The 124802-nt window shown below is 40.4% G+C and overlaps 2 protein-coding genes across 6 annotated transcripts; one reads left to right on the plus strand and one right to left on the minus strand.

The window, feature by feature from the left end:
- Positions 1-13250: 13250 nt before the first annotated feature.
- myo7aa (myosin VIIAa) lies at positions 13251-67676 on the plus strand. Its single transcript, XM_005474945.4, has 49 exons — positions 13251-13283; positions 26442-26555; positions 26773-26925; positions 28742-28926; positions 29234-29355; positions 30357-30499; positions 30733-30846; positions 31060-31128; positions 31268-31352; positions 31558-31634; positions 32460-32579; positions 32990-33132; positions 33627-33837; positions 35128-35263; positions 36149-36255; positions 39265-39402; positions 40923-41081; positions 44264-44356; positions 45620-45714; positions 46294-46378; positions 46462-46680; positions 47007-47114; positions 47440-47649; positions 48499-48705; positions 49030-49206; positions 49629-49718; positions 50009-50136; positions 50371-50497; positions 50618-50737; positions 50835-51008; positions 51204-51431; positions 51911-52078; positions 52292-52409; positions 53179-53305; positions 53480-53649; positions 53740-53930; positions 54394-54518; positions 55802-55959; positions 56757-56910; positions 57309-57464; positions 57564-57669; positions 57757-57870; positions 58402-58489; positions 59728-59834; positions 60679-60864; positions 61125-61241; positions 62296-62379; positions 62489-62608; positions 63610-67676. Exons 1-49 carry the CDS (start codon positions 13266-13268, stop codon positions 63700-63702), a joined length of 6537 nt encoding a protein of 2178 aa, XP_005475002.2. The 5' UTR covers positions 13251-13265; the 3' UTR covers positions 63703-67676.
- A 140-nt stretch (positions 67677-67816) lies between these two features.
- On the minus strand, positions 67817-109886 carry gdpd4a (glycerophosphodiester phosphodiesterase domain containing 4a). 5 transcript variants are annotated; one of them, XM_019345078.2, is made up of 19 exons: positions 109495-109886; positions 92130-92297; positions 91635-91718; positions 89484-89589; positions 88959-89062; positions 87692-87785; positions 86919-86978; positions 86719-86817; positions 86485-86578; positions 82248-82393; positions 81026-81108; positions 79589-79739; positions 79099-79317; positions 78791-78948; positions 77154-77301; positions 76364-76446; positions 75289-75368; positions 74416-74553; positions 67817-73131 (listed from the first exon to the last, which is right to left on the minus strand). In XM_019345078.2, the coding sequence occupies exons 2-18, from the start codon at positions 92189-92191 to the stop codon at positions 74459-74461; spliced, it is 1866 nt and encodes a 621-aa protein (XP_019200623.1). In that variant the 5' UTR covers positions 92192-92297; positions 109495-109886; the 3' UTR covers positions 67817-73131; positions 74416-74458. The 5 variants fall into 5 exon arrangements, with proteins under 5 accessions (XP_019200623.1, XP_019200622.1, XP_005474888.1 ...); XM_019345077.2 differs by lacking the exon at positions 74416-74553 and adding an exon at positions 108178-108283; XM_005474831.4 differs by lacking the exon at positions 74416-74553 and adding an exon at positions 108178-108310.
- Between the last annotated feature and the right edge of the window lie 14916 nt (positions 109887-124802).

Below are 124802 nucleotides of genomic sequence, written 5' to 3' on the forward strand. Positions count from 1 at the left end.
ACATGTACATTTGAAGGACCCTTAGCATGTTCAGCATTTTTTCAGCTGTCCATTTTGCTTTTCCAATTTTTCTGTTTAAGTTATTACTATTGTGCTGAATCATACTATTTCTGCTATTTTATAAGATTTGTGCTAAATATAGTATTTCTACCCAGTATAGTATTTCTGATTAATTATAGTTTTTCTACCAAATCATATTACAGTATTTTTGCTTTTTATACCATTTTTATAGGATTTTTATATTGCTTAATATAGTATTTCTGCTTTTTATAGGATTTGTGCTTAATATAGTATTTCTGCTTTTTATAGGATTTGTGCTTAATACAGTATTTCTGCTAAATGTAGTATTTATGCTTAATCACACTATTACTATATATTTCTGCCAGCTTCCCAGCCAGCCAATCATATCTGAGGTCTGCAGTTTCTTCTCTCGTCATATCTCAGCGACGGATGTACAAAGAGTAATGAAAATCGCAGTCAAAGTACACCAAAGTCCGCTGATTCACCCAGTACAAGAATTATGCTCCTAGTCCACCTAGTTTTGGAGTTACACGACGTTTTGTAACTCCAAAAACGGCGCTCTTTGCCTCACACCGCGATCTAATTCTGACTGCTCATCACCCTGTTTCCCAAGTGCTCACTGTCTTTCCCAGTGGGGCAGCTGGTAATGACACAGGTCTGCAACCTAAAGGTCGTGGGTTCAACTCCACCTTAGACAACATGTTTTTTGCCCTACAAATTAATACACTATCACAGACCACTAATTCATATTCATCATTTATTACAATTCTCAAACTTTTTACCAGCTTTTCTAATATGGACCTCACATTCTTCTTAACACTCCATGGCACAAATACTCTTCCCTTTAGGCTCTGTGAATGTGTGTGTGTATCAATATTTCTCCCATTTTAAAGTATTACTCCTCCATAATTGGATTTCTCTTAAATCAAAGTACTTTTACTACATCTTAGTACTTCTGCTCAATCATAGTATTTCTGCTAAATCATGGTTTTTGTGCCAAGTCATCAGAATCATGTTTATTGGCCAAGTATATGTGCATACAAATACAAGGAATTTGGTTCCGGTAGATGGTGGCTCTCGAGCACAGCAATGTAAATCTCACACACACACACACACACGCACACACACACACACACACACACACACACACACACACACACACGCACACACACGCACCCACACACACACGTATCTATATATACATTACACATGCATACCCATACATACACAAAGCTGTGTAAACCAACTATAAATAACTAATCTAAACGCATATACATAAAATACAAAATGAAATGAGGTGGAATGAATACTACAGAATGTACATAAGGTGCAGTTGCAGTCTGGCAGTGGGAGGAGTGTGACAGTTCAACTGTTTAGAAGGGAGATGGTGAGGGGAAAGAAACTGTTCCTGTGTCGGGTGGTCCTGGTCTGCAGGCTTCTGTACCGTCTGCCAGAGGGCAGCAGATCAAAAAGTCTGTGTCCAGGGTGTGAGGGGTCTGTGATGATTTTCCCTGCCCGTTTCCTGGTTCTTGAGAGGTACAGATCCTGGATGGAGGGCAGGGGGGCGCCGATGATCCTTTCTGCTGCCCGTACAGTCCGCTGCAGTCTGCACCTGTCCTGTTTAGTGGCTGCACCATACCAGACTGTGATGGAGGAGCACAGGACAGACTCAATGACTGCAGTGTAGAACTGGATCAGCAGCTCCTGTGGAAGACTGTACTTCCCCAGTTGTCTCAGGAAGTACATCCTCTGCTGGGTCTTTTTGAGGATGGAGTTGATGTTGGTCTCCCACTTCAGGTCCTGGGAGATGGTGGTACCCAGCAACTTGAAGATCTCCACAGTCGACACAGGGCTGTCTGATATGATGAGGGGGGGCAGAGTTGAGGGATGTCTCCTGAAGTCCACTGTCATCTCTACAGTTTTAAGAGTGTTCAGCTCCAGATTGTGCTGACTGCACCAGAGTACCAGCCGCTCAACTCATCATAACATTTGTGTTATGTTATAGTATTACTACTAAGTGGAGGAATTTCTGTCATGTTACAGTATATGTGCTGATTACAGTATTTCTGCCAAATATAGTATTTCTGATTAATTATAGTTTTTCTACCAAATCATATTACAGTATTTTTGCTTTTTATACCATTTTTATAGGATTTTTATATTGCTTAATATAGTATTTCTGCTTTTTATAGGATTTGTGCTTAATATAGTATTTCTGCTTTTTATAGGATTTGTGCTTAATACAGTATTTCTGCTAAATGTAGTATTTATGCTTAATCACACTATTACTATATATTCCTGCCAGCTTCCCAGCCAGCCAATCATATCTGAGGTCTGCCGTTTCTTCTCTCGTCATATCTCAGCGACGGATGTACAAAGAGTAATGAAAATCGCAGTCAAAGTACACCAAAGTCCGCTGATTCACCCAGTACAAGAATTATGCTTCTAGTCCACCTAGTTTTGGAGTTACACGACGTTTTGTAACTCCAAAAAACGGCGCTCTTTGCCTCTCACCGCGATCTAATTCTGACTGCTCATCACCCCGTTTCCCAAGAGCTCACTGTCTTTCCCAGTGGGGCAGCTGGTAAGGAAATTATAGCCATTTGTTTGAGAGGAGTCCTCACTATGAAAAATAGACTGCACAAATCCTGTCTCTGTGCTGCGTGTGTAAAAACAGGTGCACCTGTTTTGGCGGGAAAAAGTACATAGCCTTTCTGATTGGTGGATTCAAATTAAGCAGCTCCAGGCTTTTTGACCCACCTAGAAACATACAGGAAACACTGTATGTACAGCCCGGGTTTGTTCACTTGCTTCTGCTGCTGCTGCGTGTGTGTGTGTGTGTGTGTGTGTGTGTCTGTATGACAGAGAGTGAGAGAGAGAGAGAGAGCCTTTTTATGGGTGTATCTTATTGTGTGATTTAAAATCAATATATTTACACTGGTTGATTGAATTGGATCCTGTGTGTGTCTCTGTGCATGTGTGTTTCCATATATGGGGGCGATCGTGGCTCAAAAGTTGGGAGTTCGCCTTGTAATCAGAAGGTTACCGGTTCGAGGCCCGGCTCGGACAGTCTCGGTCGTTGTGTCTTTGGGCAAGACACTTCACTCGTTGTCTACTGGTGGTGGTCAGAGGGCCCGGTGGCGCCAGTGTCCAGCAGCCTCGCCTCTGTCAGTGCGCCCCAGGGTGGCTGTGGCTACAACGTAGCTTGCCATCACCAGTGTGTGAATGGGTGAATGATTGGATATGTAAAGAGCTTTGGGGTCCTTAGGGACCATAAAAGCGCTATATAAATACAGGCCATTTACCATGTCCATATTTGTAATTGTGCAAGTTATTACTATTATGCTAAATTACAGTATTTCTGCTACTTTTCGGTGTTTGTGCTAAATACAGTATTTCTGCTAAATCTTAGTATTATTGCTTAATCATATTATTTGAGCAAAATCATAGTATTTGAGCATATTCTTTCTATTTGTGCCATAGCATAATATATTTGCTGAATTACAGCATTTCTGCTGTGTTGTAGTATTTGTCCTAAATCACAGTATTTGTGCAATGTTTAGGTATTTTTGTTTAAATAAAGTATCTATGTAATCTTGTACCATGTTTGCTAAAATCCTGTATTTCTGAAAAGTTATCTTGTTTCTGCTAAGTTACAATATTTATTCTAATTTCTGCTGCTAAGTTCTGCTATGTTATTGTATTTCTGCCAAGTATTATGTTTTCTTTACATTATTGCAGTTCTGCTAAGTAATTACATTTTTGCTAAGTTCTTATGCTTCTGCAAAGTTATTACAATTTTTTGCAAAGGTTTTACAACTTCTGCAACTTTTCAGCTTTTTCAGCTAGTTTCAGCTGACAGCTTCAGCTTTACAGCATCCACACTGCATTTTCGCAGGAAATGCAAATTTTTCTAGTTATTATTATTATCTATTCCGTACGTTTTTTGTAGTCCTACTACTTCAAAACCGTTCAACTTAGAAAAACCATTCAAACACCGTTAGATTCCTCTTCTTTTGGACATGACTGCTTCTATTTTTCTCATTTTTAACATTTATATTTTTAATTTTATTCAACTTTTTTCAACAAAAATTTCCCATGTATTTCAATGGGGAGACCCTTCAAATCCTCATTCAACTTACTCATTTTTAAACTCCTACTACTTCCACATACGTTGACATAGATCCACCATTCAAACTTTAAAACGAAGACAAGACATTCAACTATTCAACTTGTATTTATCTTTTCAATATCTGTTATACTTTTTCTTCAGTTCCAGTTTAAGTTTCATGATGTTTTTTCAGCCATTTCAGAGTTTATAATGGGTGTGTATGGGACGGAATGTTGGAGGTTAGAGTGAGAGCTTCAACTGCCAGAGTGAGAGGAGCGAAAAAATTAATCTTAAAATATTTTTTAAAACTGCTGCTGTGTCCGCAGCGTTTGCTCTACCGGTCTGATTTTACCCTCAAAACGTAGCCATCGCTGTCCTCTTTCATCCAATGTGTTTACTATTGTCCTAGGTGTTATGGTTCTTTCATAAATGTCACCAAAGCACAGCCTCCTCCCTCCAACTCCTCCATAGACTCTAATGTTAAAATGGCTCAGAAGGTTCGTTTGAAAATCAGAAGAGCATGGTGTTTTTACACTGTCACCACGTCCATATAATAAACTCCACAGGCATGAAAACTGAGAATTAGGTAGACTAGACATTGCTGCCGCTCACGGTGAAAGAATTTCGTCAATAGGACCTGTACTTTTCATTTGGGAAGGATTTGTTTGGGGCTGACGTTTCTGTTCATTTTAAGCAGCAAAAGTGAGGTGCATGTCTGTGCGCGTGTGTATGGAGCCCCTGGCTCAGTCACTATAGCAACCAGGCTCACACCTGCCTGCCTAACGAGCTCTGTCTCTCACTGTGCCAAGATTCATCTTAAACACTTCTCTTTCAACAGCTGCTGTGTCCACAGTGTTTGCTCTACAGCCATCATTTTACCCTCAAAACGAAGCCATCGTTGTTCTCTTTCCAACAGCGTGTCTTTCAAAGCTCAGAGATGTAAACCTTTAAAACTGTGTGGATCCAAATGGAGGGATCATATTTTAGTCATTCAGTGATTCAAAGAATATGAACTTTTAATATTCATTCAGATGTTTTCTGACTCTAAATAGTCTTTTCTCATTACTCAGGTTTTTCTAATTTACATTTAAAACATTTTCAGCTATTTTCCAACTTCTTCTCTGTGCTTGTCAGCTTTTAGCAGTTCAGCACTTTTGTTTTCAGGTGAAAATTTCTGTATTTTTCATCTCATTCAACATTTTTAACTTAAAATTCAGCAATTAATTCTTTTCAGTGCATATATTCAGATTCAAGCATTCACACTGCAGTTTCTTCAGAAAATGCACTTTCTAGTTAGTGTGAATGCTTGTAAAAGCATTCACAGTATAGTTGTTGTAATCTTTATTATTATTATTATTATTATCTATTCCGTACGTTTTTTGTAGTCCTACTACTTCAAAACCGTTCAACTTAGAAAAACCATTCAAACACCGTTAGATTCCTCTTCTTTTGGACATGACTGCTTCTATTTTTCTCATTTTTAACATTTATATTTTTAATTTTATTCAACTTTTTTCAACAAAAATTTCCCATGTATTTCAATGGGGAGACCCTTCAAATCCTCATTCAACTTACTCATTTTTAAACTCCTACTACTTCCACATACGTTGACATAGATCCACCATTCAAACTTTAAAACGAAGACAAGACATTCAACTATTCAACTTGTATTTATCTTTTCAATATCTGTTATACTTTTTCTTCAGTTCCAGTTTAAGTTTCATGATGTTTTTTCAGCCATTTCAGAGTTTATAATGGGTGTGTATGGGACGGAATGTTGGAGGTTAGAGTGAGAGCTTCAACTGCCAGAGTGAGAGGAGCGAAAAAATTAATCTTAAAATATTTTTTAAAACTGCTGCTGTGTCCGCAGCGTTTGCTCTACCGGTCTGATTTTACCCTCAAAACGTAGCCATCGCTGTCCTCTTTCATCCAATGTGTTTACTATTGTCCTAGGTGTTATGGTTCTTTCATAAATGTCACCAAAGCACAGCCTCCTCCCTCCAACTCCTCCATAGACTCTAATGTTAAAATGGCTCAGAAGGTTCGTTTGAAAATCAGAAGAGCATGGTGTTTTTACACTGTCACCACGTCCATATAATAAACTCCACAGGCATGAAAACTGAGAATTAGGTAGACTAGACATTGCTGCCGCTCACGGTGAAAGAATTTCGTCAATAGGACCTGTACTTTTCATTTGGGAAGGATTTGTTTGGGGCTGACGTTTCTGTTCATTTTAAGCAGCAAAAGTGAGGTGCATGTCTGTGCGCGTGTGTATGGAGCCCCTGGCTCAGTCACTATAGCAACCAGGCTCACACCTGCCTGCCTAACGAGCTCTGTCTCTCACTGTGCCAAGATTCATCTTAAACACTTCTCTTTCAACAGCTGCTGTGTCCACAGTGTTTGCTCTACAGCCATCATTTTACCCTCAAAACGAAGCCATCGTTGTTCTCTTTCCAACAGCGTGTCTTTCAAAGCTCAGAGATGTAAACCTTTAAAACTGTGTGGATCCAAATGGAGGGATCATATTTTAGTCATTCAGTGATTCAAAGAATATGAACTTTTAATATTCATTCAGATGTTTTCTGACTCTAAATAGTCTTTTCTCATTACTCAGGTTTTTCTAATTTACATTTAAAACATTTTCAGCTATTTTCCAACTTCTTCTCTGTGCTTGTCAGCTTTTAGCAGTTCAGCACTTTTGTTTTCAGGTGAAAATTTCTGTATTTTTCATCTCATTCAACATTTTTAACTTAAAATTCAGCAATTAATTCTTTTCAGTGCATATATTCAGATTCAAGCATTCACACTGCAGTTTCTTCAGAAAATGCACTTTCTAGTTTATTATTATTATTATTATTATCTATTCCGTACGTTTTTTATAGTCCTACTACTTCAAAACCGTTCAACTTAGAAAAACCATTCAAACACCGTTAGATTCCTCTTCTTTTGGACATGACTGCTTCTATTTTTCTCATTTTTAACATTTATATTTTTAATTTTATTCAACTTTTTTCAACAAAAATTTCCCATGTATTTCAATGGGGAGACCCTTCAAATCCTCATTCAACTTACTCATTTTTAAACTCCTACTACTTCCACATACGTTGACATAGAGCCACCATTTAAACTTTAAAACGAAGACAAGACATTCAACTATTCAACTTGTATTTATCTTTTCAATATTTGTTATACTTTTTCTTCAGTTCCAGTTTAAGTTTCATGATGTTTTTTCAGCCATTTCAGAGTTTATAATGGGTGTGTATGGGACAGAATGTTGGGGCTAGAGTGAGACAGCTCAACTGCTAGAGTGAGAGGAGCAAAAAAATTAATCTTAAAATCTTTTTTAAAACTGCTGCTGTGTCCACGGTGTTTGGTCTACAGGGATGATTTTACCCTCAAAACGTAGCCATCGCTGTCCTCTTTCATCCAATGTGTTTACTATTGTACTAGGTGTTATGGTTCTTTCATTAATGTCACCAATGCACAGCCTCCTCCCTCCAACTCCTCCATAGACTCTAATGTTAAAATGGCTCAGAAGGTTCGTTTGAAAACCAGAAGTACAGGCTGTCTTTACACTGTCACCACGTCCATATAATAAACTCCACAAGCATAAAAACTGAGAATTAGGTAGACTGGACATTGCTGTCGCTCACGGTGAAAGAATTTTGTCAATAGGACCTGTACTTTTCATTTGGGAGCGATTTGTTTCGACCTGACTTTTCTGTTCATTTTAAGCAGCAAAAGTGAGGTGCATGTCTGTGTGCGTGTGTATGGAGCCATTGGGTGCAGTCACTATAGCAACCAGGCTCACACCTGCCTGCTTAACGAGCTCTCTCTCTCACTGTGCCAAGATTCATCTTAAACACTTCTCTTTCAACTGCTGCTGTGTCCACAGTGTTTGCTCTACAGCCATCATTTTACCCTCAAAACGTCGCCATCGTTCTTCTCTTTCCAACACCGTGTCTTTCAAAGCTCAGAGATGTAAAGTTTTTAAACTGTGTGGATCCAAGTGGAGGGATCACATTTTAGTCATTCAGTGATTCAAAGAATTTGAACTCTTAATAATCATTCAGATGTTTTCTGACTCTAAATTTTCTTTTCTCATTACTCATCTTTTTCTAATTTACATTTATAACATTTTCAGCTCTTTTCCAACTTCTTCTGTGTGGATGTTAGCTTTTAGCAGTTCAGCACTTTTGTTTTCAGGTGAAAATTTCTGTATTTTTCATCTCATTCAACATTTTTAACTTAAAATTCAGCAATTAATTCATTTCAGTGCATACATTCAGATTCAAGCATTCACACTGCAGTTTCTTCAGAAAATGCACTTTCTAGTTCTATTTTATTATTATCTATTCCGTACGTTTTTTGTACTGTATCTCCTTCAAAACCGTTCAACTTAGAAAAACCATTCAAACACCATTAGATTCCTCTTCTTTTGGACATGACTGCTTCTACTTTTCTCATTTATAACATTTATATTTTTAAAATTATTCAACTTTTTTCAACAAAAATTTCCCATGTATTTCAATGGGGAGACCCTTCAAATTCTCCTTCAACTTACTCGTCTTTAAACTGTATCTACTTCCACATACATTGACATAGATCCACCATTCAAACTTTAAAATGAAGACAAGACATTCAACTATTCAACTTGTATTTATCTTTTCAATATCTGTTATACTTTTTCTTCAGTTCCAGTTTAAGTTTCATGATGTTTTTTCAGCCGTTTCAGAGTTTATAATGGGTGTGTATGGGACGGAATGTTGGGGCTAGAGTGAGACAGCTCAACTGCTAGAGTGAGAGGAGCAAAAAAATTAATCTGAAAATCTTTTTTAAAACTGCTGCTGTGTCCACGGTGTTTGGTCTACAGGTATGATTTTACCCTCAAAACGTAGCCATCGCTGTACTCTTTCATCCAATGTGTTTACTATTGTACTAGGTGTTATGGTTCTTTCATAAATGTCACCAATGCACAGCCTCCTCCCTCCAACTCCTCCATAGACTCTAATGTTAAAATGGCTCAGAAGGTTCGTTTGAAAACCAGAAGTACAGGCTGTCTTTACACTGTCACCACGTCCATATAATAAACTCCACAAGCATGAAAACTGAGAATTAGGTAGACTGGACATTGCTGTCGCTCACGGTGAAAGAATTTTGTCAATAGGACCTGTACTTTTCATTTGGGAAGGATTTGTTTCGACCTGACTTTTCTGTTCATTTTAAGCAGCAAAAGTGAGGTGCATGTCTGTGCGCGTGTGTATGGAGCCAGTGGGTGCAGTCACTATAGCAACCAGGCTCACACCTGCCTGCCTAACGAGCTCTCTCTCACTCTGCCAATATTCATCTTAAACACTTCTCTTCCAACTGCTGCTGTGTCCACAGTGTTTGCTCTACAGCCATCATTTTACCCTCAAAACGTCGCCATCGTTGTTCTCTTTCCAACACCGTGTCTTTCAAAGTTCAGACATTTAAAATTTTTAAACTGTGTGGATCCAAGTGGAGGGATCACATTTTAGTCATTCAGTGATTCAAAGAATATGAACTTTTAATATTCATTCAGATGTTTTCTGACTCTAAATTTTCTTTTCTCATTTCTAAGGTTTTTCTAATTTACAATTAAAACATTTTCAGCTTTTTCCCAACTTGTTCTTCTGTGTAAACGTCAGCTTTTAGCACATCAGCACTTTTGTTTTCAGATTAAATTCTGTTTCTTTTTATCTCATTGAAACTTTTTAACTTAGAATTCAGCAATTAATTCATTTCAGTGCATACATTCAGATTCAAGCATTCACACTGCAGTTTCTTCAGAAAATGCACTTTCTAGTTAGTGTGAATGCTTGTAAAAGCATTCACAGTATTGTTGTTGTAATCTTTATTAGTGTGAATGCTTGTAAAAGCATTCACAGTATTGTTCTTCTAATCTTTATTATTATTATATTTTATTCTTCCGTACGTTTTTTGTACTGTATCTCCTTCAAAACCGTTCAACTTAGAAAAACCATTCAAACACCATTAGATTCCTCTTCTTTTGGACATGACTGCTTCTATTTTTCTCATTTCTAACATTTATATTTTTAATTTTATTCAACTTTTTTCAACAAAAAATTCCCATGTATTTCAATGGGGAGACCCTTCAAATCCTCATTCAACTTACTCATTTTCAAACTGTATCTACTTCAACATACGTTGACATAGAGCCACCATTCAAACTTTAAAACGAAGACAAGACATTCAACTATTCAACTTGTATTTATCTTTTCAATATCTGTTATACTTTTTCTTCAGTTCCAGTTTAAGTTTCATGATGTTTTTTCAGCCGTTTCAGCGTTTATAATGGGTGTGTATGGGACGGAATGTTGGGGCTAGAGTGAGACAGCTCAACTGCTAGAGTGAGAGGAGCGAAAAAATTAATCTTAAAATCTTTTTTAAAACTGCTGCTGTGTCCACAGCGTTTCGTCTACAGGTATGATTTTACCCTCAAAACGTAGCCATCGCTGTCCTCTTTCATCCAATGTGTTTACTATTGTGCTAGGTGTTATGGTTCTTTCATAAATGTCACCAAAGCACAGCCTCCTCCCTCCAGCTCCTCCATAGACTCCAATGTTAAAATGGCTCAGAAAGTTCGTTTGAAAATCAGAAGAGCAGGCTGTCTTTACACTGTCACCACGTCCATATAATAAACTCCACAGGCATGAAAACTGAGAATTAGGTAGACTGGACATTGCTGCCGCTCACGGTGAAGGAATTTCGTCTATAGGACCTGTACTTTTCATTTGGGAGCGATTTGTTTCGGCCTGACTTTTCTGTTCATTTTAAGCAGCAAAAGTGAGGTGCATGTCTGCGTGTGTATGGGGCCATTGGGTGCAGTCACTATAGCAACCAGGCTCACACCTGCCTGCCTAACGAGCTCTGTCCCTCACTCTGCCAAGATTCATTTTAAACACTTCTCTTTCAACTGCTGCTGTGTCCACAGTGTTTGCCCTACAGCCATCATTTTACCCTCAAAACGTCGCCATCGTTCTTCTCTTTCCAACAGCGTGTCTTTCAAAGCTCAGAAATATAAACTTTTTAAACTGTGTGGATCCAAGTGGAGGGATCACATTTCAGTCATTCAGTGATTCAAAGAATATGAACTTTTAATATTCATTCAGATGTTTTCTGACTCTAAATAGTCTTTTCTCATTTTTTAGGTTTTTCTAATTTACATTTAAAACATTTTCAGCTGTTTTCTAACTTCTTCTCTGTGGATGTCAGCTTTTAGCAGTTCAGCTTTTTTGTTTTCAGGTGCAAATTTCTGTATTTTTCATCTCATTCAACATTTTTAACTTAAAATTCAGCAATTAATTCATTTCAGCACATATATTCAGATTCAAGCATTCACACTGCAGTTTCTTCAGAAAATGCACTTTCTAGTTCTATTTTATTATCTATTCCGTACGTTTTTTGTACTGTATCTCCTTCAAAACCGTTCAACTTAGAAAAACCATTCAAACACCGTTAGATTCCTCTTCTTTTGGACATGACTGCTTCTACTTTTCTCATTTATAACATTTATATTTTTAAAATTATTCAACTTTTTTCAACAAAAATTTCCCATGTATTTCAATGGGGAGACCCTTCAAATCCTCATTCAACTTACTCATTTTCAAACTGTATCTACTTCAACATACGTTGACATAGAGCCACCATTCAAACTTTAAAACGAAGACAAGACATTCAACTATTCAACTTGTATTTATCTTTTCAATATCTCTTATACTTTTTCTTCAGTTCCAGTTTAAGTTTCATGATGTTTTTTCACCCGTTTCAGAGTTTATAATGGGTGTGTATGGGACGGAATGTTGGGGCTAGAGTGAGACAGCTCAACTGCTAGAGTGAGAGGAGCGAAAAAATTAATCTTAAAATATTTTTTAAAACTGCTGCTGTGTCCGCAGTGTTTGCTCTACAGGTATGATTTTACCCTCAAAACGTAGCCATCGCTGTCCTCTTTCATCCAATGTGTTTACTATTGTACTAGGTGTTATAGTTCTTTCATAAATGTCACCAAAGCACAGCCTCCTCCCTCCAACTCCTCCATAGACTCTAATGTTAAAATGGCTCAGAAGGTTCGTTTGAAAATCAGAAGAGCATGGTGTCTTTACACTGTCACCACGTCCATATAATAAACTCCACAAGCATGAAAACTGAGAATTAGGTAGACTGGACATTGCTGTCGCTCACGGTGAAAGAATTTTGTCAATAGGACCTGTACTTTTCATTTGGGAGCGATTTGTTTCGACCTGACTTTTCTGTTCATTTTAAGCAGCAAAAGTGAGGTGCATGTCTGTGCGCGTGTGTATGGAGCCAATGGGTGCAGTCACTATAGCAACCAGGCTCACACCTGCCTGCCTAACGAGCTCTGTCTCTCACTGTGCCAAGATTCATCTTAAACACTTCTCTTTCAACTGCTGCTGTGTCCACAGTGTTTGCTCTACAGCCATCATTTTACCCTCAAAATGTCGCCATCGTTCTTCTCTTTCCAACAGCATGTCTTTAAAGGTTCAGAGATGTAAACCTTTAAAACTGTGTGGATCCAAGTGGAGGGGTCACATTTTAGTCATTCAGTGATTCAAAGAATATGAACTTTTAATATTCATTCAGATGTTTTCTGACTCTAAATTTTCTTTTCTCAGTACTTAGGTTTTTCTAATTTACATTTAAAACATTTTCAGCTATTTTCCAACTTCTTCTCTGTGCTTGTCAGCTTTTAGCAGTTCAGCACTTTGGTTTTCAGGTGCAAATTTCTGTATTTTTCATTTCATTCAACATTTTTAACTTAAAATTCAGCAATTAATTCATTTCAGTGCATACATTCAGATTCAAGCATTCACACTGCAGTTTCTTCAGAAAATGCACTTTCTAGTTTCAATACAGTTTGTCTATTCTGTTTGTTTCTAATTATACATCAGACCCGAACCTTATAATTCATAATGATATACATAATGATGAGTTCACTGTGAGATGATTTGAATCATTATCATTTTTCATGTATTTAAAGCAAACTCTGAATAAATGAATCTATTTCTCCCTCTCTTCATTAGAGTCTACAGGTGACTGCTGATGTCCAGCCATAAGGATAAAAACCAGGGCCATGGTCATTTTACAGCAGGTGAAAACACACACACACACACACACACACACACACACACACACACACACACAGAAATTTCCTAAACATTTGTATGCTTCTGTTTATCTTTGTACTGAAGGTTCAACTCTTATTAAAGGAGCCTTTTACTCCTTTCCAGCTCCATATCTTTCACTCTTACACTCTACTACAAAAGGTTTTCATTATACTAACCCAACAGCTAGTTGGGTTAGTAGGACTAAACTGTGTACTTCCGATGAACATACTATGGATATTTGCAATCAGTGACATCAGACAGAAATGAGAGTAAAAAAAACGAGCATTTAGAGTACTCTTAAGAAGCCAGAGCTTTTGGCAAAGAGGGACTGGCATGCAAGCTGATCTTATGATGTGACGCTTTTGTCATGTTTAACACAAACATTCAGCATTGTAATAATATCTACTGTATGACATAAAATAATCAAAGAAGAAAGAACAACACCTGAAGCTACAGTGTTCCCACTTTATTTACTTTTTCTTTAAAAAGCATGCACACACTGTAAACAGACAAGATGCTGTGTGTGTGTACGTGTGTACGGGTTCTTACTATCTTGGTGGGGACCAAAATCCAGGTCCCCATGGGGTTGAAGGCATTTTTCACACTCAAAATGTGGTTTTAGTGTCAGGGTTACAATTAGGTTATGGTTAGGTAAGAGGGAAAGGGTTAGGGTTAGGCATTCATTTTTGATGGTTAGGGTTAGAGTAAGCGGCTAGGGAAAACATTATGTCAATGGGATGTCCCCACGAAGATAGCAATCCAGACATGTGTGTGTGTGTGTGTGTGTGTGCGTGTGCGTGTGGGTGTGCGTGTACGTGTGGGTGTGTGTGTGTGTGTGTGTGTGTGTGTGTGTACGTGAGCATGCACTACTTTAGTATCAACCTCTTTGATACTCAGTTAATGCGCTGCTCAGCTTGTCTGCTTTTCTGATCAGCTAATGAGCCCTGACAGCGTTCCCCTGCTGCAGAGGCACAAATGGGGCGAGCCAATAAAACAAGCAAATACATTCAATAATACGCCACCCATCTCTTCTGTGAATGTTTGTCTCGTCAGACACACTCTGACCTTCATCCAGTCTGCAAAGGTGTAACCAAACTGAACAGGAGAGGAGGTGTGATTTACTCAGTCAGTGGAATACATTTTTTAGGTTCTTATGTGAGGAAAAATAGACAGTTGGGGGAAATAATTCAGCAGCAGGACATTTTTACTTCCACCGTGGAATCAAATTGCGGAATTAACTGTTGAATCTGGAAGACGATGTGGAAAAGGAATTTTTATGTACATATTTTTTTTATTACTCTGCTTTGGAAAAATTCCTGATGATTTTTTTTTTTTTTGTTACAAAAAAGCAGTCGTTTGTCAAATCTGGCTTGAAAAGACTTTTTTTTTTTTTTAAACGTGAAGGATTTTCTGTAGATGAGCGGTATGCAGGTGTTAATATGGTAACCGTGGCAATAAAAATGAACAGCAAGGGATCTGATTGGGCGCTGGAGGGCTGGGATCCAAACATACGCCGCCTCAGCTACAAATGCACCACCCTCATCAAGGTAAACTTCAGGTTCAATTAGGGGATGTTTGGATGATTGTCATTTATAAAGACAAATTGTTGTGTGTTTGTGTTTATGCCAAGTTATCACCTGCTGCTGGAAAAAGAAGAAGTTTTGAGTCTTTTCTTTAAAAGTTTAAGAGGGAACGTTGTGATCAGGTCACATGGTGACCTATAAAGCCCTGAGTTGGGTCAGCAGTCCATGTGATACCTCTTCCATAGTGAGTCGGTGCACATGACCTGAGACAACGGCATCATTGCTTAAAAATATACGTATATAAGATCTCTGCCACTACACTTTATGTACATATCAAATAATTCTCTGTTACATTTCTCATAGTTTATTTTATTGTTTCTATATAGTACAAAATGCTCTTGTAGTATTTTGGCTTTTTTGTTTGGCTTCTCTCACCCCAGCCTGTGTTTATTTACGTTAAATAATTCTACTTCTAAATATCAGCTGGAGCACATGTTACACCAACTGAAGCATGATTTCATTAAATAAATACATTTAACATTATTTGTCTACTGTACTGTTTGGGGATCTGCGATTAATAATGTTTTCTTTCCTTAAACAATTATTCGGTCCACGCCCAAACCTTCGATGACTGACAGTGTTTCAAGTCGTTCAGGTATCTCTTAAGAGTCTTATGTGAAATTATCTGTTTATCTAGCATATGTTTGCTGATTTCAGGATAAATTTTCACTTTGAAGCACCATCACATTAACACCAAGGATCACCTTCCCAAATTCAACCCCGACCTATGACCTCCTTTGCCCCCTTGTTTCCCCGTACCTCACTGCACTTCCTGCATCCTGAAGCTTCACAATTTAAGGGAGGTGTTGGGGAGTGAGGTGCTCAGTTCTGAGATTTTTAACCGAATCAATCCTCAGATGAAAACTACTTTCTCCGGGGACTGAGACCAGGCTATAGATTTGTGAAGCCACAAATTTCCAAGAGCCTCTTGAAATTGCTCTCAACGATGCTCTTCAGTTCATAGACTGTAGGAATCTCTGGCGTCTGTGAAGATGGCTGTCTTGTGATGTTAGATCAGTAGGCACATATCCATTTCTTGTGGTTGGCTGCACACAGTGGGTGTGGGTGTGGGCTGAAGAATTATTTTTTTAAAAACCCACTTATGTCCAAATAATACTATCCATCCAAAAAGATTATATTCTATTAGATATGAGACTATGTTATAATTATGTTGTGTTATGTTTTAATAATGTTATGTAATTATGTTATAGTTCTCTGTTTCTGGTGAAAGTAGTAACATCCATCCAACTTCCTAAATGTTTATGGGAGCATCAAACAGACGCCAGTAGTTGTGATAAACTATATATAGTTTATAATTTATTTATAATTATTTATTATTTATTTATTTATAATTTTTTTTACTTAATACAAGATATTTTAGCTTGAAATAAGTGAAAAAATCTGCCAATGAAACAAATGAAAATTGTCTAGTTTTTTTCTAGTTTTAAGATTTACTGTCTCGAAACAAGTTCCTTTAGCTTACTGAAATGTTGCCCTTTAGCTGATTCTGCCTTATTTTAAGTGTAATGAGATAATTTTCACTAGAAATAAGACAAATACTCTTGGTAAGATTTTGAGTTTTTGCAGTGTAATTCAGAGATATCTGTTCTTTACCAAATACGCCTGCTTGAGTTGTGAGAGAGAGGTGTAGTAAAACTCTGATGCAGAGCAGCAGAGGGCGGACCACCACCTGCAGACAGACACTGTTGTGGTGAAATGATACTTACAGACCCTGGAGAGAGCTTGTGTAACTCCTCGGAACCATTTTCACAGAAAGGGTAACAAGACACCTAAAGCTGCAGGTATATCTCCAAGCAGGCGTCTAGACTGGGTCTTAAGAACGCCAGTTTGATCAGAGTGACTGTGTGAACACACTCACTTGATGTGATAAAATGGTAATATGTGGTACTTGAAACATTAAACAGTTCAGCTTAGAGGCACAGCCAGAGCCCACCTGATGAGCACGATGCATTAACCATCTAGACAAGATCAAAAATGGAGTTAAAAGACGAATGATAAATGACTTAAATTTGCCAAAGAAATATTAGCTTTTATGGCACTCTTCAAAAGAATTGGTGTCTCTCTGAAAACAACCTGAGGCATGACTTTATCCACAGCTTCTCAGGTGTACACAATGGACGGTTGATCCCAGGCAACATCAAGTCTCTCACACTGTTACTGCAAGGCCAGTAGGAGGTGCAAAGGTGCAAGGCAATAAACAATTTAAATTTCGTAAAATTATTTATTTATTAAGTTTCCAATCACATATTAATATTAAGCACTTCCTTCAAATGTACAAATGAAAAACCTGGAATTCAGAATCCAAGCTCTCCTTTTTTTGTCCTGTCTCTGCAGGAAAGCAAAGTTTAATCATTCAGCTGCCCACAGGTGGCAACAACAAGCTTGTCCTCCATTTCTGATTGTCCGTGGCACCTGGAGAATCCACAGTCTGTGGGAGAATATGAGTCTATAGTTGCACTGTGTAAAAACTTTCTATATTATTGCTCGTTGAACGTGAATGTTTCTTGTGAATTTATTGTTCAAAGAGTATTTTCTCTGTGTTCTCGCTGCAGAGGATTTTTTACTTGTTCACTGAAGCAAAAAGAAGAGCCTGTTTATGATTTTATGGCACAATTAACATATCACCATATCTCATCCTGTGACCTTTGATTTGTTGCTCCAATCTAAATGCAAATTAGCTGTAAATGCATTTGTTGCTCGTATATCCACTTAAGAACTGTCTTGTCTGCCTTTGTCTTAAATTACTGGATTATTCAGGATTTCTGCAATGATCCGAATGTCTCTTTAGGTTGGTTCCCATATCATCAAAATGTAAGGAGGCTTGTTTAGATGTATCAGCAGTGTGTGGTTTTTGTGTGTAAGTTCTCTTACCCCACAGGAAGAGTGTCCTAGGTTTGGGGCAGGGCCCTTCTGTCTAGAGTTTGCATGTTTTCCCTGTCACTACGTGGGTTATCGTTTATAGGAGCTCTGGTTTCTCCTTCTGTTGACATCATGTCAGGTGAAAGTTGCAAATATCGATCGGGAAATCCTCACAAAATATTCTAATTCCTAAAAGTTCCCCTAATGGTTAAATAAGATTTTAAAGAAATACACTCAGTGCCTTCTTTAGTTACACATTGCCAGCATTGATTTGACTCCATCTTACCTTTAGAACTGTTTTAATTCTTTATGAGATAGACCAGTAGCTGGAAACATTCTTCAGAGATTTTGGTGCATTTTGACATGACAGCATCACACAGTTGCTGTATGTTTATCAGCTGCACATCCGCGATGTGAGTCTCCCATTCCACCACATCCCAAAGGTGCTCTATCGACTGAGATCTGGTGACAGCGTTGACCATTTGAGTAACGTAATCTGCAGCTACAGTTTCAGACTAACTGGTACCAAAATGTTCAGAAGCTCCAGCAGAGGGCAGACTCACCTGAAGAAGAGGTTGAGACAGACGCTGTGCAGTCTGCAGTGGTGAGATGATACTCACACACTCTGGAAACAGCTTGTGTAACTTGTAGTGAACCTTTGAAAGTAACAAGACACATAAAAGCTACAGTTGTGACTTGGCGGGAGCCTTTAGACTAAGAATCTCATTAACAAGAGATTTTGTGACATTAATTTGTTGATCAGACACATTTTCAAATAAGAGATATCAAAGCTACTTAATGCTTGCTGCCCTAAAAGTCAAGGAAAATTCTATTGTGAGAGGAAACCCATGTTATGCTTCATATCAGTCAATAACTGACAGGATAGAATGACATCTTGTGGTTTAGAGAATAAAGTGTGACAGGAGTCAGGATCCTTGGGCAGCGATTTCTTTATTGTTTGCATTTTTATTCAAGGAAAAGACAAAATGTGGGTTATTTACCAAAAGCATTGTCACAAAGTCACTTGCAAAATTTAAACCCCATTAAAAGAATGGGGAGCAGAATGACGTACATTCATAGCTCATCATTTGAAACAGGAATAACTGTTTTCATACGGGTAGTACGTGGGGACACCGTGGTTCATAGCTGACATCTAGAGGGCTCTGTGTGTTGTTACCCTTCCACACAGGAGACACCTTAGCAGCTGCAAGTGAGTACCTGGCTCGTGTCAGGCCTGAATTATTTACCTGAAGAAAGAGGTGATGACACACACCCATCCACCGCGGGCAGCATGGACATTACATCAGTGTGGCTCGTCTCAGTCATGTTTGTCCAAAGAATGAGACGTCAGGCCGTATGTCCTTTTCATGAGTCTGTGTTCTGTATCAGTAAAGTTGTTGTTTACTCTACAGTCTCATGTAAACTGGAAAAAGTACAGAACTTGCAGGAAATAATGCGCGGCTGTGTCTGCAGACTAGGCCCATTTGGCAAAACATATTTTTCATGTTTGTGTACAAGCTCAAGTTTGACAACAGTTTGAGTTTTTACATCCTCTTTGAAGACAAGTACAAGAATTTACATGTTTTGCTTGAATTAATGTAATTTCTTATGATGGCCAGACTGCTGCCTGATTCTAACTTCCCCTTGACTGAAAAAGCAAAGAAAAGATGCTCTCTATAAATGTAATAGCTTCTTTTAAACCTGCAGACCTCCTTAAAGCTCCTTAAATCAAGTTATTTTGCTCATTTCCTGCTCCATGTTTTTATTTTTTGACTATTCTAAATTAGCTTTGCATGATTCACAGTTCAAAAAAATAAGTTCTATGCATTTTAAAGGCCCTCAGTTTATTCTGTCTGAAACAAGCTTCCCTCCTTCTCCCTTTAAGACAGTTTTGTTCTGACTGGCTGCTTCTTGTAAACAGAAGCTTTTAGTGCGGTGTCAGTGTGAAAACTGTATGTCTGAGATTACTGTATTATTAACACTGTGCAGAATGAAGCGTAGAAAAAAATGTGGCTCACAGAGTTTTATATCCTGGTTGGTCACACAAGCTTCCCGGTGCTGTTCAGTGGGTCATGTCCCCATTTGCTGTCTGGTTAGTTGACCTGGGGGCTTCATTGATCTCTGAATGACTTCTATATAAAGCTGTTAATGTGAGACTGAGGGTTGCTGTGGAGGGAATGCTGTCCAGAAACATGGTTACAGGGCCTATTTGAGCCTGTCCCAGCTCACATTGGGCAACAGGCCAATGTGAGCCAGGCTTGAAGAATTGTTGGTTTTGGTCTTTAAATGGGAAGTTCAGATTATGTAAAGTGCCACCAGACTTCAAGTCATTCCCTGTTTACCTCAGCAGGTAGATCTACATATTTGATTTTGGGAGTTTTTTGAGCAGCTGCCAGGTTATTTGTGTTTCACTTTTTAGGCAAATGTATAATCCACTGCAGTACGGAGTCAGTGCCTGGGTGGGGTCTTTCTCTGTGGAGTTCTGTGCATGTCCATGTGCCTGCATAGGTTTCCTGTGGGTACTCCAGTTTCTTCCATTAGCCCAAATAAATGCTTGTTAGGTGAACTGCTGACTCTGAACTGGCTGTAAGTGTGAATGTGAGCATGAAGTCTTGTTAGCCCTGTGACACACTGATGACCTGTGCAGGGTGTAGCCCACCTGTAACACCTATGACAGCTGTGATAGGCTCAGCACCACCACAATTTTGACCAGCAGAAGAAAATGGATGGTTGGACTTTCTTGCCTTCTGTGTGCCTTTTGTTTAAACCAGATCAAATACTTATATCCTGAGAAGATTACCCTTTAAAGGTTAATCAGAATCAGAATCAGCATACTTTATTAATCCCTGGGGAAATGATGTGGGTTACAGTAGCTCCAGTACAGTGACGTTAACAAAAACAGACTAGACTATTTAACAACACAATATGTTAAAATATAAGGAATAGCACAATATATACAGATCACCTAAAATGCTTTTACCTGGAGAAGCGGAGCTAAAAGGACAAACTCAAGGAAGAAATCTGTCTCATCAAACATTTTCATAGCTTCACATATGTGACGTCGAAACATTAACGGTCATTTAACAGTCACAAAGAAAATGAGTCTCCCACTGGAATAGATGCATCAGATAACGTCATTATACTTTGTTACAGGGATGCAGGGAGTATTCAGATTCATAGAGAAATAGAAATGCAGTGTAAAAAACTTGTGCACTGAAGTTGGCTGCAAAATGTTTTTAAAATTGGTCTATTTAGGAATGCTTTTTAAATATATACTCAGAGAAAAAATGTTTATGTCAGTCTATGCACATGAGAAATAATATTTACTAAACTTTGTTTGTAATCGTCTAATTTGACTTCTGTTCAAGTAACAAACTCATCTGTGGAAAAGCTCTCTGATCTCAGTGCTGATTCCATAAGCTCATCAGTTACCATCCAAACCTAAAGCAAGGCTTCAGCACTGTAACATACAGCTGTTTGTCAGAAATAACAGCAGTAAAGGAGATGTGTCTGAAACATGGAAAAGAAAATGATGGGAAAGAGAGCGACACACAACACGAGATATCATCTAAGAGACAGACAGACACCAAACAGATCCTCTGTGTTAAATAATTCAGCATGTGGTTTCTCTCACTCCTCCTGACTGTGTCATAGCCTCTGTGTGTGTGTGTGTGTGTGTGTGTGTGTGTGTGTGTGTGTGTGTGTGTGTGTGTGTGTGACAGATGCTTGGTGGTGTAATGTTCAGGTGGCTCAGTTGGCCAGACAGAGTAGTTACTTAATTAAAGTGACTTATATGTAACGCACACTCAAACAGCTATTCATGGTGACACACTCACCCCTGAGTCAGAGCTCACGTCTCATACTGAACACGGCTGGCATTCTTCTTTAGTTGGAGAGGAAGAAGATAAACAAACCAATATGAAAACAGGCAAAAACAATATTAATGGCCTACAGGATGTTTTAGAGTTGCTGCTAATTAAATTTTCCACCCATCCACCCAAAACTGAAAAAGTCTGGGTCAGTGGGTCATTTAGGACAGATTATTATGCATATCAAAGTTTATGCCAGTCCGTTCAGATATTTTCTTTGTACAAGCCTCTGGACAGTAAAAACATTGTGATCCCACATACTGATGCAGTGCAGTGATGAAGCAGTTAGCAGCGTTGCCTCACATTGAGATAGGTCTGGCTTTAATCTGACGTTTATGTGAGGTGTTTGCAAAGATGTTGTTCTCTGGAGTAAGTCTGCAACAGTAAGTCCTTCCTTTTTAACCAAATTTAGATGCAAAGAGACATTTTTTCCTACAACTCAAAAGCTGCTTTTTACCTTTCACATTATAGACAAATCTCAAAGCCCATCAGATCTGTTTTCAACGAGTTTCTTTGTGGTTGGGCAAGTTTCACTCATCATTAATCGTGAATGTGCAAACTTTTAATCAGTTTTGGTTTGGCCGATTATGTCACAGCCAGGCGACAAAGGCTGTCCCAATTAGGAGGCTGCTCCAAATGCGGCTGACAAGGATACACCCAACCCATTCCTCATTACCCCGAATTTCAGGGGGGGTCGGGTGTATCCTTCGTGGCCCAACCTATCCCAGAATTCATAGAGCGGTCCAGCAAATTCCAGTTTCCAACAATGGTGGCAGCTACTTAGTTTTAATATTACTCTTATTACTATTTTCAATACTTTTTTATTTAAATTATTATTTATAATATTTTTATAATGATATAAAAATACTTTTCAAATGCAGCAATGGCAGAGGAGCACGGCTAAAGAAATGAAATATTACTCTTTCTGGGTCACAAAATAAACTTTTAAGATATTTTCAGGCGAGACCGTAGCTGTGTAAACTTCAAATATCTGCTCGATTTATCAAGACATCACATATTACAAATTGTACCCGGCAGCTCGATAGCTGACTGGGTGGTCAAAGCTCACTGGAGCCAGCGAGAACACTGGACTCCCGGCACATCGTTTTCAGACCCTGCGCAGTCCTTCGCTACTCAGGTTAAACATGATATATAAGCCACTTAGATAACTTAAAAATGTTAGTTTGGCTTTTTTCAGTGTTTTATTTGTTCCTGAGTAAATCGGTTTGGCTGAGATTAAAGTTATAGTTTTCAAACAGCTGAATAAACATCAAACAGAAAACTGATTAAACAGAAGTGTGAGATGGTAGAATTTACTCCAATGTCCTGTTATATTTTAGTGAGCAAGGAGCGGACGGCTGAGTTTATTAAACTCCACCGAGACAGCTGGTGATGTAAATCTCAAGGCCAGACTGTCCAATTTCACAGCCTCACACTTCTGGCCTTCTCGGTCTTCGGCCCACATAGACCGCGAAGGACGGGTCCTTCGAAGGATGCAGCCCCTGAACTGGGACACAGCCAAGACTAGACACACAGACATGGAGCATGACTGGTTAGGGGAACAGATGGAACAAAACACGGAGACAAGAGTAACTAAACGTGAAACACAGGGGAGGCACAGAAACCAAGAGACTAGAAATTCTAAATAATAATGAAAGCAAAGACTATTAATAATTCAAAAACACTGGGTCACCAACTCAGGACCATGACAGCATCTGAAATGACCGAATTCTACCCTCCTCTCAAATTTAAGCTGACAGTTAGTGAAAGGCCATTATTTTACTTATGTGATGCATCCTGTGGTGACTACAGAGTATGTATGACAGTAGGAGTCTGCAGTGGGCTTATCTATGCAGAAATCCAAAACCATAGGACACACCTGAGGAGGAAGTGACACCTGGTTGCCATGGGCAGCAGGGGATGGGTTAACAAAATGTGATGTAGAGAGTCTGGGAGAGAGAGAGAGAGAGAGCAGGAGGATTGTTGGTCCCAAAATGTTACAGTGGAAACTTACTGCACGTTTTCAAATTGATTTCTTTATGGAAGTTTTTACATTCAGCAAGGTCAGAAAACAGGACCCTGGTCTGGGCAGAGCTGTTTGACTGTAAGAAGACTGATACTGGACTTGTTTTTATTGGATTTATTTTTCCCCACGACCCCAACTTTTTTCTTTTTTTTTAGATAAACCTGGTGAAGAGAAACACAGGTGATGTGTGCCTGTGATCTGGGAGGAATTTCGTTTGTTAAACACTGAAGATTTTGGAGAATTTTGCAAGAAACTAAAATTCAATGAACATCTGAACAGTTTCGAAACATTTCCTCTCATACATGTCGGTATCGCCTCTAGACTGTTACCTCTGGATATAACTGTGAGCGTGCTTGTATGTAAGTTTTCACTGTGCACGTGAAGATGTTCAAGCGTCGGGATTATGTGGAGCTTTATGAGAAGGATCAGGCCAAATGGGCTCTGATACGCAACGTCAACACAGTGATGAAACACAGCACTCTGCTGCCGGTATGCTGACACTGTGTGTGTCTTAAGCCTCATGAGTCATAATTATATGGCTTTTATCTGTAGCATTTGTGTTGCTCCGTTGCTTTGTTATTTACGTGTGCCTTTTTTCTTATATATGAGAAGAATGCTGATGTAATAGTGCAGAACTGTGTGTTAAAATAATTATGCATGGTTTTCTCTTCTGGGTCAGTTTTGACTCATGGGTCATGATTGCACATCTGAAGGGATCGTGTGTGTTTACGTTTTTAACATGGCTGTTTATGTGTGTATACTTCTTTTACTCATGCTTCCCATTTTTGCTTCTCTTCATTCTCTCCCTGTTCAGTCCAGAACTGAATTTAAAATCCCCTGTTCGTGTACAAAGAGCTGAATTTTAAGGCCCTATCAATAGTATCTTAAAGGCCTCATAGTTTTATACACTGCTCAAAAAATTAAGGAAACACTTGTTAATCAGAGTAAGCTTCAGTTAAACTTTGCTGGTCATTTAAGGGGATTGTTAATGCTGAAGGGCAACGATGAGACAACCCCCAAAACAGGAATGACTTTACAGGTGGACGACATTTTTCCCTACTCATCCTTTTAGGCTGTTTTTTGACTAGTTTTGTATTTGGCCAGTGTCAGTGTCACTGCTGGTAGCATGAGGTGATACTTGAATTCTACAGAGGTTGCACAGGTATTCCAAATCCTCCAGGATCAGTACGTGCCACTACCAGTAGGTTAGCTGCGTTGCCCAGCACAGTCTCAAGAGCATGGAGGAGATTCCAGGAGAGAGGGAGTTACTCTAAGAGAGCTGGACAGGACCGCAGAAGGTCCTTAAGCCATCAGCAGGACCAGTATAAGGTCCTTTGTGACAGGAGGAAAAGGATGAGCACTGCCAGAGCTACAGGCCATTTGTGTGAATGTCTCTTACCACACAATCAGAAACAAACCTCATGAGGCCTGAGGGCCCATCGTCCTGTAGTGGGCTCTGTGCTCACTGTTCAACACCGTGAAGCCCACCTGGCATTTTCCATAGAATACCAGTATTGGCAGGTCCACCACTGGAGCCCTGTGCGTTTCACAGATGAGAGCAGGTTCATCCTGAGCACGTGTGGCAGACATGAAAGGGTCTGAAGAAGCTGTGGAGAGCATTAAGCTGACTGTAAAATCATTCAGCACGACTGGTTTGGTGGTGGGTCAGTGATGGTCTGGGGAGGCATATCCACGGACGGACACACAGACACTACATGCTAGGCAACATCACAGTGACTGCCATCAGGTATCGGGATGAATTCCCTGGACTCACTGTCAGACCCTACGCTGCTGTAGTGGGTCCTGGCTCCTGGTGCACGATACGCCTCATGTAGTGAGAGTATGCAGGCAGCACATGGAGGATGGAGGATCTGATACTACTGAGGAGGAGCCACACTCAGCTGACCTATATCCAGCTGAGTGAGACGTTATGTTTTGGTCCATCCAACACTGCCAGGTTGCACCTCAGACTGTCCAGCAGCTCAGTCATGCCCTGATCTAAGGTCCAGATCTGGGAGGAGATCCCAGAACACCATCTATCGTCTCATTAGGAACATGAACCGATGTTATCAGGCATGCAAGCTTCTGTAGGCCGTACAAACTACTGAGTACCAGTTTAAATGGCTGCAATGAAATTTTGTGAAATTTTGGCTCCAGTAATTTTGGATTACTGGCTTAACATAAAAACTTTATGTAAATTGTATTAAACCTAAAAACTGGGTCTAGTGATAACATACTAGAAAAGTCTGGAACTGATTAAAGGTCAGACAGAAACCTTCAAAGCAAAGCAAGGATTGTCAGTCTGCTGCAGTTACTGTATTAAAAGCCAGTCCAGTGTAAAGGTATATAAGACACATTATTAAAGAGAAACAGTTCTCAACGAAACCATAATTTAATTTCACGTACAGAATCCTGTAACACAGAGATGAAGGTAGAAGTTCTAACTTGTAGGGGGAAAAGCTTTTTATGGCTTTATTTTGGGCCAAAGTCAGCAGATTTTTTAAACTGTAGTATTCGATTTTACTTTTCATTTTATAAATGCAGGTTTTCTGTCTTCATAGCCATTAGAATAAAAATTTCAAGGACATTTCAGGATGGCTGCTGTGTGGAGAGATTTGTTTCAAAAGGCTTTGAGGAATTATTTAGCCTACAGTCTGATTTCTTCAGACAACGAGCTGGTTCTAGGTTTTGATGAAAAATATTGTTTTTCACGATGAATTCACATATTAAAGCATTTTCTTGACAATGCTGCTTCATGGTTTCTCTCTGCTTCTGGCTGATCAGGGCGACTATGTCTGGTTGGACCTGAAGACTGGTCGGGAGTTTGAGGTGCCGATCGGCGCAGTGGTCAAACTCTGTGACTCCGGACAGATCCAAGTGGTGGATGATGAAGGAAATGTAAGCACTTACATACAAATAAAACTTGTTTTTTAAAGAACATCTGCGGGGAAGCATGTCAGTGTCTAACACTAATCTGTGTATTAGAACCTGGATCAAACACAGACACCATATGACCCTTGAGACCATTAAAAATAGTTTGTTTAGGATCAAAAATGTCCTGAATTTCCAGTGTGCTTTCTTATGTAACTCAACTTAACTTCCCATCCTCCTTCAGGAGCACTGGATCTCCCCCCAAAATGCCACCAACATCAAGCCAATGCATCCCACCTCCATCCACGGGGTGGAAGACATGATTCGCCTGGGAGACCTCAATGAAGCTGGTATCCTCCGCAACCTGCTCATCAGATACAGAGAAAAAGTTATATATGTGAGTATTACTGCAGCGATGTTCCTGTGCAGCTTTTCCATTTCCTTATCTTGCTCAGAGTCATGGGAGGGCTGCTGAATCTAGTTTACCCTGGACAGGCTCCCAGTTCCTCACCATTATAGCTACTCTTTACAATTACAATTACAGTACAATTACATTACAATTACAACTTGACTCAAACTGTGTGTCTTTGGACTGTGACCGGAAGTAGTGTTTGATATATTAGAAATTGTCATCAGTACTCGGAACCAAGGAGTGACTGAACAGGCTCAGACAGAAGCAATGCTTAAATATGAAAAACCTAATTCTGCTCATTAAAGAAACTCTACCAACAGCTATGTAGGGTACAAACTAAATCATTCACACGTGTAACCCTCATCCTGCTGGATGGATGGAACTCCAATAATAAAGATGCCTCCATGTTTAATCCCTTTAATACTGTTTAAAAAGATTTTTCTACACAGAGTAACAAATTTGCTCTTCTGCACTAAAACAAAACTTTATATAAAGTCTTTTCTTAATTTTTTTATTTGATTATTGACATTATTTTACACTAAACCTCATTTTAATCCCCTCAGCCCAATGAGTCACAGCAGATGGCTGTCCCTCGCTGAGCCTGGTTCTGCTGGAGGTTTTTTCCTGTTAAAAGACAGTTTTTTCTTCCCACTGTCGTCAAGTGCTCGCTCGTAGAGGTTTATCTGACTATTGGGGTTACTCTGTATTATTGCAGGGTTTTAACCTTACAATATAAGGTGTTTTAAGGCAACTGTCGTTGTGATTTGGTGCTAAAGTTTAATACAAACCTAATTTTTATATTGAATTTGCTATATCTCATTTATATTAACCCTACTGCAATATGTTCTGTCTGTTTAAGCAGCTTTTTAACACTTTATTTGTCACCTTACTCTTTTAACTCTGTCACTATTTTCTCACTCCTCTCCTGTCATAATAATACCGTCCTTGCTTTATTTTCTCATTACCTCTGTTTGTTATCCTCCTTTATTTGTCCCTGTTTCTACTGAAGACAAACTGTGGTGGCAGGGTAAGTCAGCCCCTGAAACCCAAGCATGGACAGAGGCTAAAAAATATACAAGGATATGCACCCAATGCATGGATTTAATGCACGCTGCATGGCCTCGACCACAGTATACAGCGTGTTTGCTGCACGGTACAGTAGATGTCATATATTTGATGGGACTTCTTTTCTTACATCCCGTATGGATGGATGTGTCACATTGGTGCAGGGACTATAGTAACTCACTTTGGCTTAACAGTAACAGAACTGAGAGCTGCACCATGTTTCCAACATGGCTGTCTGTTCTCTTATGGCGAACAATGATACGTTCTCATTGTCATCCTTCAACATCTGAGCTACGCGACCTGTGTCAGCTCATGTACCTGCCACCAGCACCGGCTTGTTGCTCGATCCTTCCGACAACAGACAGCCGCATGACATTTTTTTGTAATACTTTTGATGTTGTATTGTGTACACTTTACTAAAGGATCTGTGGCTGGTTTCTTTGATCATTTCTCAAATTTAACTGACAGACCTTAATCTGATATTGGCAGGTGCTTTAATCTTTAAACATGAAACATAAAATACTGACCTGTTTATGGCTGTTCAGTTTTAAGATGTGTTTTTGAACTATTTGTTAGCTTCTTATTACACTTTGCCTTCCTCTGGTTTGTAGTTACTCAGTACTTATCTTCTTTTACACATCAGCTACCAGCAGTGTCAGTCCAAAACATCAACACCTAAAAATACCTAAAAAACAAACAAACCATAATTTAGTTCATCCTCGTTCTTTCTGTACAGACGTACACAGGCTCCATCCTTGTGGCTGTCAATCCTTACCAGCTGCTGCCCATCTACACGGCTGACCAGATCCGCCTCTACACCAACAAGAAGATCGGTGAAATGCCACCTCATATATTTGCCATTGCTGACAACTGTTACTTCAACATGCAGAGGAACAACCGTGACCAGTGCTGTATCATCAGGTTAGGAAAAGTTCAGACTGCAGGTGGCTCAAATACAAACCAGCAATCATACAACAAGGATGTGAGTTTTAACCATGCAGACCAAAAGGTTTGTCAGTCAGTCAGATGTCTACAAACATTCAAATTTATGGATTTAAAATTCGTGATTAAAAGAAGAAAAAACAAGAAAAGTAAGAAACGGATAAAAATGTAGGTGCTGAAGATCTCGTAGAATCATCAGAATCTTTAAAATGATAAACAACCTCTTAAAAGCTTTGCTCTTTCTTAAACGTGATCACATTTTCTCACTGTTGTTTTGGTTTGATAGTGGTGAATCTGGGGCAGGAAAAACAGAAAGCACCAAACTGATCCTTCAGTTTCTGGCGGCCATCAGTGGTCAACACTCCTGGATAGAGCAGCAGGTCCTAGAGGCAAACCCTATACTAGAAGGTAACACACACGCGCGCACACACACACACACACACACACACACACACACACACACACACACAGAAAAGTGAGCTTTAACTCATTATCTGGAAGAAAATCTCTATGAAGTAGACAGAAACTCACAGATGATGATGTGGATTCACTTTAGCATTTACATTTATTCTCTCACAGTTGTAACAGAGACATTTTAGTTCAGTAATCTTGCAGCTGAAGGTTTTACAACTACCCAACAGCACAAACTGAAACTGTGCTGATTACCAAAGTTATTTTTAAGCATATACATTAGTTCATTAAAAAATATTCTTCATTAATACAATTTTAAGCTTTGCCTGAAAGTTAAAGCTTCAGATAAGATTTACTGGATGTATTATAATAAATTCAAAATGTTCAGAAGAGCAAAACACTGTAAAATAGAGGTCTGCAGCAGTGCAGTGACAGGACATGTCACATGAAACATCTACCTACATTTAATTGTTAATTAAATCAGCAGGAATTACTTGTAAGATGAAACCAAATTAGCAAGATTAATACGTCAACATCTCTGGTAAATTCTTTGCCAGTTAGCCATTCATTGTGATCAAAAATAAACTCTACTTAGGCTTAAATGTTGGGCAAGATGATAAAATGTGACTCGGTGATTCTTTGTGCATCTACTTTATAGGCGTCATAATAAAACCAGGCAACCTATTACATATGTGCAGTGCACTGTGAGTGCAAAGCAGGCATCATTTACACTTCAATCCAGCATAGCGTGAATGTCTCACCTGAGAGAAAAACAATCCTGAAACAACACACCATGCTACGTGCTCACATGTCTGAGTCTCCTCTCATATTTCAGTGAATCTACTGAAAACACACAGTGAAAACATTTACACCCAAGAAAGAAGATAATTCCTAAAGCGTCTCCATTAAGATTCCCAGTGGGCAATCAAATCTTGACAGAAATGTCTTTTGCATTGTTGGTGTTTTCCAGAGAGTTTGGTTTCTCTTTTTCTTTCCAGCCTTTGGAAACGCCAAAACGATCCGCAATGACAACTCATCTCGTTTTGGCAAATACATTGACATCCATTTCAACAAGCGAGGAGCCATAGAAGGAGCCAAGATAGAGCAGTACCTGCTGGAGAAATCCCGAGTCTGTCGACAGGTAAGTCCCAAGCTGATCAGCTCAAAGTTTAAACTCCTCAGCAGTTTCTCAGTAACTAACTGTGACATAAAAACCGTCATTCTGTTTATTGTCTTGAATTAAGGTAAAACAAAATAGCCAAAAGTCTGTTCTATCTTATGATGAATTAATCCCTGCAGTCTGCAAAGCCTTACCTTATCTTTTATAATATGTACTGGTGTAACACTGATTTGACTTTTCTCCTCTCTCTACAGGCCTACGATGAGAGAAACTACCACATCTTCTACTGCATGCTGAAGGGAATGACTGTCGATGAGAAGAAGAAACTGGGGTTGAGCAAAGCCACAGACTACACCTACCTGACCATCGTGAGTTTCTGTCTCACGCTGCGGCTGATCAGTCGCCTTATCGGTCAAGAGGAGCTTTGATCTTTACAGCTGTTGAATAGTCTCTTATTAGGGGATCATGCCAATCAGGAAAACAGAGATTATATCAAATAAAAATAGGATAAAAAAGTAAATAAAATATGAAAAGACAAAGACTTTGTTCTGATCCCCATCCATCCCTCCGTCTCTCTGCAGGGTAACTGTACCGTTTGTGATGGCCGAAACGATATGAAGGAGTACTCCAACATCCGCTCTGCAATGAAGGTACTAACGTGTGTGCTGCTTTACCTAAAGTTAATATTGTGTATTCAACTATTTAAATATCACCAACATACTGTTTTTATCATCTTATATTTGAAAGACACTGAAAGGTAATGATTGTTCCTTCGGTCTGTTTGCTCAGGTGCTGATGTTCACCGACAAAGAGAACTGGGAGATTTCTAAGCTGCTGGCTGCTATACTGCACATGGGGAACCTGAGATACGAGGGTAAAGTGAAAAATATTACCAGAAAAGGAATTTACTGTTTACTCTTCCTGTAGCCATGTTTCCTTATGAGTATTGTTCTTAGTGTCCAGCGCTTGCAGTCCACACAAGTACAGACATAATTAACACCTCATAAAAATTATCTGTGATTTTAATTTTATTTATAAAAACACTTCTTTAGACACTCTGTTGATCTTTGACCTTTCAGCACGCACCTATGACAACCTTGATGCCTGTGAGGTTGTGCGGAGCCCTCATCTCACTACTGCTGCCACACTGTTAGAGGTGACACACACACACACACACACACACACACACACACACACACACACACACACACCTTTTCATTCTCTTTCATCCTGTTTTGCTTTTCTTGCCCCTCCTTCTTGTGATTGGATGCCCCTCATACACAGATGGTTGGACAACAAGTAGGCGGGACTTCTATGTTCACACCCCTGGATGTGTACCTAAAACAGCATATTAGGAATATTCAGTCAGACTGACAAGAGTAGAAAAAGCTTTTGGCTCACAGGGATCACCTGCCTGTCCACTGCCTTCATTATTTAAAACCTTTGGTCAAGTTTAATATGAGGATCCACAACTGTGACAGTATAGATATGACAGAAAATAAATAATAGTAGAATTGGCCGGCAGGTTCACCCTAATTTAAAGATCCCATTGTGCTCAGACACATTATCTACCCACCCTTCTCTCTTTTAGTCTAATTTTACAGATGATCAATCAGTCTGTTATCTGAACTTAAAAATCCCATATAGAGCATCCTGCTACTGATGATCTACACTGCATCACAAGTGTTATTACAAAAAGAAAACTTTGGGGTATATTTACCAAATAAAAATGGGATATATATACTACCCACTAGTAGCAAACAATAAATAAATCAACAAAACCAGACAATAGATCACTTACAGGTCTCGCAGTTTCACGTGCTATACTCATTGTTCAGTGACACTCAAATCAAACCACCATTCAGGTATTAATAAGCAGTTTTACGATATAATTTCACAGTACTTAAAAACCTTAAATTTGATTGAATGTTTTGGAGATTCATTGAGGAGCTCCTGTGTTTATGTGTCTCTGTGTGTTAAGGTGGATGTTAAGGATCTGATGAACTGTCTGACCAGCCGAACACTCATCACCAGAGGAGAGACGGTCTCCACCCCTCTCAGCATGGAACAAGCTCTGGATGTACGGGATGCTTTCGTTAAGGTACAGCTCATAATCATCACACTTTATTCATTTAAGTTAATGAACTTAAGGAGTTAAAAGCCCCACGTAGCAGAGTTGATAAAAGAGAATATATGGAGATTGTCAACACAGACTCTAGTATGAACCTTTTCAGTGTATTTCCTTTCCTTTAACTCATTATCAGAGCTATTCAAACACTTTAAGTATCTTACATCCTGCCTTGTTTACCTTCATTTCAACCTGCAGGCTTGCAGAATAATGGTCTCCTTCACTGCCTCTTCAACACATATGTGCATTTCCACCAAGAAGTAGAATGAGACTGAGACAGTGATCAACACGTACATAATATCTCTACTAGAGATCAAATCCTTCATTAGAAATCCTTCACCTTTAATGTGTTGAACTCTGACTTTGCCCGTGTGTGCGCGCAGGGTATTTACGGACGCTTGTTTGTGTGGATCGTGGAAAAGATCAATGCAGCCATTTATAAGCCTCCATCATCTCAGCCCAAAGCGCTCAGACGCTCCATCGGACTTCTGGACATCTTTGGCTTTGAAAACTTCACAGTAAACAGGTACATTACACACTAACTCTCACACAGTGATGCTGTCCACCCTACCCACTAAATCTTTGTTCTGAGGGGTTTCCAAAGCCAGCTACAAATCCCTTGTGAGTGAAGTGTAACGTCCATAGAGGCATTCATATGCACCCTTTGCCCTCCTGGTCTTCAGGTGAGGTGCTCACTAATAGCTTTAAATATCACCGCCCACACCCATGTGACCTACCTCTAAATAATCACCATGAATGCATGAAAAAAAACACATGTATTGTGTTGTAGCTGATGAGAGATGCTAACATGTACTTTCTGATGAAACTGGCACACATTTATACCCTGTATTATTTTTTATTAAATACCAAATTTAAAAAGTCCGTTCTTATGCCTGTGGCATTCTTTATTTATTTATTTTGTGAACGCCGCTGGCATCACTACATATTGAATTGAGTTTAATTGAAATATTCTGTCAGCATTGTCAGCTTTTTCGTCACTTCTCGTCCTCGTTCCTGTAGCTTCGAGCAGCTGTGCATAAACTTTGCCAACGAGAACCTGCAGCAGTTCTTCGTGCGTCATGTGTTCAAGCTAGAGCAGGAGGAGTACAACCTGGAGAACATCAACTGGCAGCACATTGAGTTCACAGACAACCAGGATGCTCTGGACATGATCGCCATCAAACCCATGAACATCATCTCGCTCATCGACGAGGAGAGCAAATTTCCGAAGGTATTCGCTCCCATATTTGTCTCACCTGGTCTTTGATTCCCCAAAGTTCATTTCTGTGATGATGACGGTATACGTGGACCAGTAGTGGAGCATTTAGCAACCAAAGAACCAGAAACTCTCTGCAGGAGCTGAAGGACACCAGAAGCATTTAAAAAAAAGAGTAAAAACTTGACTTACATTTACCATCTGAACAAAAGCACGACTGCAGATAAAAGATGTTACACAACTGTTATAAAGCTGTTGGGACCAGAGAAGCAGAAACACTGTGCTCCTTACAAACTGAGCAGAAACTGTATATAAAAAAGACATGGCTACTGTGACAGCTTCTATTGGTTCATGGAGTCTGCATTTTAAAGAACGTTAGGAAACCTGGTAATAAAGTGTGACATGAAGCGGACTGGACACCTTAAGCTCCTCCCACAGTAACCAACCATGTATGCAGTTCTCAGTTTACTCACATAGGTGACATTTTTCTATAAAAGAGTTCCCACACATAAAACACAAACACAAAAGTTCATGATGTCCTATTATTGTAAACTGGATCAGCCTTCCTTATAATTTCCATCAACTTGTCAAACTCCAAAACCCACCTACTATAAAAAGATTTGGAAATCTCCTGTTTCCTGTTTGACTTCCTGGATCTTTAACATAGTGGTGACATGGAGCCAGTTAAGTTAATCAGATAAATAGAGGAATATATTTTAATGTTACCCCAAATTAGTCATTTATACTGTATGAACATGATGACAACATGGATGCTGGGGAAGATTCCCACCACATATTAGGCCACATTTGTTTAACTTGGCTAAGACTTGGAGGAGATCAGTGAAAGAATGGCGAACAAAACACTAGCTTTACACTCACAAATGGAACAACACTCTATTTTGCCTTCTTGATGTAACAGAATAATGAAAATTGAGTCTGTTGAATGGTTATGGCTGTGAGGAAGCGCAAGTAGCAATAGATTTGTATTTATTAACAAGAATCATCCACTTTAAGCTCGTGTAAAAAGAGAAACTATCCATAGAAACCAAAACCTTTTTTTAAACTTGTTTTTAAATGTAAAACGTCCTGGGGCATAGCAGCCTAAGCCTAGGCGCACACCCACTGAAAGTGTGCTGCACACTGTTTTCACACAACAAACAGTGTGTTGAAGATTTTAGTCAATAAGGTGTCAGCAGCTTGTTTCTGCTGCCGCCAAGTGGCCCAAAGCCAGTGTTTACATCTTAAAGACTAGAAGCCTTGTTTTTTAAACTAAACTCTCACATTTTTCCCATCTGTCTCCTGCAGGGCACAGACACCACCATGCTCAACAAGCTGAACTTTCAGCATAAACTCAACACAAACTACATCCCTCCAAAGAACAACTACGAGACTCAGTTTGGCATCCAACACTTTGCTGGAGTGGTTTACTATGAAACAAGAGGTCAGAGTCACTTCACACACACTGCAGCATTAAAAGATGCAGTTACTACAAATTTTCCATTGTTTGAATGTACAGTAAAAGAGATTTTACGGAGCCAGTCAGGATGGTTTTCCAATGTCTGGCTAAATAAAACTACCAAAACTACATACAGCCTAAAATCCTGCATTTAAATTCTTTGACCAAAGTTTCACCTAATGAGCTCAGTGTATGTACAAGTAACGCACCTGACCGTGTTTTTTCTAGTCTATGTCAAAGTTCCACCAACCTGCTCTTTAAACCTTCTGTTTATGACTTTAGTGGTTCATATTCAAAGGTCAATTTCATGCAGAGTCACACGAGTCACTGGTTTAAACTTGAAACTGATGCGGGATGGATATTCGCTTGAAATCGTGTGCAGTGGTGGGCTTTGAAGTATGTTTGCTGCCTGTAGCTGTGTGTCTGGATCTTTATCCCATTAGCAGAAGTGTGTATGCAAAACACACTGAAATAGAAATAACAGCATGGAAGCACCACTTCCATTTAAAAATGTTTTACTAAGTTAGAGCTGAAAACAATTCTTCTGATTGATGTGAAACCTATTACTGAAACTTATAACTGAAAGTTTCTTCACTGGATTTGGGCCCAAATTACACATCTGTATATATCCACATGTCAATTCTCAGGAAATCACAAATGTAATCTTTATAAATGTATTTTATGTCTTTTTCATGAATGTCAGTTCTTGTACAATTATTATAATTTTTTTAAACTTCTTTAAACTTCTACAAATAAATGTAATCACCACTGACAAATAAATGTAGTAAAATCAAATGAGCAATGTTTAAACCTTTGATATTTCTGAGATGTTGACGTGTGTGTGTGTGTGCGTGTGTGTGTGTCCTGCAGGTTTCCTGGAGAAGAACAGGGACACTCTGTATGGTGACATCATTCAGCTAGTTCACTCCTCCAAAAACAAATTCATCAAACAAATCTTCCAGGCTGATGTAGCTATGGTAACACACACACACACACACACACACACACACACACACACACACACACACACATGTATTAAGAAAATTAACTAGAAGACCATTGTCAGAGTTGCCAGGCCTGTGTGACCACACCAACACTGTCACCAACCAGGTCCTGAACTGGAACTTAAACTAAACACATGATTGGTCAATGCTGAGATTGGAAGCATTCCTCTGTGTTTGTTAGTGTAACAATTTGGAAATTTAATAATAACTTGTTCAAAGCAGATCCTGCTTTCCCTTATTTCTGTCATACTGTTACTCTGGTGAAAAACATAAAACATGACTAGAGTTTCAAATAAACAGGCCCTGATGTCTCATCTTAGGCACATAGGCCCCACCCACCTCATGTTCAAACCTGCCGTTTGTAAGGGTCAACCAATGAGAAGAGGGCAGCCATAATCAAGACCCAGTATATGAAAAATGAGGATTTGTTTGAGCTGTTAGAACCCAAGGATGGAAATAAACCGAAGACGTCCACTTTAGGATTTGTGTTACTAAATTTACATTTACTTTGCAGTCCACTATCAGATGTAAAAGCATTCAGATGCTGTGGGAAAACCACAAACCTGGCAACTCTGATAACAGCGAGTATGCTCTATGGGTCCCTGAATGCAGTGGTGCCCCATCTAGGAACCTCTTGACTGAGTGACACATTAATTTAAGAACTGCAGGAAGTTTTTCTGAGCTGTTCGTCTCCTGCATGCTGTTGCATGTTTCTCTTTAAAGGCCAGCCCAAAGATAACATGTCTGACTTCTTTGTCTTCCCTCCCTGTTTGTCTCTTTGTGTGTTTGCATTTGCATGTCTGTGTGCTGCTTCTGCCAGTTTCTGTGTGGTTACGCTCCTGTTAGTTCCACCGCAGCTCCATCCAAGGTAAAGATGAGAAATCAAACATCCCAGCGCTGCATCTTCATCCTCTTCATTTTCCCTTCTATTTCCATTTCATTGATTCCTCTCTGACTTCAAACATGGTCTGAACATCCCATAGCTCACATACTTTTGTCATAGCTGAATCAGATTCAACCAAAAGGCTGATGAATACAACTCCATGTGTGTGGTGGTTATTTTCATACTGTGTGTGCTTTCATCCGAGAGTAATGTCAAAAGATTATACTGTAGCTCACCGATCATTTTATTTTCTGCCTTTAATAGTGTTTCAGTAAGCCTCATGTAAAAAGAAAAAAACAAAAACAAACAAAAAAACTTTTAAAAACAGCTTCATATCACATTCATTGTAATTTTAGTCTTTTATACTATTTATTTTGTGTGTTTTTATTTTTACTTTTAATTTATTTACCCTTTCTTTATTGCAACACAGTCACAGGATATATTTGAGCCATCTTTTAAAAAACATCATTTATTGTTTGTTTCTTATCCATTTTACTGCGGTGATACTAAACAAATTCAAAGTTAGTACTGCAGTCGGCGAGGTAAAAACTAGCATTAGTAAATATTACCAAAATTTTAATGTAGTTAACAATAACATATAGCCGTAACTTCTTTTCACAAACCATCTGCGGGCAGAAATCGGCAAACAAACCCCACCGAGCCTTTATTTTATTTTTTATTTTTTATCTGTTTTGTTTGTTTACAAATTAACATTATTTTGTGACATCAGATGCTTCTTTAGCAAACTACTTGACATATTATAACATTTAATATTTACTAATGAATACTTTTTAAAGTTTTAAGGGCAGCAAGGTTTCTGCTCCACCTAAAGCTTTTAATAAATATGGATTATATTAGTATTAAAGTTGTTTTAAATAATCGAACCAGTGGTGAATCCAGACCTGTACATTAATTTGTCTTTAATATAATTATAACTTATATTTATATTTTATCACCTGAATGTATTAATTGCAGTGTTGTAATACATGCCTGTTACCGCTCGAGGGCAGTAACGTATCTACCAGCGACACCTGGGTAAAGACAAACACCTCCACAGACTGTGACGAGGTTTATTTGACGGTGATCGGTGCAGCAGCTCGTGCTGTGAAATCTGCGCGCTCATGTAGCTTGAAGGTAGAAATGATTGAACGGGGTCAGATTTAGATCAGGTCGCTGAGTTTAGTCTGCACAGGGAAGCAGCAGGTGATCTGTAAACAGCTCAAACACCGGCTGAAACATTCATTTCTACCTGAGTGAGGCTCAAATACAAACATGCACGATGGAGGAATGTTAGAACATTTTTCTCTTTATAGCCACAAAGCTCAGTTAGCTCTGTGCTCACGAAACTTTGGTAAGAAGCTCACTTTTGTTTCTCAAATATCGCTCTTTATTATTATTATTATTATTATTATTGACTAATGTAAATCTATAAATCTTAATCTAACTGACGATTTGTAAGGCTTCTCCGGTAACTAATATTGAAATAGTTTGTAAAACATGGCTGCAAGAAGTTGTAATTATTAATGGACAGTGACGTGATTATTTTTTAGACTTTTAATTTTAATTAATATAATGTTGCTGAATAATATTAAAAATGATTTTAAATTTTTTTTATTTATTTATTTTTTCATGAGCTTATTCATAGTCTGGAGGAAAATGTCGCAAAACTTTTTAAATTAAGTCTCAAAATTCAAGAAATTTCTTTAAATACACAAATAACCAGAAAGTTATTGTTGTTATTAAAACTACATTGTTGTGAGTGATGCTATTTTACTTTAATTTAAATGATGTGATTAATTTTAGTTTTAAATAAGTTTTACAATAATTTTAAAAACAGGGCTACAACAGTTTTCTCTGGTTGAGCTGATTGATGCATCAGTTAATTGATTGCAGCTCCTTCCTTGTGACACAGTCGCTGCTCAGTCAGCAGGTTTGACTGAGTGAAGCTGAAGCGTCAGACTTTTCTGTTCAGAGAGGAAAGAGGTTTGTGTCCGAGCTCAGGAAGAGCAGGAGGAGTCCTCATTGTTTCTAACAGGGTTGTTGCTGTGTGTGTGTGTGTGTGTGTGTGCGCGCGTGCGTGTGTGTGTGTGCGTGCGTAGGGGGCAGAGACCAGGAAGCGTTCGCCCACCCTGAGCAGCCAGTTTAAAAGATCTCTGGAGCTGCTGATGAGAACTCTGAGCGTCTGTCAGCCGTTCTTCGTCCGCTGCATCAAACCCAATGAATACAAGAAGCCGATGGTGAGTCTGACACGCTGTCCGCGGATACGAGTCGGGGTTAAAATAACAGCAGTGACTGGAAGTCTGCAGTCACAGGGAGGCAAAACATGTCTTTGCTTAGTTCAGTGTTAAGATGAATTACGAAGGTAAACGCATATTAAAAGAAAAAGGTTGATTCAGAAGTTAATGCTCATTAGAAACTCTGCTGCAGAGGAGGGGCACTTTAGTTATGAAGAAGTTGTAGAGGTTAACATGATACAGTGAAATAGTAAAACAGTATTTTTACTTTGTTTTGCATTAGAAAACTTTTTTTTTTTTTTTTTTAATTTATTTCTGTTCAACCCTGCAGATACCTGATAAACTACAAACCTGTTTTTATGCTTTGTACCTTCCATAGTGTGTAGGGCTTTCTTTGTTTCCTGTCATTAAAACATGTTGGAGTCATCCTCACGATGTCATGTGGAATTTATTTCCTGCTAATTTTTGAGCCGGAGCAAAAATGCATGAAAAAGTTTTTAATCGATTAACGATAGAAATGGATAAAAGCTGATTTAAATTAAGCTTTTGCTTGTTTTTCTCTCTGTAACTCTGATTCCCATAACCTAATTTCCCTCCGTATTTTCCCGTGGCTCTCCACTCTCTACCTGCAGCGACTCCATGTCTGACCGTTACCACAGCCATGGTGACAAATAAAGATTATCTCTTTAAATTCAGGCTGTGCTGTAGCTGCAAGTTTGAGGGGTATTTGTGTTACAGTGCAGCACAAAGATAAGTCAAACGTTTGGACCTGACCTGTATCCTGAGTTCAACTCATATGTTTACGTATCCTGGCAGAGTTTTTTCAGAAAATATGAATGCTGCTACAAAAATGTTTTTCATTCATGGTTGGTGGTTTCAGTAAAATCATTTATTATTTTTAAAAGAAAGTGTTAGCATGGTACCATACACAGTGTTGACACACACAGGTTTAAATGACTACTAAAGATGATCGTCCTCACCTGTGATCTGTTTGCTTGTAATGAGTTTGTGTGCATAAAAGGTCGGTGAGTTTCTGGGCTCCTGAAAGACGCCGGTGAAAGCAGAAGACCTCTCAAAGGATCTGCTGGAGAACATAGTTGAACTTTATAAAACAGGAAAAGGATATGAAAATATAATCAGGGAAATGAGAATGCCGGTCAGCAGAGTTCAAACTGTAATTAAGAAGTTGAAAATGAGGGATGAAGAAAAAGCCACAATAAGTTCAGCTGACAAACAGGATTGTTTGAGAAAAAGTGGAGTGGCTGTTTAAGATGCACAATGAGGAGGAAAAATGGTGAAATGGTTAATGGGTTACTTAATTATAGAAAAATAATAGTATGTAGTGATCTAAGGCAGTTTCATGTTGCTAGATTAAATAAAATATCCCTGTTCACCCGTCATGTCTACTCTCAGCTACCAAGTACCAAATCTTTGCAGCTATGACCTTTAACCTTTCTCAGCTTCTTCAGCCAAAGCTGGGACCTTGTCAAAAAACTGTTCCAGCTTCGTGTTTGTGTCTGCAGCTGTTTGACAGGGAGCTGTGTGTGCGTCAGCTGAGGTACTCAGGTATGATGGAGACCATCCGAATCCGCCGTGCTGGATATCCCATCCGCTACACCTTCGTGGAGTTCGTCGACCGCTACCGGGTGCTCATGCCTGGAGTCAAACCGGCGTACAAACAGGTAGAGTAACTACAGGTGTGTTGATGGGTCTGGTGGACGCACCGTATTATTGGGTTTTTTGGCCTCCGTCAGCTCTCTTGCCTATGGGGTGCCTCAGGGCTCTGTCTTGGGACCGTTATTGTTTTTGTTGTATTTACTCCCTCTTCTGCAACTTCTTAGCTCTTTCTCTGATATTTCATATCATTGTTATGCAGATGATATTCAGCTATATATCTCTTTTAGGCCACCTGATGTTTCTAAGCTCCAAATCTTGCAGTCCTGCTTAGATTCCATTAGAGATTGGATGGCTGGTAATTCAGCTAAATGGTGATAAAACGGAAGTCATTGTCTTTGCTCCTGAGAAATTTGTTCCCCTCGTGGTTAAAAATCTAGGCCCTCTTGCTTCTTATATTAAATCATCCATTAGGAACCTTGGTGTTACACTTGATTCAGCTCTGACGTTGGACACACACGTTAAATCTTTGGTTCACTCTTGTTTTTACCATTTAAGATATATCGCTAAGCTGAGTCCCATTGTGTCACGTTCCGAAGCATTGGCTCCCTGTCAAGTTCAGGGTCCAATTTAAGATCATAATCATGACTTATAGGGCCCTGCACGGTGTAGCTCCAACTTACTTAAGTGATCTTCTTCTTTCTTATCACCCCAGCAGGTCCCTGAGGTCTTGTGACCAGGGGTTGCTGGTTGTCCCGCATACAAGGTTAAAAACAAAAGGTGACAGAGCGTTTGTATCAGTGGCTCCCAGACTCTGGAACTCGCTCCCTTTGAGTTTGAGATCTGTGGACTCAGTCATGTCTTTTAAAAAGCAGTTAAAAACCCATCTGTTTAAACTCGCTTTTGGTTAATTTTGTTTTGTTTTGGATTTTAATGTCTGTTTTCTGCCTCTGTAAAGCACTTTGTGATTTTTATCTTGAAAGGTGCTATATAAATAAAATTTTACTTTTTTACTTTTTAAATCAACACACCCAGAATAATTTATGTATTCCCAACTCCAGGTACTCCAACTCTTCATTTTTTATTGGAAAATGTAGCAAAAAAGTAAAGATCAGAAAAAGTTCATCAAGTATAAATGAAGCAAAGTTTCTCATCACGGTTGATGACCAGTTTCAAGAAAAAGAAGAGTTTCACTGTGTGATTCTTGCATTTGATGCCTGGAAACTGTCCTCTTTTTGCACAGCGCAGCTCTTCTTGTTGTTGTTGCTGGACATGGGACAGAGTTTGGATCAGGAACGTCTCGTGATCAGGACGGTTTTCACAAATGGTGTCATGGAAGTTCAAAAGAACATTGGAATCAGTTATGAGTGCATTAGATTTTATACCAGAGCTTTTTAGGCAGTCTTTACCTGTCGCTTCTTTCAAAACTAATTTTCTTTGTCTTAATGATGTGACTTAATGACTTAATTAATTCACAGTTGAGTCAATTACATATTCACTGAAATAAATAAAATCATTTAAACTCAAAATAATCAAGAACTAGTGACTCAATACTTTGATGACTTGATTGTATTTTGTAGTTGATTATAGTCAGGCAGTTTTTAAATCAATTTTTAAAATCTTTGATTCATTTTTATGGTTCAATTTAAACATGAATCTAATCTGGTTTGTAGACATGGAAACAATAAAATTATTTAAATACTCAATATCTGAAAATTGCAGCTGTCACATTAAAAACCTGACGATGGAGTAACTGCCTGAAAGTTCAATTCAATTCAATTTTATTTATATAGCGCCAAATCACAACAAAAGTCGCCTCAAGGCGCTTTATATTGTACAGTAGATAGCACAATAATAAAGTTAAAGGAAGTTAAAAAAACAAAAACAAAGTTAAAGTTAAAAAAAATGCACATTTTTCTATTTTTGTGGCCACACCGATGAGGTGTTTTAAAAAACAAAAAAAGGCTGTAGGAGGAGATCAACGGTTTTATGGTAGCATTTATCTGACATAACCGGGGGTCACGCAGCTGCATTCAGTCCCTTTTACCTTAACTCTGAACTTTTTGGTGGTTTAAAAAAGCACTTGTTGTCTAACTGTTAAAATCTCTCCAACTGGACCAAAAACATTTTTGAGATTCAGTGAAAATCTTTGTGCACTGATAATCTTATATCACAGTATTCATCTGTGTGAAACTCTGGTCTGAGAGAGCTGCGGATCACCTCAGCGTTTTGAGGAGGGGCACTTTAGTTATGAAGAAGAATTTGTTTTTTTAACAAATTAATTTGTTTTAAAAAAAAAAAAAAAACCTCTGCAAAGTTTTTTTTTTTTTTTTGTTTATTTGTTTGGTTGTTTTTTTTTTGGAATTGGAAAAAAGTGTTTGTTTTACTTCAATTACAACAGAACTGAGCTTGGATAAGTAATTTTGTAGCAGCTGTAGCTTCTTCTTACAGAATGTGGCCTGCTGTGTAGCCTCTGTGTGACATGGGCCCAGCGGGGCATTGCTATGGGAAGTGAGCGACTGTCTCTCTTTGTTGTGGGTTTGTGCGTGCGAGAGTTTGTCATGAGGGTATTTTCTGGTGCCACACATGTTTTCACTGTGCAGTTTTTCCCACACTCCCACCAGCTGCCTGTTTTTCTTGGAACATGCATGTTATGTTTCCTCGACCCCGCCCTCTGCCGCTTCACAGGTCATATTTTGTGTGTTTGTCACTTTGAAAACATTTGTATTTTTAATATCTGACTTATTATTGCAGTTAAATACGTGTCGTGGTTTGACCTGTGTTCATTGTGATTAAGTTGATGTTTATTTTGCTCAAACTTGGCAAATTCAGTGAAAGTAATTTTGGGTTATGTTAGACAAAGAAACTTTATTTCTAAAGCTGTGGACATGTTTGGGATTACAGGCATTACCTGCAAATGTAATCCCTGTGACTTAGAAACTTAGGATATAGAATTCCTTGAACACTCAGTTTCAGACAGTTTTTTTTCTATTCTTTGCTCCATGTGATGTCAGCGAGAGAGGATATGCCTTATATGGTCATCTTGGACACACAGCTCTGTGAGCACAGCCTGTCTGAGGACCAGCCTGTCTGGAGAAAGTTGGTTTGAAGGGTTTAAAGAGCTTGTTTCACACTGAGGCCCAGTATGAGATAAATGAGGATTATTTTTGAACTGTGAATCATGCAAAGCTACTCTGGTAGAGTTCAGGAATAAAAATATATTGGTTGATACTGTCTCTGTTTCCATCAGGAGGACCTGAGAGGAACCTGTGAGAGGATTGCTGAGGCCGTGCTCGGCAGAGACGACGACTGGCAGATGGGAAAAACCAAGATCTTCCTCAAGGTACTCCTGCATGCAGCCGTGTGTCCACACAGGGCAGAAAAGCCGGCAGGGTGTTGTTCAAAGTCTCAGACTTGGTAGGTGCTACTTCTCATCCCAGCCACTTCACACAGCTGCAAACAGGACCAGTGTGAAACTTATCACAGGGCTCGCTGCATTTCCAAAGATCACTGATGCCAGGCTAAATGCTGGCACAGCGTAAACTACTGTTCTCTTATCTTTCCACTGAGATGTCTTTACACATTATCTAGAACTTCTTTACATTCTCGTCTCTGAGTCGCTCAGCTCTTGTTCATCCCAGCCGTGAATCTGCTCTGGTTGTTTCCAGTCCACACGTCTGCTGATGGGAAACACTGCGTGTTTTAGTTTCCAGTTGTCTATCTGCCCACTTTATACAATCATGTATTACGGATCAGGTCAGAGGTCACGTCTGTTAGCTGGCCATCCCCATACAGAGGTTAAAAGAACATATCATCTGGCTCCACAGTGTAGTTTGACGTGGCGAGCACAGCCTGTCAAAGCATTTTTTTTTTTTTTTCAATAGTCACTCTGAGAGATGGCAGCACAGCCGTTATCTTCATTTTATGTTTCTGCCTTTTATTTTCTTTACTTCCTGCATTCAAAGCGCGCATCAACGATCGTTCCTGGGAATAAAATGTAATTTTGGTGAAGGGGGTGGATCTTCAGCCCTTAAATCATAGTGGATACAATGTGACACTTTCACCATCAAAGTGTTTTTAGATTGATAAGTTGGGGGGTGGAGCACTGAGATGTGTTGACCGTGGTGGAGTTGAGGCTCATCTCCCTCAGGCCTCGCTGCTCGGCCAGACAGGAAGTACAGCAGGAAGGAGAAAGTTCAGTGGGTGAAAGCAGAGCAGTGCTCATGCTTCCCCGACAGGACGTGGTCAGATCAGCCTGCATGCGGGTGGACAGATGACGGGAAGAAGCTCTAGGTGTTTACAATCAGCTGTGTGTCATGTTAGTTGAAAACTGTCAGCTTGTGTATCCTGCCTGTGTCCTACATGTTATATTTTTGGAAAGCAGATATTTATATTTTGCCACGTTAGCTGGAAGTGACAGCTGCTCTATTTCAGTTAAAGTACACTGACTTTGATCCTCCTGGCTTTTCCTCCAGGACCACCAGTAGGTGACTTTTGTGGTTTTGAGTAAAATGTCTCAGATGATCACCTAAAACTTTCTCAAACTGAGTCAGAGCAGAGAAACAGAACCGTGCAGAGTGTGTTTTGTGTTTATTATTCTGTCCAGGATCATCACGACATGCTGCTGGAGATCGAGAGAGACAAGGCCATCACAGACAAGGTCATCCTCATCCAGAAGGTGGTTCGGGGTTTCAAGGACAGGTGGGTCTTCAGCGTTTCTCACAGACTGAGATTTTATTTTATATATTATATTTTATGCAGCTGCCAGTGATTCTTATCCCGGAGTTGAAGTCAAACATCACACTCTCAGACCTTAGCTTGCAATGGTGTTGTTCTGCACCTGCTTAAAATTGACACTTCAGCATATCTCCTGAGTGTGACTGTCATCACTAGCTGCAGTCCGAGCTGGAGGAGTGCGCCCGTGAGACTGTGAGGACTGGCACAGATACAAGTTGGCCAGGAAGCCAGTTTAACACAAGACAGGATGAGTCGGGGCTATTCGGGGGAAGAGCAACAGAACTTTCAAAATAAGACAGTGGGCATGCTAAAGGAGTTACTAATGCTACCTGTGCACTTTACCCAAGCATGTGTGGGAAACGCCTTTATTTCTCCTGTTTACTTTTCTGTTTTCTTTGAAAGCAGAATATGAGACAAACAAGTCTCTCTGTGAATGCTACTTTAAAACAGTTTCTCGGATTCTGGTAAATGTTTTCTGTCTTTGTATGAACAGTAAAACAAGAGGTCATACAAATAGTCATTTCTGATTATTTTCAATTTCAGATCCAACTTCCTAAAGATGAAGAAGTCGGCAGTGCTGATCCAGAAGACGTGGAGAGGATATCAGTGCAGGAAGAACTATGGAGCTGTGAGCATCGAGCAGCAGTTTGAGAAAAGTGGAAACAAAATAAACTCAAAGACTCGCTGAACTGTCCTCCTCTTTACTTTCAGATGCGAGCTGGCTTTTCTCGCCTCCAAGCTCTGGTTCGTTCCAGGAAGTTGTGCGCATCATATCACGTGGCCCGTCAGCGAATCACAGCCTTCCAGGGTCGTTGTCGTGGCTTCTTGGTGCGTCGAGCATTCAGACACCGGCTGTGGGCCGTCATCACCATCCAGGCCTACACGAGAGGAATGATCGCTCGACGATTGTACAAGAGGCTGAAGGGAGAGGTACACACACACACACACACGCATACGTAAAACTCCTTTTACACACACAAGTTTTCAGTTTTAGAGATGATGAGATCACGTTCATGTCATCAGTTTATAAAATCTAGAGCTTGATAGATTTTATATCGTTTTATACATTATAATTTCTATGCTTCTCTTGATTTCTTTGTTAAATTAATGCTTGGCCTCAAAGTGTCATTACATTTTTCATAAAAAAATGAGGCATTCAAAAGTTGAACTGCTGCTGTGCCGAGGGTGTTTTGGTAGCTGGCTGCTGCAGTTTTGATTTAGTCTTTAATGGTGGACTCCTTCATTTCTCCTCTCAGTACCGGAGGAGGCTGGAGGCTGAGAAGATGCGTCTGGCTGAAGAAGCCAAGCTGAGGAACCAGATGTCTGCAAAGAGAGCGAAAGCTGAGGCTGAACGCAAACACCAGGTGAACAAATTTAACATCTGACAACATTTAAAACATCAATCAAGCAGAGCAGGGAAGTGGATAATAATAATTTATCATCACGTTTAAATTCACTCCTGACTAAAACCGAAACTCCCACAGAGCTGCTTGAACGTTTGACAGTTTGTAAAACTGGGTCACAGTTCTCTGCTTCAGCACTTTTAATGTGAAATAAAGCAGCAGGTACAATATTTCCAGCTCCATATTTGAATTATTGGACTCTGCTTGTGCCGTGCTTCTTGGAGAAAGAGAAAGATACAGGATTGTTCTGTATTTTTGATATCTAGTGCAATTTTTCTTTCTTCAGGAGCGTCTGGCTCAGCTGGCCAAAGAGGACGCTGAGCGGGAGAAGAAGGAGAAGGAGGAGGCTCGGAGGAAGAAGGAGATGGTCGAGCAGATGGAGAAGGCCCGCATGGAGCCTGTCAATGACTCAGACATGGTGGACAAGATGTTCGGCTTCCTGGGGACCACCAGTTCTTTCCCGGGTCAGGAAGGGCAAGCCCCTGCTGGCTTTGAGGTGACACGACCAAAGTTTTCCTCTTATTAATGAACAGTTTTCTCATAAAGGCCAAAGGTACAGTTACCCAACGTGTGTAATCAGTAAAACTGGTCCTGTTGGCAAAGGTGTCTGATCAGGAGGAGGGAAAATGAATCCTTAAGCCCCGATCATTAATAACGCCATCGTCTGTGTGTGTGGCATGACTGCTTACTCAAATACACAGCTACACATCAGTGTGTTGGTCCTATTAAAAACTGCAATCAATATGATAAATCTCATAATCCTTGAAGACTTAAGTGTTTGGGTAGATTTGAACTTGCCTGGACTCTCCTAAATTTGCAAACTTTTATTTATATTTCCCAGTCATGCAGGAAAAATTCAGGAGAAAGCTGTGAAGAGAACAAAACTCTTTCTGAAAAGAAGAAAAAAATAAATACAGGATCTGTGTTTGGTGAAAAGTGTCGGGTAGTTTGTGGTGGAGTTGTTACTTTAAGCGCCTTGAGGCAGCTGTTGTTGTGATTTGGTGCTATATAAATAAGATTGAATTGAACTGAATTTAACTTTGTGAATAACAGACATGGCAGATTTATAGGGCATTAAAATCAGATATCATGTTGGCAGTTATTTCAAATTATTAGAGATAACCAAGTCGTCCATCCAGTGCAATTACAGCTTTAGATAAATAAGAATGTGTGAGGTAAATTTTTTCTCTAAAAAGAATGACCTGTTTTCAACAACAGTACTGCAGGAGTGCATGTTTCTGAGACGCAGTGATAGAGTTGAGGGATTTTTGAAGTTGGAATATTTGGAGAATTTGAAAAACTTCTGGAAACTTCAGCAGACAGTAAATTCTCATCTTCTCTGCAGGATCTGGAGCGGACCCATCACGAGCTGGAGGAGGAGGATCTGGATGAGGCTCTTCCTCTGCCCGAGGACGATGATGAGGAGGATTTATCGGAGTACAAGTTCGCTAAGTTTGCTGCCACCTACTTCCAGGGCACCACCACACACACCTACGTCCGACGACCTCTCAAACAGCCGCTGCTCTTCCACGACGATGAGGGGGACCAGCTGGTAGGTCTGACCTCTGGCCCCACAAACGTAAAAATGTATTTTGCAAACGACTGAAGACATGATTGTTTTCAAAAAGTCCACACGAAGCTGTTGCTCTGCAGCGAGCTTTGCTCTTCTCTCAGGTTTAAGCCTTAATTTAATTTAGACGTAATGAGTTCAGGGAGGTTCTGACTGTGTGCATCGGTTACATACAGTCTGTGCTCCAGTATGCTGATGACTGGTGCGAGTACTAAGACCTGTTACCAGCCAAGAAGGAACCAATGAAGGAACAAACATTTCACCTGATGAACCTTTTGTTTCCTTGTGCCCTGTGCATCTGCTCAGGCTGCTCTGGCGGTGTGGATCACAGTGCTGAGGTTCATGGGCGATCTCCCGGAGCCAAAGTACCACACAGCCATCAGCGACGGCAGCGAGAAGATCCCCGTCATGACCAAAATCTACGAGACGCTGGGGAAAAAGACGTACAAGCGAGAGCTGCAGGCGCTGCAAGGGGAGGGAGAGGTGAGGAGGAAGAGTGACGGACGAGTAAAGTTTAAAGGTTTGAGCGTGTAAACGCTAACATGAGCTAAAAGTGACATTTCCTTTAAAGAAGTTTCAAAAATCCAGTTAAGATTAACTGTTGGTTCCATGGGGTTATGGTCTGGACCACCAGAGGAACCTAAGCGGGGGTAAAAGGTGAATTTAGCATTTTGATTTTCATGTAAAGTTAATTAGGAGAAGGAAAAAAAGACTATTTGTAAAAATATAACCAAGCATAAAGAATAACTATAAAGTATGAACTGTTATTCAGTGTATTCATGTAACTGATCTGTTTTTAATATTTGTTACTTCATATAGTTTCCAAAGATCCAGAATAACAGGGTGCAGGTCACAGTGACTGTGTAAAGGATCTCTGTGAGCTGATTTCCTTCTCTCGCCTCCAGACGCCTCACTCTGACAGCCACAAGAAAAACAGCGTCCGACACAAACTGGTGTCCCTCACCCTGAAGAAGAAATCCAAGATCACCGAGGAGGTGAGAGAGAGAGAGAGAGAGAGAGAGAGGGGTGATATGATGCTGGTCTTGTTTTAAATATGAGCAGTCTGAGACTGAAAATTCGCTCCACATTCTGCTTCTGGTGCAGAAGGAAATCTGGATTTGAACTTCATGTTAAAAACATGAAGTCGGACTTTATCTCAAGCTCAGACATATTTATGAAGATATTTTATTTGATCAATTTCAAATCCATTTTGGGTCAAATCCATAATTTTGTGAATAATCCTGCTAACATATAGGCAAATTAAGCATCATCTGATGCTTTTCAGGTCACCAAGCGCCTTAACGATGGTGAGTACAGTCTTCATGGCAACAGCATGCTGGAAGATCGTCCCACATCCAACCTGGAGAAACTTCACTTTATCATCGGCAACGGAATCCTGAGGCCAGGACTCAGGTAAACAAACTTACATAAGTGTGTCCTTGCATATAAAAACTGGACATGTGGAGGAAAAAACTTGTATCTAAGCCGCTCTTTGTATATTTCATCAAATAGACCTTCCGAGACGTCACAGCGCCGTGGCCCACTCTGAAATTTCAAAGTTTTCCTGTTTTCAGTGAAACTTTAATTTGATATTTCTGAGATGTGTGTGTGTGTGTGTGTGTGTGTGTGTGTGTGTGTGTGTGTTAGGGATGAGATCTACTGTCAGATCTGTAAGCAGCTGAGTCAGAACCCGTCTAAGAGTTCTCACGCTCGCGGCTGGATCCTCATCTCTTTGTGTGTCGGCTGCTTCGCTCCATCAGATAAATTTGTGAAGGTCAGTACGTCCAACGTTTAAATTAAAAACACAAATTCTCAATTACAATAATTTTTTTGTGGTTAGTTTATTTTTATCTGTGTTGATATCTACACATTAGCCATGTCCTTTTGATTGCAGTATCTGAGGAACTTCATCAGCTGCGGGCCTCCAGGCTACGCGCCATACTGTGAAGAACGTCTGAGACGAACATTTGTGAATGGGACGCGAACGCAGCCTCCGTCCTGGCTGGAGCTGCAGGTATAAACCATAGACTGTATATAAAAGGCAGACATGGCCATTGTGACTTCACCCACCGTTTGCTGGAACTGTTTCTTTTTGTGAAATCAACGTCCAGGCCACCAAATCGAAGAAGCCCATCATGTTGCCGGTGACGTTCATGGATGGCACGACCAAAACGCTGCTGACAGACTCGGCCACCACAGCAAAGGAGCTCTGCAACGCCCTGTCGGACAAGATCAACCTGCGAGACCGCTTTGGCTTCTCGCTGTACATCGCACTGTTTGACAAGGTGAGCATGCACACGGCATCATATGAGCTCCGAGGCATGATCTTCCTTTCTAGCACCTGTTAGTCCTCACGCTCTGGAACAGTTTGGATCATCTGGATCTTTCTCAGAGAGCTTGTGGCCTCTGCAGGGATGTGAACCTCTGTTTGTTGGAGAAAAAAACAGTCACCAGTTTGCACCTCTGATCTCCTCCTGCAGGTCTCCTCTTTAGGCAGCGGGAGCGACCATGTGATGGACGCCGTGTCGCAGTGCGAGCAGTACGCCAAAGAGCAGGGAGCTCAGGAGAGGAACGCCCCCTGGCGGCTGTTCTTCAGGAAAGAAATCTTTACGCCGTGGCACGAGCCAACAGAAGACCAGGTCGCCACCAACCTGATCTACCAGCAAACCGTCAGGGGCGTCAAGTTTGGAGAATACCGCTGTGACAGGGTGACTACATGTCCTTTGTTTTGTTCTTTGTTTTCAAAGAATAGTGTTTAGGAAGTGCATGCTTTTTTTTTTTCTTCTTTTTTTTTCTCCTCAGAGCTAGAACAGCATTTAGGGCAGACGCATGAGCTGGAGAGGAAACCACAAGCCTCATCTAATCCTCGAGAAGAAGCAAACAGTGTGCTGTTTCCTAAAAACTACATGAGTAAAAATAAACTAAATAAAAACGCACGTGAAGGGAAACTGAAGCAGTGATTGTAGCAGGCTGGAAACATTTCTGCTCCAACAGTGGACATTATAACATAGAGATGTGACTCACTTTTGTAGTCAGCCTTCAGTGGGCTTTGGAGGAACTGCAGATTTTCAGCATTAATAATAAGCGTAATAACTCACGTGTTATGAGCGCGATCCACACTGATTAATGTCAGGCTGGCTGAACAGGAGACAGGACAAACTTTTTAAAATTTATTCTGTGTCTCCAGGATGACCTCGCGGAGCTGGCCTCTCAGCAGTATTACATTGACTACGGTTCAGAGATCCTCCTGGAGCGCCTGCTGAGCCTCATCCCATCTTACATCCCGGACAGAGAGATCACCACCTCCAGATCGGTGGAGAAGTGGGCTCACTTCATCATGGCTGCTCATAAAAAGGTGATTATCACCAGTTTTTAGGCAGGCTTGTAGATGAACGTGATTCTGTTTGTCTTTTAGAGCCAACTGCAGCTTAAATTGTTGAAACGCTGAAATGTCATATCTAAACAAAGAGGTTTAGCTTGGACGTTATCTGTAGCAGTATGATAAATACATGTATTTTATTTATTTTTTATTTTCACATGTAAATGTAATAAACATCTCTGTGCTCAGAGCATCTACACCCAGAAGAGGTTCGACCCTCAGAAGGTGAAGGAGGAAGTGGTCGACTTTGCTCGCCACAAGTGGCCGCTGCTCTTCTCTCGTTTCTACGAAGCCTTCAAGTTTTCAGGTGAAACTTTCTTTTTTAATTATTTTGAACAACTTTGGTGACATTTAGTTAAAGTGTAAAAATACTGAACCGTGTTATTGATTATTGGTAAAATTATTTGTTAAGGTTTAGTTCAACTATGACTGAAGTTACTCAGTTCAATAAAATTGTATTCTTATAGCACCAAGGCGCTTTATATTGTAGGTAGAGATGCTACAATAATACAGAGAACCCCAACAATCAGACGGCCCCCTATGAGCAAGCACTTGGAGACAGTGGGAAGGAAAAACTCCTTTCTAAACTCTTAAGGAGCTGCACAATCACCAATCATTTCCATCCACTGCTTGTTCCTCCTGTCATAAAGCAGTGCAGCTAGCGAGCGCTACAGTGACGCTCAGCAGTTTGTTTTTTTGCCTCGAGTGCTGCAACACATTAGTTTTTCCACCTCCAGTACTGTGCTTCTTGTTGTTAAAGTAGTTCCCTTTTTAGATAAGCTGACGTTCCCGGGCTTGTGTTGTTTTTGGGCACTAGGAAACGTGCCTGCATAGGGTTGCTGTAGCATTGATATCATGATATGACACTTTAATGTTATGTAAAGTACCAGTGGCATTGTGGATGATGTGGCACCTTCAGTCCGTCATCAGACTGCTTTTCATTCCACTAACTTTGATACAATGTGACACGAAAATAAAGACGGATATTGTTTAAAGCAAAATAATTCAGAATTGTTATTTATCCATCTTGGTTCTGTAAATTATTTTCTTTTTTAATTTTGATCTTTACTTCTCAGGTCCCAGTCTGCCTAAAAACGACCTCATCGTCGCCGTCAACTGGACGGGAGTTTATTTTGTAGATGAGCAGGAACAGGTCCTCTTAGAGCTCTCCTTCCCAGAAATCACTGCAGTTTCCAGCAGCAGGTGAGGCCACCTGACACTTATATCTGACCTGATTCTCTGATCTGAGGGCTGTGAGTGAGGAATGAGGGAGTTAAGAGTTTCAGTGTATAAAGTGGAGCCTAAACTTAAATGTAGGTGTTTCATCGTCACCCTGGACAGTGAAGCCGGTCAGTGCGTATTTTGTTTTTCTTTCAGGGGAGGAAAGCTGCAGGGTCAGAGTTTCACTTTGGCGACCATCAAAGGAGACGAGTACACCTTCACCTCCAACAATGCAGAGGACATCCGGGACCTGGTGGTGACCTTCCTGGAGGGTCTGAGGAAGAGGTCAAAGTTTGTGGTCGCCCTGCAGGACAACCCCAACCCCAGTGAGTCCTGAGCAGAGAGGCGCACTCAGCTTCGAATGAAATAAATTCAGTGTGGAAAAGATTTACAAAGAGTGCCGTTTTCTTCCTCAGCTGGAGAGGAGTCCACGTTCCTGAGCTTCCGGAAAGGAGACCTGATCCTGTTGGACCAGGAAACCGGCGAGCAGGTCCTCAACTCTGGCTGGGCACATGGCATTAACGAACGAACCAATCAGAAGGGAGATTTCCCAGCGGACTGCGTCTACGTCCTGCCCACCATGACCCGGCCTCAGCAGGACATAGTGGTGAGAAGGAAAACGTACCTAAAACTTCTTTCTCTGATTTTCAGAGGAGAATACAAAAAATGTGACTACTGGGCACTTTCAGTCATTTCAGAGCCACCTTAGTTACTCCTCCAACCACCTAATGAGCATCAAACCGACCCAAAAATAGACTTTCAGCATTTTAAGAAGACTATAGCCAAACATCAGAAGAAGTAAAAAACAAAAAGAGGACGGCGGATATTGTACGCACAGCAGCAAAAAGCACAATAACAACTGTTAACAAAAGTATATTTTTATTACATTTCAAAACTAAAATTGTAAAAAGAATCAGCTTACGTTCACATTTCCTGTTTGAGTTTAACAGTTTAGAGATCATATACTGCATATAAAAGATGGCCCACTGTGATGTCACAGATGCTGTCGCTAGGTTGTCTCTTGTGCTGTACACAAAACGTGATGCAGTCTGATGTGATCCAACTATCAGGCGCTGGTCACCATGACACCCGAGCAGCGACAGGAGTCAGTTCGTGTCTCGCAGGTCGTCATGGTGGAAACTGATGACAGAATGAAACCCTACACGCTGGAGGAGTTCTCCTACGACTACTTCAGGTACACGGACCAAAAAACATGTTTGATATACAGGTATCTATATACCTGTATATCAGATATCTATATATCTATATCTATAAATATCTATTAGGGGTGCAGCGATACACAAAATTCACGGTTCGGTTTGATACTTTGGTGTCACGGTTTGATATTTTTTCGATACAAAAAAAATGTTCATGCCTTTTTAATTTGTCATTTATTAAAATTATAAATATATATTTTAACTCAAAAGTACAGTTTTTAAATTTAATGTTGCTGAAACAACAAAATAATAGAATAAAATAAATCTATCAGATCGAGAAATCACTCATCTTTGGAAAAGAGAGTTTATTACAGAGAAATGGCTCTTTCCAAAATAAAAGCTATACTATACACTTCTTCTGGGCTATATTCTCAGCAGCATATTAAACATATCAGGTCCCATAAAGAGGATCATGTGCTAACGGCTGTCTAAATGACTCGGGTAAAGTTTGTAGCATGTGTGCTTGCCGTTTTTGTCTGCTTCCACTTGTCTTTGCACTAGGATGATGTCGGCGTAAATGTGCAGTCATATTCGTTGTGTTCCCACTAGTGCTGTCAGCGTTAATCTCGTTAAAATGACACTAACGCCATAACGCGGCAAATCTCCGTTAACGAGTTACAGCGGATCGCCCCGTGCCTGAGGCTGGACGGCGTCAACACGCTAACAAGCTAACTGCGCTAACGCACTAGTTCCCACCAATGTAATTGAGCATTGCGTGGCACATCCGACATACTGTTTTACTTTTGTCCATGACGCGCTTACCATCAGGGTCATGCTTCACATGAAAACCAAGATAGTTCCAAAGGCCAGATCTGAATGAGGGTGGGGGAGGTTCAGTTTCAGTAGCATTGAGGCAGTTTGCCATGTTGCAGCGAGCTTAGCTTCGGTCTTGCTAGCTTGCGCTGCGCTCAGTGGATCTGCATTCCACAGTGCAGCCTAGACTGAGTAGTCGAACGCAGATCCACTGAGCGCTCAACACAGACAGCATTGTCAGAAGAAAAGTTGATAAAATAAATAAAAATTTTTGTATTGTTCGATACATATGCGTACCAAACCGAAAGCACTGTATCGAACGGTTCAATATCGATACGAGTATTGTTGCACCCCTAATATCTAGATAGATAGATAGATAGATAGATATAGATGTATGTGTAGAGAGAGAGAGAGACACAGAGAGAGAGAGAGAGAGAGACTATTTTTCTGAGGTTTCTCTGGCTTCATTTCTGAGTCCTGCGATCTCTCTGTAACCTGCTCCTGTCAGGCCTCCTCCCAAACACACCCTGAGCCGGGTGATGGTCACGAAGAATCGTGGGAAAGACAAGTTGTGGAGCTGCACCCGAGAGCCGCTGAAACAGCCGCTGCTGAAGAAGGTCGTCAGCCATGAGGAGCTGGCTCAGGACGCCTGCATGTCCTTTATAGATATCCTTTAAACTGCCAACTGGTGGATCACCAAGCAGACTCTGATCTTATGTTGTGTTCAGACTAACCCCACAGCCATGTGTTCACAGCCTTCACAAGTATTTTTATAAGTATTTAAAAATACTCATAAGTCAACTTCATAACTCAAATTCATAAGTATTTCAGTCATTATGAAAATGTCCTGTTTATAAGGTTTGGGGAAACCTGCAGTCAGCTGAGACTGAAGAAGTCACTTGGATGAGTGATGAAATGTTTCTCCCACAAAACGCTACGTCCAGATGAACAGATTCAACTTTTGGAGCTTCACAAGTATTCACCGTTAACAGTAACAGCGTTCATCTCTCTAAGATTTTAGGGCCATTCTAATTAGATGATCTTCTGTGTTTCTATCATGGTTTCAGTTTTGTCTCTGTTATGGCATCGTTAGTCTTTCCCTTACAGTGTAAAATACAATCAGATGGAGGTTAGAAACACCTCTTAGAAGCAGGTCAGGGTACTCTGCTATAACCTACTGCCACTTCTGATACCTTTACACATTTACCTGGGGATTTATTTTGAAGTTTTATCAAAAATGACTTTAATTTCAGCTGTCACCAGGCCATAAAACCTGCATGTAAAGAATCACCAGTCAAATCTGATCAAAAATGCTCAAACTTAAAAAGCCTTTTTTGCCCCCTGGAAGTTAAACGTCTGCCACCGTCTCTGCTCTTGGAGAATTCTCTATCCATTTTTTTATAATCTCTCTGCTTTTATAAGCAAGTACATGTGTCAGGGTGATTCCTTGACGTAGAGCCCACCTATCATGAAGTACATGGGCGACTACCCGTCCAAACGGACTCGCTCGGTGAACGAGCTGACAGACCAGATCTTTGAAGGGGCGCTGAAGGCCGAACCGCTGAAGGATGAGATCTACTGTCAGATCATCAAACAGCTCACAGACAACCACGTCAAGTGTGTAAATTCACTTCAGTCACTTTAATTTACACGATGAGGTGCATGTAGATGAAACTCAGATTTGTGTTTTCTTTGGATGTGAAATAGATAATGATGCTGTTTTGTGCCGACCTGTTAACCTGGCAGTCTGTGGTAGAGTCGGCCTCTAGTGACCATTAGAGGAACTGCATTTCTCCCACATTGGTTTAATTAAAAACCCCAGAGATGCTGCTTTGTCCATGAAATGAAGCAAAAGTGCTTTTATGTAAAATAAATTGAGTAGCAGAAGTTAAAACTCTAAATGTTCACATTACTTGTTGCATTCAGTGGACAGTCATCATTCAGTCATGTCTGTGGCTGCAGGCAGATTTAATTTTTCTGTGCAGAAGCTGAAGGTGAGTGTTGTGTTGCTGCAGGTACAGTGAGGAGAAAGGCTGGGAGCTGCTGTGGTTGTGCACTGGGTTGTTTCCTCCCAGTAACGTGCTGTTGCCGCACATCCAGCGCTTCCTCCAGTCCAAGAAGCACCACCCGCTGTCTGGAGACTGCATGCAGAGGCTGCACAAAGCGCTGCGGTAACACCTCAGACTTTCAGCCTAAAACACATCCATCATATTTGGTGTTGAAATATTTTTTTTCCAACCAGTTTTGCTCCTTTTTGTCATCTTTAACAGAAATGGATCCAGGAAGTACCCTCCTCATTTGGTGGAAGTGGAGGCCATCCAACATAAAACGACCCAGATCTTCCATAAAGTCTACTTCCCCGACGACACAGACGAGGTCAGACACACAAGCCTGCAGGTTTAAACTTTCTCTCTAAATAAATGTGTTTGAAAAATGAGCCTTTGTGTTGTTTCACACCTGCAGGCATTCGAGGTGGAGTCGAGCACCAAGGCGAAGGATTTCTGTCAGAACATTTCCACCAGACTGCTGCTTAAATCTCCCGAAGGCTTCAGCCTCTTCGTCAAGATCTCAGACAAGGTCAGAGGTCAACGATGGTTTCTCAAAACCTCAGAGTATTACAGCTTTACTGGTTTCAGGAGGTTTTCCTCAAACCAGTACACAGCTCTAAAGAAATACTGGGATTATTAGATGTCTGTCACCACTATTGTCCCTTTACTGTTTGTTCCACCTTAACCACAAAGCGCATCCTCAACAGAAGGAACGTGCAGGCATACAAATACATTGAAGTGTACATGTAAATGACACAGTTATGATTCTGTGTGCAGTTTACAAACCATTTCTGTAAGGTGCTAAAATTACTGCCATATGGTTGAGTAGGTGTCACTTTTATATTGCATTTGAATTTATTTATTTTTTATTCTTTTGATTGTTGACAGTGGAAACTATCACCTCCTAAAATTGATGAGTTCTTGCTTTTGAGTCTTGCATTTAACACTTGATTAAAGCTGCTATCTATAACAACACAAATCTTTAATTCAGAAAGTTTAAGTTCTGTAATTGGTTCATTAACTTCACGCTGATGTTTCTGTGTGTGTGCGCCCTCTGCAGGTGATCAGTGTACCTGAGGGAGATTTCTTCTTTGACTTCGTCAGACATTTAACAGACTGGATCAAGAAATCTCGTCCGGCTAAAGACGGTCGGTACCAGTGTCCGTGTTAAAAATATCTTTGGGTTGAGTTCAGGACTTTTCGTTGATGCTTTGAAGTTAAAAGTAAAACTGGGAATTATCGATGAGAAGTTCTCGTCAGACAACTGTAGGGGCTCTCTGTGTACATGTGGCTACACCAGGACTGAAATATTACCCAGGATTCCTTCAGGTTGACCTGCTCAGGTCTTTAAATCATTAAATTTTTTAAGTCTCTCTAATCTGATGTGTCGTTACTGTTAGCAGCATTTAGATTGATTCATTTCAAGTACTTTACTTGTTACTTAAAAAATATTGTAAAGTTAAGTGACAAATTAAGTAATTTAAGTAACAAACTGCAGATTTCATGCTGATCAAACAGCTCCACAAAACTTCTCGGTGTAACCTTCATGACAGAGATCGGACACGATAAACAGGTTAAATTATAAGATGTTTTTCACCACTCACACCGGCTGTGTGTGTGTTACACACTTGTGTTCAGAGGAAATAAGACAAGTTGATTACATTCAAAGCAAAAAACACAAAGTGAGGAGGAGTAGGCATTCCTGCTGTGTAATATAAAGATGTATGCATGTAGCCACCGTGGTGTCATTTGTTGGTCAGTGAAGCAAAACCTGGAGCTGAGCGTTTTTTGCCATCGTAGCTCTTGGAAGGTACTGGTTTGTCATCCTCTCCACTCTAATAGGAGTGATTTATAAACTGGACATCACGTGGTGTTCATTAAGAATACAGCAGTGAGTAAGATCAGCCAACATGTTTCAAAAGGAGCAGCTTTTACTTTGAAGGCCAACAGTCTGTTTCTGGCTTGTGTTCACGACCAGCGGCTGCCGGTGGCCAAGCTGACCGGCCAAGCTGACCGGGAGCCGCCTTTACCGAGCCAACATTATCATCCTGATTACCACACGCCCAGAAAGGTGGACAAGTTCACGTCGTGCAGTGTTTTCAAAACTTAAAAAGAGACGGAAGAAAAAAAATGACAAGATAGAGAAGTTTAAACTTAATTTCTTGGTCTTGGGTGAGTTCTGAAAATGTTTCTTCGGCGTTGGCTGTTCGGTGAATATTTGTTGGCTGAGAAACGGTAAAAACACTCCAGCTGAACTCCTCCTCTGTGTGTTTGTGCTGAATACACCGTTAGTTTGTTGGGGTTTGCTCAGTGCAAAATTAGGACAAATAAAATCACAGTTTGAGGTTCTTCGTGCTGACCTTTGACCTTCCATTTCGTCGTGCAGGAATCGTTCCCTCTCTGACCTATCAGGTGTTCTTCATGAAGAAGCTGTGGACTAACACGGTTCCAGGAAAGGACTCCTTCGCTGACTCCATCTTCCACTACTACCAGGTCAGTTTTACCAGACACGCACTGAGAACGACTCGGCCTGCATGTTTCAGGACTTAAATCTGACCCCAGACTTCCTGATCCACGTGCCAGTCATTACTTTCGGTCTGGCTGGAAACGCAGATCGGTTAAAAACAGTTTCCTGTGTAAGACGATAGCCACACATGTGCTTTCCACATTAAGATTCTGTTTTAGTGGGTCACATATCATTTGATTACATTGTTTTCCTATCTGTCTGAGACAACAGCATCTACTTACTACTGGACAATCCCTTGGCTCTTATTCTGAAAGTTCAGCTGCAGGCCGTCTGATCGGGCTTGTGTCTCTTAGCTGCAGAACCTGCAGCAGGTGGAAAATTAGAGCCGCTATGCTGAGCTCACCAATGCTGGTTAGAAGAGCTAAAAGTACTAACAGCACAGCAAGCTCATAGTTTGAAAACAATTTGCCTGAAAAAAATCTCAAAGTCTGATGAATCGTGTTAAATAATTACCCACAAAGATTATATTAAATGAGCAGCCCCCTGTCCACAGAAGAACTTACTGGAGAGGAAGCTGATTATTCCTGTTACATGTGCCACACAGTACATATCAGTATATATTAATCAATTTATCTTTGAAAAAGCATGGGCACATCTGTACACCTCCATGTCCTGCTGCCACCTTAAAAATGTAATTCCGTGGGAAACACTGGAGACGGTTAACCCCCATGATTGTTCAAAATGACAGCGTCTCATCCACAGTGTTGGAAACGGTCATTATAAACATGGTCTTTGGGTGCTGTTTCATTTTGACACCAACAGTTTAACGAAGCGTCTCTTTGTTCTCTCACCTTCTCTGCGCTGAATTAGGAGCTGCCTAAATACTTGCGTGGCTACCACAAATGTTCACGAGAGGAGGTTTTCCAGCTCGCAGCGCTTATCTATCGCATCAAGTTCGAAGATGACAAATCCCATTTCCCCACAATTCCCAAGATGCTTCGGGAGCTGGTTCCCCAGGACCTCATCCGCCAGATGTCACCGGATGACTGGAAAAGGGTAAAACTGCCCCAACAAAATGAAAACAAGCTTTTTAAAAATTACTTAATTAAAAAAGTGACTGAAGTCAGATGTTTGTACAGACTGATCAGCGTTTCTGCTGAGATCATCTAAAGTTTGACAAATCAGCTGCTTTGAGAAGTGAGCAGCTGCTGTTTCTGTGCTGAAGTCTGTCCTGCTGCTGTTTAGTAAGTGTGTGTGTGTGTGTGTGTGTGTGTGTGTGTGTGTGTGTGTGTGTGTGTCTGTGTTTGCGCGTGCAGTCTGTGGTTGCATACTTCAACAAGCAGGCCGGGAAATCGAGGGAAGAGGCCAAACTGATGTTTCTGAAGATCATCTACAAATGGCCGACCTTTGGCTCCGCCTTCTTTGAGGTTAAGGTAAACGCACCTGAGCTTGTCACCTCCACAGTGTAACCTGAGTGTTTGGCTGATGCCAGGAAGGACGAATGTCTAACATCACAAAATAATGTTCAGATTAAATTAAATGTATTTTTGTTTTGAGGCAAATGTGTAAATAAAGTTTTTTCAAGCAATCAACGACCATTACACACGCTCTCGCTGTTTCCAGGGCAACTGTAGCTGAAATCTCCTAATGTTCTCATTTCAATAGAAACAGACTTTATCCTGCAAGATCTCCAGTATTTTTCACAGCCACAGTCTAAAAAATGATCAGAGGAAGAGATTGACAAACGTCTCTGGACTTTTCAAACACCTGCCTCAAAGTAAAAAATAAATAAATTGGAAAAAACCCAGACAGGTGAAGCGTGCAGACTTTACTGTAGGCAGATTTACAGAAAAATAAGGCGATAAATAATCATTCTGCCATCTTTCTTCAGCCTTTTCTCTGTGTTAAAGTTTCATAAACTTCAAACTGACAGCTGCTTCAGAAGGTGTGGATGGTCTACATCGAATTGACTACAGATTGTTAGTGGCTCAGTTCATTTGCTAGTTTCAGTTAGTTTTTATTAGTTTTCAGTCATAGTTTTCTTTCAGTTAAAGTAATGGGTACTGTTTGTGGAGGGCAAAGTTCAGAGCAGGTATGACACAGGCTGTAGTCATGCAGACAAATGTGCCAACGCCTCCTAAAGCTGGCTAAAAACTGAGGTGTGTGTTTATTTTAGTTATCGATAATAACTGTCATGTTAGTGAGAGATCAGTTTGATTGTGCAGGCTGCCATTACAGACAGAAAGCCAACACGTCCAGTGTGAGCGCCAAGCGCTCTGCCAGCTGTTTACAGCTGTGAACATGAAGGAGCAAAAGAGGGATGATGATGGATCAGTGCTGTGTAGTCTGAGCCTGGCATCTGAAGCACCTGATTACACAAACAGTCCACATTTATGCTGCAAACTACAGAGAAATGCGACACTTTTACATGTAAGATTATGTTAGAGGTGATCAGTGAATATTTACACATCGGCTTCTGTCTTTTAGCAAACCACAGAGCCCAACTACCCAGAGATCCTGCTGATCGCCATCAACAAGCATGGAGTCAGTCTCATTGACCCCAAGTCAAAGGTTCGTTAACAATCATAACTCCCAGCATGCGTATCGGTTATGTTTTAGTCGCTGCGCTCATTAACCTGTTAAGTCGGTGCAGTAGCTTTGATGACCTCTATGTCTGCAGGACATCCTGACCACTCACCCCTTCACCAAGATCTCCAACTGGAGCAGCGGGAACACCTATTTCCACATCACCATCGGCAACCTGGTCAGAGGAAGCAAACTGCTGTGTGAGACCTCACTGGTGGGTGCCAGCAACAAAAACACACACACACACACACACACACACACACACACACACACACACACACACACTCTTACTTTTAGTAAATCAAATATAGAACAAGAGTTCAGGTGCTTCAGCTGGGAGTCCTTCAGAGGTTTAGAAGGCGGAGCATTGCTGCGACTCTGCTTTGTATTCACAGTGAAAGTGCTGTAAATACCAGACTGCAGCAGACTCGTTTTTTATTATCACTTTGGTTGTGGGTATTTTATTCATACAACACTTGTTAACCCTTTCATGCATGATAATGACAACCTCAATCAGGACTTTTTTTCTTAAGTATTTTTATTCATCTTTTCATGCATAAAGATGAATAAAAATACTTAAGAAAAAAAGTCCTGATTGAGGTTGTCATTATCATGCATGAAAGGGTTAAATAACAGTAATTACAATGAAACACGTCATACATCTGTAGTAACATTAAACAACCAGTGGGTGGCAGGGTATGGAGTGACACATCAGTGTCCAGTGTAGTGGTTTATGTGCAAGTATACCATCAAGACTGACACAAAGAAAACAAGAAAACAGCCTTTGACTAGCCGTCCACTGTAGTGACCACTATGTGTGAAAGGGTTCAGCAGGATTCGATTGTTGTCGCGTCTCTAAAAGTGTGGGTGGCGAGTGGAGCATTTTACAGTCCCAAAAAACTTTCTTTTGAATGAACTTTTTTTTTTAAATAAGGAAAGTCTCACGAATTAAAAAATGACTTAAAAATAAGCGATCAACACAAACCTGAGATTATCATGATTATTGAAACATTATTTTATTCTGATGTTTGTTTCCATTAGAAAGTGTGTGTTTGTTTATTATAGCTTTATGTTTTAGAGTATAGTTAATCTTGATCTTATCAGTTTATTTATTCTTTCCACCTAATTCACTTTTTTTGTTCCATTTATGAAAAACTATAAAAAAATTATTGTGATTGGAGTGAAGAGGTCAGCTGACTGTGTTTAAACCTTCAGGGCTACAAGATGGATGACCTGCTGACCTCCTACATCAGCCAGATGTTGACCACCATGAACAAGCACCGGTCAGGGCGGGGCCACAGCAAGTGAACTTCTTACTGGCAGGAGGCCACTGAGCTCATCCGCCTCTTGCGCCCTATTGGCCAGCACTGCAGCTGGGGGCGGACCTTTACCAGCCACCTTTGGAGGATGAGCCGCAGTCCTTCTGCGAGCTCAGAAGGGTCAAAGTTCACCTGGGAGGGTTCGAATGCTAGCGGCAGCAGTGACCCCGGCGAAGGCCCCAGCAACTCTTACCACTACAGCTACGATGAAGACGAGCCGTCCAGTGAGGATGACTACCTCTGAACTGTCCTTTCTGACTGCGTCGCCTTAAGAAGACGCTGTTATCGTTAGGTCTGCGCCTTAAGTACACACTGCAGTGACCCTGACCATGACCCTATATTACCACTTTATGCTAACCTGACTTCTAATTGAGCATTTTTACATATTAGCATAGCAACAAGCTAATGCACCAGACTGCTGTAAGGGGATATATTTGACTGTTAACAGGGTTTGTGCAGGTTTTAGAGAGCATTAAAGCCTCCGAGTTTTGCCCGATGTTTACGGTATCGCGTGTTTCAGATGTCACACCTGCAGGAACCCCCTGCCTCATTATAAGCTCATCAAATCCATCCATAAAGTTCACTTGTACATGTTTAGGTAAAACTAATGGACTGTCTACTCCTTTACATGTTTTAATACATACATATAGATAATAAATTATTTTAGGCCATTCTCTGCTGATTCCTTTTGTTTCTTCAGCACTTTCACAAATAATTTGATGAACTCTGCAGACATCTAAATTACCCCTGAAGGAGTTAAGATGCACAGAAACATCTTAACATTCAGCTGAGATGTGAGTCAGAACTCGTCAAAAACCATCCAGCCTGAGAACCTAAAAACAGCGTAGTCTTTTAAAGGCGTATATTTTCTTAGCTCTCCCTGAGTAAATGTTTGTTCCTTGAATTACTCGATCCATCCATCTTATCCAGATGATTCAATAGCAGTGGTTTCATATTTAGCATTAACAGGGACTTACATTTAGTAAATTTAACATCAATGATTTTCAAACTGATATATTAGACTGTATATTCATCATTTTAAAAAAGGGCTAAAAAGGTCTTAAATTTAGCCGTTAACTCTGTAAAGATCCTGAAAAACACATTTGTCATTCGTTAGCTTCATCTGTGTAAATTAGAGCCTTAAAGCAGATTTAGTGATTTTTGGTTTTTTGAGCATCTTAAAATACTCAGTCAAAAAGTTTACGTTTTTTCTTTGATACAAGTCGAGGTCAGAAACGTTTGAGATTTTATCATCATGTGTACCGTCTGCTGTTATTGGGGTCCAGTTCATTTGTTTTTAGTAGTTCTTTCACTGACCTTAGCTCCAAACTAAGAGGAGGCCAGAGGGGTGTACTACGATGGCTTAGTGGGCCATGTCGAGCTTAAAGTCAGGAGCAGGTTTTGTGTTCAGAGTTAAGTCGGCTGGAAGCCTCGTGTCTTCACTGACTCTTACTTACATCATGTTTTAAGTGCAATATGAATCCTATCCTGTGGGAATACGTTTGATATGCAAGCCGCACTTTACCACCATGACAAATGAAGCCCAGCTGTAAACTTACAGCAGCATAAACTCTGCATGGCATTGACATGTTAATCTGCATGCACTCAGCTGGTAATGCAGGAAATGTTTTTATAAGTGCTCCTCATCTGCAGTTTACTCTACACTGCTGCAACTGCAGCTACTAGAACCCAGAACACACAAAGGTTATTCACATTATTTCACAGTTTAAATGTACCCAGTTTAAAGTTTCAGAGCCCTAATGTGCAGCCGTCAGGTTAGAAATAATCAGCAGCACAGAGGGCACTTGGCGATAATTGGCTTGAATTAAAATATTTAAATTTGTACCACAATTTTTGTCATCTGTGACTTTAAAGTAGGTGTCTCTCACGGGGATCATTTTCTGTGGATAAAGTCACATGATGTGACTGACTGGTCCAGCTGACACAAAGAAATCCTGGCTGTGGTGAACGTCCTTCGTAGCACACCTCTCTGAGCTTATTTAAAACTTTGGTGTTGTTTTTGTGACACTAAACTGACCTGTAACATGTTTTTAATCTTTAGGTTAATGACTTCAGTGTGTGTCACACTTTAATACAGGAGATAATTTTTAATACTCATGGTTTATGTTTACACTTGTTTATTTCTTTACAACTGTTTAGTTTTATATTTTTTGCCTGTGTTATGTCATTTCTGTGAGAGCTGCTGCTTCTTACTGTATGAGGCTTAAATTCTAGTTTGTAAAACTGTTCTCAAAGGTCACTTGTTAGCTGGTTCTGGGGTTTTCAGCTGAATCTCATAGTTTTCCTAATATGAAGGAGTTCTGTCTTTTGAACTGGAAGTGACTTAATGAGGATCAAATACTGTCCTGATGAGTAATGTGGACTCTGAGTTAAAACAAACTACCATCAGTCACGTCACTTTTTCCTGCCTTTAAAACAGGCTTGGCCAACTCCAGGCCTCGAGGGCCGGTGTCCTGCAGGTTTTAGATCGCACTCTGGGTCAACACACCTGAGTCAAATTAGTTCATTACCAGGCCTCTGGTGAACTTCAAGGCATGTTGAGGAGATAATTTAGTAATTTGAATCAGCTGTGTTGAATCATCTAAAACTTGCAGGACACTGGTCCTTGAGGCCTGGAGTTCCCCCGCCCCTGCTTTAAAGTAAACTTTGCCTACTTACATGTGTAAGTCTTTGCATAGTTTACTCTATTCTACTGTATTCTATTAAACCTTTATTATCCAGCGAATGAGAAATTTGGGTGTTGCACAGCTCTTATAGCAAGGGGGATATAAAAATATAGAAGGAAGACAAAGTAAATGTCCTCTGCTGCTAAAACCTCTGATATTTTCACTGTTACATAAATCTTAAATACACACTTTGACCTGTAAAGGTCGCCATTGCTCTGGTTATACGCCACAGCAATCATCATCATTTTTTTAAAGTTTACGAAGCACAAAGAAAAAACACACTTGCTGATTCTGTTGGAACTCCCAGTTAAAGTAAAAGTACTTTTGGAAATTGCAAACTATGGATATTAAGTTCAAGTTCCCTTTTAATACATATTAAAGGCTTTAGATGCAAAATCCGTTTAGACCTGTACTCGGGTATTCAAGTACAATTTGTCCAAAGTATTAACAAATCATTACTGAGTAACTATAGATTAACTGATGAAAGTCCCATTAATTAACAGAAGCGAACACACAGCTCCATATTAAGGCTGAGCTCCTGGAAATGTACAGGGACTCAGCATCTGTGCATTTACCTGCAAGAACACAGTCACGACGGTGAAACTAAGTCAGATATTAAAAATACTACAATAAGGGTCTCAATGTGGTTCAGTTTTTTACTTTCGTTTGTGTAATAAATAATTTTACGTCAAAGCTGCTGGTGTCTCAGACTTGAGTGTCCGGTGGCGTCGGTCCGGTGGTGCAGGGGCTCGGTCTGATTCGTTAAGTTTGATATTTTAACCTAAACTATGCTTTCTGTTCAGTTAGATTTAGTGGAAACGATCAAAGGTAATAAAAATGATCTGCATGTTTATCGTAAAGTTGCAACAAACCTATTCACCAGTCAGTAAACACTGTTGATAGTTAACCTTTTTTTATAGTTATTTGCTATGAATTTACAATTTATTAAGGTTTACATAATAATTGTGTTTTTGTTGTGTTTGAAATTCCAGCCTGCTTCCTTTTTTAACCACCTCATGTCGAGCTGTTGAACCCTTCCTTCTTGTAACCAGCTCTGGGCTTTTGTCTGTATGATAAACTGGTGTTTGTAACTGTGCCAATCAGCCCGTTTGATACATTTGCGTTTGAAGTTTTTGCCTTTTGTGTTTCTGTTTTCAGAGCATTAGTCTGATTGTGTAACTCATCATCCCGACTTCCTGTAGTGTTTCTGTAACATGTGCTCTCACTTTTGTACAATGCATTAAATAAATTTGGATTCAACTTAATTAATATTTCACTACTGTAATATTCAAAACACGTATGATCAATCAAACGTCTGAAATACTAAAAGATTAACATGTCTTACTAAAGTTGGAATTCCGGTCTACTGCTACTTTGTACTGCGTCTGTAAAATTCAAGCATCAAAACACTGAATCTTCTGTTTCTAATGTTTTAATACCAGGTGACAGCAGCATTTAATCAGAAAAGTTACAGTAAAGCAAAATAACTGCCTTTATAAAATAAAATTTTGCAGGTCAGAACAGCACAATGTAAAAAAACAAACAAACATATTTAACATTTTGAAAGATCAGCATCTGAACTATGATACTAGTTTTATATTATTACATTATATCACTTCTCAGCACCAAGTATGAAGCTCATTATTCAAAAACAACACTAAGCGATACATAAGATTTTAGATGCTCTCGCTCTTTTCAGTGATTTTTATCATTTAACACCTCAGAGGTCCCACTTTGCCTGTAAATGTCTCTTACATCCATAACATTAAAAGATGAGTCACATTTAAAGAGCAGCCAATGAACAGAACCTCAGTGTGCAGTCAGGACCTCTCCAGGATTGACGTATCAAACAACTAACAGACAGCCTCAGTTGTACCCGCTTAAAAATGTTTGCACTCCTGCAGGAATGAAGACAGCAAAGCAGAGACGCTGCACTGACTGCGACTGGGTTAGAAAATAACATCAAAGCTTTTCTTTGTAGCTTTACAGAGAAACGAAATCTTTCCAAGCACCAGATAATCCAGATCATCAGTCTTGACTAAAGGTGGCCTGTTTTGGATGATTTAAACTCTCAACCTGGAGAGGCTTGAGGTCTCAGTGAGTCTTAAACTTTATCACCTAAAGAATCAAACGGGATGCCTGAATTCATTTTGTAATAATTCTCATCTTTCAGGAACTATTTGAATTTTGTCTCTAGCATAAACTGTAACAGAGTTGCTTGTAAAACAGGCTGATGTGTGATGACTGCCTGCTGATGGCGCTGTATGCCCAGCTGCATGTTGGGGGTATCTAAAACACACGCCGACTTAAACATGTGTCCACTATTGGTGATAACAAGCGATATTTTTAACCTATTAATGGATAATTGTTTCTGTACAAAGAATCCAGGTCTCGTCATAAATGCTATAACCAGCAAAGCACCATAAGACAAATAGGATGAACTGTATTTTCAGGCATCAAAAGCACAAAGCTACTCTCGTAGCTTTCTTTGGTCAAAAGTCACAAAATAACTACGTTTTTATGATTTTGAGTAGATTTTATTTGCAATTAGCATGTTGATAAACGTATTACACAGATGTATCTTTGATGCTGTTTGTAGCCTCTAGTGTGCTGCCTGTCCTGTGAAATTCCAGCAGTTCCTCTGGATGCTCGAGTATTACTCAACTAAAAACTGCTGTTTACAGAAACTATTTAAGGTTACGCAAAATGATGTATAACCCCCCCAAAGTTAAATACAACACATTTTAATAGAATTCAAGTCCAAAGAAAAGCCAGAGGGCTGCTCTGCCACCAGACTTCACTGGCGGTGTTTTTCTAGTGATTCATAGCTGAAGTTCAAACACTGAGCCTACACAGCACATCAGCCACTGTCAAACACCAACTACACATTCAGATTACAGTGCATCATATCAGGCTGGAGTCTGTTGTGACTGTTTATTGAGCTCTTTAATCAGTCGCAGGTCTTGTGTCTCCCTGTCCTCTGCTGGACTAAACCCAGGCCTCTGTGGGCCCAACATGGGAGTCAAGTGTGGTGCAGAACAGGTAAAGCTGTGAGTCTACTCGAGAACAGCTCCAAATTTCCAACAAAATCCAAAACTTGAAATTTCCAGGATTTATTCAAATCTCAGAATTGATTAAAATTGGAGACATTTGGCACAGCACAAAACCCTCTTTTGAAAACTACCATTTGAATTTGCTGAGGACACCTGGTGCCAGACTTCAACTGCCTCATTGCATATATACGTGGTAGATTTCAGCTGTCCTGTTTAATTCTGACTTTTTAGAAGATTTTTGGAGGCGAGTATTTAAATGAATCATCATTTACTGATGTCTGCAGCTGGGAATTTACTGAAAACACTGCAGATTTTAACACTATAGGATCATAACGACGGCCACCAGTGTTACCCTCAACCTCCCAGAAGATGCACCCGTGGTATCAATTTGAAACTCCTATGTTGCCTCGTTCTCCTCCATTCACAAACTGTGTCCATGCCACCGGCCTTCCCGGCAGGGGGACAACAATGTCCCATCAGGCTTTTACTGCTGAGGGGTACAAAGTCTTATTTTGTGCCTTGATTAAGGGATAAAAGAATTAATTTACCTCTCATTGTCAGTGTTACGACCCTGATTAGGGGACAGGAGGGCAGTAACATACAAGATTGGTCAAAGCTACCAAAACTGTCTCTGTGCTGTTGCTCTTCACCCTGAATGTTTAGAGCTGAGCCTGCAGAAACTGGCATAAAGCACTGGAGACGGGAAGTTAAAGGATGGATAAAAGCACTGGAGGTAAAAAAAAAAAAAAAAAAAAAAAGGAGCAAATTACTTTTTACACCAAGTCAACAGGTTTTCAGTGTTTTGTTTTTACTCAGATTTCTACACAGAAATTGGTCCATTAAACATGTGCTTGTAGCAAAGACTGCACTTTTAGCATAATGAGTCACCTCTAGGAGAATTTTTAGAAACTATTTTGTATTTTCTAAATAAGAATCCTGCACATTTATGTATGATGTGCGATCAAAGTGATGAAAAACAAATCCACTTACAGCAGAAAAGCGAAGGCCGCCTCACCCTGCAGATTTCACACCTGCAAAGCTGACAAGACGCTCTGCATTTCATCGCTGAAATCAGTTTAAGTTAAGACAACACAGTACAGATTCAGTGTGTGTGCCGGGAGATACCGTGTATATATTTGAAGACAAAGCTGATACTGCACTTATCACCTCATTAAAGTAGTCGGTTTCTCTGACACTGATACCACACTTGGCACTCATGAGACACCAAAATAAAATTACCAGCAGCAAGTTTTAAAAAAACCCAAAAAACACGTGTCGGGCAGTTTGTGCCGCTGCACGTTTTACTAACAAACAGACTTTTCTTGCAGTCAGTATTTTCACATCAAAGAAAGTCCACAAGGCTGCTGAAAGGAGAGGCAATGAGGGAGGCAGTGTGACTAAAATAGAGCCATGCGGACGGTTAAAAGGATTTAGCAGCTTAGATTTAGATTCAGCCCCCACTTTACTCAACACAACACCATAAACAAGTTTGTTCTTGGTGGATCTGCAGCGCCTGCTCTCCGACTCCACAATAACCCCCAACATCCGGTCTGTTTAACCATGTGATCACCTAACCTGGAAGAGGTGCGACTCTGTTCGTTTGAATTGCTTCAGTCAAGCCACTAAAGTTATAAACCTCTCTGCATTGCAAGAGAGGTTTTCAAAAGCTTGTGAGAGTGATTGTTTTGACAAACTGAAGCAGACTTGGGTCTGAATCTGAGTGCAGGCCAGCAGGGCAGTGGTGGGGAATATACACAGTCAGCTGCAGACATCACAGAGCGGTATTCATTCATGATGTCTCTGAAGTCTGCTCAAAGACTGCCAACCGCCCCTGCAGGCGTCCACACGGAGACTCCTGCTTTATATCAGATGAGAAAATTTACATCACCTGGACCAAAGTGGACCCCAGCAAACTGATGGATCCAACTGTAAAAGACCCTTAACACGCACAAGCACACACATTCTCTACAGGGAGCAAAGAGGGGGGGGCTGTGAGTGGCACGTTGACCCAATCACAATCAAAACCATCACAGGTAAAAAGCCAATGAGAGTCCTTGATCTACAAAACTAACTTCACACCTGGTACCATCCACCACCAGGTGTGTTTGACACGGAGACAGAGCGACTGAAGTACGAAGAAGATAAAACAAAAGCTGATTGGATGCAGACAAACTGAATGTTTAGTTTGTCACCATCGTTGAATTTTGCAGATTCCTTGTAAACCTCTGCAGGCCGACAGCAGCCGCCCTCTCTCTCGAGCACTGATGCCTGCAGCATGCAGGGGGAGCCTACAGAAGGACGTTTAAACCACTACATTTATCTTAATGCTCTAGTTATTAATTATTTTGCAGGTTTAGACTATTACTATAAAAAAATAAACCTACTGATTAATTATGCTATAGCACTTATAGATTAAGCTAACCAGCAATATATAGAGATATATGTATATATAATCTAATTAAAATGACCTTTTTCCCCACGGTGGTAGAACTGAGATCTGACCCTGGGAAAAATGTCATGTTGGACATACAGCCCAAAAAATCTGCATACTTTTGGAAACTTAATATTACATTCACTTTAGCACACACATAGATGAACTGTACCCTTCCCGAGCCTTTGGTTTACATTCATTCTGTCAGTCCAACAGTGTCGAGTTCACACACTGAATCTAGCAACTCACAGACACGCAAATGATAATTTAAGACATGGTTTAAGGTTTTTGTCTGATGCACCTGATGTCTGTACAGCTGAAAATGAAAAAGCACAGCTCATATGTAAGAGTCCGTTTCATTTCTTCTGTGTTTACAGTTTATCACAGCGCGTCTCCGAGATTCTCTGATCAGCATTTGGTCCTTCATCCGCGAGCAGACGCACAAAGAGCAAAGGTGACTGATGGATCACTGCAGCTGCAGACGTTCATTATTTTGTTCTTTCACCGGTGAAGCTCAGCGTCTCACGTTGTTCCACCAGCAGTGCCGAATGACCAGAAATGAAAATGTCCTCATCCTCTGGTCTCGTGTTTAACTGTCCTCACTTTGAGGAACTTAATGGCATCATGAGATTACAGTATGGAAACGGACACCCCCAGGGCGCGTGTCCACAGTCCATTTGCTTCATCTATGATGGGAAATGAATGAAGGCTTTTTATTTCCAGCTGTTCGTCTTCTACAGGCAGCCCACCCACAGACAGAGAGGATGACAGATGGAGAATAGAGTGTGCCGTCTACTTTCTGCTCGCTCTGTCATGACTTCCAAACATTTTAACCTTTCATTTGTTTGTTAAAAGGTGGTGTCACAAATTTCTGTGCACTGCTCGGAGTTTTCCATCAAAACGTGATGACAGATGCTGTGTTGGCTGCTCACACTGTCTGTCAAGTCCCGTCAATCCACATCGAGTTTGTGGGTGTTAAACTGATGCTAAATAATAGACTGACTATTATAAGCAACAATAATTAAATAACAAAAGATCAGAAAGTTTGACGGGGCTTCATCACACTCTACACAAGGACTTTTTCCATCTCTTATCTGTCCTTTCCTGACTTGCACCTTCCTTTTTTAATCCCCCTCCCTCTCACTCCTCTGTGATGGTGGGCAGGTGAGGGGTGCTGGGTGAATTAGGGATGCTCCGTAAATCAGGCCGGACAGTGACGCTGGAGACGGACCAAACATCGCTGAGCTCTGCAAAACAGAAACAACAGTTTATACTGTCACATGGTGTCAGCATGGTGTGAATTAATACAGAGGTGAAACTGGAGGTCAGAGGACTTAAGGAAAGAAGGAAGGACAGCATAAATGACGGGGTGCACAGGTACACTACTGAGGTTAGTGCATGATACACGAGCAGAAATCCTGCAGATCATTATTTTCCAATTTGTAATTATTGTACAGCAGCGGGTCTCAAACAGCGTGCTGTGACACAAACTCCAATGTTCTGGCAAATCACATATTACTGCTGCACAATGAGTAATAAATTACTTTTTTCTTATTTTCAGTCCTTTTAGTAGGAAGTCATTTACTGCAGAACATTCACAAAAAAGGGAACCACATCCTGTTTGGGCAGTTGCTGGAAGGTGGGAATATTTTCAGTGTCACACATTAAAAACTAACACATTTTTACTTCCATGCTGTTAATTAGAGTGTGTGATGAGGGGATGGAGGAGATGTGTTCGTGGAACTTTTTGCGAAGAAAAACAATTCTGTGTCACATGATGAAGAGTCTTCATCTGACAATAAAGTCAAAAGAACTGCTGATGTGACAAATGGTAATGAGGATCTTTTTCAGATGTAACTACCACCTAAAAAACACTAATGCTTTAAATTGTCCTTATCATGAACACCTCGGCGGTCTGCAACGTCAGCAAGGACAGACAGAACAAACAACTTCTGATTCAGACTGACACCACAATAAGATCATTATTGTTCATAAGAGCTGGGTGTCCAGATATGACCGAGCCATCTTCAACATTTTTTTAAAACTGAAGAGTCCACAGTGCCCAAACTTAAAGGCACTAGATCAGGTGTAAACAGAGATCAGAGGCACCGCCCCTCCAAAAAAGACTTGTAGTCTAACGTCCTGAGGTGTTTGAGGGAGAACGTTAAGTGGAAAACAGAACAGCGGTGATGTTTATTCCTCCTCTTCCTCTCTATTCACCAGCTCTGCCTCAGTGAAACTTCAGGCACTTCCTTAGAGTAAAAAACAAAATTGAAGGAGTGTTGTTTTAACGTGGCGGCACTCACAGAGAAGGACTTCTGCAGAGCGATCTAAAAACAGCAGCTGCACTGGAAACGGAAGTGTTTTTGATTTTAATGGGCTATTTCCTGACGTTTTTAAAAACATTTAAAACAGATAATGATCTTTGTAGTTTCACAGAGTTTCATATGATTTCCATGGATGATGGACAGCAGTCTTTCAGCAGGAAACACAGAAACATGCACATTAAAAACAGGGTTCATGACTCATACAAGGTTCTTGGAGGGACGACATGCAGGGCTGGCATGCGGGGGGTCATGGGTTGAAGACCAGGGGGAGGGAGACAAGGGCTCCAGGAGGAGGTTCAGAGTGAAGAGGGCTCCAGTGAACACAGATGATCTCGGCGGAGTCTGACACACATGACACATACGACACACAGCAGGAGATCACTGCATGCAGAGATGTTATTCATGAAATATCTACAGTGTTGGTGGCTAGCCTGCTACATAAGAAGCTACAACAGCACTGTGTGGGTGACTATTTCAGCCAGTAAGCACGATCACTGAACAAAGTGAAGGCTGTGAGACAATCACTACTGACAGAAATCTGAGTGTTTTCTGTCATTTCTGACCGTTCACCAACCAAATGTGAGTATGACGTGTAAATCAATGAAATACCAAATTTAATTTTTTTAAAAAGGACAACCTAATTTTATGAGAACATCACCAAACATTTAATTTCCATGTAGTAAAAACCCCTGAACATGTAACACAGTCCTCACTGAATGCAGACTAGCGGCACCTTTAAAGTCCAAGCTAAATGTCAGCTGGTATAAAACTGACAGATGTTTACATCTGTTCTCATCAGTTTGTCTTGTCTAGTTGCAGATTTACCAATCATGCAGAACCTTGCCCTTTGAACTTTAACCTTCACTCACAGAGTCACACAATAATGGAAACATCAGGGGAAATAAAGCATTCAGTGTTTTGCCCAAGGACACTTCAACGTATCACAGAAAACAGGTAATATCAGCCATGATGGGGACAAAGCATGACAAAGTTACTGGAACACGTGTGTAATCTGCTGAAAGTTGATGTTTCAAATTTAGCCACAAAAACACGAGAAGAAGAAAAACGTTGTTATACCTGTCCTGAACTTGCTGTATGGTCCATTCTCGTGAGTCTGCCGGCTGCCGGACCAGAAGGGCAGGCCTCGCTCTCTCCACCTGTCACACACACACACCGCAAACAGAGATCAGAGCAGCAGAGCATAACCAGGTGTGCTGCTGTGTTTACCCCTGTGCTTTGAGGCAGCTGCATGTAGCACTGTAACTGCTTTGATGTGTACACATGTGAGAGGAGGTCCGGGCCAGCCTCGACTGAAGCCCGCCCATAAAAAGAGTGAAGGAAGGAGCAGATGATGAAAGGGGAACGCAGAAAAAAAAGTACAAAGAAACCACAGAGAGGATTTTCTTTGTGGTGAAGAGCATCGTCTGTCTGACAGGAAAGACTCCAACTCTCTTCATATCCTCAGTCTAAGGGCTGCTAGTTATAATCACAAATAACTAACCTGAAAAAGCTGTGCTTGAGTTTAGATCTAAATTAACCTCTCGTGATCTCGCTGTGATCACAATCTCATGACAAATTCAGTTTGAGCTGATAAAACAAATCATGGTTGAACATTTGAAAACACAAAAAGGCAGCTTCTTTAAAAAGGAGCATTTATCATTATTAATACTACTGTTAGTAGCTCATTACTTCTTAATGTATGACTAGACAGATAATCAAAGTTAATAAATCTTTAAATGAAACTGACATCTTACATCAAGAGAAAACCAGCCAAGTGTCAAATACTGTGAAATGTGTGCAAATAGCAATAAATATAATCAATGTGGTTTTATTGTTTATGATCATTTTTCTAATATTTTAAAAACATTATACTTGAAGATAATTATTATTTGAAGAAGAGACTAAAGTAAATAATTAGACACAGAATATTGAAACATAATTTTAGGATCTCTTAAAGCTGAACGGAAAAATATTCCAATATTATTTTTGTGTGAAGCAACAACATGTTTGCTTCCACATAAGTCAGCCACACTGACTCAGCCCAGCACAGCTTCACCACCCCAACACCAGTCAGTTTAATAACTGGGGAAGTGTGTGTGTGTGTGTGTGTGTGTGTGTGTGTGTGTGTGTGTGTGTGTGTGTGTGTTCCTACCAGTGGAATATGAAAATTGCAGTGACGAGGAAGGCTGACACCACATCAGTAAGAATCCACATCAGACTGTATTCCTCTGGGGTCTGGAGAGACAATAAAAGGATTTATTACATTTATTAAACAAACAAAGACAGATGGAGGAGACTGAGCATTAATACGATTATTCAACACAGTGATGGTAAACGGGCTGAACACTCTTATTAAAATAATAATCGCACTGGAGCTGGAGCAGGTGAAAGAAGGTTTATGTAATCAAATGTTCACAGGTACAATCTCCAAACACACACGACACCTGCTGCACAAGCTTCAGTGGATAACAACAAATTTTAGACGTTTTTTGTGAATTACTCAGAGCCTTACCTGAAGCTTGCTGACACAAGCCTAAAAACTGTTTTCATGAAGCATAATGGGAGATAATTATCTGAACTTAAGGAGAGGGACCACAGCTCAGACACCTCCCTTCTGCTTCTCTGTCATTAGCACATGGAGATCTGTCTCCTCGGGAGCTGCTGCCAGTCCCCTCACAGGCCTTCACCAAACCACAGCCTCAATTCATCCTTACACAATCTGCCATTATCTTCTACAAATGCTTTCAAATCTAACAGAGTATGTGGTGCCAGCTTGTGAATAACTCAATAAATGGAGCATGAACGATATTACATGTAAATGCTTGTAACCAAATCCTATTAATTTTAACAGTTTCTAAGTTCTAAGAGCCTTCTGGTTTCTTTAATAAAGTCCAATATGACTGTCTCATAAAAGAGTTGGAGGCTGTCTTGAATCTGCTCACCATCAGGAACAGCGGCTTGTTGATGTTGGACAGGACGTGGATGGAGTTGGTGGTCACGGACTGCGCTCCGGCACACCAGGCCAGTGTGTAGAGCCAAGGCTGGCTGATCACATACAGGTTAGTGCTGATGTTTACTGACTGGTACTTACTGGGGAGACAGGAAGAGAGAGAGAGAGATGCAGTTTAGCATGCCAGGCCTTCTCTGACAAAGAGACATCGCCTGGAAGGGAGCACATGCTGCTCTGAAACCTTTCAGCATTGATCGGGCTTTTCCAAATGTGCAAGATGCCAATTCCATCTGCACTAATGCACGCTCATACCAACAAAGACGTGGGCTTCTGAGGGCTTAACTTTTCCATTCATTTGCAGCCTCTGTCACAACCTTTTGGGATTTTAATTAAATTTAATGAAAGACTGTTACTGATGAAAAAGAAAGCTGTTAAGTTTAACTCTGGTAATCATACATTATACTGCAGTATTGTAAAAGTTTGACCGCATGCTTTACGCTCTGATTAAAACGATCACGCATTCAAACCTATCAGGCAATAACAGTATGACTCATTCCACCCGACACCTCTAGTTGGTGACAAATAACAGCTGAAACGTTTTCATGAAGATGAATCAGTTGTAACAGTGGAAGATTATTTCAGTCGCCTGTGTAAGTTGTGTTGAAAACTGTCTGTATGTGAGTCACTCCACCATCTTTCTTTCCAGATTGTTCTCCCACAGCTACTGTTAATGTACAGCTACCTCCCTCTCTTATTCTCCTCTCAGCTGGACCCGTCTGTACCTCCTCCACTGCTTCCTTCACGCCTCTACTGAACAAATTCCTCTTTATCCACACTTTCCTCTCCTCACTTCGGCAATGAGCATCTCTCACACCTGCCCTTTATCTCCCTCTCACTTCCCTGAGGTTGTTCTACAAGCACAGAGATGGAGTCACTGAGGATGCTGCGTCCATCTGTATTTGTGTTACATAACTGCACACATGCACAAACACAAGAGACCAATTCAAAATGTCAAGTTTCTCTCAGTTGGTATAAATAGGGTTGTTTTGCCACTAGATGGATGTGATTGCATAATTGAATGTTTGAACCATGTACAGGCCATTATATCTGTTGTTGTTTTTCTAGTCTGAACTTACAGACTTGCACATCATCAGTGCTGTCAAATGAAAATAACCATGTTTAATTTGGATTTTAGAAATCACATTTTGCATGAAAAGTTTTTCTGTGGTGCATAAAAAGAAGAAACACAGAGCAGAACTTGCATCACCAGGACAGTGGAGATGGAGCTCATCTGGTCCGGCAAAAACTGAAGAAGCAGCTGATTGTGTTGCTGTTTGTTTGTCACAAAGATTACAGCAAGTACATTTAAATAAATGCTATTATTTATATCTGCTTGGTTTTAATTAAACTCAGTAATTAAACTTGAGTAATTTATGTAAGTTAAAATGACAAGTCAAATAATTAACAGCCCTGGTATTGGTTAATAATTCATAAATGTGAGCATGTGGCCTCTCCTGACACGACTACAACCTAAATCTGAAGAAACTGAAATAATTGCCGCTGCAGTGATTAACAGTCTTTAACTGCCTAAGACAGACGTTTAATGTATGCCGTTTATCAGCTCTGTACCGGATCTGTTGCTGAGACATGGTGCTGTAGTGCAGGTTCAGTCTGGTGATGTGTCCGTCTGTCAGCTCCTGGATAGAAGCCTTTTCTCCAGAGGTCTGCTGCAGGTCTGGGTCCACAGCCTGGACCTGGTCCCTGTCTTCAGATGGCAGCCACAGGACCTACAGCCACACATAAGGAAAAATTAACAAGAGGAAAAATAAATGCAGTGATTGTGTTTGTAGCACTAGACTGAAACCAAAAATATACGCATTAAACCAATTTAACGTTATCTTTGTAAAAGTGCAGATACATTAATCCTGATCAGTTACCTGCGAGGAGTTGATGTGGGCCTGTACCACCTGTAGAGTGGTGTTGATGTATGACTGACTGTATGGGTGTCCATGCGGTGGCCTGCGCAGGTCGAACAGTACGAGTCTACCACTTCGGGCCGCTACCTCCAGGAACTGGGCCAGTGAGGGAATAGACTGGTTCTGGGCCTGGGAGCGGTCTGCTGCAGAGAGGGATGACACGGTGCCAAACGGATCCCTCTGCAAGTGAGAAGCAGAGTGATGGTGAGAGAAAAAAAAAAATCAGGTTGAATTTCACCTCCTCTTAACTTAGAGGGACATTTTCTTTCTCCTTCTTTGGCTTAGTTGTTTATCTGTCTGTCACTGCCAGCAGGAAATAAAACAACATTTGTGAATTCTAAATAACTGTAGGAATGTGTTCCTTTCAGTAGTTTCTATACAGATGATGCATTTCTAAGCCAACAACATGCTGCTGTTGCTCTGTGTTGAGCTGTGTGCGTGTTGGTCATACCGATAAGAACCAATCACCAGCATTCAACTGCTGCAGCTCGGTCCAAGTGAACATGGAGGCATCGAGGTGTGTCCTGTTTGGGAAAACCTCCGCAATATTAGTGGTCCTCTTCAGGGTGGAGTCGTGCATCAGGAAGGGAACGCCATCAGAACTACAGACAGAAAGAAATATTCAGTGAGTCACAACAGGAGGATTCAAGCGTAATTTATTATGACCAGGAAAGCAGGAACACTAACAGTAAGGATGACCAGATTCACTGGTCAGCATTGATAATATGACAGGACACCTTCTATACTTCATAAAAACAATATGTAAATTTATGAGACAAACTGAACCCCAGAACCTGCCCTACAGACTCTCAGTAAGTTGCATTTATTGACCTTCAATCCTCTTTCACAAATCTGTTGATGTGGCTGAAGGAATAAAAAAAGGAAATCGCTGCACTCCTACCAGAAAACCCACCTTATGAAACCCACCTTATTATATACTGTAGTTACACAACAGCAGCCAAGTATCCAGTGTAATTCATGCACAACATAGAAATACAACTCATTCTTATGAAAGCACCAATAGACTCGACAGCACTGGATTAAACTAACCCGCTAACGTTGAGCCATGCACTGCTGCTGATCCTCCTGTTTTCAGGTTGTAAAATGGTGCTAAACGTTTGGTTGTGGGCTCACGGGAGTGCTCTCCGCTAATTGGATTAGCATGGCGGTAATCACCTCAGCAATGAGAGGAGCGTGCTAGCATCTGATCTGTATAATTCAAGAGACTCGGCTGTAGTTCACTGATCACCTGATCTGATTGATGTGATCATTTTACCATTAAGGAAACACCCAGAGGTAACAGTCAGTGTCGAAGGATGCACCGATTGCAGTCATGAGTTTTTATAATCCTGTAATGTGAGGCTGGCTTTAGATGAACAATCTTGTCGTGCCATCTGCAGTCTGGATTTTAAGTTACACGCCAGGTTCCAAACTTTCACACTTTTGGTGTGAGACACTTATTCACTGATTCTTCCTATTGCCAGCAAACAAATAACCCACCAAATAAGCCTCTGAGATAAATAAAGCATATGCCAGCATATATGATGATGCACGCAGAAACTGGGGGCTGATGAGAACACATCCTGTCAGAGGTTATAGGTGGATGTTGGGGTGGTGGCGGGGTTGAAGTAGCAGTAGTACTGACGTAGAGTGAAAGATGGGAAATTTGCAGCTTAAGAAAAAAAAGACTGACAAGTTAGGAGGATTTGGAAAATGATGCTTGTTATGGGCATACTGGTCCTTGTAACCTGGGAGTCAAGTTTATAATGAATTTTGCAGCTTAAATTCAAAATCTCTCTGTATTTACAGCAGTGACATTACTGTGTTCAATTCACATGCTCCATAAATAAAAGAGTGAGATAAAAAAATAAACAGTAGGATGACACACCTGATGGTGACATCAGTCTCCAGTCCTTCTCCTCCAGCTTCCACTGCCTTCTCAAAAGACATCACAGTGTTCTCCGGAGCGAGCTACACAAAAACAAGCAACAATTTCAGAAGAGATCCAACCTTCGCCCTGATCAGAGATATTCTAACAGCGATTGCACTCAGGAGGGCTGCAGAAGACAAAGCAAAATCAGTTTCCAAAACATCCATCTGGATATCAGCCTGTTTTCTTTTCCTCATTACATCGAGAGCTTTAGAGTATCTGCTGAGCTACTGGGCACAACTTCTGATCTACAACAAACAGCACAACTGTTAGAACTGTCACAGCTGACAGTGACTTAGATGGAAACCTACTTCCACGACAGAATTTACCTCCAATGGTGTCAATATAAGCTCAGACACATGTTGAATAACAAATTTCATTATCCACTTTCCCTGCCTGCTGCCACCTGCATGAACATTACAGCCAACAGGTGGATTTTCCCGTTTTTGCATAGCTAGCCAAACAACGAGAAACACTGACTGTTTAGGAAACACAGAGTGAAAGTGGACAGTAAGTCTTTGTTTTTTTTTTTTAACATGAAACTCATTGCTGTACCAATGTGTACCAAAGTGACCCCCCTTAGACTTTTTAGTTTTAGTCCCCTTGTTTTCCACTGGTTTGCTAACATAAACTAATGTAAGTCTATGAGCCGCATCCAACCCACCAACCTGATGACGTCACGTTCAGTTGTAAAAACTTCAAGCACTCATTTCTTAAACCTAGCTTCACAGACAATGTTACATCTATGCATGTTTGTGAGAGCAGGACTTCATGGTGCAAATTAATCTTTATACACGTGGTGTTTAATGTCCACTTTAACTCCCAGTGAAAATTTTTTTAATGACTTTATTTTAGAGCAAAGTCAAAAAACTGTTTGGCAGTTGTTTTATTTTTAAATTCCCCATAAGTAGGAAATGCAAGGTGTGAAACTGCAACGTAATCATGAATCATTGTTTTCTACTTTTACATAACTGCACTGCGATTCTTGGTGTGATGATGTCAGTGTTATGATGCGTTCGATATGAGGCGAACACACATTCCCACTACATTACCCAAGGGGAGGCTAATCCACAACCACACGAGTTAAATATAAAATAAAATATAAATCAAAATATTTTGCAAATTTAGTTTAGGAATAAACAAAATCAGATCAGATGATCACGGTTTAATTCAGCCTCACCATTGGAGCTCCTCTGTGCCCAATGAGAGTAGGGGCAGGTCCCAGAGTTCCCGCCTCTTTGATGCAGGGCGAGTACATTCCCAGAGGAACCAGGTAGACCGAGAACAGCACGGACAGAAACAGTCCCAGGACGGCCACCTGACGGACTAAATGCCACAAAAATAAATAAAAGGTCATGAAACAGGACTGTACTACTGCATACTACTGTCCAAATATTCTGCACATAAAATACAAACATTCTGCTGTAATTTGTGCAATTCACATGTAAACAAATCCTAATACTAACAAGCACAAAAAGTCAGTTACAGGAGTGCAGTGCAGTAGAAACTGGAACTTAATCAGGATAATATGGAGTAAATCTTTCTTGATGGGATCAACATAGTGCTTAACAACAGCAGCCATATGGACAACACAGGGAAGTCTGGACAGAGAGCAAATCCAAAGACCTGAATTGTAGACTCTTAAATACAGACAAATAAGACTATTCTATGAGTTTTTATAGTAAATTCATGCAAGACTGTGTATGGTTTAAACTTTACAACAGACAGAAAGGCGTTTTTTATTGTCTTCCCTGATGAATAAAAGATATCTTACCCCACTCATCACCCCACCCTCTGAATCCACCCCGAACACCATGTTACCCCAGAATTCGTCTGTTCGACACAGCAAGCTGACAAATTAAAGCACCAGAGGTCAGCAGGATTACGATTTTAATGAGGGGTAAAGTTGCCACCAACTAGGCTGAAACAAAGCACTCCACGTCTTCACTAATAAACGAGGCTCTGAGTTTGTTTCATTTAGAGAAACTCTGCAGGCAGCACCTCTGTTTATTCTGTGCAGGTCAAATTAAAAGGTGAGACCAGAATAAGGACTCAGAGCTGATTATTTAGACAGTTGCAGCAAAAACAATAAATCAGTAACTGTGTGAGGACTGCCTTTATTGATTATATCACTTTATTAGTATCAAGAACGTCACTTATTATTGAGTCAGGTTAATAAGGGAAAACAAATATTTAAAAAAAATCTTTGGCTATACATTACTGTGCACAAATCTTGAGTGACCCCTCATTTCTTTATAATTTGCTAGGAAAATGGAAATGAGTGCAGCCATACATGTACACAGCAGAGTTTGTACAATTCTAAGAAGCATCAATATTTGGTATGGCCACCTTTACAAAGCCCGAGCCCACTCTGGCAGCGTTCTTCTAGTTTCTTTAAGTAGTTTTCAGAGACTTCAGGAGACTTGGCTCAACTGAAGAACAAATCCATCTCTCTGTGTCAAGTCTCGATTTTTTCCCCCATTTCTTCATCTGCTGTTGATAGTTTTTAAGCTTTTAAGACCTATCACTTCTTTTGCCCTCCATTTGTCCAGTTTCCTTAGCCATACCGAGATATGCTACGTTTTCAGCTAATGCCTCTTTGCCACACCGTGTTGCCTTGTGCACGTTTTTTGTACATTTAACTAAAACAAAGGGAACATGTTGTATTTTTTTGTGACCGGCTGCTAATAAGAAAGTGCCTAAAAATTCAATTTAAAATGTGATCTTTGCTAAGTTGTCAGTTATGTGTTGATACCACACTGGTTCACATGTTGAATTACGTGCCTTTTTTATGCTTGAATGATTCTTTTAAAAATGGTCAATTACAAAGACTGCACGACAAAAGGAGTGAAAAGGCAGCAAATGTCCAAAGGAGAACCTGAAAGGAGAACTACCGTTTTAGACCACTTTAAAAAAATGACAAATGTGGCTCCTTTGAAGCAAAAACTAGAAAAATGAGGGACGGCTCATTTTTTCACAGTATTGCATCAAATTAGTAAAATGTATAGTTAAAATGTTGCACAAAATCCTCACACCAGTACTGCTATTCCATTTCTTTCATTAGAGCATCAAAAAGCAGAACAAAGGTTTGGCATTTTGCACAGGAACAGGATTAATGCCCCGAGCGTCGCCAAGCCCTGCTATGGCCTCTATGTGTATATATATATATATCTATGCACGAGAGCTATGACTACTGCTGAGTCATTTGACCAAGGAAGGAAGGCCAATTTTACACTTCCCTGCTACAGATAAAAGCCAGATTTAAGTGGGACTTCTTTTGGTCATGGTGGCATTAATAGAGAGAGAAATTCTGCCCTTTTGGGAAATGTCAACAGGTGCTCTTTTGTCAGCCTCCCACTAAAGAGTCTCAGCATGACTAAGCACAGACACTCCTACTGCTGCCCCGTCTGTCTCCTCTTTGAACAACCTGCCCAAAACCATCAGAATCCATCAGCAACTGTTACAAACATCATCAAAATAGAGGACAGGCATTTTGCTTTTCTTTCACAGGAAAAATCATGTGAATCCTTACCAACGTTTAAACCAATCCTAAATTAAATAAAGTTATAGATTTAACCGAGTATAATAAATGCACAGCTTTAAAGTCTGGATTACTTTCTAATGACCAACAGGAGGCAACGACTCTGGGACATCCAGTTTCCCGATAAGTTGATGGGCTTAATCGCTAGTTGGAAATTATTACGTATAGCACATGGCTCATTTTACAGGTTTTAATAGCTTTAAAGTTCTACCAGTATTCAGTTTAACTTTGCCCAGATGTTTATCTCAAAACATTAAAGAGGACTAAGCCATATTACACAATCTGCTTCTGCTAGCACAGACCCTGACACGAGTCTCATCCTGCCCGCTGAATCCCCATGGCAACAAGAGAAAGAAAGTACCAACGTAGAGAAAAGAGAGAGAAGAGACACGGAGGTCAAAGCCATTCAGCAGAGAGGAAAGGACGTGACACAAGACAGAAAGCAACCTGAAGACAGGTTAAAAGAAACAGATGGCAGCTAAAGGGGCAGAGCTGGCAAGGCATGAGATCAGAATGACCTTGAGACCAATAAAAACAGACTCAGTTTGTAGGAAAATTACTCAAATGAAAACCCTTTTGTGCCTAACGGCGGCTGGAGGGAGATCTACAGGTTGATAAGCTTTGACAGAAAAGGAAGGATTTGCTCAGGAGTACAACTTTGCAGCCAAAAAGCCAATAAAGTAATTCTCTAAGATCCTTCAGCCTTTATTCTCTTCCAGTTACTGTACTGATAGGCTGCATATACCTATTTCTATTCTTCTCTCTTTCCCAACTATCTGATATTGTGGCTTTTAAAAGAGAACAGGTTCTAAACTGAGACAAAAATGAGCTGTTTGTTCCCTTTATTGCCTTTATTATAATAAAACATAAAAACATAGTTTTTTTTTAAAGGGTGTCGTTATGGTGTAGCATTATCAAATATTTAACTACTTTTAATGTGATTTTGATTCACGAGTTCTTCCATGTAGATCTACATACGAGATATAATTAAAAAAAGTTCAATAAAAACTGAATCAGATGCTCCATGGTATCCTTAAGAAAGGTTCATCAGTAAGTGTTGCAACTGCACAACCACCCACAGTATGAAAGACATGGACAAAGCACAAACACATTCCCCACTGATTTAAAGCATCGACCTGAGTGTTTGCACTGTCCTCATGTTGGTGTTTAAAAATCAGATATGATGAGGGAATGAAGTCCCCCACTCCTCCTTCCTTTCAGTTGTAGGTAACAGACATGGTGTCCATAATACAAATGGAAAAGTTCAGCAAAGACTCAAAAGATTCTCTTCTGAGCGTCTGGAACCCCTTCTTGGAACACTTTGCGAGGGCCAGATTGGGCTAAACTGGACTCCAGCTTTTGGTACTCTGTCCTGTGGTGTTCTGTGAAGTGCATGTTTGTTTGAATTAATTGTTTTTTCTGTAACGCATCTGAACCTGTTTGTTTTTGTTTGTTTTGGGGTTTGCGTTGGTTTATATTTTGAAAATTTGAAATAAAATTATCCACAAAAAAAAAAAAAATCAAATATGATAAAACTTCAGCGGATCAGACTGAGAAACTGAAGACACTGCGTGCTCCAGGAATGATCTTAGGACTGCCAAGTCATTAGTCAGTGACTCAAGTAATGAATGAATAAATTACAAAATTAACTTCATGCTTTATTCAGTATGAGCTGAAACTATTGATTGTAAAGTAACGAACACCCAGTCTTTTCACAACCAGAGGAGTCGCCCCCTGCTGGCCATTAAAAAGATGGCAGATTTGAGACATTTCCATTTTGGCTTCACCCTAAGAAAGTTGAACCCATGTTTTACACCGTCTATGCCCCACCCCACTTTCAGTGTTATTTTTAAGGTGCAAAAATCACATTCCTTACCTTTCTTGTTCATGCGAAAGAAATGTAAAGCTATTGGCCAGGAAAGAATCGCCATCAGTGACACTGCAGCCACATGTAGGTAAGGTGCTGTGACCTAAATATAAAAAGAAAGTGACAGCACGTAATAAACATAACTGTACAATGTTTAATAAACTGTGTGGTTAATTATTTGAAAAAAAAAAACAAAACCAAAAAACTAATCACTCCTTGCTGTGATTGGCTGGTGTGGCTCACCTGCAGGGAGAGGAGGAGAGTCTTCCATTCTTTGCTCCAGAGGTCAGAGAGGATGGCGGTGGCTGTGACGGAGAACGCCAGCGTCACCACAATACCAGACTGACAAAGAGAGGAAGACGAGAAAATACAACATATGACAATGCACACCAACAGAGACCTGAAAAACAGTTCATGCTCTTTTTACATTTCTGTATTTATACCTTGTGGCTCCAGTGAAGGTACAACCTCTGGCCCTCAGAAAGCAAACACACCGCCAGCACCTGAACAACAGGTGCAGAACAGGCATTAATATTCTTATCCAATATCTATTAATATTAGTGTTTTATAAAGCTGATTAAATCTGTTAAACCTTTAACTTCAAGAACTTTTAAAAAAAATCTTTATCGCATTTATTTTGTCCTCAGTTTTTTTCTTATTATTAAATTACTTTCATGTCCAATAAAAACAGTCAAATCTCTATGGATTTGATCAAAGCCAATCTTCAAAGCAGAAAGTAAACTGTTAATACGGATTTTTCTTTCACATGTTTTATATGAAAGTCTTACATAAGTTTGCCACTGTAGAGAAGCAGACAAGCTCCTAAATGTCAAACGACCTGCTGGGAGAGCCCGAGGCACAGTGCGCACTTGTGTCTAATAAAACGGTTTGAAGAACTCCAGTTAAAGTGAAAAAAAAAACCAAAAAAAAAACAAGCAAGCAATCTGTGATATTTCAATGCTTTGCTGTTATTACATGACTGCACGAGGGCACAGGCTGGTAACAGGAGAGCAAACAAACAGTCAAGTTGGTTCCAATAAGGTGTTGCTGAAAACTTGCTGAACTTTAATAAGAACATAGTTGTAGCTGTAATACAAAGGTTTTCTTGGTAGCTCCGGGGAATTAAAGTGGCAACCACTATTTTCTTTCTTTTTATTGGTTTTCTATTATATTTCCAGGTTCCAGATGGGTTGAAATCTGAAATCGGTGTTCATACCAATAGCAGAGCGATGTATGTGAAGAGAGCCGCAGCAACAATCAGCAGCACCAGAGACCAGGGGAACCAGAACCCAAGATTCCCAAAGTTAAACCTGAAGATACAAAAGGACAGAAACAAAACTGTAGCAGCAGCTTCGTGTCTGTTTGAAGTGTGCTTCATGGTGTGTTTGGTCAGTTTAATCCACACCAACTCTTAACAAAACATCAAACAGTCATCACCTGTGGACATTTATAGCTGTGGACAAAAACTGCAAAATTTCTTGGAGACAGTTGTCATGAATCTGTAAGTGATGTGTTTTAACAGGTTGCATATTTTGTGTGTGGAGCACATGTTTAACCAGATAAAGCTGTAACAGAAAGAAGCTTTAAAAGTAGCAACGGTTGTATCTTTAACTTAAATGATGTTTTCTTTGAAACCTAACCAGGTAGGTTTTGTTACAAAAGAAATAACCAGTTAATATAGTATTGTGATGTATTTTTCAATACAACTTCAAAGTGCGAAAATTGGTGACGATTGAATGAACTCCCAAATGTGGACTTTTTCACTTTTTAAAAGAGGAAAAGATTTGTGTCTTGCTCATGAATCAGTGCATATGAGAGTACTTAGACTTATGAACAAATGTGGTGTGGGAGATTCAAATGCTTTATGACAGTTACAGCTGCTCAATTTGTCTTTTTCTGACTCGTTTCAAAACGTTTCACTGATGATTGGTTTTCAACTTTATTTCCTCCAAACAGCTCTACTCTTATGGCTACATCCCAACTCCATCACATAAAACAATGAATGCACTAAAAATTACAACAAACACTTGATGAGCGGTTGTGAAACTGAAGCGTACAATGCAACCCAGAAACAGAGACGTCTTCAAAGTAAAAGTTGCATCTTTTGTGACATTTTTCTTTCAGCAATAAGGAACAACTTTTACTTTGAAGGCAAACATTCTCAGTTACTAGTTTGCATTTTCTCTACTGCTTGAGTGTTTGCAGACATGTCATCTGTGTTTTTAATGCAAACTATTGGCAAAAGTGACAATCTTCTAGCGACCAAAGCAATTGCAAAGGTTTTTGGTCTAGAACCTTGTTTGGGACGGATTTCACCCAGCAGCAGCCAGCAGTCCTCAGGAACCATTTGCCAATCAGTCGGAGAATAGAGAGTAAAGGTTTCCAGTCAAGGTCTCTAGGTCACATAGATCTCCAGACATATGTGCCTGGGGCAAAACATTAATGTGTGTGCACTTGTGTTTGTCAGTGTGCTCAGTACGAACCAGTCAAAGTCATTGTAGTCGTTCTGGGCTTCACTCCAGAAATAGAGGAACACAAAACTCAGGAAAAAGGTGAGGATCAGGAGGCCAAAGCTGCCACATTCCACCTGTAAAACACACACAGAAGTTCAAACATCCCATTTCTACTCCACAAAAGAAAAAAAATCAAATATCTATGTATCATACTCCACTAAGCTTCTGGTGAAGATGTTAAACAGTTTAAAGGCGAACTTTTTTTCTCGGGGTAAAAAAAGTTTACATTCATATTTGGAGCACAAACTCCCTGATGCTGAGGATGTATTTTATTACCAGGTGCAAATAGAACCACTAAATACTAAAACCAGCTGACAGGGCGTATGCACATACTGATATTTTTTCATAGAAAAAGCAGTTACTGACAGTCAGAGTCAGCAGGCCAGACTGAGGAGAACCGGCTGGGTAATCAATACTCTTTGCACAATCAGCAAACTAACCAACAATCTGCTTGTTGTAGACTGTGTGAGTGTGTGTGTGTGTGTGTGTGTGTACCTTGCTGCAGCAGCACTCTCCCGGCTGTGCCCGGGCTCTTTGGTATCGTCTCCATTGGCAGCCGTAGAGGCCAGCCAGGCAGGAGACAAATGGCTGGTGTTCATACCTGATACAGATACAAAAGAAAAACACTCAGGATATGGCACTTTCCTAAATACAGCATTCAACACATTAAATACATGTCTATGAATGAACTGTACTCCTACAATTTTATTATAAATAGGCTTTGAGTAACACATTACCTTACTGTCATTTCTGAGATGTTAAACTGGATATTTATGTTTTTTCTGTCATGTACTATTACAGGGCTGAATCTTCATATACAACATGGACAAAGCCTACGAGCAGGTAACCTCATCCAGGTAACCTGATCCAAAAGACAGGCTTCAGACTGGTCTCTTGGGCCCCCCACCCAAAATCTTGGCCTTCCACCCACCTACTGTTCAAACCTTTGTTTGCCACGGACAGAAGAGAGTCAGGAGGGACAAGACAGGAGCTAAAAGGGCTCGTCTTTGAAGCATCAAGGCCCAGAAGGTTTGTTTTCAAATGTTTTTAAAAAAGGGATCATGCACAGTAAGGGACATTGTATAAATGTGCCAGATTTAGCTTTACATCTGCAGCCCCTGACAAGTCGATGTTGCTTACAGCATAAAGAGTAAAAGAAAACCAAAAAGACAAGAGCATGGACTCAAAAAAGAAAAACCAGAAAAGAAAAGCACATGAATGTGAGGATGTACACAGTACTTCAAATCATGACAGCATGTTTAATGATCCTGTGACCACTGTGTTATACATTCAGAGAAATGTGTTCTTTATTTCTCTGGTTTTAGTACTTTTCTAGAAAATACTCTGGTAGAGGTATTTTGAATTAAACAGTACAAAATATTATACAAAGTAAAAGGCATACACATTTATTCGCATTTTCTGTCTTTAAAAAAAAAACCCAAACAAACTGTATTAATGTTTACAAACATAATATAAATGTGACTTTGATTTTTTTGCCAAACCTAGTTTTACAGTGTGGTCTGACCCGTCTGTGTCCAACTGATAAGTGCAGTTCTTATGAGAGCAAATGATGAATAAGCATTATTTTAATCTATGATTGATACAAAGGTACTCCAACATGAAAATACTGAGCTGGAAATGAGCAAACAAGAGTAGTGCAGGTAAAACTATGATTTAATTAAGCAGCATTTGGTGTAAAACTTTTAACGGCATTTTTTTAATCTAATCAAAATAATGTTGAGTGAAAACCAAGATTCACTAAGATCTAAGATTAATAAATCTTTGCATGACAACGTGCTGGTTGCTCGAGATTTTACTGAAATCAACAAACTGCCAGCAACAAACATTTCCTACAGTAAACACATATGAAAATAGCACAGTTTAGATGATGCATTCAGGTTATCTTGGTACATAAATAAGTTGTGTGACTCATCCTGTACAGATGGTCATACTTTAGAACAGTCCTCCATGAAAACAGTGTAAAGCTCATCGTGTACAGACAGGATGTTTGAAAAGATATTTTCTGATGCTTTAAAACAAATTAAGTTCAACTACAGCCCCGAGGAACCAAAGACAATTAAAAATGGTCTAAATTCTAGATTTGAAATCAGGGTGTATTTGGTTTTATTGAATGCTTCTTAGTACCAGTGTGTAAAAATAATTCAGGAAACTCCATTCAAGCTACTTTAGGCTAACCCTGTCTGTTATTTACATCAGATTTTCTGGATGTGTTTTATTTTTAACTTTGCAAACCCGCATAAAAAGCGCTGCTGTAACAAAATCTGCTGCTGAGGTTGCCTTGCCTCTCTTACTTCATCACTAAACTGCTCAGCTTGAGCTGTCTCTCTGATGTACTCAAATGATATCCCAGTGACTCCAATGAAAATCTTAACATATTCAGCCTCTCCACTTCCTGTCTTTTTGTCAGTGCCACCATCTCAAAGCCAAACATCATAGCAAGTCTCACTACCATCTTGTAAACCTTCCCATTCACACTTGCTGCTATTCCTGTGTCAAAAATCTGCTCTAACATGTGTCCCTACCATGTCTCCACCCTGCATGTTTGCCTTACTTGTTTACTGTCAGTTGCTCTGCATGGTTGACCCTAGCTTAAACTCATCTTCCTTCACCATCTCTGCTCCTCACATCGTCACTTTTCCATCTGTCTCCTTCTCCCAGCTTCTCTCCTGTGCACACCTCCACCTCTCCAGGCTCTCTTCCACCTGATCTCTGCAAACATCATATTTCAGAGACCTGACCTCATCAGTCAGCCTGTCCACTGCAACAAGAAGAGGCTCAGTCTACCCCTGATGTGGTCTCACCCCCTACTATGAACCAATCTATCACTCCTGACCACTGTCCTCATACATGTCCTGCATCGCCCTCACACACTTCTCTGCCCTAACCTTTTCCATGACTTCCTCATTAAGTACCACAGTTAATCTCTTGGCTTCCATTATATGCTTTCTCTAAATGCACTGCAGCTTGGTAAATAATAATTATAAGCTATATTAACTTACAATTTTTCCTTCATTTTAAGGAAAGGCGACTAAGAAAAAAGAGGTTAGAGGCCATTTTTTGGACTATTCAACTACAGTCTGTATGTACCACTATGAGTGTAATGGTGATGGCGTTTTGTACCTTTGCAGCAGCTGCCGCCGCACCACCTTTAGCTTCCCCAGTTTCAGTCTGGTCACGGGCATACAGTCAGCCACAGCCCAGCATCACAGAGAGAGACAGAAAAGGACGGAAGACATGTAGGACAGAGAGAGGGGGAAAAGCTGGATTTTTGACCACCAAACTCTTTACCTAAGGGGGAGAAAAGAAAGCTCAATTTAAAATGTATTCACAGGAAAAGTAGACTCAGCAAGACAGAGCGTGTGAGAGTGTCCTGGTTTCATTACTGTGGCCTGCTTAAAGTAACCCAGAAGATGCAGATCAGCTCACAGAAATACACACTGACCTGTATTTGATCTACAGCTCAAACATGTGATTTATGATAAACAAATGTCCTACATACTCAGCTAATCTATCACTCCGCATCTAGAGCAGAACGACCAAACTACACCCACAGAAGAAGAAGAAGTCTCTCTCTCTCTCTCCATCTACCCCTAAAGACAGAGTAATGGCAGCAATTTTTCAGGGGGATTGGAGTAGCATCACTGTAAAGCTGCACCTCATTCACAGTCACGAGCTGTGAGTAGCAACTAGGGCTGCTCAATTAATCAAATTTTAATCTAGATTACAATCTGGGCTTTCAACGATCATTAAAAATGACTGAGCCGATTATTAGCACCTCCCTCGTGCTTTACTCTCGCGCTGCTCCGTGTGGCAAATCGAGCGCACCTCTCTGCATTTCGAACACGCGTCACAATAATTAAGAGGACCCGAGGGAAGCTCGGAAAGCTAAGCAGAAGTTATTTGGAGAGGAGAGGATAATGGCTGCTGAAGAAAGAATGCCGTTGGTTGAAAAGAGAGGTAAAACGACTTCAGTGGTGTGGAAACATTATGGGTTCGCGGAGTCAGACGAGGATCAAATATTGTGCAGTATTTTGAAGTTCACTAAACATAGATGTTTACATTTTTCAATTATTTTTATATTGCAAACACTTGCACTGTAATCAGTATTTGCACACTATTTTATATTATTTTTTGACAATCTTTAAAGCCATTATTCAATACATTGTTATTGTTAAATAAATATCGTCAAATAATCGAGATCTCAATTTCAGTGAAAATAATCGTGATTATCATTTTTGCCATAATCGAGCAGCCCTAGTAGCAACCAAAAAGAATGAAGTGACAGACACAAGCATCCAAAATGAGTTTCCTCAGCCTTAACATATAAACACAAGAATGGACTCACTTCACACTGCAAGCTGTTTTTTCACATGACATTACTTCAAGTCACTGGAAGTCGCTTCCTGCGTCACTTCTGTGTGGACAGCCCTCCACTGATAGCGGAGGGGTTTGGAGACATTGCTCCTTCATGTCAAATAGAGCCAGGTGATTCTTGACACCTGCCTTTGGAGGTTTTCTGGGCACCCAAAAGTGGCAGGAAACCCGAGGTAAACCTCGTTCGATAGATTAAATATGGCCTCAAAGTACAGCTGGGATTTCCCAGAACGAAAATGTTTTCTGGTGAAGGACGTCTAGAAAATCCCATTTCACCTGGTGATACTGCAGCCCTAATGTGGACATAATTGATGAATTTATTTAAAAATGAGATTTGTTCTTGGATCTGATAGGACAGCTTCTTCCACAATAATGAAAACAGTAGCTCAATAAATTTACAATCAGGTTTGAAATTCCTGATGTGTAATTCATTTCAGCCAAAAACTATTCCACTCTCTACCACACAGTAATGTGCAGTAAGCACTGAGCAACCCTTCATTTCTTTACATTTTGCTTGCAAAATGGAAATAGGTGAAATAAGATGACAGTACTTTATTAAGACGTGCTAACATAAGCAATATATTTTATACTATATACATATCCCCATCCTAAAATGTGCACAGTTCAGTGTGTTGTTTGTCATTTCCATTTTAATTTTTGTGACTGAAGTCTGTTACTAGACAACCAGCAAACTTATCGCACAGCTCCCATGGCAACTGTGACATCAGATATTATTACTGCAGTGAAGAGGATGATGGAAGGTGGGGCAAACAAGAAAGGACCAGATGGAGTGATAAAGAGGAGAGTGAGGAAATAACAGGGTGAAAGTGTGAGAGGGAAATCACGATTAGGCGTCATCAAAGCTGTTATGTACAGAACATAAAAGCACACAGAGTCCTCTGTCCCACACTCAGTGAATTGTGCAGTTCACAGTGAGCACATAGTGTATTCAGAGAGACACGAAATATAAAAACAGGAAATGTAAATATTTGGCGAGGGAGTCAGCACCCACATGCTGTCATTCAAGCAAAACCTGAGATACTGAATGTCTATTGTGCTGGAAATTTCCTGTAAACGACAACATCTGCCTGCAGCCAGGCTGAATATACAAGTGCTAAAAATCAGAGGAGTTACTAACTGAAAAGAAAGCAGTGCAGTGAGAGAAACATGTGGATAAAGTGTGGAAGTTCTGAATGGTTGAATAAAGATTTCAGCAAATAACACAGCTACACTGTTCAGCCACAACCTCTAAACAAGCAACTTACAGAAGAAACAGACGAGCTTAGAGCCTAAACAACGAAACGGTTTTGGCCATTATTCATCAACTGTCCGGGGAGTACATGTTTTATGACTCATTCATTTATAAGTGTGGTTGCTTTAACTGAGAGGTTTGTGCCAACACAGGAAACCCATGCAACACGTGTACTAATGATTATACATGTGTGTGTGGAACTGCAGAAATTTAGACGTCACTTTCAAATGACCCTTTTATTAGTTTTAGTTTAGTTGTTTTAAAGTGTGGTAAATGGGCTGGTTCTTATATAGCGCTTTCCTACTCTACTCGAGCGCTCACAGTGCTTTATACCATTTCACACCCATCCATACAAGCACTTTTTTCTTTGCTTTTTTTTTTTTATTTAACTGCTTCCTATCTAACACTAACACATATTCATACTCTGACGGACGTATCGGACGACAACTTGGGGTTTGTATCTTGCTCAAGAATATTTGACATGCAGACTGAAGCAGCCAGGGATCGGACCTCCAACCTTCTGAGTAATCAATGACTTGTGAGCTTTGTGTCACAGCCAATGGGAGTAATAATAAAAAGTATAAATAAATAAACAACTAATCGTGGCTATATATAATATACAGACATAATCACAAAGAATTTGTATTTCTTTAGTTTCCTTCTGTATGGACAGTTTTTCACAAGGTATGCAAAGACACTGAACTGTAAAAGGTCTACAGGCACCACAATGGATTCACACCAGCAGCTGTTTATCTGGACCGGCTTACTCCTAACAGTTAAATTGCAGAAGGATTAATTGGTATTTTAGTCCACAGATTGTCTCCCTTCACTCTGCAGACAGCTCTGTTTCTATAAGCTTACATAACTAAACCATTATTGTCTAAAGTTACTCTCAACCCACCGCCTGTCAGAAAGTTTTGACACCTGATAAAAGTGTTTTTTCTTCTGTCTGTTGCTGGGTTTGGGACCTAAAGTGCGTCAGATGTGAGGCAGGCTGTGACGTGAAAAGAGCACTACCTGAGCTCCTGAGGTAAAAAGTAGGGTGCACTTGTTAAATTTAGGTGGATAAATTCGCTGTCCAGTGAGGACACACACAAGTGGTTCATGGGAAAATGTTCTACTGAGATTTTTCAATCTTTATGTCAACCTTTCCTTCCCTGGTGCTCTTCTGTGTTTCTTTGTCTCGACACAGTTTTCCTTCCACCTTCTCCCCCGTCACCTATCCATCTGTCAGTTCCTCTTTGTCTCAGTGCAGATTTTGGATTGTGGCCAGTGCCTTAGCTGCAGGACATCCAACTGCACGCATGGACAGCACTTTATTTGGCCACAGGCAAAAAAAATTCAGCTGAGGTCACCTGCCCACACACTTTTCTATTTATATTTATGCACACTATATCAACAACGACACTACAGCACCAACTTTTTACTTTCAGGTGTTGTAAAAAACTGTGTTTGTCAGTAAGTGGACAGTAAGGCTGTAGTTTGATATGTAAAGACAGGTAAGTCAGATAAAGTTCTTACAGCTGTGCGTTTTGTTTCACAATGATGCTCTCATTTCGTCAGTTAGTCCTGTAGCTCTTTACTTTTCCTGCTCCTTAAACATCCCAGATCACTCTGTCACACTATGGTATGTCTGAATTATTTCCTTGTTAATTTATTTTAAATCTTATTTAACATGGAAGATTTAGAAGTTTAGCATAGTTTCCATAACGTTTGACTATACCCTTCTATAGTTTCACATTTATCATCCTTGCAGATAACCAACACTGCCTTTTTTGGTCGAAATGAGAGAAAACAGAAGGAGGGTGTTTCTGTCTGCCATTTTCATTTTAAATGACAGCCTAATGCACCTGTGGGCCACCGGTCACGTCGAACCCTGAAACAGCTGTAATCACTGAACTGCTGCAGCGCCACAGGAACAACACGACGCAGGTAAAGAGTGTGTTTGACACAGCTTCAGACATGCAGCACAGCTCTGATCCCAGTGACAGCAGGAAAGGTGGGAACCTCACCATATGTGCTGCTGTCTGAAGGAGACTGAGCATCTTTAAACAACAGTTTTTAACTAAGACACTCCGACACGATTTACACACCTAAAAACCGTCAGCACGTTTCTGTACAGCAAAGAAATGTTTCTGTTTTGTTCATAAAGTTGATGTTGTGATGCCTTTCGAATGCCTCGTCAGGCTTCATTTTAGATCTAATGTGCAGGCATTAAAGCGCGAACAAAGGGGTTAATAATCTACCCTACACACACTTATCTACATATTAAGTGATGATGTATTAATCCTGCTTCAGGTTGGATGAGGCTCTTGTTTTTTTATCTTGTTTGTTTGAACTGTCATGAGCTCCCACCAAAACTAGTTAGTGGCCATTCTCAGTCGCAGATCTGTAAGTTTTTAAAACACATGGTGTAAACTACAGCCATAATGCTCACGGTATCCCAGATATCAAATATTCGTAAGCTTCAGAATTCAATCCCTCTCAGGCTGACTGAAATTTCAGTGTGGGTATTAATCTTTATGGATGCCTGGACGTTAAACTTTACTGTAACACCTGTTAGAACAGCTACACTAAATTTTATTGGAGCTGAAAAAGCCTGGACCATTTTTACCTCTCAGCGGTGCCCCGGTGTTTGTTTGGCTTTAGAAAATGAAACCGCATTCGGACCCGGAAATAACTAAAGCTGGGCATACACTGTGAGAGTTTTGGCCCATTTTAAGACGATTTTCCACTCGTGACCATTTTGGGGATCGGCCCGAGTTTCGCCTTAATAGTGTATCGTGTAGTATACATGGGGTAATGAGAAGCGATTAACACCTCACAACCAGCCCCCGATCAGCAATGGTATGAAAAAAGAAAATCAAACCTGTTTGATATCCTGGTCACCCCTCGTGAGGGTATCGCACTGTTGAGGCCCTACCACGGGCTGATTTAACGCAACCTCTCACACTGCACATGCGCAAACACAGAAATGGAAGTGAAACAACTTCAAAGTTGCGAAGACATGCTCCAACGTTAAGGATGAAGATGGCTTAGGAAACTGATGTGGATGTTATAAAACACAGTTTAAGCATCAGGTGTTTAACAGCAGGCCTTAGACCAAATCAGCAGCAATGAACTGCAGAAAACCAGTGATTTGAGAAGAAAACATAAAAATAAAAAATAAAAACTTTGCTCCAGTTTCCCAAAAGGACAAATCATTGAAAGAGTTTAGCAAACAAGGTCGGCCTTCTCCTCTGCTGAGACCGAAGGCCTGATATTTAAGGCAAACACAAAAGACAAAGTTATCACTCAAGGACTTTCTTACTTGTACTTAAGAGACTTCTAACAATTGCTTTCATGTTGTACACAAGAGTCTAAACTTATCTAAAGTGTGATCAATAAGAAATTTACTCTGTGGATAATATGCTGCTAAAATGATTTAGCATGCATATTTAAATTTTTGCAGCTGTGTGTAGATTTACTATGACACCAGGGCATTTATTACATTAGTCACAGCTTTGTTTTCCATTAGAGATGTCTTTACTTACAGCTTCATTAGTATTGGCATTATGCTGACACACAGTCATTGTGTCGTACTGATTGTTTTGTTGTTTCCAGCTGCTGAGTGTAATCCACAGTATTTACCTCTGAGGTGTTTCAAAAGAACTGACACTGACCATATAAAAAATAACCAGTGATTGTAGGAGTTTACCCCATAAAATGATGATAACATGAATATCAACAAGTGATCTCCAAAATTTGCTTGGCACTTGTTTCTGACCATTTTTGCTGCATGCAAATGTAGGCATCATAACTTGCAAACAGTCATTAAGTGCCAACTTTTTTCCATATATCAATTGTTAATGTTCACAGCCGACGCTGTAGCTGTCAAATGTGCTCCAGTGCTAATACATGTGGGTCTGTATAATTTTCTCAGCAATCCTGCAAACATTAGTCCTGGCAGGTTTGCGTCTTTGTGTCTCTTTTTAAGTTTCTTCAAAATGTAAAGATACATTTTAACGTTAAAGCAACTCTCCTGCTCAGACGGTTCCTTGAGCATCTCTATAACAGCAATGTGAGAAAGACTTGGGTACCCAAGAATAATTTATCAATAATAATTTAGCATTTAAGTGGCATCTTTGACACCAAAGCAGGTTTGCTAGAGTGGAGGGCATATATGAGTTAATCTCTAGGTCATGTGGGGAACGGTTGCTGGGTAAAGAAGAGATTAGTAATCCGTTGTATTTCACTTTGCTGCTTGCCGTCAACACATCTGACCAGATTTTTGGCTGCTCCCAAAAGTTACATTATTACCTCTGGTAACACTGGAAATATGGAGCCTATTCACAGGGAGCATGCTCTAACAGATGAAGATGAATGCAGTGAAACCAGTGAGACATATTTACTGCTTAGCCACGATGTTTGGATTTCCTTTCCAGTGCCAAAGGTAATCTAATGCAAAGATCTGAGCCATATGTCTTTGATTGGCGGTGCCACAGGTGTGGCAAATGGTTAATGAGGACAAATCATAACCTGCCTGGGGCACCGAAACACTGAGGAAAATATTGTGTGAGCTGAATCAAAAATGAATCCGATTATATACTAACCTGATATATTATTCAAAAAGCATGCATTGCATTACTGAGAACAAAGAGTTATTATATAAAGAACAGAACATGGATCTTCTGTTTAATCTGAAGTGCCCTCTAAACCAGACAGCTAATGCTTGTTGCTCCTGTAAACAAACAACTGTGATTTCAGGGCATTAATATGCATCAGGCTAAACTTCAGTGGTCCCTTTAGGGAATATTAGAAGTGGAAATGTAAAGCAGGTCAGAGCTGAGATTATCAGAAAACCACAGAACCACTTAATTAATAAAACAGCTGCTGAACTGAAGTCAATATTGTTGGGATTTTTCCTGCATAGAAAATATTTTGTTGCCCACTGACGTGAAAATGCCCAATGTGGTAAATTTTCTGTAAACCCAGGTTTGTTTACTATATAGCCAGAAATACCAGGAAGATATAAACACCTCTGTTGAGTGTGATTGCCCAGGATCATTGTGTTAACTAAATGTAAACCGACCAATTGTGCTTTTGAGTGCATGAACCTCCTATAGGTTGATTTGAAGTTTAGTTTTCGAGAAGAGGCGATTACATACAAAGTCTATGCAACGAGGTGGCTGTCACGCTGTGACTTTGTTTTGATGACTTATGTTACATCATTCAGAGCTTTTGTGTATTTTGGTATTATTGTTGAGAATCGTATGTTCTAATGAGTTTTATGTATTTTTTTGTTTTTAGAGACTTTGCTTTGGTTTTATTTACTGTTTACTGAGGAATGTTAGATTGATTTGGATTTCTTTTCATTTACATTATTATTTCTGTATTATGATGTTTTATTCTTCTAGAATTCTAGTTTTTGGTTAGTGTTTATGGATTTTATTTATATTTGATTCTCTGAGTTTTCTTTGTATTTGGTTGAGTATCCTTAACAAAATCCATAATTTTAACTAAATTTAAAGATACCAGTGAAGTCTTTGTTTGTGTGTGTTCCCTGCACCGCTGTTACTTTAGTTCCTGTTTTATTTGGTCTCTTGTGCTTTTCTATTAGTTTTATTTCCTAGAAGTTAATTGATTCGTTTGAGCTGTGTTCTCCTGTGTGCGATCTTTTGATTACCTTGTGTTTGTGTATTTACAGCCATGTTCTTCCCTTTAGTCTTTGTCAAAGTTTGTTTGTCTTCTGGTGTGCCCTCTGCCTGCAGCTTATTTAGCTGCCTTCTTCTATGAACTTTGTGTTCTTGCAAGTAAAGGCTGTGTATTTACTTTTGGAGTCTGCGTTTCGATTTTGGTAATGCAAACTCAGATACTGAAGTGATGACACGAAATCTGTTTTTGCACGAGTTAAAGTTCTTTGTCGGACTATGGTATATTTGGATTATTTATTTGTTACTTTAGTTACAAAAGCTGGGATTTTCGTGATGCTGCTGACCATTGGAAATGGAAGACAAGCTTAGTGACGCTCTTCAAAGGCAGCAGGAGAAATTGAGAAAAATTGCAAATCATCATAATAGCTTCTGAAAATGTTATTGTAACATTTCTGTTTGTCGTCCTCGTCCTGTTGGCAGATAGGAGCACATATTTGTGGGTTTTCAGTGCAACTGTATTCATGTGAGTAATGTAAGATGAAACTTGAAACTAATTATTAGCCAGGTCAAACTCCTGTTTTCTCAGACAGGCTTCATTAGACAAACCTCGCTTTCTCCTGGCTAATGTCAGATTACCCACAAACACTGACAAATATCTTGGTGCCATATGTACAGTAGCATCTGGCTGCCTAAACAGCTGTGCTGGGGGCAAGTCACTTGTTGACATAGAAATTAAGTCTACAAATCACTAAGCTAACAACATTCACATGCAGGCATAAGGAAATACAATCTAAGTTTCTGACATATAAATCAGTTGACGGCTGCTAGAGACACCCAAGAGACTAAATGTTTAAACTATATTGCCATTAGTTCAAATATTGGCAATAAAAGAATATTTAATAGATTTAAAAAAGTGTTTCACAAAAGACAAACAAGGAAATCGTGTCTTCTTTTAGTTGTTCTTGTTTAATGACACAGGCTAAGAGTAAAATGCATTACTGCAGTCCCAATGCACAGCTCTTTTTGCTGGAGACACCCAGCAGTAGATCCTAGAGCTGACTGCAAGTGGTCCAAGACTAGGGGTAAAGTCGAAGAGAGGCCTGCTGAGGATGAAAAATGCAATCACAGAGCTGAAAGCTGCCTGTACAGACTGACTTCATCTGTAAAACATGATGCAGCAAAACACACAAGACTGGAGGAGGAGGAGGAAAAGGTGGAGGTGGAGGAAAAACATTGCGACTAAATGTGCAGACAGTGTGGAGGCGAATGTCAACATGTTCCTGATAGAGACATCTGCACATCTTGTTCTTTCTAGATTTTCATTTCCTTCGTTCCTGATTTCTCTCACACAGCCTGTGACTGACACTTCAAATATGTGAAAGAAAAAGGCTGTTTTATGTCTCCGTACAGCAGTTGGTGATTTAGTAGGGCTGTGCCCTTCCACGATATCTTCTGCAATAACACTGACTTAATAAAATATTGTTGCTATAGCAATGGCATGTATTCATGTTCCAAATCGTGCACAACAAGACAAGCCCAAGTATGTCTGACAGCAAAGGCCACATGAGCCTTTAATGACCAATCAGCCCCTACAAATTGGTAGAAAAAAAAAAATGTAAGAAAACAGTTTCTGCTGTTTCACCACTTGGGGATGAAAAAACACAACATAGACTAAAACCAGCCGACGATGGAGGCGATACAAGCAGTTGGCGATGTGTGACCCGAAGGTAAACAAATAAGTCCACTGAGCTTTGCTAAGTGCACTTCATATAACAGGAGGACCAAACTGTGTACAAATTACCAATGTGGTCACATGGTGGAAAAGCAGGGCTTTAAGCAGCTGATTAAAAAGCTCAACTCAAGACACAGCATCACAGGTTTTATTATGTGACAGTGTTGTGCAACTCCTGAAGTGTTACAAAGTGAACATACTTTTGTTATTGTTGAACTGAAGTGTTTAAAGGAGTTATTTTATACCGAAACGTTCCTGGGAAAACACCAACTAGGCTGCTTTTGTGCTTACATTTGACTTATGCTGTGTTACTGGATATAATGCTGTGTCAATCCTACTGCACTACAGCGCTGCTGCTGGCACCTCGATTCACACCTCAAATTAGGAAGTGTGTCATCAGTGACAGTAGCTCATCGGAAAAGAAGGAAAATGCTTTTCGTACACTTACACATGCTGCTGCCCGCGAGCATCAATAAAACATCTTCAACATTTTTTATATACCATCAGAAATATCATTATCATAAACTGTTTTGAAATACCATGACATAGCTTTGAGGCTCACCCCTATAACTCAGGTGTTTTTTTAATTTAAGATTTTTTTATGTGAAGTTAAAATTTTACAATGTTATATTAGGGAAATTTAAGGAAAAAAATTCATGGGGCTAAAAATGGAGAAAAAAAAAGTCAAGACCTCAGATTGAAATTTAGGAGAAAAACTGGCAATTTTACAAGACAAAATTTTTTTTTCCTCTCATATATTTGTCATGTTTTCTCAACTCTATAAATTTCCTTGTAAATTTGCAAGTTGGCTTGTAAATGTCAGTTTTTTTGTGTCATTTTCCATTTTCATAAATTTGCCAAGTTTTTCTTGTTAATCTGCCAGATTTCACATAAATGTTTCAATTTCTTTTGCATACATTTGCCAGTTTTGTTTTTAACTAGTACATAACAAATTCACACAAAAACACATACTAAAATAAGCACCAAAAAACAAAATGTCAACAGTAAAGCTGATACAGTATATCAACCTTTAAAGCCTCTGTGTGTGCCACACAGAAAAAGACGACACTGTAGCTCAGCAGATGAGTGAGCAGGAGAGACTGTACAGCTAAGACAAAGCAGCCCTCTGTATCCAGCACAATCAGCTGTTCACTCATTGTCCAAACACCATCACAGCACAGCTCAACAGCAGCAGCTACAACCATCAGGCTTCTGCTGTCAAAGTTTTACAGTCAAAAATTTGTGGTTAAAATTGCAGAAATTGTTCTAGAGCAAATATTTTGAATAACATTAATGTCATCATTGCTAGGAGCTTTCTTTTTTGGACGTTAGTACCTGCATGCCTGCCAGAGTGTGGTAAAAAACACACACTCTGGGTTGAGTGGCTGCAGATTATCATCTTCTATATCAAAACATTACAGGACCCTCCATCTTCCACCTCACATTTACATCTTCCTGTTATATAGAAAGTCCTATCCACTGACCGATCTGTACAGGAAGCCCGATTTGTTTAATGCGTGTATGAAAGCGCATGTAGAGCACTCATTGGTGCATCTGTCAAAGACAGAAATTCAACAATTCCTGATGAATGTTTGGATGGGCAATGGTAACTGTTAATGTGTGTTGAACTTTAATAAAACACGAATATAAGCTGAAAAAAGTAGATTTATTTTAAAAAGGTTAAGAGCTGTGCTGGTCCACAGCTCCAGCAGTGTTAGTTTCACGTTAAAAAAAACACGGACCATCGTATCCGTTACACATTTTGCTCAGAGAATGATCACCACGTCCACTGAACACCTTCAGTGAGAAAAAGATATCACAATGTTTGTAATTGTTTTTACTGCTATGCTGTGGGAATATTCATCAGCTGTAATAAAACCCATCTGATTAAAGTGTACTGAAAATTTAAGTAATAACACTGCAGCAAGCACCACATTACCTCATAAAAAAAAAAACACAATGCACAGGGGGAACTTCTACTTCCAACTGTATAACTGAAAAACTGCTTAAAATTTCAGTATTAAAGCTTTGTATGCTGCTGTAAAAAAAAAAAAAAAAAAAAAAAAAAAAATCTGCGATAAAACAGCACAAACCCGTACAGAAATATCAAGCTGAAAGGTCAGAGTGAGATGAGCATTGATGGAGGCCAATTTTACTCCCCAGACACTCCGAGTATGAGATGGCTTCAGGCAGGATCCTCACTTCAACCTGCAGACGCCTGAGAGAGAAACAGGCTAATATTTCTCTCGTCAGTAGTGTTAAGAGGACGCGACCCTTTGCTTCTTATATTTTCACAAAGCAATAAGAGATGAACGAATCTTTATATACAGGGCTCGCAAAATCGCTAGCCTGACGTCCCGGGGCTAGCGAATTTTCCAGTTGGGCTACCAAAATCCATCTCAGCCCTGCCCGTCGGGCTATCATAGGAAGGAAAAATATATGTCAATGCTTTTGCATTCTTTCGGAAATGTAGCTGGGTAATTATGTTATTGGCATCGGGGAGCCACTGTCAATATGTGACATATTGAAATCGCGTTTGAATTTGTGCTTGTTTTTTGCTTTCACTTTGCGATCGCGCGAACTGTGTATAGAGAGCGGCAGCACTGATTGGCGAGTGACGATTAATTGCGCACCAATTCCTCTGACATCGTCTTATCACTCATTAGCTACAATTCAAACCTGACAAGTGAAATCTCCCACAGCAAGCTTAAACACGTGAGAGGTTGAATGCGCAGAGAATCGCTGACCGTTATGTGAGTGCGTGTGTAAAAGCAGCAGGATATATATATATATTTTAGTTCTGCTGAGCCAAATAAGACAGGTCAGGGTGAAGAAGTGACAGCCAAAGAAAAGCCGACCACAAAACGGAAAAGTTATGACAAATCAGACTGAGGGAAAAAGAAAGTGCAGCTTTATGGTTTCATGGACAAAAGAATTTCTGTGGCTGGAATATGACAAGCTAAATAACCAGGGGTGCACATAAGTGGGCCACAGGTGCGCATTCCCTGTCAAAATAAAAAACGCGCACCAGATAAGAAGTTGCAACGCGCGCCTCCAGATTTTCTGGAGGAGGACAGACATTTGTTTAGAACTCTTGAAGATGTCGAAGAAGCAAGCTCCTTTAAGCAATTACTCTGGTGTTCCTCCACCTCCAAAGAAATGTCAGAAGGAGTCCAAACCACAAAAGAAGCGCGTATTCTTGGAAAAGTGGTTGCAGGAGGTGAGCTGGCTTCAAACAAATGATGAACACACAGAGATGTGGTGCAGAATATGCCGTGAAAATCCCACTCTAGCGGACAAAAACAGTGCCTGTTATATGTACGCAAACGCGCGTTACAACTTCTTATCTGGTGCGCGTCTTTTATTTTGACAGCAAATGCGCACCTGCGGATCACTTATGTGCAGCCCTGTAAATAACATAATGTTCTGGCAGGTGTGTTGTTGGTTTTCCCTCGATTTCTGAGTCGACAAGCGCCTTTGTTACTGGGACCAGTAACTTTAAGAAAGACCCCCATTAGAACCCATGAGAAATGCAAGAAATGCATTATTGCTCAGTCTGCAATATCTTTCCCAGAACAAACACCAATTGCAAAGAACATACTAAATATAAACCTGAAAAATCTGTTTAGAACAGCGTACTGTGTTGCAAAGAGTGAACTACCATTGGCAAAATTTAGCAGTCTTTGCAAACTTCAAAAAGAATGGCCTCGATCTTGGTTCCACTTATCTCTTACCCGTGACTTCAGTGGAAATTTCAAATTCAGGACCTGACACAGACTGATTCACACAGTTCTTACAAGTTCATAGACATTTCTGTTCAATTAGAACCAAGTATTTGAGTTGATGATTGTAATTTTTATACAATGTTGTAATTTGTGTTTCAACAATTTTGTGTTTCCTGTTTTGTTTCTGTTACAATATTATACATTAAAGCAGTGGTTCCCAAACTTTTTTGGCCAGGCCCCCCTTTGTTTTACAAGAAAAATGTTCGCGCCCCCCCCACCACCACCTAAACACATCCTCCAAACACACAAACCCATATTTTGCTCCATTTGCTCCACTTTATTTCACACCTCAAAAATTTAGTAAACGATTAAGCAAATACAAGTAAACGGCAATAACTTACAGGTAGTAATAAAATATACTACTAACTCTTTTACGCTACGTCCACACCTACACGGGTATTTTTTGAAAACGCAGCTGTTTCTATGCGTTTGGGCCTTTCATCAACACATAAACAGCGTTGCGATTCACCGAAAACGGAGATTATTTAAAACTCCTTTTTTTGCGTTTACGTGTGGACGAGGAATACAGAGTTCGTCACACAACGACAAAGGTATGTGCCTCTTTTCACGTCACGCTGTGCGCCACGTTATTGTTTACATGAGATGAATTGCAGAATGGCAGATAGAGACAAAATACTGTTACTGTTAATCTGACTATCTGCAGGTTTTACGCGCTTACATATACACGCAGTTACTGTCCCCCCATTTAGAAAGGCAGAGGTGTCACAGTGTAATTATTTTACATATAGTTGGGTTTTTTTCCTGTGTAATAATATTCAACATTGCTGTCAATACATTTTTCAAAAAAATGTCTCTCTGTACAAAATGGGTTCAAAAACAAAAACAGCTGTGGGATACTGTTTGTCCGTGATTTGAACCGGGGGAACAAATTACGGCAGGATCAGCCTGATATTATTTGTATCCCACTGTAACTTTACTGTATAAAGAGCTAACATGTCCAAAAATGTCAGGAGTAGTTAGTTATTACAAGAAGTGTTTGTGAACTAAAAATCAAGAATGTTGGATACTCTTTGTCCGTGATTTGGAGAGCCCAGCGCTGCTCCCGACGCAGGGAAACTAATTTTGCAGGGGAGACCTACCTTGGCACTTGTGCAGGTGAAGCCAAAGGGAAGATATGCTTCACCATATTTTCTAGTCTTTGGCTTGGAAGGAAGTTGGTTTGGAAACATATTTGGCGATGCTTCATCTCCTGCTTTGCGTTTGTGTGGGAGCCCCGTCAAAAACCTGTCCACAGTGTCCAAGCGCTCTTTTTTTTTTTTCTTTTCATACCGCACCCCCCCTGCAATGGCTCTGCACCCCCCACCCCCTAGGGGGCGGGCCCCACACTTTGGGAACCTCTGCATTAAAGTATAATATTGTAACAGAAACAAAACATCAATCAAAAAATTGCTCTCTTTTTTATTCGGGCTACTTAAATTTATTTTGGGCTACCACAAACTGAAGAGTCCCTGCCCGAAGGGCTACCAGGGATTTTGAAATTTTGCGAACCCTGATATAATACACAAACAACCACAGAGTGCACACACCTACGGAGTAGGTAGGATAAGGTGCTTATCGAGGCAAGTACAGGTTTAACCTTGGCTTTTCAGGTTTAAGATCCTAGTTCACCACGGCAACTTATGCTGCAGACCTAACCCACTCTGACACACATCACGCTCTGGGTAAGAGACCAGAAGGTACGAAACCACCTCCTACAGACCGATCAATCCCCTGGAAAATAACACCAATATTCCCAGAAGAAGCTGGATGCTGGTCTGAAGTCTTTCAATATCAGTTTTTCAATATCATCTAAAGTCTTCCTGAGAAAAGCATCAACAAGAAACTGATTATTAGAAACCAATTTATTTAACATTTATATCCCCGCTCTCAGACCAACACCACTGGTGCAGCAGCTGAAACAATAAAGCTGTCTTACATGCATCTAAACATTATTTTAATGTACTCTCTCAGTTTTGTTTGTGTGTTAATGACAGAGCCGTAACACTGATGAGTCTCAATTTACACAATCAGCAGTTCTGCTGCATTCCCTTCCCGGCTCCAAATTGGCTAGACTTTATTAATATGACAAGTCCTTTCCAGTCACACTGGCCAAAGCCCTGAAAGCGCACACATTCATGCAGCTCTGATAATAAACATTTCCTCTCTCACACAGCAGTGTGAGAGAGGAAATGCAGCAGCTCTGTTGCTTTCAGTCTGTATTGTGGGTTTAACGTCTTCAAATGTGTCGAATGTTACATTTTACCTTTATGAATCAGCCGCATTGCTTCCTGTGTACCCACTGATGTTTGTAATTGATCAGATGCTGCCAACGCCGCCTCTTTGATGTGAACACGCTCGCAGCTAGATTGATAAACCCTGAGTTGATACCTACCTTCGTGTGACTGTTTAGCCTGACTGCTGATGTCAGAGTGAGACATCTGAAACACATCCTGGGTATGCTGAAGGTGCTTTGTAGTGCAGGCTGCTGGTAGAGGACGCTGAATGTCAACACAAAGACGAAACGACTGGAAAAACAAATCTTCAATCATCCTGTGATATCTGAAAATGTCCTCATGACACATCTGCAGTCACAGTTAAAAGATTTTCAGTCGTAAGTGAAAATCTTTAACCAGAGAGTGTTCTAACAGCAAATCATTAACGCATAATGTCCTAAAAAAAAGCTTTTTACAACTTATTTTGACCCAGTCAGCTTCTTTTTTACCTGTTAGGCTTTAATTTCATCTTCCTGACCAGAAATCATCACAAAGCCAGCAGAAAAGTCTACAAACTGAATAAATTATGACATTTGAAAATGTGAATGTGTTGGGAATTAAATGGCTCAGACAGTGGATAAACAAATCTGTATGAGATGTCTGACAATGATCTGTTGCCATCTGCTGCAATAATAAAAATAAAAGCCTGCTTTTACAAACCACTTTTCATGCCCAAAGGTCTACAACTGATCATGAGTGGATGATAAATGCATATATGTCCATTGGATGTCTTGACACGTGACTTTAAATATTAGTCCTCACAGAAAAAAAGGGAACCTGCCACTGTACTGTGTTGTATTGAACTATGGGATAACAATGAGAGAGCCTGACAGCCATCAATCACGACATGTGCCACTAAATCAACCATCAAACTGAAGAAAAGCAGCTGAAGATCAACTGTTCAGACTCTCCTGCAGTCTCTGCTGGACATGTGTGATTAAATTGACTAAAACACAGTAAAGAAATGCATTTTTGTGACTGTAACTCATGAAATGCAAAGTGTGCTGCATAATCGGTACAACTTAAAGTCAAATGAAGGTCTACTCTTGCTCAGATTGTTCCCAGTTTTACTCTAATTGATAAAACTAGAACTTACTGAACAAGAAACACCCAGGCTGTAAACAATTTCCATGGTGGGAAATTAAAACCCATTCAAACATAGCTTAGATGTACACAGTCATAGATACTATATTATAAATATTATGACTGGTCTTCTTCGCTCTTACGCAGACAGAAGAACCAAGCAGCCTGTTTAGTGCGGTGCTCAATCACCGCGACATCGTTCAGCTGGCCAGGACCTAAAGTCGCTGTTACACGGACGCTGCTCGTGACATAAAGACCGTTATTCACAGTGTATGACCAGTACTGACACGACAGAACGCAGTAAAATCCCAGTGACGGTGTTAAAAAAAACAAATAAATTAAGGTTTTCCTACCTGAAGGACGTCAGTTTTCCCGCCGCTGTCCGTTTTCTCCGTCTCGTTTTGAGCCGTTAGTTTTTAAAATGGGTTCTGAGGCACGAGCCGAATGCGGCAGAGGTCTCGTGCAGCAGCGCAGCCTCACACACACATGCACGCAGTCGGCTCCGCGTGTGCTGCTGATGATGATGATGACACCGGGATGTGCCGCACGAGCTCCGGACAGGGAAACAACAGAAGTGCAGGCACGGGGCGTCCGCGAGGGGCTCCGTTCAACCTGTTGCTTACGTCACGACAGCGCTCTCCATGGATACGTTCACATTGTTCCAGTAAACGCCACACAGGTGCTGAGCTTTTTACTCACTTTGGAGCTAATCCGCCTGACTGAAAATCAATCGCAACCATTTAAATACCTGATAAATGCATTTTTAAGGCTGTTCAAGTATAAATATTGGCCTGTTTGGACATTTATAGAGCTCTTTGTCTTTATACAGCCACTTTATTGTATTACATCAAGGTTTTGCATAATTGTTTATTCTAATTTATGTACATTTTCACTTATTGGGCTCCTTTATTTAGCTATCTATTTATTCAATTCAATTGAGCACTTGAGCTTTGTGTAATATTTACCTTGTTGAGCTTTAATTTTGTGATATTGCATTTCATTTAACTACTCTGCAATAAAATATGATATTATGGGTTGATGTTAGTTTTTTGGTTCCCTAAAGATGAATTTCTCAACTTTTTCCTCAGAATTCTGGGATTAAAGACAAAATTCTGAAAAAAAAGATGTCTCCACTTTTTTTCTTTTTCCATTGGCCCTAATCTTCTTCCGTAACAATCGTCCTTCAAATCTAATAAGAAAAAAAGGACCTTAAAAAGTGGCTTTTTTAGATGTTTTTAGCCTTTCTATTCTTGAGGCTTATGAGTGGCTTGCACCTTGCAGTGAACCCTCTGTATTTACTTTCATGCAGTCTCCTTCTTCACCTCCTGAAGAGTGTTGTTCACTTGGTTGACTGTTGACTGTTGTGAAAGGGATTCTCATCAGCATGAAAATGATTCTGCGATCATCCACCACTGTTGTCTTCCGTGGATGTCCAGATGTTCTTGTGTTGCTGAGTTCACCAGTGCTTTTCTTTCTTTCTTTCTCATGATGTACCAAACTGTAGATTTTGACACTCCTAATACTTTAGAAATTTCTCGGATGTTTTTTTTCTGTTTTCGCAGCTTGAGGATAGCTTGTTTCACCTGCATGGCGAGTTCTTTGACCGCTTGTCGTCTGTTCACAGCAAAATCTTTCAAATGCAAGCACCAAACCTGAAATTCCAAGCCAGCTCCAGGCCTTTTATCTGCTTAATTGATAATGTCATAACTAAAGAATTGCCCACACCTGCCCATGAGATAGCCTTTGACTTAATTGTCCAATTACTTTTGGTCCCTTTAAAAAGCGGGTGGCACATGTTAAGGAGCTGAAACTTCTAAACCCTTCATCCAATTCGAATGTGGATACCCTCAAAAGAAAACTGAGAGTCTACACAGTATGTCCAATATATAACTATAATTGGAATTTGTTTAAGTAAACATGTAAAAGAACAAAACTTTTGTCAGTGTCCAAATACATATGGCCCTAACTGTAAGCTCATGCTGATTTGCATGTCTGTTGATGTAGAAATATTTCCTCACACTGCAGTGCATCACAATTTGAAGGAATGAAGTAGGTCAAACACTGAAGCTACTATGTAAAAGTATAAAAATGTCTATTTGCTAGTTTTTTTCTGCCTGCCTCAACCACTTCAGTTCTCTTGTGTAATGGTAAACACCTTAGACACAGTTTAATGACAGTTGTGTGTAGCAACAAGCCTTGAATGTCTGTGGTGATTTTGTGTGTCTCTGTTTTACATTAGAGGAGATGCTGTGGTGGTAAATCTACCACACGAGGCAGGAGCGTGCTAACTCCCAGCTGACAACAGAGCAGAAGACATTGCCAAACACGAGGAACTGTCAGACTACAGTTGTTATTACATAACCACAGCCTGACCTGATCCGAATTCCAATTTCCAAAGTTTAATTTGAGGGAGAAAAACATTCAAATGGAGCACAGATTTTCCAGTTGAGAGCTAGTTTATCTCGTTAAAGAAGAAACCTGAGTATTGAGTCTTTTAATCATTAATGATCTTAACATTTAGAAGCCTGCACATAAAACAGCATATCTTTGGGAAAAGGGAAGTTGGAAACCTTGAGACAATTTTCAGTTTAATGCAGGATATTATGTTTGTTTGAAACATATTTTGGAGTTTTTTATAACACAGACTGCCAGGTCTGAACAGTGAAGTTGGTGCAGAATATCTTAAAACTGCATTGTCTGTGAAGGTCAGTCATCCAGGTCATCGTAGTCTAAGGAGTGTTGAGACAACGCCGGTCTCTGCGATTCTTTTTGTTCTGGTAGAGATCACGCTGAGATGTTTCCATGTTTTACACAATCCTTTCATTACCCATTATTCTTATAGATGCATCTGGAGATCAGCACACTGCATTCCTATGCAGTCCTATGCTAAAGGCTGATCTAAAGAACTCCACACAACAGTTACAGTTATAACCTCTGGTCTCCTCCCCCCTACAGTAAACACCTGACACCCTGACCCCCATCTCCTTTTAAGGCAGTGTCCGTTTGCCCTTTGTCTGCCCCTCACCCTCAGTAACTCTTGCTTCCTGCCTTGGGGGTGGGGGTTGATTGTCCTCCTGCCCTCCACCCCAGGTCTTTGTTCCCAATCCAGGCCTAGTTTCTATTTTGTATACCCATTAACCGCCATATTGTAATATTACAAGCAATCCCAAACTATATTCTCTTTAACTCTGATCTATATTAAGGAATCTATTCTCAACAGGAGCTTGGAAAGAAAAGTGTCTGGAAATCTTTAAGTTTTTTGAAGATTCTTCAGTTTTAAGCTCAATTGGTGGAGAGTCCCAGATTTTTAAGCCCTATGAGAGTGTCCACAGGAGGGTCATGGACCCCCTATTGATCATCTACCTAATCACACGAGCCAAGGTGTGAAAACGGGTGTGGGTCACAATCAGCCAAGGTTTCAGGTGAACCCACTGTGAAATCTAGCCCCACCCTATCCCACCCCCCACTGTTTTCAAAAAGTAGAATTGCTTGGAACATAATGGAGAAAAAAACAGCCCTCTGCAACTCGATTCATGACTTCACGGACTTAGTCACTAGTTTCAGGTGTTACTTAAAATGTTTTTTTAAGCTGCTGATTTTAGGGGTCGCCACAGCTGCTCATCCTGTCCCCAGCATCCTCTTCTGTCGTGTCAATCATCTTCTTTTCCTCCTTCATGACATCCATAACAGGCAGCTCCATAGTGCCTACGTTTAATGAACCTGCTCTCATCTACCTACTCCAATACACGCCTCCCCCCTTTCCTCCTCCATCTTCGGCCAATAGTAACTGTTACTCTGCTAGTGACTACCACTGGTGGGCCTCCACCAACCTATTATGCAAATCTCATTCTTGATGACCTGCATTTTTGATTTTACAAAGATTTTATGCCAGACGTCTATCCTGACACTACCCTCCCCTATCCTCTCCAATTAGCCGAGCTTAGGACCAGCACTAAAAGCACACTGACTTCTGGCTGACTCTGCCTGAAACTAATACTGACCATAATTTACAAAATTGACATATTTTAATATGACTAGCCCTTCAAATCATAATGTGTTTACTGAGGTCACAGAACAAGTGATTCAATGGCTATCTTCCCGCAGACCTATATAACTGGAATGCTTTTTGGCAGTGAGAGAAGTTGTGCCCTGGCGGTCATTAAAATAATGCAGGTTTAAGAGATGCTTCAAACCCAGAAGCTATGTCCATTTTTTATATCAAATAGGCACTGTAGAGTCTGTGGGGCACGTCCGGCCTTTTGGTTGTCCCTGGCCATGCTGCATGAGGGAAATGAGGATGTAAACGTAAGAAGTATGCATCATTTCAGCCACCAAGCAGTCTTTGATAAACTTCCCATCACACGTTTTGTGCGATTTGTGGGGAATCACTTGATGCGTAAGGCTCGGTAAAAGGTCCTTGCTGCTTTTACTAGCCCCAAAATATATCAGCTCACATCAAAAAAAGAAAGCTTGATGCTGAATGTAGAATTTTTAACACAGGTTAGTTTGTGGAGAGCAGATTGGATTGAATCACCTTGCAGGACTAAACACACAGGGAAATACAAGAACTTGACTGACGCAGACTGGAAACAGACACGTGAACCTTTGCTAGCAAAGCTGCGAAAGTGATGACAGCTTTGTGATGTCCCACAAAATCTCTGCATCACAAAGGTGCCCCGAGAGTCAAGCATCAAGGATGTTGCGGGAAATCTGGAACTTAAGTTGAAAAATGAAGTCAACATTTTTGACTTTTTCTACTCAGTTATTCATCTTCATTTATTTCATCTAAAATAGTTAGCTTCATCATGATGGGAGAACTAAGTCACTGACAGTTTGGTGCACTTTTGCAGGAGCAGGAGACTGAACATGACATAGGCTACCACACAGCCATCAGATACTTCAGCCTGGGGAAAGTGCTAAAAAGTCTGTGGGACCTGAGAGCAGAGATTTGAGAGTTTTGTCAGAAGAAAGGCAAAAACATTCCAAAACTCTGAGATGCAGAACAAAAGGCTGATCTTGAATTTGCTGTTGATGTGACAGTTCTTCACATTTCTACCTCAGACACTGAACCTGACTTTAATGTACCTGTTCAAGCCTAAAACTGACTAAAAAGAACTGAAAACCCAACATTAAGTGATTAAACTAAGTGGCACAACAGCTCTTTGTCCAAACTTGAAAGTTTTGTAAAAACATGCACATTTTGTTTTTGGAAATGTTGATTAAATGGTGATAAAATGTTTGTTTTTACTATGCCTGTTTCACATTTTCACTGCCTAATTATAATGTCTACTCTCACCTGTAGCAGTTTATAAAGAGATAAAATTAATAATGAGCAGAACTGAGTTCTTATTGGTGTGTCTCTTTGTGACAGTCTCAGTTTCTCATGTCGCCCTCTGGGAAAATGATTTTGCTCTCGCCTATTTTATACTGTCTATGGGAAAAACTCTGCTAGGTCCAACATTTAGCTCTACGGGGTAAATTTTTGCAGACTGTACCTGTTTTGTAATTTTATTCCTGAGTGTGTTCACTCCTTTGTGCTGCAAGTAAGGAGCTGAAAGCCCAACAGCAGCAGGCTGGGGTAAACTGGGCAGCTCCCAGGTGTGAATGTGAGTAGTGAATGTATGAATGTAAAGGAGGAACTCTCTCTCTCTCTCTCTCTCTCTCTCTCTCTCTCTCTCTCTCTCTCTCACACACACACACACACACACACACACACACACACACAGATATCAGCACAAAGAGCCACTGGGGTCCCTTCACTCTGATTATGTAACGCCTACGCCGAGTGTTGCCATGGAGACTTGATGTACCTTTAATCATAATGCATTGAATCTGGTCAACAAGGCATGGGTCGCCACGGTAACAGAATCATTACAACACTGGCATGCACAAAGGAGACACCAACCGCCCGCCCGCCCACACACACAGGGGAAACAGTTTTATTAGAGAGCATGAGCGATAATGGTGAGTAAAAAGCTTAAAAGTAAAAGTTCACATCCACCAGTGACCTTCCGCATTGCTGCATCCCAGCCTGTGACGTTCAAAGAGTTCAGTCGCTGCTCGAGAGATCGAGGACTCAACCCCGTGCAGACTATTGTCAGATATCGTTAAGAAGTTTCCACAAAGAAAGGTTAGCTGTTCAGTCACAATGTGTTAGATAATTTGTTTTAAATCCAACAATGAAACGCTGCCTAAAAACCACACCACAATCTGGAGTAGGCTCCACCACCTGTGTAACCCTAGCTTGGATATGTGGGCGGATGTTTTCCTACCCTTGTGTCTGATTAAGTACACCTGCTCTTTATTGTCCTTCCCCGAGTCTCTGTCAGGTTGCATGCTCGGTGTTTTCTCGTGGCTCTTTGTGCTTCTTGATTTCTCTTATTTGCCCTTTTCAGATGTTTTTCCTGCCATCATTGTGTGCCACCTTTTGTATGCAGACTTGTTTTTCTTTTCCAAGTTTCTTAGTTTTAAAGTAATTAAAGTGCTACTACAATGCCCTGAATACCTGTCAGCTTCATTTTAATCTGTTGTTCTGGTTACAAGCACACATTTCACTTCTTCCATCTGACCACACTGATGTCAAAGAAAAGCATTTTATTGTCTGCACAAACTGGGTTTCAGCTGCATTTTCAGCCAAGGTTGTGCATCTGGAGCAACTTGTTTCTAAGCACAGCAGTCAACACATGACAGGTGTTTAATTGTGCTTCTGCAAGATCCTGCTCCACTTTTAATGTTACTGACTATTTGACTGACTGCAATTATATAATTGTGGATATATTTATACATTTATAACAACTCTACAGGGGGTCTCCCTTTTTATACCTAACCTATTTGAATTTATTGAGGCTTAAAGTTAAGGCTGAACCTGCAATGACTGACTGGTGCGTTGCCAGTAGCTCCCTGCTAGACTTCGTCTCAGCTGATCTGAGTCAGTGAATAATGCTGTTGATGCCTTTTGTAGGATTTTGTATATAATCTGACCAATAATATGTTTTTCTGTGTGGTTGCCTCTCCAAGGAGTTTGCCCTTAAGTTTTGATGACTGAAGTTCAGGTATTTTATTACTCTGCACCAACTAGCAGGTATCTGTATCTGTGTGATGCGCCTGGACAGTTTATAAATGCAGTTTGTTAACTAAGCTTGCTAGCGCCACTTTCAATGCACTACTCCACCTTTTTGTCCAGATATGGTCACTTCGGTCTCCAAAACACACAGCTGCTGAGGTCTCCGACACTATGTTGCCAAAAATATTTGCTTATCTGCCTTCACACTCATATGAATGTGAGTGACATCCCATTGTTAGTCCAGAGGGTTTAATAGGACCGTTAAAAGCATCAACTCTTCTGGTGAAGTCTTTCCATGAGGTTAAGAAGTGTTTATGGAAATTTTTGACCGTTCTTCCAGAATCAATTTGTGAGGTCAGACACTGATGTGGGATGAGAAGGCCTTGCTCCCAGTATCCACTCTAATTCATCCCAAAGGTGTTTTTTATCAGGTTGTGGTGAGGATTCACCAAACTTGTCTGTGAAGGTTCTCAGTCATCCAGGTCATCGTAGTCAAAGGAGTTTGCGAAGAAAAGCGTCTGGACTTCTTTAAGTTGCTTGAAGAAGCTTCTCGGATGAGAGGTGAAACGTCTTCAAGCAACTTAAAGAAGTCCAGACGCTTTTCTTCGCAAACTCCTTTGATTCACCAAACTTGCTCATCTATGTCTTTATGGAGCTTGATTTGTGCACTGGTGCACAGTCATGTTGGAACAGGGTCCATCCCCAAACTGTTCCCATAAAGTTTGGAGGATGTAGTTGTCCAAAATGTCTCTCCCCCAACTTTACACTTGGCATAGTGCAGTCAGACAATTACTGTTCTCCTAACAATGCCAAGCCCAGGCTCGTCCATCAGATTCCCAGACAGAGAAGTGCAATTCATCATCCAGAGAACACGTCTCCACTGTTCTAGAGTCCAGTGGCAGTGTGCCACAGACCACTGCAGCCGACGCTTGGCAGGCTTGGATGCAGCTGTTCAGCCATGAAAACCCACCACATGAAGATTTTGAAGGTTTGGAGTTCCTTAGTGATTGAAAGCTGGTGACCTCTGTCCACTATCCACCTCAGCATCCACTTCGTGGCTGAGTTGCTGTCAATTGCTTTCATTTTGTTATAAAACCACTAACAGCTGACTGTGCAATGTTTAGTAGCGAGAAAATTTCACGAATGGACTTGATGCACAGGTGACATCCTGTCACGGTACCATGCTGGTATTCACTTTATTCATTTTATAAAACAATGGACTCCATCTGCAGCTGCTGCCAGACTCATGTTAGACGTTCAGCTGATGCTCCTGTTCATAGTGGATTACAGTGCGATTCAAATCATAATCCTCTCCCTCTCGACCTGCCATTCAGATAAAAGTAAACTTCACTGTGCACACAGAAGAAGGACGAGGTGGGCTGAAAACTATTCAGCTCTCACACCTCCTCACTCCTCTGTCTTCTTTAATCCTCAGGTGAAAATGAAAAATGAAATCTCTTTTTATCTCAGTGTTTATTATTCCCTGCACACTCCATGTCTTCTTTTCTGGTAAGTTTCCTTTTCCTCCCTCAGTATCATGCAGAGTGCTGAGAAGCCCATTAGGATCCCTGCAAGCCACATGTGGAGCATTAAACAGAGACGTATATATTCTGGCCCAACAGCACTCTGCGCTCTGCTGCTTACACTTTTCTTCAGAAACGGACAAAAAAAGACTAAATTAAAACATGTAACAGGCTGTGAGATTATTTAAGATTCAGTTTGAGTTATTTTGCCATGAGAAGGAATCATCCAGGAAAACAAAGAAGATGCAGAAGATCAGAAACCAATTCACACATAAAGATCATTGTACAGGTACAAAACTGCATATTTTAAACTGAGAGACTTCAGAACATTTATGTAGATAGAAGAACGACGGTCTGACATATGCACAAGTTTGCATATTTTTTTGTCTTTATCTACAAATTCCCACTCATTGAGTTTCAATGGGAGATTTTCAAGAAAGCTCTAAACCACAGGATCTCACACACACACACACACACGCACACACACACACACACACACACACACACACACCTACAGCTGTCCTCAGAAACAGCAACTTTGAGACGCATCGTGTGACGGGTTCAGGAGACGTCAGAATAACATAATAAGTTGAACTCAAGTAAGTCTTTAGAAACTGCGCGCAAAAAAGAAAATCCTCAGGAGGGATGGAAGCATGCGTGCGTGTGTGTGTGTGTGTGTGCGTGTGTGTGTGTGTGTGTGAACCAGCACTCCTCTGCAGTGATCTTCCTCTGCAGTGGAGGCTCTTATGTAACACAGCAATAAAAAGGAGGGAGTGAGGGAGGTCTCCACTGCAATACTGAGGAACTCAGTGAGCACACACACACACACACACCTACACACACACACACACACACACACATACACACACACACACTAAACCCATCATCACATACACACTCGCTCAGTCAGGCATCTTTCTGAATGCCTCGTTGCTTCTTTACGTCATGCACACACACCCACTCAACCCCATCCACACACACGTTTTCATATCTTAATGAGGACATCTCATTGACATAATGCTCTCCCTAGCCACTTACCCCAACCCCTACCATCAAAAATGAATGCCTAATCCTAACCCTCAGCCTAAACCTAACCACAACCTCACTGTAACCTGACACTAAAACCACATTTTGAGCCTCAAGAATGCCTCAAACTTGCGGGCACGGGAATTTTGTCCCCATAAGTGACTGTTGGTCCCCACAACTATAGTAGCATGCCAATTTTTTTGTCCTCACAAATACATCTAAACATGTACACACACACACAGAGTGGGGAGAACACAGTAATCAATCACCACCCAATGTTGTGGTTAACCTCTGCTGTCTGTCACTTTCCTCTGTGAAGCCAGGATCCAGTTTGTGTTTCACACAGTGACAGAAAACGCCATGTGGAGTTTAATTATTCGACTGTAAGATGATGTTTCTTTCTTCAGTGTTAAATCATAGGGCAACAGTACATAACGGTACATAATTTCTGGACAATATCCATCTACTCATCCATCAATTTTCTTCCACGTATGGTGATAGCACGCCGAGGGGGCTATTCCAGTAACAATTTGCAGTTCCTTAACTCTGAAAATTGCCAATCCCTGTGATCCTGGAGCTGTGTTGATCTGCTGCTCTGTGACTCTACAGAGAAGCATTGGGGTAATTTGCTGTGTAGGCTGGGTGGTAAGCAATGGCAGGGATCTGCAGTATCTTGACCTCCAGCTTTGGAGCCATTAGTTGAACAACAGTACTATTTTTCTGGCAACAGCTTAGGGAAGATCCTTTTCTTGGTTTTTTTGCACCTGGGCCGTCACAGTATCAATAATGACATCATCACAAAACTTCAAGGCTTTAAAAAGTTTATTTTAACATTTGATTAGCTTCTTATTTAATAATTTGTTAGTTTATAATTGCCTAATTACTATCTTAGTTTATTAATTGATAACCCTCTTGTCCAAATTTGGTCACTTATGGCTCTCAAAAATAAAATGTTGGGTGACATCCATCGTTTGAGTCGGTGTTTTTATGATTCTTTCACTTGTGTACGGCATTTTTAACTTTTGTTCTGCTCAAATTGTTCCACTTATTTTCCAAACACCCGTCTTAGCTCTGCCTTTGTGTCTTTTTGTTAGGTTTCATGGTCTTGTCTAGTTTCTTCTGCAATTCTTTTAGGTGTTTTCATTTGATAATTCACTAAAGTTTCATTTATATTTTTCAGTTTTTCCTTTGTTGTCCTGCATGTGTCCCTGTCACTTAACAACTCCATCCATCCATCCATTCGCTTCTGCTTATCCTTTTCAGGGTCGCGGGGGGCGCTGGAGCCTATCCCAGCTGTCACAGGGCGAGAGGCGGGGTACACCCTGGACAGGTCACCAGTCTGTCGCAGGGCCAACACACAGGGACAGACAACCATTCACACTCACATTCACTCGCACATTCACACCTAGTGGTAATTTGGATTATCCAATTAACCTATCCCCACAAGCCCCCACAAACTTAACAACTCGTCACTTTTAAAACCCATCATTCATCACTTACAGCCTTTTCTAAATTCTCCTGTGTTGCTCCAATCCTTTTATTTCACTTTCACACTTCTTTCTCTTCTCCGTCTTGTTGTCATTTCAGTTTTTCCGTCTCCTCCTACGTGTCCTTGTCGTCGATGCGTCACACTCTGTCACTCGTCCTTTTTCCACCACCTCAGCAGAACTGAGCCTCATTACTCTCCACGCTGCACCAGCAGAGGAGGATATATGACTGGAGTGTGAAAGAGAAGTGTTTTGGGGGTTTTCTTTTACTGTGGGGGCGAAAGGCATTTAGAGCCGGTTAATGCTAACCAGGGCTCAGTTTCTGGGAAGGCCAGGACAAGCGACCAAAAATTACATACCATGAAACGTGTATGTTTAGGGTTTAAAAATCACTCTTACTTTTATTTTATTTTTTTAAAATGAGTTTTCACAGGACTTGCAGTGCTGTAATAAAGTACAGCCTCACTAAATACCAGCCAAATGCTGCAAATCCAGTGCACTTGATTAACAGATCATCAGGAAGTGTGAGCAGTTTGCTGGTCTGGAGCATTTAGGTGTGTTTAGCGGGGGTACAATCTTTCCAGGAGTGGATGCCCCAACAAATTCACCCTAAGGTTAGACCGTGCAATGCTCAGAGAACCTGCAAAAACCCAAGAGCTCCATCCCAGACTCTACAGGCTTCAGTCGGCATGTTAAATGTTAAAGTTCATGGCAGTTCAATTAGAAAAAGACTGAACACGTGTAGCTTGTTTTATTAAGGCTGACAGGAGAAAGCCTCTTCGCCCTTAAAAAGAACAACAGAAACACGGGTCAGGTTTGCAAAGCTGCATCTGAACAAATCACAAGACTTCTGAAACAATGAGACCAAAGTTGAGATGTTTGGCCATGACGCACAGCACCACGTTTGGAGAAAACCAAACACAAACACTTCATACCAGCTGTCAGCACGGCGGTGGAGGCGTGAGGATTTAGACGTGTTTTGAAGCTACACGACCTGGAAAGCTTGTGGTGGTTGAGTTGACCCTGAACTCCTCTGTATATCAAAGTATTCCAGAATCAAACGTGAGGCCATCTGTCCGACAGCTGAAGCTTGACCTAAACTGGGCCACCTAACATGACAGTGATCCAAGACAGCAGCAAGGTCGTCCAGTCAAAGTCCAGATCTCAGCCTGATTGAAATGCTGAGGTGAGACCTGATATCAGCTGTGCATAAACAAATGCCTGCAAATGTCAATGAACTGAAGCAACGCTGTCAAGAAGAGTGGGCCACAATCACACGAGAGCCTGATAAAGTCGTACAGAAAAAAATGAATCATGGGGAGTACGTCACTTTAAATATGAATGCAGAGTCCTGTGAACTGTATACATCCTATTAAAAATATTACTTACAAAATCATGCTAACATGAAAAAAACGTGACACTTTCATGATTCCAAACAAATAAATTGCTTTTTTGTGACTGTTTTAAGTTCGCCATGAGACTGGGTGGAAGACCAACAACAGATCGGCCTGCACGTGTAAGCTCACGGAGCGTGTCTGTTCAGATGCTGTTTGTTGGTTTTCTGCATGTTTGCCAGTCTTTACATCTGAGCACAGCCAGCAGGCCCGAGTTCACTCAGCTGAAACATTAATGAAAGTTTACAATTATGCAACAGCCAGGACTGAATCCAAAGTGGGGCCACTGGGAGCTTAAAACTGATTCTCACACTGCTACATGGGCTGTTTCGCACTGAAAACTCTCCTCTATTAACATGAAGATGAAAGGGGGGCTTGGGAAGCTGGCAAACACTAATTACCACTTTTAATTAAAGGAGAAAGAAAAATAGGTGGGATCTAATTTCACAATCGGGAACAGCAGGGGAGGAAAGCTGCAGGCGGCCGTCACAGCGAGACAGATTTAAGCTCATTTCTGCTCCAGGCTCCGCCAAAGAACCGCATTTTACATAATTGAGTCACGGAGCGGCTTTAGGGGTATTGGAGGTATTAGGAAATAATGTTATAAATAAAAAATCCTTATTATTTAACAGTGAGACTCAAGCCTCATACTGTGTGCTGCTGCACGGTGGCGTTGTGTTTTTGGAGGTTTTCCTAATAGTTTTTCTTGTAAACAGGAATTATGATGTTACATGATATGGATTCAGCGAGGCGGTGCAAACTGGCACTCAGAAAGTGTGCAGAGCGATCAGCAGCTCCTGCCTGCAGTGCACCAGTTATAACTGCCGCTAAATTGTTTTAGTAATAAAGAAAAGTTGATGAAATTAGAATAGATTTTATTAAAGTTTAGTCAGAGATGAAAGATGTCGACTCTCAGCACAAACAGAAACTATAGAAAATGAAAATAAAAGGAAGGATTTGCTGATCTCCAAAACCCAAGAGCATCTTAGAGAGGCAGTTTTTCAGAAGTATAGGCAGGCAGAGGTTATTACTCTGTCCCTACATCACTAAATCTTCTCCTCCTGCCTGGCAGCTCCATATTCAACATCCTTTGCCCAGTATATCCTCTATCCCTCCTCTGCACATGTTCAAACTCTCCCAGCCTCGCCTCTAACTTGGTCTCCAAACTGCTGAGCTGTCCCTCTGATGGACTCATTTCTAATCTTGTCCCGCCTCCTCCAGCTTCACTTCCTCTGTTTTTGACAGTGCCACCAACTGAATCCATACACCACAGCAGGTCTCATGCAAGCCTTCTCTTTCACTCTTGCTCCTGTCCTTCATCACAAAACACCCCTGATACTCATCTCCACCCACTCCACCCCACCCGCGCTCTCTACATGGGTACAGCTTCACCAATCTGTATAAAACTGCATTTAAAAAATATGGACCAGTTTCAGATATGTGAACATCATCATCTACAGGACATAATATCACCAAAAGATTCAGAGAATCTGGAGAAATCTCTGTGCACGAGAGACGAGGTCAACATTAAATGTTAAAATTACCCTTGACAAATAATTCCCACATTTGATTTGAGTTTTCTATACAGCGGTGATGTGAAATCAAACACTGGTGTTGTTGTTTTTCCTTACAGTAAATCCAGTGTTTCCCAACCTTTTGGAGCCACGACACATATTTCACATTAGAAAAATAACACGGCACACCAACAAACAAAACTGTCACAGAAATCATATTGATAATTTTTCCCTGTGCACCAGGTATAGCAGAATTGGCTCGGTTTGTCCCCAGTATACCTTTCTTGCTCTCTTCTGACCAAAAAAACTCGCTGAAAAGTCTTCAGTTGATCCAAAATGCTGCAGCAAGAGTCCTGACAGGGACTAGAAAGAGAGAGCAGATTTCTCCTGTTTTGGCTTCCCTTCATTGGCTTCCTGTTAAATCCAGAATTGAATTCAAAATCCTGCTCCTCACATACAAGGTCTTAAATAATCAGGCCCCATCTTATCTTAATGACCTTGTAGTACCATATCACCCTATTAGAGCACTTCGCTCTCACACTGCAGGCTTACTTGTTGTCCCTAGAGTATTTAAAAGTAGAATGGGAGGCAGAGCCTTCAGTTTTCAGGCCCCTCTTCTGTGGAACCAGCTTCCAGTTTGGATTCGGGAGACAGACACTATCTCTACTTTTAAGATTAGGCTTCAAACTTTCCTTTTTGCTAAAGCATATAGTTAGGGCTGGACCAGGTGAGGACGTAGGCTGCCGGGGATTCCCATCATGCATTGAGTTTTTCCTTTCCAGTCACCTTTCTCACTCACTATGTGTTAATAGACCTCTCTGCATTGAATCATATCTGTTATTAATCTGTCTCTCTTCCACAGCATGTCTTTCATCCTGTTTTCCTTCTTTCACCCCAACCGGTAGCAGCAGATGGCCCCGCCCCTCCCTGAGCCTGGTTCTGCCGGAGGTTTCTTCCTGTTAAAAGGGAGTTTTTCCTTCCCACTGTGGCCAAAGTGCTTGCTCATAGGGGGTCATATGATTGTTGGGTTTTTCTCTGTATTGTGCAATCTACTGTACAATATAAAGCGCCTTGAGGTGACTTTTTTGTTGTGATTTGGCGCTATATAAATAAAATTGAATTGAATTGAATTGAATTGAATACTCATGCTAGGGCCTTCATCTGGGTCAGACTGACTACTTTCTTTTCAAATATTTATCTATTGCTATTACGCAATGCATCGTCTCACACCATGACTATTAATTAACCATTAATTAATGTAATTTCTTCTTTGCCTTCTTCTGTTTTACTGGCAGTTGGCAACCCATTTAATTATTGCAGGTAGTTGTACTGCCCTCTGGTGGAAGAGGATATAATTGTTCTGCCTGTTACTCTGCCGATCGCTTAAAGCAGCGGTCCCCAACCTTTTTTGCCTCACGGACCGGTTTATGCCCGACAATATTTTCACGGACCGGCCTTTAAGGTGTCGCGGATAAATACAACAAAATAAAACTAGTACCGGTACCGAAAAAAAGAAGATTTATTCATAACACACGTGAAAAGACCCAGGAAAACCGAGTTAACGATAAAAACGATAACAAAATAACGCTGAAAACCGATAAAAAACCCTGAAAAACATACATTTCACACCTGAGCCTCAGCTCTCGCGGCCCGG

Source organism: Oreochromis niloticus, linkage group LG14 (genome assembly GCF_001858045.2).
Source record: "Oreochromis niloticus isolate F11D_XX linkage group LG14, O_niloticus_UMD_NMBU, whole genome shotgun sequence".
Lineage (NCBI taxonomy): Eukaryota > Metazoa > Chordata > Actinopteri > Cichliformes > Cichlidae > Oreochromis > Oreochromis niloticus.

Coding starts and splice junctions, on each gene's coding strand:
- myo7aa (XM_005474945.4), top strand. Junction 47,650..48,498: donor AAGCCCCTGCTGGCTTTGAG/GTGACACGACCA, acceptor TCTTCTCTGCAG/GATCTGGAGCGGACCCATCA. Junction 49,207..49,628: donor CGCTGCAAGGGGAGGGAGAG/GTGAGGAGGAAG, acceptor TCTCGCCTCCAG/ACGCCTCACTCTGACAGCCA.
- gdpd4a (XM_019345076.2), bottom strand. CDS start 92,191: ATGCCCGTGACCAGACTGAAACTGGGGAAGCTAAAGGTGGTGCGGCGG. Junction 82,394..86,484: donor CTTTCGCATGAACAAGAAAG/GTAAGGAATGTG, acceptor TGTGGCATTTAG/TCCGTCAGGTGGCCGTCCTG. Junction 79,740..81,025: donor GAGACTGATGTCACCATCAG/GTGTGTCATCCT, acceptor TTCTGTCTGTAG/TTCTGATGGCGTTCCCTTCC.